This window comes from Crinia signifera, chromosome 19 (genome assembly GCF_055691185.1).
Source record: "Crinia signifera chromosome 19, ASM5569118v1, whole genome shotgun sequence".
Classification (NCBI taxonomy): Eukaryota; Metazoa; Chordata; class Amphibia; order Anura; family Myobatrachidae; genus Crinia; species Crinia signifera.
Genome location: NC_139226.1, coordinates 38,214,612 through 38,358,790, shown reverse-complemented (window position 1 = coordinate 38,358,790; position 144,179 = coordinate 38,214,612). Strand labels below are relative to the sequence as shown.

At 46.8% G+C, this 144,179-nt stretch overlaps 2 protein-coding genes across 5 annotated transcripts; one reads left to right on the top strand and one right to left on the bottom strand.

The window, feature by feature from the left end:
- Positions 1 to 74,789: 74,789 nt before the first annotated feature.
- On the bottom strand, positions 74,790 to 120,431 carry TBC1D17 (TBC1 domain family member 17). 3 transcript variants are annotated; one of them, XM_083162375.1, is made up of 17 exons: positions 120,324 to 120,431; positions 115,416 to 115,514; positions 112,986 to 113,060; positions 108,893 to 109,010; positions 107,012 to 107,216; positions 95,789 to 95,900; positions 94,809 to 94,970; positions 94,478 to 94,609; positions 94,177 to 94,280; positions 93,275 to 93,369; positions 91,323 to 91,439; positions 90,292 to 90,392; positions 85,307 to 85,406; positions 83,965 to 84,062; positions 82,441 to 82,557; positions 78,265 to 78,351; positions 74,790 to 76,845 (listed from the first exon to the last, which is right to left on the bottom strand). In XM_083162375.1, the coding sequence occupies exons 1-17, from the start codon at positions 120,342 to 120,344 to the stop codon at positions 76,633 to 76,635; spliced, it is 1,956 nt and encodes a 651-aa protein (XP_083018501.1). In that variant the 5' UTR covers positions 120,345 to 120,431; the 3' UTR covers positions 74,790 to 76,632. The 3 variants fall into 3 exon arrangements, with proteins under 3 accessions (XP_083018501.1, XP_083018502.1, XP_083018503.1); XM_083162376.1 differs by having other exon boundaries at positions 94,809 to 94,958; XM_083162377.1 differs by lacking the exon at positions 120,324 to 120,431 and adding an exon at positions 120,256 to 120,279.
- Positions 120,432 to 129,974: 9,543 nt separating this feature from the next.
- AKT1S1 (AKT1 substrate 1) lies at positions 129,975 to 141,824 on the top strand. 2 transcript variants are annotated; one of them, XM_083162373.1, is made up of 5 exons: positions 129,975 to 130,238; positions 135,312 to 135,807; positions 139,795 to 139,875; positions 140,144 to 140,292; positions 141,405 to 141,824. In XM_083162373.1, exons 2-5 carry the CDS (start codon positions 135,333 to 135,335, stop codon positions 141,537 to 141,539), a joined length of 840 nt encoding a protein of 279 aa, XP_083018499.1. In that variant the 5' UTR covers positions 129,975 to 130,238; positions 135,312 to 135,332; the 3' UTR covers positions 141,540 to 141,824. The 2 variants fall into 2 exon arrangements, with proteins under 2 accessions (XP_083018499.1, XP_083018498.1); XM_083162372.1 differs by lacking the exon at positions 129,975 to 130,238 and adding an exon at positions 130,245 to 130,395.
- The last annotated feature ends 2,355 nt before the right edge of the window (positions 141,825 to 144,179 follow it).

Genomic DNA, 144,179 nt, shown 5'->3' with positions numbered 1-144,179 from the left:
TTCCCACACACGCACTTCTCCACGATTCCGTGGGTCAAATTACGTGAATCGTGCCATTTTAGCCCTGCGTGCCCACCACAGTGCAATGCCTTCAACACGGCCCCACCCCCACCCCTTTTCACTCCCGGCAGCCCCGCCTCCCTGAGCTGGCTGCCCTCTCACGGAAAGGACAGCCAGAAAGTAGGTAAATATGACCTATGGTAGCTACACCCTTGCCCAGCAGATGCAGACGGCTGTTCCCCATGTTACCCCTGAATTGTCTTATTGAATTCAGTGCAAAGACCGCACAGGCTCATTATATGTCTGAACCCACCAATTAAAGTGTAATATGATGAAGTGGGCTGTGACCTGAGAAATGCGTCATGCCTGATAGAGTGGAACGTTCTTGGAATAATAAATTCAATTTTATTCACCCATTATACCTGTGCCCACCCACGTACAATGTTGCCCATCTCTGCACCATGTGCCCAGCTCCAGCACCTGAGCAGTGCTTAGCTGTGCCTGGTGCCCGGGAGCCTTTGGTTGCCTCACTTTGCCTGTGTACACATTAGCATAATAGATTATGACAGGGCCGTCCAAATGATGCGGCCTGTCGGAGCTTGTTTGAGGCCACCAGCTTTCCCTGAGACAGACTGAGGGATGGGGGAATCTTGTGAACAGTATTTGGGCCAGATTCTCTAAGCTTCAAAAGTGATCAAATAGAGAGTGATAAACAGCCAGCCAATCAGCTCCTGCCTGACATTTTTCAAACACAGTCTGTGACTTGGCAGGCAGGAGCTGATTGGCTGGCTGTTTATCACTCTCTATTTTATCACTTTTGAAGCTTTGAGAATCTGGCCGAGTGTCCCATGAACACGTAGTCGGTACTTATGTATTATCTGGGCTCCCATGCTAAATGCACCCCATTTTTTCATACCCCTACTATCCAACTACGCATGGAGTTGATTTTATATAGTGTGGCGAGCGCAGCGAGCCACCGTGCCCGAAGCGTGGCGAGCGCAGCGAGCCCCGAGAGGGGACACGGTCTCATAAGAAAAACGGGAGCCCAGATATTACATAAGTACCGATTAGTGATAGTCCAAGCCTATGCAATTCTGTGTCCCCTGATATATGTCTCAATGTATATCTAGTACTGAAAGAATGAATAGGTCACATTTATCACATATAATATACTAGTAAGCCCACTTGAATCAAATGCTTCGAAAGCTAGTCTGCTACCTTGTGATTGCCTCTGTGTTTGTGCATGTGTGAGAGAGAAAGAGATGTAGTTTCACTCGCTGCCAGCAGATGGCAGTGTTTCAGAGACACACGGACACTAGACATATATATAGATGATGTGATTCATATTATTTATGACTGTTTGTGCCTGATTCAGACCTGTTCACTGGGCCCAGAGAGTAGATAAATGCCGTTTCCCCAAATGCACTCTCCCCTGCACCTGTGCACAGCTGCGAATGCATACGCAGCCATGCACATGGAGAAAATAACCACTGAATGATTTCCCCACTGCTCGCAGTGCAGAGTAAGCCAGGACTCACTCGGCACTGCGAAGGCCGGTGGGGGGGAGAAGGATGATGTCAGCGTCCCTCCCTCCAAACAGCCACCGAATGCTTGCGTTCTGGGGCACTAGTCTCCCAGAAAACGCTACGCCTCTGCCCCTAGACACCTGCAGGGTGCAGGGCCGTCTTTTCGTATGGGCTTAATGGGCACTTGCCCAGGGGCCCCAGGTGTATATACTGATAGCTGAGGATCCCCTTTTTCCAGGGATACCAGAATTTTGAAAATCAGCCCTGGGGAACTGGAGATATCCAACTTCAAAGCAGCAGTCCACATCCAACCTGTTAATTGCATATCCCAGTCAGCTTTCTGACTAAGGGGCGCATTTATCAAGATCGCATTTTACAATGCGATCTGGGCGGAATATTACCGCCCAGGATCGCATTGTAAAATGCGATCATATCGGGGCAATGTATAATTTTTAAGGGCGTAGGGACTCCGATAGGAGCCTGTCCCTGCGAAGCCCTAACCCGGAAGCTGGGTAGTCAGCGCATGCGCGGTTATGCGCTGACCCCCTCTAATCTGCTCGGGCAGTGCGAAGTGTAGCCATAGGCTACAATGGGCTATCACCATATCAGAATGGCGATAGCCCAGGGCTGCGATGCCGGGCTGCCCGATGTTAATACATCGGGCAGCTTCGCATCCCCCATAGAAACCTATGGGGGATGCGGCCGGCGGCGCTGCAGGGAGGATCGCAGGAGGGATCGGAGATCCCTGCTGCGGTCCCCCTTTGATACATTTAGGAGACAGTTAATATCTGCGGCAAAACCCCGAAAACGTGCATTTTCGGGGATTTAGCTGCAAATATAGTTTGATAAATGGGCCCTTTAGAGTTTTACTGAGAGTAAAAGCTGGGACTCTCCCCTTTCTGACGACACTAGCGGCTTGTCTCATTCATGCCCAGAACCAGAGATATCAGCCTTCCAGCAGCCGGTCCCTGCTCCAGCTCCAAACCTCGGTGTACAGTTTTATATATTTGTCAATGGATTGCTCTGGCTCCTGATCTCTGATCCCCAAGTCCCCAGCACCTCCTGAAAGTTGGGACGCTAGGTTTTTATACTATTGAAGGCTAAGAAATCTATTTCCAGATGATGGCGATATCTGCAGTCAAACAAGCTGCCCTTCCACCGGAAAAATGACGAATACTAAGCCCACTCCATTATCCAACCCTCCCCTGCATATAAAACACCCCCTACCAACCTGGAAGTCATTTACAAGCGACCCTTCATTCAGCTCAGTGCCCCCTTCCACACGTTAGTGTTCTCCCTCCCACCACCTGTGCAGTAAAGGAGTAATTAGCAGAAGTTACTTCTCCAGGTCCTACATGTTGAGTGGAAGATAGAGCACCCCCTGCCACCCGTGGGACAGCAAAGCTGCTGCTGATAGCACCCCCCCACGAGGGGAAAATGGGTAAGGGCCCCAGTGCATTGCTTTGCCCAGGGGCCCACACTGCTGTTAAGATGGCCCTGGCAGGATTTCAATCATCCTGTGAGCAGCGAAAGGTAGCCTTTGCTCACTGCCTTCGGTCTTACCGGTCGCATATGCGCTCTGCGTATAGTGTGCATGTGCGTCTTTCGATACTCACTCCGAGATGGTCGGAATCAAGTCCTTATTTGTTAACCGATTCTTTTCTAGAAGGTGCTAAATAAATGAGAAGCAGATTCTTATTGGTGCCCATAGCAACATCCCACCTGAAATACAGATGTAGCCCCTGCCATCCTTGGCCGGGGCTCGCCAGACCCTCCCCGCTGGCGAGCACCGGCGGACCGGGGCTACACTGAACTGGGACGTGCGTGCGTCTCACGCACACACGCGTCCCAGTCTCTCGGCGGGGACGCTGCGTGTCCCTGCCCATCACCGCTTCAGGGAGATGGGCAGGGTTAAGGGGGTGCTCGGGGCGGCGAGGGGTACCTGCGGCGACGGCGGGAGAGGCGGCGGGGACTGGAGGCAGGCTCCGTTACCAGGGGGCACACGTGCGCCTCGTGTGCGTGCGCCCCCTGGCGGGAATGGCGGGATGGCGGGGCTGGTGTTAGAAACCCAAGCCCCTGCAAAGATGGGCCAAGCTCCATCTGTAGAATTCCTATCTTAGTAAATAAATCCCTGTGTGGCTGCTTTTTGGCTATGCTTTTTCAAATGATTAAAAACATGAATAGTTCAGGAGAGAAAGTGCCGTTGGTCGTTGAAGAGAGTTTTCCTGCAGCGTGGATGTGCTGCACTGTTTGCTGGTTCCCAGCACTGATAACGTTAATGTGTCTGGCTGATGCCTGGAGAGCCTCATACTGCAATGCATACTGACATTACTCTATAATAGTACTGCATTGCTTGCTCCACACCACTGCAGTCTTCTGCCTCACACTAACGTACGGTGCTAATAAACCTCCTCACGTACCTATAATCATTTATAACATCATAGCCAACCAGTTCCTTTAACCTTTCTCTGATCTTTACGCTCTGTTATCTTTGTTCCAGGATAACATTTGTATATGCTGCTGTACGAAACCTGTGCGGCCAGTGACTGCGACAAAGGGGCGCACATTTATTTATGTTCATTTTGATTGTAAATAAAAATGAAGAACAATAAAGTTTTTGGGGTACTCTTTACCTAGAACGGCGCCCGCGATTAGCATCGCGGGCGTCGGGGGTAAAAAATCGCGGGTACATAAAAAACGGGTGCGAAGCGATGCCCGCGATTTTCCCATAGGGATCAATGTTAAAAGTCAGATTGGATGCGATTTTAGTGTTAAATGCCTCAATGCCCGCGATTTTTACATAGGAAACAATGTTAAATGGGCCACAGAGCCCTAATAGTCCCCCTGAAGTCTTAAATGGCCCCCACAATTTTTAACGCCACCCCATGATCAACGTGAACCCGAAGCGTGGCGAGCGCAGCGAGCCCGCGAGGGGCGGCGGTACGGGTCCTCCGACCTTTTCATACCCCCACTATCCACGTCGGCGTGGAGTTGAGAATAGAATAGTGTGGCGAGCGCAGCGAGCCACCGAGCCCGAAGCGTGGCGAGCGTAGCGAGCCCCGCGAGGGGACGCGGATACCTTCACAGTTATACGCGTCCCCCCGCGGGCTTCACAGGTGTCCGTGGCGACGCGGACACCTGTGAAGCCCGCGAGGGGACGCGTTTACCTGTGAAGGTATCCGCGTCCCCTCGTGGGGCTCGCTGCGCTCGCCACGCTTCGGGCTCGGTGGCTCGCTGCGCTCGCCACACTATTCTATTCTCAACTCCACGCCGACATGGATAGTGGGGGTATGAAAAGGTCGGAGGACGTGTACCGCCGCCCCTCGCGGGCTCGCTGCGCTCGCCACGCTTCGGGTTGACGTTGATCGTGGGGTGCCGTTAAAAATTGTGGGGGCCATTTCAGACTTCAGGGGGACTATTAGGGCTCTGTGGCCCATTTAACATTGTTTCCTATGGAAAAATCGCGGGCATTGAGGCATTGAACACTAAAATTGCGTCCAATCTCAATTTTAACATTGGTCCCTATGGGAAATCGCGGCCATCGCGGGCATCGCACCCGTTTTTTAGTGCATGCGATGGTCGCGATGGGCGCCGTTCTAGGTAAAGAGTACCGTTTTTGGGGTTTGAATGTGAGTTGGGAGCCAAGTAACTGTGCACCTGGGTATACATTTACTAAAGTGTGGGATTTCAAATGTGGAACTGTTACCAATAGCAACCATTCAGATTCTACTTATAAGTTATCTAGCACATTCTAGGAGATAATAGCCAGAATCTAACTATAAGCGACGCCTCCCGACCGATGTTGGAATCAGGACTGTTAAAAGCCCGACAGCAGGGGACTATTCTCACTTGTGATGACCCCCATAGAGGGAGAATAGAATATATGGCAAGGGATCCGATATGTAATGCCGGCGGTCGGAATCCCGGTGGTCGGAATCCCGACACTGGAATCCCGACCGCCGAAATCCCGACATGGGAGGGACGTGGAGCGCCCCCCCTTGCGGGCTCGCTGCGCTCGCCACGCAGTGGGCCCGGTGCCTCGCTACGCTCGGCACGCTATTTTATTCTCCCTCTATGGGTGTCGTGGACACCCACGGAGGGAGAAAGTTTTGGGATTTCGGCGGTCAGGATTCCAGTGTCGGGATTCCGACCGCCGGGATCCCGACCGCCGGCAAATTGACTGCATCCCATGGCAAGCACAGCAAGCCTGCAAGGAGATTTGTAGCGCTCACCCTCCCTGTCGGGGTCCCCGGCAGTCATTATTCCGAAATCGGTCAGAATCCCACCTGTTGGCAGCTTATACCACACACGCCAATGCAAGGGGTGCACATACATTTACTATTGTGTCATTATGCTCCACTTCCTTGCAGGAAACCATCTATGATTGGTCCATGTATTATTATGGGTGGTACTATTGGTCAACACAAGCAAAAGGTTGAGTATTTCCCAAAAAAATTAAAAAAGGACTTTACCATCCCAATGGACCAATAAGCTCCTGACTGCCATGTTGCAGGCTGTGTTTGACAGGAGCTGATTGTCTGCTACTTTACCTCTCTCTCTGCTTTATCTTTCTCCTGACTAATGGATTTGTGTTGTGGTATTGATCCCTACATCGCCTAGGAGCTCATTTCTACCCATTCTAACCCATGTCTGTGGGCTAATACTGCTGCAGACTAACGACCATGTAATTTTACAGCATAGCTCGCCCCTCTGCACACCCTTCACTCTCACCCTGACACACACACAAACACACACACAGCAGCAATTCCCTTACTTCTAGTATCTAAGGCTGGCTGCCTCCCATTATTCTGCTATGGCTTTCCATTCCATTAGTCCCTAATGACAAATCTGTACGTACAGATACTGTAATGCATTGCACATCTGTCTAGAAAATTACTGCAAGCTTTCTTGAATCCTGTCATCTTTAACCCCTTATAGAGTAACCTCTGCGGTTGCTTGTTTCTCAAACAATAAATGCTATTTCTGTTCAAGTATTGATTCAAATATCTATCTATATATCTATCTATCAGAGAGAGAGAGAGGGCGGGATGTACTAAACGGAAAATGCGGTAAAACGGGGGTTTTACCGCATTTTCCTATTTACCATCACCGTCTCCGCCTGGGTGGCCATACCCTATAGAAGCCTATGGGCTTCTATCGCCGCCGCCGTCCGCCATCCGCGCCCACCCCCTCCCGTCCTCCTTTGATCTCCTCCTCCCCCAGCAGGTGTCACAGCCGGGAGGACATCCGGCTGCAGGGGGGAGGAGGAGACGCAGGGGGACACTGGCAGCCGCCGGGATGTGACGGAGACCCCCGCAGACCACATTACAGGTATCGCGGGGGTCTCCGTCACCGCAACCCGATGCTAGCCTCATATGTTAGTACATATGCGGTAGCATCGCGGCGGCTGTCAGGCGAAGGGCGGCGATGTATATTAATACATCCCGCCCAGAGAGAGAGAGAGAGATACTGTTCCAGTTTGTTTTTCTGTTTATTGTATTTTCGCTGCTCCTCTGCCGAGATACTCTGTAGGATGGGAATTCTATTTCACATGGGATGTTGCTATGGGCAATCAGACACTGGCCCTTATTCAGATCTGATTGCAGTACAAATTTGGTTGGAAAATGGGCAAAACCATGTGCACTGCAGGTGGGGCAGATGTAACATGTGGAGAGAGAGTTACATTTTGGTGGGGTGTGTTGAAACTGAAATCAAAATTGCGGTGTAAAAATAATGCAGCCGGTATTATTTACCCTGCACAGAAACAAAATAACTCACACAAATCTAACTCTCTCTGCACATGTTACATCTGCCCCACCTGCAGTGCACATGGTTTTGCCCATTTGTACTGCGATCAGATCTGAATAAAGACCACTGTCTATTATCTAGAACAGGAATGAGGAACCTTTGGCGCTCCAGCTGTTGTTGAACTACACATCCCAGCATGCCCTGCAACAGTTTTAGTATGGACAAATAGCAGCAGGGCATGCTGGGATGTGCAGTTCACCAACAGCTGGAGGGCCGAAGGTTCCCCATTCCTGTTCTATATTATCCCAAGGGAATTGACTACGATATGAGTTCTATTTCACATGGAATGTTGCCATCGGCAACCAATCAGAATCTACTTATCTTTTGTTAGTACCTTCTTGGTCCACAATGATGGCTAACCTCGACATGCCAGATGTTGTTGAACTACACATCCCAGCATGCCCAGCATCAGTTTTAGCATGGCCAAATAGCAAAACTGATGCAAGGCATGCTGGGATGTGTAGTTCAACAACAGCTGGAGTGTCAAGGTTAGCCATTACTCTTCTAGGAGATAATAGAGCCTTCTTGGTTACCCATAGCAACATCCCATGTGAAATAGAACTACCATCTTAGTAAGTGTCTCCCTCTGTGTCTGCTCCTTGCCCAGTGCTTTTCCCTTAGACATGCTGACTCTGATTATTACAATGTATACTGCTTTTTGTGCTATTTTATCTCACACAGGAACGGCTGACGCCTTGGCGTTAATTCATGTGGCCATTTATATTCCAGAGGCTTCTTCTGTTCTCTGCCTGCCCCTTGCATGCTTCTCCCCGGAGCATTTGTAATAATTCGGTATATCTGCTCCCCCCTCTATGCAGCCATAGCGTGCCCCCCATCAGCGTGCAGCAAGCGGAAGGTACGCTACCTATTTTACTTTAAGGCTCGCTGCTTGTGTTAAATGATAAATGATCGGGCTGGATCTATAGAGATGAGTTGCAAATTGAATTGTGCAGAACACGGTGGGGAGGTTAGGAACAGCAGAGGGGGCGCAGGGGTGAACATGCTCTCCTAGAGGTGGTGCGAAGCAGAGAGCTTAGCTGTGCAGATGACAGTCTGTGCTGCACTGGCCATGTTAATGGAATGCTAAATCTATATCTCTTCTTAGTGAACCTCAGCAGCGGCAGATAATTCCGAGGCTCCTTCCAGTCCTACATGCATGTTATCAATTCACCCCTCCCCCCTCTTTACCAATACATATCCGACAAATGAAAAAACTAGTGCAGCATAATGATATAAGGGATCTCTGGAGGCTCCAGAGCAATTTCAAGAGCTGCCAGCATCACGTTTGAGAGCAATGTATTGCAACACTCTATGAATATACCCACCTGACTATTTCATGTCACGTTCTAGAGCATTTATCACTGAGCGTAAACAAAACAGGAAATAATAATGGCTTAAGCCCACTGACGAGAGCATATTCTAAGCCGAAGGAAGCACCAATCTGTGGGCTGGACGCTCTAACAACCCACTGGCATTCGCATCCATAATAATCGCATATGCACTAACATATGCAATTAGTAATGCAAACGACGGCTCTTGCAATAAGAACTGCCGTTTGCGATGCGCCGTCCTTGGATTTCCAGGTCTAAGACCCAGGAGTCCCTATGCGCAGAGTGACCACATCGGCCACGGAGCATGCTGGGAGGGATCATACCCTGCAACAATTCCAACTTAAAAATCGGTACATGCCAGCGAGTATGGCCATAGATGGAGGGTGTGGCCATTTGTAAAGGGGGCATGATCCGTGAGCCCTGGCCTCTCTGTCCTCCCACCCCCCGGTCCCCGATCAACTGGATCCCCTGATTCGGCGTCCAGGCCAGGCAGGTCACGTTGAGCTGCGCGGGGTCAGGGCTCCAATCCGCCCGTCCAGCCCGGAGAGGGCAAGCAGGTCCTGGCTGCAAGAGGGGAGAGGGAGCTTGGAGGGGGGAGCGTCTCGCACACGCCGGCCCCCCACATCAGAGTTTTCCGGCGGTGTCATGGCGGCGCCCGGGAGCGGGTGACAGTGTGGAGGTGAAATCCGGGGTCAGCGCGGCAGCCTCTCATGGGGAGTGGGACGCAGGGGGAGGTGGGCCTGCCCACGTCCCACCGCTGTGCACCCTGGGAGATGTAGTCCTAGCCAGCCGCTCCCCCACAAATCGGTACAATCGGTACAATTTATTTTAGCCGGTACAGACTGTTAAAAAACGGTACTGTACAAGCTAAAACGGTACAGTTGTAGGCTATGGGAGGGATCCATGATGGAAAGACTTCTATAGGGTATCACCAGCTTTTTCTGGTGAGTTTTTACCACATTTTTACATAAGTGCATCCCACCCTGTGTCAGCAAAGCCAGTGGCAGAACTTGTGGGTGGTGAACCCAGGTGCAAAAATATATTTTGGGCCCCGCCTCCTCCTCCCAAGCCCAATTTCAAAATATGCAACATGGCAGTGGATGACAGGGAGAGACAGAGGGTGACAGGGAACAACAGTGGATGACAGGAAGAGGGTGACAGGGACAGCAGTGGGGCTCTTAGTCCTCAGAGGGCCCTAGTGCACTGCACCTGCTGCGCCAATGCTGAGCAAAGCATTGGCACCAATCACAAGTTTGTTGCTAGTTCCAGCAACTGTCATCAACATCAACAATAACTGATATTAAGGCGCCTATTGAATAATAATGATTGACCTTTAACCCTTACCTTAACTCTATATTACCTAGAAATTACTCACACGGACACCTCTTATCACTTAAAATAATGACACAGACAACAACTGCATAAGTTAAAAGGTCATGTATATTTTTGCAAGAGAAGAAGGGGAAAAGCGCACTAGTGAGTATTTTATAAGTAACACTTTACTGAAAAATATATATGCTCACATACATCGAGTAAAGAAATGATCAGCTTGCCATCAACACAGTAATTCGGCACAACAGCGTGGTGAATGGATGGACACTGCGAGGAGGACACCGCTGGATACGGCACCCACGCCGAGTAGATCACAACCTCCAACACCGACCACACGCAGGATACGCAGGATGCGCTGGAGAGCCTCCAAATGGACAGCCACGCTCGTCAGGATTCTGGAACGCCCAACTATTTTTTTCACCGGACGGACTTCTTCAGGGGGTGTGTCTCTCACAATACACCACTGATCTTTATACACATTAACACGCCCTTCACAGATGCCGGCAATTGACATAAGTAGTTCACAGAGATACAAATAAAAATACAAATACATATACAAATCACATAAGTCACACATCATCTGAATATAGACATGGCCACATAGCTCAAAAAAAATCTGCATATTCATAATACCATAATCCATAAAAAGTATTATTTTAAAATCAATTTTTCTCATTTACTATAAGATAATATTTTATAAAAAAAATGGAGAAAAGGAAAAAAACGGTGGAGGGGATATACTAATATTCAATATATATATACAAACATATGTATATACACATAACAAGATGTAATTATACGTATATATCATTGCTAACAGACTACTACCGACATATTTGTATAATTACATCTTGTTATGTGTATATACATATGTTTGTACAGTACATATATATTGATTATTAGTATATCCCCTAGGTCCCAGGTCCAATTGGATTTTGATTATGTAGGACTGGTTTTTTTCTGGACTTCCACTGCCTGTTTGGAAGACCACGACCTGCCATATTGGTGAAATACACAATCTATGTGCGTGGTTAACTTGACAATATCCCTTGTATAATATACAGTATGATTATAAAGTGTTATATTGGGCCTTATTCTGGAGTGGAAGAATGATAAAGATGCTCCAGTCTCTGTTGATGTTATCAAAACCAGGTTTCATCTGACTAAGACAAACATTGTTGTTACTGGAACTAATAAGGTTTGGCGGAAATCAGGTTTGTGTAGAGCACAGGTCTTCAACCTGTGGCCCTCCAGATGTTGTGGAACTACATGTCCCAGCATGCCCTGATCTTTTTTTGCATGCTCTTATAGGAAAAAATGTGGCAATGCATGTAGTTTCACAACATCTGGAGGGCCACAGGTTGAAGACCCATGGTGTAGAGCAGGGGTGTCAAACTCAAATTCATCGGGGGGCCGCATCAGCAGTTTGGTCACCCTCAAAGGGCCGGGTGTATCTGTAGGTCCCCCTGTATAATTATAATGCCATGACACCACAGGCTGCTCCCCCTGTATAATAATAATGCCATGACACCACAGACTGCTCCCCCTGTATAATATAATAAAAGTAATGCCATGACACATAAATGATTATACAGGAGGAGCAGCCTGTGGTGTCATGGCATTATTATTATAATACACGGGGACACCTCAGGAAACAGCAGATATATATATATTTTTTATTGTGAGTGTGATCCTCATCCTCACTTACTGTTTCTCCGTCTGTCCTGCAGCTGCTGCGGCTTCCAGCTTTTCTTCACTGCTTGCTGCGGCCACACTGTCCCCGACTCCCTTTCCAGCTTCCCTGCCTGCTCTTACTTCTCTACAGACGCATGGGCGGGCGGCGTCATCGTCATGACGTCCCCACCCAGTGTCTGTCACTGCCGGGCATCAGAGGGAACAGGCGGCCGGGCCCTCCTCCACGTAGCCGTGGAGGCCGGTGGCCATGTTTCTGTAGCCGCATACATATGTGCCTACAGGAACATGGCCGCCGACAGTGGAGGAACAGGTAAGGCGGCCGCGGACGTGGACGCAGCACTCCTGTTTTAGACACACTGCCCCTGCGTGCTATCTCCTCGCGTGGGCCACATGACGAGGTCTGGCGGGCCGGATTTGGCCCGCGGGCCTTGAGTTTGACACCCGTGGTGTAGAGCATGCAGCTGCAGGTGTCATGGGGATTCCCAGAACAGTCTCATTTTAAACTCAATTGGGAGATGCTTAAACCCTTCAGTGGCAATCCCGAGAATTTTCCAGGCTGTGCCTCAGTGTCCAGTCTGGCAAGACCGGAAAATTCTCGGGATTGCCACTGTTTAAAACCGGGCAGCGCTGCTGAGTTCAATCACTAAACTCAGGCAGCTTCGGCGCTGCCCGGCTCCCTCCCCTCCGCCAACTGCCGGGGACGGGGTGCGGGTGCACAGGTCTGGGAGGTGTATAAGTTGCGTTGTGCAGATGCCTCAGTGGTCTGGTGATGGGAGTAGCAGTGATGCTTCATTGGTTTTATCTACAGTATGATTGACAGTAAGGGGCCAATTATGGGAGGTAACGGGCAACTGAAATACAGGCATATCACAACCATAGGTGTGCGCACATTGAGTGTTAGGGGTGCACAGGCACCCCATAATGCTGTGCATACCCTTATGAACACCTCCCTGCCATTAGCAATACCAGCAATATGTTTTAATAAAGACTTTTGGGGTGACATTCTATGGGGTGCGGGGTTTTTTTTTGCGATTTTTTTCGCAAAAACGGCCGAAATCGCATGTTTTTCCATTTTCGCATATTTAATGAGCTGCGAAAATGTGAAAAAAAAGGTTAAACAGTGAAAATAAAAAAAAAAACAGCGCAAATCTGATGGGCGAATCAGCCGACTTTCTCGGCTCCTGGTTGGCCGCTAGGCGGCCAATGGAATCATTCTGAGGAGAGGCGCGGAAGATGAAACATCTCTGCGCCTCTCCAGTCCGTGAGCGGGTACCAGCCGGGAGCAGCGTGTCTGCCGGAGAAGATGCTGAGGTCGTCGCCGGGGACCAGGTGAGTAGGATTTCCTTCCTTAGGTACCCCTTTTGGACTACTTCGGATCCTGGACCCCAGAGACATCAGCCCTGGAGCCCAGGACCCCGGACCAGCCCCGGAACCAGGACCAAGGCCCCGGAACCTGACTCTTCTGTCCTGGAGCCCCGGACCCAGGATCCAGGGACCGACCTACGGGCTCAAGGTAGGTAAGTATCAGTATGTGTGTGTTATGTATGTATTAAACTTTTATTTTTCAGGGTGTCTGTGTTTTATTTAACTATTTTTTGTACTGTAGAACTACAAGTGCCAGCGGGCCCTTTAATGCCCCGCATGCTGGGACTTGTGGTTCTCCAAGTCCCAGCATGCGGGGTAGGCTTGCTGGGACTCATAGTTCTACAGTAGAAAACAATAGTTTTTATTCTTTTTTTTACACTTTGCATCAGCCCGATGCCCACCGCCCAGGGGCATCGGGGACAGCCCCGGACTTTCAGCATGGGCTGGTAAGTCCTGGAGGGGGGGGGACCCCTTCATTGGGGGGGTCCCCACTTCCCCAGGACCCCTGCCTATGCTGACCAGCCACGGGGATAATGCTTTGGCCGCGGGACCTTATATAATAAGTGTCCCCCGGCTGTGGCATTACCCTGCTGGCTGGTTGGGTCTGGTGCTGGTTCTTAAAATACGGGGGACCCCTAGTCATTTTGTCCCCCGTATTTCGGGAACCAGCGCCGGACCTTGAGCCTGGTGCTGGTTTCATTAATTCAAGGGGACCCCTATTTGTCGGGGACCGTGATTTTATGTCACCAGCACCAGCTCAATGAGCCCGGGGCTGGTTATGCTGTGTGCGATTTCCTGCAAACGTGCGATTTTCAGACCTCAAAATCGCACATTTTCAGGACTAAAGAAATCGCACCAAATCGCACCTAATCGCAATATTTGGCCCGTTTTTCGCATCTCATTAAATATGCGAAAAACGGACCAATCTTGCGATTTTCAAAAGTGCGATTAGGTGCGATAAAAAAATATGCGGATTTTACCGCATATCATAGAATGTCACCCTTGCTTTTTAAAACTGTATTCCATTAAAAGAAGCATCCATCAATCAATTATATGCGTTTTGCCTTGTTAATTGTACTAGACCATTGTTATATCACTACATACTGTACCTGAGTCATCCATGTATTTGCTTTTTACTTTATTTGCATGTACTGTTACACAGAGTAATTACAAAATAAAAAATTAAATCGGCAGGAGATTTTGGTGTGGCTGAGAGACGTTTTATATTGTAGCAAGTGTCAATAGATAATGGTAGACACGGCTGATTGACGGTGTTAGACATGCCCAATAGGTGGCGCTAGGCACACCCCTGATGGTGCACCCCCTAATAAAATGTGCTGCTCAAGCCTATGATCACAACCTTGTTGGGGGCATATCACAGCTTGAAACTGTGATGCCATACACAGTTACAATGTCTCCGACGTCTGACAGCAGCCAAGCTTCACAGCCATAGAGTTACTCAGACGGTCGATGTTTGACCAATGCGCAAGACATGGTTGTGTCTTTGTGTGCAAGCGGAGGATCAGAGACACTGGGTCAGTTGTATCAAGCTTCAAACAGTGATAAAGTGGAGAGTGATAAACAACCAGCCAATCAGCTCTTACCTGCCATTTTTCAAACCCAGCCTGTAACATGGCAGTTACGAGCTGATTGGCTGGTTGTCTATCACTCTGCATTTTATCACTTTTTAAGCTTGATGCATCTAGCCCACTGTCAGTGGGCATCTCAATACAAAACCCAGTGGCTAGGACATTCGTATATTTTTGCACAATTGCTGCGTACAAATTTTCAGCTGCAGTAGCATTAGCGTCATGGGCGGATTCAGGGGGGGGCATCCGGGCACGTGCCCCCCTGTCATTTCAGTCTTATGTCGCTAGCCCCCCAGAAACCGGAGATGCAAACGTTTTCCCCACAGGATAACATGGGACCCGCTAATTCCGACCCACATCCAGTTCCGACAGCTGCCAGTTCTCCCGCTGGCATCACAGAAGTTTGAAGTTGATTTTGTTCGAATCCAAATCGCTGGGCCTTCAATTTGATACCAAGCTGGTCCATATGGGTAAATTTGTTCCGGAGACATTACGGGTAAACCGATTGTTTTATTTCTGAAATGTAATTTCATGGCTGTTCATGTTCTTTGAGGGCAGATTACTCTGGAACCAAACGGACCAGTTTCACGGGACAAAAATCATTCAAAGGCCCCTCAAAAGTTCCCCCTGCAAATAGAGCACGCTCACCCACAATACCTATAAGAGCCCTCCAAATTATTTTGATGGCAGCTGACAAACCGTGGGACTTGCATGATAATTGAGAAGGGTGACCTCTCTAAAATGGAATGCTAATCCCCTACTTTTTGTTACAGGTATATATATAGTCGGGCAGTAGCAGCTCTATTAGGGAAGAACAGGAGTTTTTTTTCCTTTGATATCCCCCCAAATCCTGAATAAAATGTGTTTTCCCACAATACCTCAGAAGCCCACTGATTGACAGTGGACGCCGGCAAGTCTTATTAAGGGTATTTGCCTAAAGAAACAGGCAAGGGGACTTCCCTGTAATACATCAAATAACCCATTCTTGCCATAGGTAAATAAAGTAGGATAGAAAACACACATCCAGGACCAACATGGATATTCCAACCTATACTTTATCTCTCTCCCATACTATCTCTCTCCCACTCTCTCTTTTCTTCTCCTTTTTCTCTCTCTCTGGCCTCCTTTTTCTCTTTTTTCTTTTCCGTCTTGAGGGTAGGAGGAAGAGCAGCCCTTACTTTATGATTTCAGAATTATTCAAGTTTTATATACCTGTACCTGCACCAAGATTCTTTCAAAATGGTTTTCATATAAATTATTTGATTATCCTCTGCTGCGGAACAAAACAATGGCATATTTTAAGAGCCATAGACATTAATTTATAACTGTCTCACTTGAACTAAATGTGGTCAACTGTAGATATCGCTTCATATAGGGTTAAAGTATACTTTGTGCTTAATTATTGCTCTAATAAACACATCTAAATAATATATTTTCTTTGCCTCATTAAATTCAAACAACAGGCTAGAGTTTTGTCTCTCATCAGACCCAGTACTGTGTCTTCACAATAAACTCTGTGGTAGCCACTGTTTGATACATTTGTTATTCATACCTTGTGGAAGACTGATTTGTTGTTACATTCCTCGTGACTGAACCAGACACCTATGAGAAAAAACTTTCTCTAGCTAATAACTTAATATTAGCTTAGAGATTGGAGGCAGAACCACTTACAACCCTATATTTGCGGCATCCCAACGTAACAAGTTTTTTTTATTTATATTTAACTTCTGTGTGTTTAATATATATGTCTGTCTAGTACCTATTTTAGAGATAATAAAAGTTTTGCATAATGTGTAGAAGTTGTACACGGTGTGATACACTACACTCAGTGGCCACACCCCTTTTCCAGAGTGCACCTTCGGCTCTCGCATAACTACATCCTTCACTTTTGTCGTCAAGGTGGGCCTGTGTACTTTAAACGCCAGGGCCTATTTTTAACCCCATTCCCGCCCTCTATCTGCTCTCCTCTCTCTCTCTCTCACCACTCTCTTAGCATGTGCACCAGCACCACTAATCCCCCCTTCCCCTCCCAAACCCTCTCCTATCATGATGCCCCCCCTCTGTCATTTTCTCCTGGATCCGCCCCTGATTAGCATACATCTCTGAATCAGGCCCAGAGGGTGTAGCACTGAAGCTGGGTGAGGATCTGGAAAGAAGGTGCTTAAACTGGCATCCCATACGTTGGGAAGCCAAAATGACACCTGGAGAAGCTATTTTTCAGGTATCTGGTCCAGGGCTGTGTTAACAGGATAGCAGGCATGAACAAAGCAATGTACTGGAGCCCCTTCACACCCATTGCGGGAACCAATTAAAGAGAATAATAACATGCCACTTCTGTGGTCCCGCACCATCTCTCCACATGCTTCCATACAGTGAACGTGTCAGCACTCTGATTGGTGGGCAGCTCCAGCCAACCACTAATCAGCATGCTGACAGCCATCCATACTAGTCCTTTCACACCAAAAGCCAAGGTCTAGCTTGGATCACTGAACATGAATTGCAAGCTGTGTCACAGCTGCATGTAACCCGTTCACTTCACAGACTGGACCGAGGTTATTGTGGGGTCTTCCCCTCTGCCGGTGCCTGTAGATGACATCGGGGACCCTTTTACACAAGCCACAATCTAGGTAAACCCGACAATAACCTGGGTAATGTGGTGGTGTCAAAAATGTCATTGGCATCACAAGGAGGATGTGGGAGGTACTGGCCACTTCCGGTATCAACCACCAATGAGCTGACACCAAAATGCTGGCTTATGCTCAGTGACAGGTGCAGAGTGCTGCACTTAACAGTATGTGCAGCCACAGGCTCCTGTCACAGTGTAGGAGCCAGCACTGCAAATACATTAGTCTCCAGTGGGGCAGCGCTCATCTCCTAGACACCAGAATGACGATAACTGAGGTTTGGGATGTCTCCTTCCATGATTCCCCCCCCCCCTTTTTTTTTTTATACGGCGTGCGTATAGAATGCTCATGGCGGCACCAGGAGACACAGGGGTAAGTTATTTCTGGCTGCAAGTTACGATCACTCTGATTGTGCGACCACCACCTGTCCTTGCTTGGAGACCCCTAGAATTGTGGGTCCCTTCACAGCTGCCCGGTGTGCCTACACTTTAAAATGACCCTGGTTGGATCTACAAAATTGAAATCTATATTCTCTTACTTACAGAAAATTGGACTAGCGCTTAATTACTGAAAAGGATGTGCAGCGATAGGTTATTACAGCTGTTATACCTTAGTGGCCTCCAAATGGAAATAAGGAGTGGATTTTATGGCTGGGTTACTTTCAGCTAAACAAGATTTTCATATCAAACTGACGTGAGACCTAATTAGGTGCATATGGGCATCTATGGAGTATATCGTGTATTTACTAGTTTGCAAGTTCTACAAGGGAAAGTATAATTACTGCAGAGCAAATATTTGTATGTAGAAATCCCTGGGAACTTGCATGCAGCTGTTGCCTTCTGTTGCCTTTGTTATAATCCTATTTTTATGACCCTTTGTCAGCAGTCTTTGTTGCAATCAGGCAGTGCATTGGGAATAATTATTATTATTATTATTAATATTATTCTTATTGGGGGGAATGGGGTCAGGAGAGTTCTTCTAAATTTAATATTAAACTGTCAAATAATGACGGACCTGTGACGGACTGTACAAGAAGTGATATCAACATCCTGATGCATACCTCCCAACTGTCCAGCTTTTCCACTTTTCCCGGGAACGTCCTTTATTTAGGACGTTCTGTGTCCCGCCCAGTGCCGGCAGTGTCCCGCGATTGGGGGGCAGTTGGGAGTCCCCCTATCATCCGTGAATAGATGCACACAGCGTCTATTCCTGCAGCCAGAGGGTCTGGGGGCATGGCTAGCAGCTCATGAAGCCGCTGGCCAGGCACCCACAGCGGCAAAATGGGGGCGTGGCCTCACTGGAGCATCGCAAGTCTAGGCCACGCCCCTTGTCGGCATGCTCAGTGTCCCTCTTTACCTCTCTTCAATGTTGGGAGGTACGTGATGGCATTCTCCAGTTACAATGCAACATGGCAAATTTATATGATATGATGTGAGGAGCTGGGTACGAATTCCCAGCAGTCGCGATCCGAACAGCTGGAAGACCGACACCGGACACCGGGCCTAATTCAGACCTGTACGCCGGGCAAATTTGTTCTCAAAATGGACAAAACCATGCTGCTGCACTGCAGGTGGGGCAGATGTAACATGTGCAGAGAGTCAGGTTATTTTGTTTCTGTGCAGGGTATATACTGGCTGCTTTATTTTTACACTACAATTAAGATTTCAGTTTGAACACACCCCATCCAAATCTTACTCTCTCTGCACATTACATCTGCCCCACCTGCAGTGCAGCACAGTTTTGCCCATTTTGAGAACAAATTTGCCCTCAGGACAGGTATTAATTAGGCCCTCAAAACGGGCAGAATCGCAAATGGATTTCAGAAGGTATTTAAACTCTACCCCTATCCCTAATAGTACAATATAGATAACAAGTGCTCCCAATGTGCTTACCAAACTCTTTTATGACTTTCCTTATGCAGGTCTTATATAACCTGAGGATATTAAAAAAGTGCTAATGTCTATGTAAAATGAAGCTTTCAAGTGGCACAAAAACCAGAACAAAAAGAGTGGAAGAAAGGGAAATGAAGAATCAAATAAGAAAAAAAAAAAAAAAAACATTAATTATAATTAAGGAAAAATGTAATAAATAAAAAAGGATAAAAATAAAAACAGAGCATAAAAAGATTCAAAACTAAATTAAAAAGTGTAAAAATAAAAAAAATGACAAATTTATATATACGCAGTTAACAATTAGGAAATTATCAGAAATATCCAGTGTATCCGTTGAGGACAAGTTTACAGCTCTCTTATTAGAAAGATTGTTCTGGCATGTACAGGGCAACAGTACTCCCCTAATCCAGTGTTTCCCAAACTTTTTAGAATTACGGGACACCCTAGAGCACCCTAGAGACTTGCTGGTTTGTTCAGTCCGCCTTCAGTAGCTGTTCGTAGGTCTGTGCGGGTGGTACAGGTGGCTGAGTTTAGAGTAGATGTGGCTATCAAGGCTCAAACTGATCAAGGTTACAAAGCTGTACTCCATTCTTATTGGATGGATTTATTTATCAGTTATACCCCACCCCTAATCCTAACTCACCATTCCTGCAGCCTAACCCTAACCAATTCCACCCCCCACCCCCCCATCCCACCTTAACCCTATCCTCCCCCACTCCTGCAATCTGCCCAACCCCACTACTTACAGGTTGGTATTCTGTCTATCAGGATTCTGCTGTTGGTCTTCAGGGATTTTGACCGCATACCAATGGTAGTTAAAAGCTTCTCTGCTCCATCCATATCCTGGTCTCATCAGTCTGACCTTATTCACTGCAAGAATCATGTTATAGAGAGACATTTATCAAATCTTGAAAAAAGATAAACTTCGAAGTTCTAAATGTAGTTTTTCTAGCACATGCTCCTGATGAAGACGTGTTGATACGTCGAAACGCGTAGAGCTCTTACCCACACCTTGCTCCAGCTTTGTATCATGGTATATCAGCGTTCCCGGACCTGCCTTTACTGTTCACTTGATTCTAACATCCCAGCTTCTGTCTACTAACGGTTCAAGGCAGCCTTCTACAATACAATCCGCCAGCTGTTGTTCAGCCAAATTGGATCCAAAAAATCGGACACTCAACCCGGACCATATGAAATACATCCCTCTAGCAGGAGACTTTCAGCTGATTATCACCTTTGGTAACTGCCACAATCACGTGGAACATCACCGTTGGTAACTATAACAACCACGTGGGCATCCACGAACTATTCCACACTGGAGCATGATTGCACACAATGAATGATTTTTAAAAATACCTATTTTTTATCTTTTTCTCATCATTTTTTTAAATATACCCCCATCTTATTTCCCCTTTTTTCTTAGAGAATTCTCTAAATGTTGTTGTATGTATTGTTTTGCATGTAATAAATGTTTTTTATAGCCTAATATAGGTAATGATTTCTTAAGAAAACCCAAGCGCTGTATTCCTTTGATTTTTCTAGCACATGCCCATTGCCCGCAAAGCTACGTCCCCTTTTTACCGGCACTCATGGACATTCAAGAGGTTGGGTGTCACCACTATTAGTGATTCCTTGTCAAATACCTTTTTGCTTACACATAGGCCCTTATTCTAGTTGACTCGGACGGATGCATATTTTCGGACAGGAACCGAGTGCCGAGTGTTCTTAGCCCCGCCTACCGTACGGATCACTCATATCGTCCGAACGCGGTAAGACGCAGAGCGAACGGACCGTGAGTGGATGTTTCGTGTGAACACCTCCTCCATGTGTGGGAACCTCCCCCATCCTCCGATGGTCGCCGACCATCGAATGATGGACCTAGCGGTCAGACAGCACCGAGTGCTCCAGATCACTCGGACATGTTTCCGTATGAAAGCAGGGATATGGGCGGGCAGCTGACATCCGGCCCCCCACACATGCTTCACGGCTGCATTACCATACGTGCGCCCCCAGCGTTTCCATGGGAATGCCCATGAAACGCGGGGCGTACGCATATGCTAATGAGCCCAAACAGCCCGTCACACCCCTCTCCACTCCCTGCTCGGACGGTTCTGACCGATCATTTTCTGCACAGAATTCACTCCGTGTTCGGACGTGCAACCCGTTCGCACATGTGCAGATACTCCTCTGCACATGCGCAAGTACCAAACATCGGCCGTCCGACCGCACACGGAGCCGTCCGACTCAATCAGAATAAGGGCCATAGTACATAACACCCTTGAAATAAATAAGCCATTGAATGGGATATGCAGTATAATGTTAATTATCCCATTTTTGTTAGTTGATGTGGTTGTAAGCATTGCCATTTCGTAGTACTAGGACCACTTGTTGAAATGTAACACGTGTGCTTTGAGTTTATTTCACCCCTATGTTTTTCTCATAGTCCAAAATCCCGTGTTCCATTTTTCAACCGTAAACACCAATTGGGCAGGGACTGATGTTAAGGATTATGCAGTAAATGTAAAGCGTAGCATAATACATAGGCGTTGTACATATAAAGGCTGGAAAATGATGGATAAACCATTAGGGACTATTTAGACAAGTATTTTATGTAAAACTTACGATAGGTTTTTATCTTATGTGTGAAACGCAGAATTTATACACCAGTGAGTAATGTCCCTTAGGGAATGGTTTAAAATGTAGCACAGATTATCTGTTTTCTATATAATATGTTCTAAAGTGATGTTTTCCTGAAATCTCACAATGGAAAATAAATCATACGCCCAAGCAGCGGTGTAGCTAGGTGCCATGGTGCCCGGAGCAAGGGCATATTTCGTGCCCCCCCCCCACTCCTCCCGGTAATGAATTGGGGGCGTGGTTAACATGTGGTGACATGTTACATTTGAAATATATAAGACGCTGTAACGGAATCTGCTGCACTATATAAGACGCTATAACGGAATCTGCTGCGCTATATAAGATGCTGTAACGGAATCTGCTGCACTATATAAGACACTAACAGAATCTTCTGCGCTATATAAGACACTAACAGAATCTGCTGCGCTATATAAGACACTGTAACGGAATCTGCTGCGCTATATATGACGCTGTAACGGAATCTGCTGCGCCATATAAGACACTGAAACGGAATCTGCTGCGCTATATAAGACGCTGTAACGGAATCTGCTGCGCTATATAAGACGCTGTAACGGAATCTGCTGCGCTATATAAGACACTGTAACGGGATCTGCTGCGCTATATAAGACACTGTAACAGAATCTGCTGCACTATATAAGACGCTATAACGGAATCTGCTGCGCTATATAAGATGCTGTAAAGGAATCTGCTGCACTATATAAGACACTAACAGAATCTACTGCGCTATATAAGACACTGTAACGGAATCTGCTGCGCTATATAAGACACTGTAACGGAATCTGCTGCGCTATATAAGACACTGTAACGGAATCTGCTGCGCTATATAAGACACTGTAACGGAATCTGCTGCATTATATAAGACACTGTAACGGAATCTGCTGCGCTATATATGACGCTGTAACGGAATCTGCTGCGCTATATAAGACGCTGTAACGGAATCTGCTGCGCTATATAAGACACTGTAACGGAATCTGCTGCGCTATATATGACGCTGTAACGGAATCTGCTGCGCTATATAAGACGCTGTAACGGAATCTGCTGCGCTATATAAGACGCTGTAACAGAATCTGCTGCGCTATATAAGACACTGTAACGGGATCTGCTGCGCTATATAAGACACTGTAACAGAATCTGCTGCACAATATAAGACACTGTAACGCAATCTACTGCGCTATATAAGACACTGTAATGTCTAGGCAGCCTAGTGATGATAACACCACCACATTATCCTGTGTCTCTTACTCCTGTATTTGGGGGAATGCTTACTTTAATTAAGGGACAGAGATTTGTAGCTTCCTCCCCTCACTCCCCCTCCTCCCTCCCATCCGTGTGCACTCATCAGCGGCAATAACGGGGGTCCGCTGATGTGTGTGCACAAGTCAAAGGTTAAAGTTAATACTTTACAGTTACAGAGGGAGACGCTGGCTGTCCGAGCTGGCAGGTGAGAAGTGCCAGACGCGAGCTGCTTCCCCGGGACTGTGAGCCTCTGATCCTCTGTCTGCAGCCCCGGAGAACACAAGCAGCCTGCACCAGCGTCATGCCTGTGTCTGTGTGCTGTGCTCGGACCTGCAGCCCTGTCTGATCTCAAGCAGCGTCCAGCAACAGACATCAGGCTGTAGGTACGCTGAGTAGGACCAGCAGCTAGGCGCCGGGCAGAGCAGCTGCCGGCACACACTGACCGCCATTAGTGTAGTAAGTTATACTTGCAGGGGATCATTTGCGGAGGGGGGGCAGGCCGGCGGCGCCATTCCACCAATCTGCGCCCGGAGCATGAGCTCCGGTGGCTCCGCCCTCCCTACGCCTCTGCGCCCAAGATTCCATTTCCCAACTGCCGTCACCTCTCTGACGATATTTCTGACAGGGGAAATATCGGAAGTTTAGTATACAATCCCTGGCCAGGACCCTCCATCCCGGCCTGAACTCGCCTGCCACAGACCAGCCTCCTTATGGAGTTGAGACTGTATTGTTGGAAATGGCCGATTGTCGAATCTGTGGCCGTTATTCGACAAAACAGACGCGTTTTCACTGATCCACAGACTTGCCTTCACTCGACAGCCGGAACATTGAATTCTGGCTGTCGAGTTACAGTCGCAAGAACCGAAAGCGGCCTGGGATGCCAACTGTCGGAATTCCGGATTGAATAACCTCCTTATTCTCTTGTTTTTAGACTCCTAGCTGTGCTCAGAATGCCAATGGATCGGGGGGGGGGGGGGGGGCACCCTAGTGCCTAACATTTACTCTAGTCGTGGCCCCAACGATTAGCATAGAAATCATTTCTATGAATTTGTTGAAAGATGAGAATCATTTGGTCCATCTAGTCTGCCCCTTTTTATTAGCCATAAGGTATTCTCAAACTTTTTTGATCCTTAGTTCTTTGTAAGGATATTCATATGTCTATCCCATGCATGTTTGAATTGCTGTACTGTTTTAGCCTCTACCACCTCTGATGGGAGGCTATTCCACTTGTCCACTACCCTTTCTGTGAAGTAAGTTTTTGTAAAATTTCCCCTGAACCTCCCTCCCTCCAGTCTCAGTGCATGTCCTCATGTTCTAGCACTTCTTTTCCTTTGCAGTATGTATATCTCTTAGAGCTTGTTAAAACCGTTGGTAGTCTCTATCACGTCCCCAGCTCCAAACTATACATATTGAGATGTTTGGTACTTGTTTCCTAGCACGGCCACAACGATCATGATCGTGGGCATCGTGAGGAAAAATCGGGGGCATGCCCGCGATTTCCCCATAGGGAACAATGTTAAATGCCTCAATTTACCCGCGATGCCCCCGATTTCCCATAGGAATCAATGTTAAATGGCTCAATTTACCCAAATCATCATAGGGAACAATGGTAAATGGGACTGAAAACCCAAAAAACACAGCTGAACAGTGAAATGTCCCCCCAAAAGTAGTTTACCCACCCCACGATCAACGCAAACCCGAAGCGTGGCGAGCGCAGCGAGCCCGTGAGGGGCGGCGGTACGCGTCCTCCGACCTTTTCATACCCCCACTATCCACGTCAGCGTGGAGTTGAGAATAGAATAGTGTGGCGAGCGCAGCGAGCCACCGAGCCCGAAGCGTGGCGAGGGGTCGCGGATACATGTGAAGCCCGCAAAGGGACGCGTTTACCTGTGAAGGTATCCGCGTCCCCTCGCGGGGCTCGCTGCGCTCGCCACGCTTCTGGCTCGGTGGCTCGCTGCGCTCGCCACACTATTCTATTCTCAACTACACGCCGACGTGGATAGTGGGGGTATACAAAGGTCGGAGGACGCGTACCGCCGCCCCTCGCGGGCTCGCTGCGCTCGCCACGCTTCGGGTTTGCGTTGATCGTGGGGTGGCATCAACTACTTTTGTGGGGACATTTCACTGTTCAGGGGTGTTTTTTGGCTTTTCTGGCCCATTTACCATTGTTCCCTATGATGATTTAGGTAAATTGAGCCATTTAACATTGATTCCTATGGGAAATCGGGGGCATCGCGGTTAAATTGAGGCATTTAACATTGTTCCCTATGGGGAAATCAAGGGCATCGCGTCTGGACCATTTAAGCCTTTTTTAGCCGCATACGACGCGATATTGACTTTTTTCAATGCATTTCAATGGGAAAATCGGGGGCATCGCGTCGGTCGCGTCGCAGACCACTAAAAATTACACCCGATGCCCGCGATTGTGATTGTGTGATTTTTAGTGTAGGCTGTGAGGGTACGAGTTCCTCAATCACTCAGACACCGAGCAGATGAAACCAAAATATGGTTTATTTTTATCACAGCACACGAAAGTAGATGAAGACAGGAAAAAGAGGCAAATGTAGCATATAAACGTTATCGGGTAGCAGGCCCAAACAGACAGTCCTTGTATAGTCACAGTCCCAGATCAGTTCCACAGGGCAAACTATCACTTATCCACACAGCTGTAATAGCAGAAAAGTCCACACGATACCTAGACAGAGCATAACCTCTTAGTCCAGGACAGTCCATCAAAATCTCCCTTCTCTTCCTGCAAAACCCCAACTTACATCCCAAAGGCACCCCTCTCCCCCTCCCTCAGGAATTCTTAACCCTTCCTATGCTGGGTGCAGTTGCATGAATGTAACAGGGTCTCCTATTACCTGTCCAGGGGCTGATTAACTCACTCCCTTCATCTGGCTTTGAAGCTTGTGTATGTGAGGGATTTCACACCTTCATGTAAACAGATCTCTTCTCTGGAGACTGACCCTGGTGTTATCCATCCTTTAGCTTCTTGTTATTTGGGGGGGAAGTGTATGTCTCTGCCACTACCTGTTGTCTCTGTTACTAAACAGCCTATAAAGAGGTCCTTTGATCCCTGAACCAAAAACTATACACAAACTGAACAGATTCTAATCTAAGCATTTGGTCGCTTCTAGCCGGACCATTTGTCTCCACATACACAGTTACAATATTTAAGTAATACGCATTTGGGAAGACTGCCATAATTAACTTCATAGTCACAAATCCCTTATTCATGATACCATCACAGTTTACTAAGAACATTACCTGGAGGCAGTGACGTAACCACGGGCAAATGGTCTCAATGGTATAATGCTTACATGAATAAAGTCCTGGGAAATACAGACATACATAGGACTACAGGGTACAGACTGACTAAAGTGTACATTTTTCACTACAAATAATAAAATATCATAATTACAGTCTTACGGTCAGCCTGCTAACCTCACACTCCTCCCCCTACATCTTTAGTCACTGTGCCCAGTTGCTCAGGAACCAATAGCAACCTGGAATAGCGGGATGCAGAGCCGAGAATCTGGGGTTTGGATGTACCACCGGAGTCCCACAGGGTGACATCATACCAAACCCATCTTGTAAAAGGCGGCTGGTTTGCCGAACCAGCAAGGGCATGATTACAGTCTAAGTCATACATTGGAACTAACAAGGGATGTAGCGATTCCTCTTCTTCGGATTCTGGGTACCCCCCCTCTGCAACATTGTAACCTACTAATACTTTTGCCTCGGGCACAATGGGGCGGGGACCACTTTCCACCTCCCCCTCTTGCCCAAGGAACAGGGGCCAAACAGCAGGCCAATATAGGGGCTCTGGCCCTGGCACTTCCACCACCCCGTCATGTCCTTCCTCCCCCAAACCCAAACTAGGGGCATGGCACATTTCAGTCCAGCATTTGGTCTCAATGTCCAGGGCTGAGGAGGGACCCTCCATCACAAACAATTCCGCTGGTGGCTGCAGGACAGGCTGTGTCAGCTCTGTCCCCTTAAAAGCCAGATGCTCACCTGCAGCTACTTCTGCGCACACCTCCTTCTCCGCGATAGCCTCCTTCCCCAGCTGAGTATGCTGGGCAGCCCGAAACACGACGTCATCTGTGACTGGTGGGCTGGTGGCCTGGATGTTGTCGGATACTCCTCTAACCACGGCGATCTCTTCTTGGACGCAGTCCTCATAGATCCCCTGGCAGCAGGATAATAGCTCTGCATCTCCCACCTCAGCAAAAGGGAAGCAGTAGTGCAGCTCCTCCCTAGGATGGGGGAGAAGCAATTGCAAACGGTGCCTTTCATCACGCCCCCTGCGACACTGATCTTGCCATGCTGGGGTATCCAGGAGCCCCCGATCAATCGCCTCTTCCTCTGCCACCACGAAGCACTCCTCCAGACACTGCAATTGTTCCCACACACTCAACTGGGCACCGAAATGGAGGATCCAGGCTCGATAATCAGCAAATGCATTTGTAGGATCTCCCTGATCGTGCAGGATCTGCTGAAGGAGTTCCCCGCGAGTGCAGGATCGGATGGGTATACCTCGCAGCTGACCTTCTGCTATCAGCTCCTCCATACTCATTTCTTCAAGGGCAGTTAGGGGCCCCCCTGACAACGACCCTTCTCTTGCGGTAACAATTAATTCTGTGGCAGACCCCTCGGTTGTCTGCCCAGATTGCAGTAGCCCCCTTCTAGACCTTTCCTCTGGTTCTATCTGGGGCATCAATTTATTCTGGACTTGTCCTTCAGCCTCAGAATATTGTCCTCTTTGTAGCATCTGGGTAACTGTAGCAATCACTTCCTCTGTAAATTCTACAAACTCTGGCTCTCCTAGCAGATTCCAAGAAGTGGCCTCACCTTTACAGTGCAGGAATGCATCCCCCAGGTAACACACTTTGTCCTGTATGCTGGATACTCTCCACCCGCTGACCATCTGCTGAGCGTCTTCCCAGTACTTCCAGATATACTGCATTTTCCTGACAATAAATAACAGATCCGGCTTCCCAGCCTGCCGATACACTGAAGAACCTCCATCCCTGAGCTCCTCTGCTACAGGGGTCTTGAGGCATCGATTTTCTTTCCTTGGAAACATTTTCCCTTTCACAGGACTGACACCTGCTCACTTGCTGAACATCACCTTATTGCATTTTCCGTTTCCTTACATATGGTCTGATCCTCTGTTCTCTGTGCTTTCTGTGCTCGATGGTTGGTGTCTGAATGATCCCACTGTCGCTGCCGCCAAATGTGAGGGTACGAGTTCCTCAATCACTCAGACACCGAGCAGATGAAACCAAAATATGGTTTATTTTTATCACAGCACACGAAAGTAGATGAAGACAGGAAAAAGAGGCAAATGTAGCATATAAACGTTATCGGGTAGCAGGCCCAAACAGACAGTCCTTGTATAGTCACAGTCCCAGATCAGTTCCACAGGGCAAACTATCACTTATCCACACAGCTGTAATAGCAGAAAAGTCCACACGATACCTAGACAGAGCATAACCTCTTAGTCCAGGACAGTCCATCAAAATCTCCCTTCTCTTCCTGCAAAACCCCAACTTACATCCCAAAGGCACCCCTCTCCCCCTCCCTCAGGAATTCTTAACCCTTCCTATGCTGGGTGCAGTTGCATGAATGTAACAGGGTCTCCTATTACCTGTCCAGGGGCTGATTAACTCACTCCCTTCATCTGGCTTTGAAGCTTGTGTATGTGAGGGATTTCACACCTTCATGTAAACAGATCTCTTCTCTGGAGACTGACCCTGGTGTTATCCATCCTTTAGCTTCTTGTTATTTGGGGGGGAAGTGTATGTCTCTGCCACTACCTGTTGTCTCTGTTACTAAACAGCCTATAAAGAGGTCCTTTGATCCCTGAACCAAAAACTATACACAAACTGAACAGATTCTAATCTAAGCATTTGGTCGCTTCTAGCCGGACCATTTGTCTCCACATACACAGTTACAATATTTAAGTAATACGCATTTGGGAAGACTGCCATAATTAACTTCATAGTCACAAATCCCTTATTCATGATACCATCACAGTTTACTAAGAACATTACCTGGAGGCAGTGACGTAACCACGGGCAAATGGTCTCAATGGTATAATGCTTACATGAATAAAGTCCTGGGAAATACAGACATACATAGGACTACAGGGTACAGACTGACTAAAGTGTACATTTTTCACTACAAATAATAAAATATCATAATTACAGTCTTACGGTCAGCCTGCTTAGGCCATGCACTGTTTTTGTTGCCCTTCTTTTTTCTGTCTCTGATGTGTTTACTGTATATCCTTCTGGAGTTGTAGCCTCTAAAAATAGACACACTTACCATGGTTATACTTAGTGGTCTGTAAGTACTGTACTTGTTTGTTCCTTGGTTCCATTTTTGTTCAGTGGTACTACATTTGTTCTTTTTCAGCCCTCTGGAATAGCAGCTTTAGCTAGTGACTGGTTGAATGGTGCTGCCATCACATCTTTAAGCTCTTTTAGTTTCCTTGGATGTATCCCATCTGGCCACATTGATTTTTCCACTTTCACTTTTGAGAGTTCTGTTAGAACTTTTACGACTTTCTCATCTGTATGTTTCATCTGCCTAATTTTTATGAATGTCCTTGCAACACTCATTCAGAGTTCCTCCAGTTCACCAATGAATCACACATGAATACATTTCTCCCCATTTTCTGCAAAGTTGGCCTACCTAAAATCCCAAACCTTGTTGCTGTGTGACTTGAGTTGGAGTCTGTCTATATACTAACCCATACTACTTGATGGTCGCTGGATCCTAGTTTTTCACTCACGTATATATCAGTGAGCATTAAAGCTAATGTTTCATCTTTGGGGGTGGGTTTCCCTTTACCAATTGCTTGAGGTATTCTGCCTGTGCACTAGGTGATATACATGCAAGATGTATTTGCCCTATACATGCAGTTTGGCCACTTCTTATGTATTTGCGGCAATCATTCGCATAAAAAGCAGCCAAATTGATACCCCTACACCACTCTCGTATCTATAAATGGCAAGAGTGCTATTGCTCCCAAATGCTAGCAATGGGGACCCAGCTCTGCCTTTTTCAGCTTCAGCAAAGCTTTCCAGGCACTGCCACTTCCCCGCTGGGCGGAGGAGACTGGAAGTTGCACATGCGCATGATTCTGAAGCCAATCACTGGCAGTGTTATGTGGCCAGCAGCAGAGCAAAGGATGCTGTAAAGGTGGGAGACTGCTCTGGATCTCGCAGTAGAAGGAAGTAATGCTGACCACCAGCCGCATTTTTGTTTGGATCACAGTGATACTTGCGGAGAGTTTGTAGGATTTACGATTGGGAGCAGAAACTTGTGTACAGTACACAGTGGCATTGTGTAGGAGAGAACTCAAATTCCTCTTTATCGTTAAACATGCTGTAAATGGAACCTTTTGTTATTTACCGTTATGTACAAACAAATTTAATGCTTAACAAGCTGCTCTGGAGCTACACTTAAAATGAACATTGATTATAAATTACTGTTTAATTAAAACAGTAAACTCCATATAAATGTGAGTCTCAGTAAAGGCAGCAAGAGACGTGAGATGTTAGAACATTATTATAATTAACCCATTAGTACTGTTAGAAATCATTTTGATTTCACACAAATAATCACAGATGATCGAAAAGGGTGCACAGAACGGGAACCTCACAGTCGAGTGACCCGGGGGCAGTCTCTTCCTAAAGGGTCCTAGATGATAGGAGCAATAAGATGGGGATGTCCCACCTCTGTCTCCAGTCAAATCATGCTGCACTGCAGATGAGGCAGATGTAACATGTACAGGAAGAGATAGAGGTGGGTTGGGCAAAATCTAAATTAGTGTTAAAAGCATTTGTGGGCTACGTACAGAAGCAGACAGTATTTCCCCTGCACAGAAAACATGCATGCAGCTCTGCATAGTCCATTGCAGCGCATTAACTATGGGTGCTTGACCGGTGCAGCAGGGCTCTGTAAGCAGCATTGACACTGACCAGTGGTCCTTGGTGGACTGGCACCCGGCAGCCAGGATCGCTGCTGCAACGCTGCTGGAATGTCCTTTATATGCCTCTGTAGCCTTTATCGCTGCACTTACCAGTGATGCCAGCTCAGCCGCCACTGCGTGACATAATGATGTCATACTTGTGAAGTCATGACATGGGGAGGGCGCAAGTGGATGTGTACGCTAACAGATGCCCTTGCATGTGCAAACACCGACCATTGGATGAATTTGTCGTGCACCAAATGGGTCTGAACCAACATTAGCCATTATTTGGGTATTACTGTAGCTGCAGTTTTTGGCCATTTACAAAGGGCCTGATTCAGACCCGATTGCATGGCTGGGCGTTTAACATCACGGCAATTATCAGGCGACTGCTCATGCACAAAGTACGCTGTGCGCATGTTCGGGCCATCCATTTGCGAAGGCAGTCAGTGATGGCCAACCATCGCTGGCTGCTGACAGGGTTATTGACACCCTGCGTCCATTTGGGGGCGGTAACCCTGAATTTTTTAAAAGTTCCCCGGCCGTTGGGAAGGAGGGGAGCTGACATCATCAGCGGTATCCTCCTCCCCACGGCCATCGCAGCGCCGAGTGAGCCCTGGCATGCAATGGAAAGTGATTATGAATAGTTTTCCCTTCATGTGCATATGGGCGGTGGGGGGGGGGGGGGAGTGCATTTGGCAGGGCGTCATTTACCAGATCGCTGGGCCCCAAAAACTGGTCTGAATCATGCCCTCAGTGCTAACGGCCGGCTGAAATCCTGACGTTAGTAAATGGCTTACCATCAGGCAGCGGTTTTATCTCCCTTTCCACATTTCGTTTTCTAATTTCCAGGAAGATGGTGCCTGCTCATGAATTTCCACCCCCCATAGCTCCACGGTGTCCCTCTGGGTCGCAGAGCAATAGATTACATGGGAGTGACATTTACTGCAATGCATTGCCAGCAACATCCGTGCTGTGTTATTGGCATGCAGCGTAAGGGAATATAGACACCGCACCAAGCAGAAGGTTCATCGGAAGCCCGAAGAACCAGAAAATGCACAGAAAAGAGAAATAGCCTAAAAGATAGATAAAGATGGATCAGCAAAACCCTATGCTACGAGTACGGAAAAGCCAAGCACTTTCCTTCCCCAACATCCCATAACTAATTAATGGTCCTGTATTGATCCCACCTAATGCCTGGAGGGGGTTGCATAGAGAAAATGTACTTACACTGCACTGCCATCATGCTTACACTATCCAACACACTGTGGTCCTCCTAGTTCAGACATGTACATACACCTGGTGCTTACGTCCATCTGCAGTGATATTAGATGTGCGCATCCGTAGAAGGCACATTGCGCATATGCAAATTCAAGCCTGTGATGTCATTCATAGTACCCCAGGCTCTGCAGAATGATTGGCTTGCTGCTGGTGTTTGGGGCGATGGGCAACGTTGCAGGAAAAGATGCAACGGGCCGGCCCTGTTTTAAGGGCATGCTTAGGCCAGTGGCTGCCTCCTTGGGCAGTTTTAACCCACAAAGTCACCACTCCACCCCCAGTCTCTATCTACTCCTACCTCCATCCCTGTCTTCACAGCTCCCTCTCTGCATATCCTGCAAGTATGAAAGAGATCAGTGTCCCTGCAAAAATTGCTTTCACTTCCTGCTTTGTTTTAACACACACATAAAGGAGTAATCTGGTCTGTCAACTGGCCTCTAGTGGTCACTGGCAGGTCTTCACCTTATAGAGGTGAGGTGTAGTTAACCTTTTATATACATATATATATATATATATATATATATATATATATATACATGTCGATTGCTGGATGAATTGTGGTAACAGGCTTTACTGAACGTTTACACAAAAACAAAGTGCATTTACTTTTAGAATGTGTCTTTCCAGATTCATTGGCCGACCAGGATCAAACACGGTGCAGGTTTCTTAAGAGAGACGGAGTCTCGTGTGCTTCTGCCTGTGATTTTATAGAAAGCATACCGCATTTTTGATAAATAGATGCAGAGCCAGATTAAGGTCTAAATGGGCCTGGAGCTGAAAATGATCAAGGGCCTATTATGCGCAATAATAGTGGTTGTGGCTAGCACCTAATAATGTGGGGGGCGTGACCAGTGTTCTGGTTGGGTGGTCAGCTCATGAGTGTGTCTCTATTTGTGTAAATACTTTCAACTAATCTCTTATATATTTGGCTACATCTGTCACTCAAAGTGTGTCTGAAGCTGTAACGCTGGGTGGAGCCTCTGACTCACATGACTGACTCACACGACAGAGAACCAGCCCAGTGAGCCCACAGACAGTGCCAGACACCCTCTGCCTCTCCATGTTACACAGCAAAGACACAGCTACTCACCAGACACACCAGGTGAGCGCCCCACACCTCCATACCTCCCAACATGACCCTCTCCAGGAGGGACAGAATGCTCTGTTTGTGGACTTCCATCTTAATTTATGATTGTCATCACCTGTTTTAAACAGGGTAATTGATAAGAAAGGTGATTAAGCACAGGTGATGGTAATCCATAAATTAAGAAGAAAGTCCAGAAACAGAACAATGTGTCCCTCCCCCCATTCACGGCAACCTCACGATTAAATGGCACATGCAAAACACTGACACGGCTATGGTCAACAATGAAAAAGGTTGACATGAGTTTTTGAAGATTTATTTTTCACTTTTTCAATGTTTTCATATTCATTCTCATGTGTCGACATGGACACCAATGAAGTGCCACACTTATGTCAACATTTACATGTGTTGACCTTTCTGTGTTGATTTTTTCTTGTGGCAATTCGCGGCACCCCCCTGCGACCCCCCTCCCGCGATTCACAGCACACACCCCCCCCCCAATTCGCGGCGACTCCCGCGATTTGTGGCCCCACCCCGTGACACACCCCCTCCTGCGATTCGTGGCACCCCGCGACCCCCCCCCTCCCACGATTTGTGCCAACCCCCCAGGCCCCCCCTTCCTCGCGGTACCCCCCACCCCCCGCGACCCCCCCTACCGCGATTCCCCCCCCCTGTCATTGTGGTAACCCCCCCGCCCCTGCGACCCACCCTCCCACGATTCACTGCAATCCCCCGCGTCCCCCCTCCCACGATTCGCGGCACCCACACACCCCCCCCCGCGACCCCCCCCCTCCCGCAATTCACGGCATCCACCCACGACCCCTCCTCCCGTGATTCGCGGACACACCTCACCTCCTCCCTCCCCCCCCCCACCCCCGCTCGCGATTCACGGCAACCCCAGGATTAAATGGCACATGCAAAACACTGACACGGCAATGGTCGACAATGAAAAAGGTTGACATGAGTTTTTGAAGATTTATTTTTCTTTTTTGAATGTTTTCATATTCATTCTCATGTGTCGACATGGACACCAATGAAGTGCCACACTTATTTCAACATTTACATGTGTTGACCTTTCTGTGTTGATTTTTTCTTGTAGCAATTTTTTTCCAGTGACAACTATGTGCACGTCAACCTACACATCATCAACCAATTCTTTGTATAATATATAACACCTGTTCTGTTTTACTGTAGGTGTTTTAAGTCAGATCTTTTACTGCTACTATTACTGTTTATGTAAATGCATTCTGAATGACAGCAACATCCTACCATCCTTCTACAAGAATATATAACCAACTAGGTGATTTATCGCGCCCCGTGCCCCCCCCCTCCCGCAATTCACGGACCCCTCGCGCACCCCCCCCCCCACGATTCACGCCCCCTCCCACGATTCACCTCACCCCCCGCACACACCCCCCTCCCGCAATTCGCAACCCCCCCGCCCGCAATTCACGCCCCCTCCCACGCTTTGCGGACCCCCGCCCTCTCCCGCGATCTGCGGACACCTGCGCCCCCTCCCTCCCTTGATTCACGGCACCCCCCACGCCCCTCCCACAATTCATGGCACCCCTAAGCCCCTCTTTAGTCCCCCGTATACTCACACACCCCTATCACTACCCAGCTTCCTGCTCTCCTGAACCGTAACTTCCACCACTGGGGAGTCGCTGACGCTGTTTTGCCCACATGCCCCTATCATGCCTCATAGCCCAGCATCCTGCTCTCATGTACCCTAACTCCCACCCAGTAGGAGGAGACACTGACTCAGGGCCACCATCCTGTACTCCTGTACTGCCACACTGGACCCTCACCCACTGGCAGAAGCTGCACAGTATCTCCCACCGTCCTCTTTAGTCCCCCTTATGCCCACACACCCCTATCACTACCCAGCCTCCTGTTTTCCTGTGTCGTGACCTCCGCCAGTGGGGAGCCGCTGACTCAAAAACACCCTACTATATTATTGCACACACACTTAAACAACATGCACACACAGCCCCCCCCCCCCACACCCACAAATGTCACTGTACCATCCACACTATCAATGTACATCTTACTCTGTAACCGCTTTTTAATTAAACAAATCAATACACACCCCCTTACAAATCATATGCTCTCTATTTAACACATTTCACCTATAACTCAAGTTGCAATACAGGCATCTGTCATACAATTCTAACCATCTTTCTCATATACAAATGTTCACAAATTAAGGGGGCACAGCCCCTTACGACGGTGTGAAGAGCGCCCGTAGGGCGCGATGAATCACCTAGTTATATATACCTGGAAAAGGCAGGGGCTGGCATAAGAAAAATTCAGGGAGATATATTGGTGGGTGCACTCCAAAAGGTGCACTCGCAGGATGCCGATGTCCTAAGATACTTGTGGGGTGAGGCGGCACTCTAGTCATAAAAAGAATAGTGAAAGCCGAAACTTGGTAGACAACATTTCAGCACCTTTTATGTGGTCACCTAAATTTACCACACCATATACCCCTTATACAAATCATGCAACACAATAGTAACCCCCTTATACTGTACTTGCCTCTTACACATTATGCCACATGGAATGAGCCAAAATACACACTATACCAGGTATGTCCAAACAGTGGCGCTCCAGCTGTTGTGAAACTACACATCCCAGCATGCCTTGACATAGTTTTAGCATTCCCTAATAGCAAAACTGTGGCAATGCATGATGGGACTTATAGTTTCACAACAGCTGGAGGGCCATAGTTTGGACATGCCTGCACTATACCAAACAGATTTAGCAATAATGCACAATATGCTTCATAAACAGGGGCATTGCGTGCCAAAGGCGCGCATTAAAAATTTACACCATAATGCCTATTACATGTTAAGCCACACACCATAATCTCCATTACGTATTATGCCAAACACCATAATGCCCATCAAAAATTATGCTACATAAGTGTTGCTTACCTACATCTTCATTGTCAGGGGTTCCATGCTCAGTGCCAGGGGTTCCATGCTCGTTGCAATGTGGGATTACATGCTTTTTGCCATGTGGGATAACATGCTCGCGGTAACTGGGGGACAGTCACCGCCGGGCAAAAATAACAGCCGGGTAGAGAGCAGGGGGCTGCCCGGCTGTATTTAGAGCACTGCATGTCCCGGCTATTTTAAGTAATACCCCTTTAACACCAGAAAATGCAGGGACTTACCTGGGAATATGGTCCCAGGATCATGCAGGGACATTCCCAGACTGCCCCCTTTTACACCAACCTAGTCCCTGCATTTTCTGGTGTGAGGGGGAGAGAAAACCACCCCCACCCCCCTTTAAACAACCAGCTATATCTTCGGAACGAACTGACCCATTTACATGTGGGCTTCTAATGATTTTGGTCCTGTGAAACCGGGCCGTTTGGTTCCAGAGAAATCTGCCCTCAAACAACATGAACAGCCATAAAATTACATTTCAGAAATGAAAAAAAATTGGTTTACCCACAATATCTCTAGAACCAATGAACCCATATGGACCAGGTATCATATTGAAGGCCCAGCTATTTGGGTTCGACTGAGATCAACCTCGAGCTTCTGTGATGCCGGAGGGGGAACTGGCAGCCGTTGGATCCGGGTGGAGGTCAGAATTAGCGGGTCCCATGTTATCCTATGGGGAAAACGTTCCAGGTATGCCTGGCGGTATCTCCGGTTCCCGGAGGGCTAGCGACGCGGGGCTGTGCTCATTGGAAAGCCATGGCCCTCAGCTAGAAAAAGGGCCTATTTGGAGAGTGGGCCTGAAGCTATAGCTCCATCAGGTCCATGGTTAATCTGGCCCTAAATAGATGCCCATGAAATGGGCGTGGTTTCCTGACAAGGGGTGTGGCCTCACACAAAATGTCATTTTCACAAGTCATGCCTCGCTAATTTTTGGCACACTTTGGGCATGCCCCTGCACCTCTTTCCAAAATATAGACAGCAAACACATGCACACCACATCTATTCTCTGCTCACTGCTAAGCAGGGCAGCGGGTTCCAGGGTGCAAACCCCTAAGGGTGGTGAAATCGGGCCTGTTGGAAAGTGCGTAGACATGATAGCCAGAAGCTGGACTGGCAACCTTTCCACTGATCCACTGACTTCAAACCTTCATAGTAAGAGATCCTGTCACAAAGCCACAAAGCTCTGTCCCTTTAACTGCAGCTCTGTCACACAAGTGGTGAGTAATGTGCCTGTCAGGCTGTGGAACATTATAGTAACATACCTTTATTTCGGGAATACTATTTTGAGAACATTGATTCAGTCTGTGTTTTGGGTTGCTAATTACCTTTGAGGTTATTGTCATGTGTTAGAGAAAAACAAGGGGGTACACTGCGCTATAAAATGGGGGAGTAATAAACAATGTGTGCCAATGGAATATAAAAGTGATATATTTATTTAAAAAACATGTATAAAAACATGGGGTATGACATAAAGATATAAATGTATAAATCTGCCAGGTAAAATTAATAGAGGGGTATTAGAAATTGTCCAGTAGATACGGTACCGTATTTATGTAGCCACTGATAGGTAGGTCCGTTCCTATGGTGTCTCCTTGTGAGTAGCTGGGTCATGTGGTGACCAAGTGTCCAGAGTCACCCGCGGTAGGAATAGATGTGGAGTGTTAATCTCCTCTTAAAATAGATGTCCTCCGTTCGGGTTTAATCCTGGATGGGTTCTTTGTAAGTTCCCAATAGATATCCGTGATGTTATAGGATAATAAACAAGGAGACTGGTCCGGATCAAAGCAATAGTAAATGGCAAAGGTCCAAAAACTGGTTAAGAGCACCCTCTTAGTTCACCAACGCGTTTCGCCAAGAATTGGCTTTATCAAGGTGTACATGGTGTTGTCACTGAGGGGTTTATATACCCACTGGCTTATCTCAATTTCCATTGGCACATGTGCATGTAATCAATTCACTAAGCATTCAAAACATATTAGTATATATATGAGGGGCATGAGCAGGAGAGGCTAACAGTAAATATGACACATAAATATAAAAACGAGTGTTGTAAAAGCATAAAGAGCGTAAAAAACTATCTAGTACCAACCGGATGTTGATACTGGCGTCCTATGGAACGCATGGAGTTTCCGGAAGATGTCGTGTTTCCTGTATATGGAACGCACGGCACTTCCGGATAATTTAACATGATGCGTCATCACTGGTATTGTGTATGGCGCGGCGGCTATTGGGCACGTCAGAGGGCGGAGCATCTCCTAGCTGTGGAGCGCAAGGTGTTCCTTGTTGCGCTCCACAGTAGCTGCAAGGATCTGTTACAGTATTCTGACCAACGATTAACCCAGGAAGTAGTGAAGACGCCATCTTTGATAAGGGAAGACGGCGTCTGTGATTATGTAAAAAGGGGTTACAATCTTCCAGCTGGACAGCGTTGCTGTCAATTCATATAAATAAATAAAGCAGTGCATAACAATAAACGCCTAAGCAGAGGGATTTTACACAGATATATAATAAATGCGGAGAGTATACTGGTGAGAGATAAATAAACCGAAAAGGGTACATATAATATAGAGAAAAGGGATTATATATACATATAAGTGTACATATCACAGTTTAGAAGGAATGATAACCAATTTATGTACATTTTTCAGACTTATGCTATTAGACAATAAAACGTTGTGCAAGTGACTAGTGATAATTTTTGATTTTTAGCCTGTCTTATGGGAAAGGATATTCTGAAAAATGAGTTATCTTACAAAGGAAAGGGGGGGGGGGGGGAAACCTTCCCATTTATACAAAAGAGAGAAAAAGAAATATATATATAAGAATAAATATTTAGATATATTCCACTGTAGTATCCCAAAGTTCTATACAGTGGCATAAGCTTTCTCAAATATTGTGTGTTGAATCATACTGAGAATATCATCATGTAGGGAACATTTTTAGCATACTGTATTTATTACATTCTAGTATACACTTGTGTATATTGACCTCTAGTTCAGGGTAAGAGAACTAAACCCGTTGGGGTAGGGGGGGGGGGGAGGGGACAGGTGGGGGAGGGGGGTGGTAGGGGAAGGGTGAAAAAAACTGGAAAGAGAATGTTATATAGGGATGTTGATCAAGAGAAAACTTTAGTTTATGATGGTGTTGAGTTCTACTGCCTCATTGAGGCCATCTGGATATACAGTGCGGAGTCTGTACATCCAGTAGACCTCTTGTCTACAGAGTCTGCTGAAGCGATCTCCGCCTCTAGGTGTTCTAGTAATGTGTTCTAGACCTATGAGGGTGAGGCCTTCTGGATTCCCAGCATGTGTCTCGAGAAAGTGTCTCGGTATACTGTGGTTAGTCAGATGTTTGGAGATGTTGCGTCGATGTTCTAGGAAGCGGATTTTAATTCGCCTGGTGGTTCTCCCTACGTACCTGAGATGACAGGGGCAGGTCAGCAAATAGATGAGATAGTCTGTATTGCAATTCATGAACCCAGTGGGTTGTATCGTATTGCCCTCCCCGTCCAGAAGGGTGTCTGGTGACCGGACTTTTATATGTTTACAGGTTATACACCTGTTTCCTCCACAACGGAAAAGACCATTAGGTTTGGGGCCCAGCCATGTAGGGTTGAGAGTGGTTGGGTTGGTTTTAGTTTCTTTTAGCATACTGGGAGCTAGTTGGTTCTTTAAAGTTTTGTTCTTTCTGAAAATAAATACTGGATCGGGGGGGAGAACATCTTTCTACAGGTAATCAGATTTTAATATGTTATAATTTTTTGAAATGATCTTTTTAATCTGGGTTGATTGTTGGTTAAATTGTGAGATATACATGGCTTGGGTATCCCAACCTGTTTTCTGAGCTTGTACTTTTGAATAGGGGGTTAAGAGTTTGTCTCGATCTATAGCTGTAACTTCTTCATATGCTTTTGTTAGTAGGGAGTTTGGATAGCTTCTTTGTCTAAAAGAGGCCATCATCTCTTTTGCCTGGGTTTCAAAAGTATTAAATTCAGTACAGTTACGAAAAAGGCGTAATAATTGTCCCTTTGGGATCCCTTTTTTCCACGGGAGATAGTGAGCACTATTAAAGTGAAGATACGCATTGGAGCCTACTTCCTTTGTGTAGTTTGAGGTGATGATTCTGTTTCCTATTGCTTCCAGGGTCAGATCCAGGAAAGAGGTGCGGCTCTCGTGATAGGTGTGAGTGAAGTGAAGGTTAAAGGAATTCAAATTAAGGTGATCAACAAAATTTTGTGCTGACGTGTGATCCCCTTCCCAAATGATAAATAAGTCATCAATGTAACGGCCATAGAGGACCAGGTGCGCACCAAAGCCACCTCCCCAAATCATTTGATCTTCTACTTCGCCCATATATAGGTTGGCGTAGCTTGGCGCGAACCTGGTCCCCATGGCCGTACCCATCACCTGAAGATAATAAGTGCCATCAAATAAAAAATAGTTGTGTCTTAAAATATATGAAATAGAATCTGTGATAAATTGTTGGTGTCTCTCCCCCAGATCATCGTCTTTTGTTAACCGTTTTGAAATGACCTGAATGCCTGTTTGGTGTGGAATATTTGAGTATAGGCTTGTGACATCTAGTGTCAAAAAAGCATAGGTGGTTTTCCACTCTATGTCTTTTATTAACTGTAGAAAGTGAATAGTATCTTTGACGTATGATCTAAGGGTAGAGACACGAGGCTGTAAATAAGTATCAACATAAAATGATAAATTAGAAGAAAGTGATTGAATTCCCGAAATAATAGGTCTCCCAGGGGGTGCAGTGAGGGTTTTGTGTATTTTGGGTAAATGATAATAAATCGGTTTAAGGGGGTGTTCACAGTAGAGGAACCTCAACTCTTCCCTGGAAATGACCCCATCTTGTTCCGCATTGCTCAATAGGTCGAGCAGTTTGAGACCAAAAGTTTTAGTGGGGTCACCCTCCAATGTCACGTAGAAGTTTTTATCCTTCAACTGTCTGTGGGCTTCAAGAATATAGTCTGATCTGTCCTGTATTACGAGACCCCCACCTTTGTCTGCTTCTCGTATAATAATAGATGTATCTTTTGTGAGTTCTTTTAGGGCCCGTTTTTCATTGGAGCTGAGGTTGGATCTAGTTTTTCCCTTTCCTAAGTTTGTATTGGTTGTCTTGCATAGATTTTCAAAATCTTTTAAAGTGTTCTTGTAGAAGGATTCTACACTCGATCCCTTTGATTTAATAGGAAAAAAGTCAGACTTTTTCTTAAATTTATCCTTCGAAATATCAAATAATTTTGTGGGTTGTGGTAAAGCGGAGTCAAATTCTTCCAATAGTTCGGAGAGGGCATTGAGGGCTGGTAAGTCACCTTGGTCTAATATAATAGCTGCTGCCTGTTCCCTGTTTTTATTTAAAAGCTGTTTGGCAAAATACCGTTTGCGGCAGAGGCTTCTAATAAAGCGATTCAGTTCTACGAACAGGTTGAACATATTAGGGGGGGTCGTGGGAGAGTATTTCAAACCTTTCTCGAGGAGTTTCTGTTCTACCACTGATAGGGTTTTGGAGGAGAGGTTGTAAATCGTTTGTTTAAACTTTTTGTGGCTTTGAGTTCTTAGTTTCTTCTGTTTCTCCTTCTTTCCCCCTCTTCTTCCTCGGGATCTGGGCTTCGAACTCTTTTTGGTGTTCCCAGGTGAAGAGGGTTTAATCTGGAGTTCTCTAATTGGGGGGGTCTTCTTTCTAAAAAAACCTCCTCATGTATTCTGTCTTGATCTCTATAACCTGCATCTGTTGTTCTTATTTTGGGGCGGGCCCCCATTGGTTGGGAGTTGGGAATAGTATTGAGATCTTTCTCTCGATGGGTGGGTCTGTATTCCCTTTGTTGTTTCGGTGGGGTAGAGGAGCGGTTACCATAGAACCCACGGGGACCAGAGTGGACCCTCTGTCTCCCCGGGGGCTCCCAGCGACCCTCTCTAGACCAATCTCTTCTATATCTAGGGGTGTTTTGGGACTGTTTTCTCTCTTTTCTAGGGTAATTCTCTTGAGTGTTAGGTCTCAGTTTGTTTCTATCCCTATATGATCTGACTGTATCATTCCTGTAGTCATCAAGGTCTCTTTTGAATTTCTTACTCTTTGTCTCCATAAGAGACTCTTCAAATTTAGAGACCCTTTTGTTGGTCAGTTCGTCTCTCTCTTTATATTCTTGAGTGTGTTTATGTATATCCAATTTTAGTTTTAGTTGTTCAATCTCTTTCTCAATTTTTTGTGTCTGTGAGGTTCTATACCCAATTACAATTCTCATCAGCTCTAGTGAGCATTTGTCTAGGGTTTTATCCCAAGATGTTTGTGTTTCTGAGTCTTGGGGAAAAATTGACGGTTTGAACAGTCTCAACCCCCTAGGTACCATATCTTTGTCAAGGTACCTCTGGAGGTTGACACTGTCCATCCAATGTCTTAATTCTGATTTGAGTAGGTTTTCTAATTGGGCGAAATCCTCTCTTAATTCCGGATATAAGGGTTCAGTTTGTGTATTGGGTAGATCCCATTTAGAAAAAAGATTTTGTCTCCTGCTCATGCGATCCTCAAAGTTGGCGAAGCAGCTCATATCTGCAGCCCCACAAAAAACAAAATGGAGAGCTGGGGGGAGAGGGGGTGAAGTTACCGCCTCGTGTAGGGGGCGCAAGAGATACGGGGTGCTTCGCCAAGCTGCAGTGTGGGTAGGGGGTAGTCAACCTCCTATAGAATACAGAGAAAAACAAGGGGGTACACTGCGCTATAAAATGGGGGAGTAATAAACAATGTGTGCCAATGGAATATAAAAGTGATATATTTATTTAAAAAACATGTATAAAAACATGGGGTATGACATAAAGATATAAATGTATAAATCCGCCAGGTAAAATTAATAGAGGGGTATTAGAAATTGTCCAGTAGATACGGTACCGTATTTATGTAGCCACTGATAGGTAGGTCCGTTCCTATGGTGTCTCCTTGTGAGTAGCTGGGTCATGTGGTGACCAAGTGTCCAGAGTCACCCGCGGTAGGAATAGATGTGGAGTGTTAATCTCCTCTTAAAATAGATGTCCTCCGTTCGGGTTTAATCCTGGATGGGTTCTTTGTAAGTTCCCAATAGATATCCGTGATGTTATAGGATAATAAACAAGGAGACTGGTCCGGATCAAAGCAATAGTAAATGGCAAAGGTCCAAAAACTGGTTAAGAGCACCCTCTTAGTTCACCAACGCGTTTCGCCAAGAATTGGCTTTATCAAGGTGTACATGGTGTTGTCACTGAGGGGTTTATATACCCACTGGCTTATCTCAATTTCCATTGGCACATGTGCATGTAATCAATTCACTAAGCATTCAAAACATATTAGTATATATATGAGGGGCATGAGCAGGAGAGGCTAACAGTAAATATGACACATAAATATAAAAACGAGTGTTGTAAAAGCATAAAGAGCGTAAAAAACTATCTAGTACCAACCGGATGTTGATACTGGCGTCCTATGGAACGCATGGAGTTTCCGGAAGATGTCGTGTTTCCTGTATATGGAACGCACGGCACTTCCGGATAATTTAACATGATGCGTCATCACTGGTATTGTGTATGGCGCGGCGGCTATTGGGCACGTCAGAGGGCGGAGCATCTCCTAGCTGTGGAGCGCAAGGTGTTCCTTGTTGCGCTCCACAGTAGCTGCAAGGATCTGTTACAGTATTCTGACCAACGATTAACCCAGGAAGTAGTGAAGACGCCATCTTTGATAAGGGAAGACGGCGTCTGTGATTATGTAAAAAGGGGTTACAATCTTCCAGCTGGACAGCGTTGCTGTCAATTCATATAAATAAATAAAGCAGTGCATAACAATAAACGCCTAAGCAGAGGGATTTTACACAGATATATAATAAATGCGGAGAGTATACTGGTGAGAGATAAATAAACTGAAAAGGGTACATATAATATAGAGAAAAGGGATTATATATACATATAAGTGTACATATCACAGTTTAGAAGGAATGATAACCAATTTATGTACATTTTTCAGACTTATGCTATTAGACAATAAAACGTTGTGCAAGTGACTAGTGATAATTTTTGATTTTTAGCCTGTCTTATGGGAAAGGATATTCTGAAAAATGAGTTATCTTACAAAGGAAAGGGGGGGGGGGGGGCGAAACCTTCCCATTTATACAAAAGAGAGAAAAAGAAATATATATATAAGAATAAATATTTAGATATATTCCACTGTAGTATCCCAAAGTTCTATACAGTGGCATAAGCTTTCTCAAATATTGTGTGTTGAATCATACTGAGAATATCATCATGTAGGGAACATTTTTAGCATACTGTATTTATTACATTCTAGTATACACTTGTGTATATTGACCTCTAGTTCAGGGTAAGAGAACTAAACCCGTTGGGGTAGGGGGGGGGGGGGGAGGGGACAGGTGGGGGAGGGGGGTGGTAGGGGAAGGGTGAAAAAAACTGGAAAGAGAATGTTATATAGGGATATTGATCAAGAGAAAACTTTAGTTTATGATGGTGTTGAGTTCTACTGCCTCATTGAGGCCATCTGGATATACAGTGCGGAGTCTGTACATCCAGTAGACCTCTTGTCTACAGAGTCTGCTGAAGCGATCTCCGCCTCTAGGTGTTCTAGTAATGTGTTCTAGACCTATGAGGGTGAGGCCTTCTGGATTCCCAGCATGTGTCTCGAGAAAGTGTCTCGGTATACTGTGGTTAGTCAGATGTTTGCAGCAGCTATTATATTAGACCAAGGTGACTTACCAGCCCTCAATGCCCTCTCCGAACTATTGGAAGAATTCGACTCCGCTTTACCACAACCCACAAAATTATTTGATATTTCGAAGGATAAATTTAAGAAAAAGTCTGACTTTTTTCCTATTAAATCAAAGGGATCGAGTGTAGAATCCTTCTACAAGACCACTTTAAAAGATTTTGAAAATCTATGCAAGACAACCAATACAAACTTAGGAAAGGGAAAAACTAGATCCAACCTCAGCTCCAATGAAAAACGGGCCCTAAAAGAACTCACAAAAGATACATTTATTATTATACGAGAAGCAGACAAAGGTGGGGGTCTCGTAATACAGGACAGATCAGACTATATTCTTGAAGCCCACAGACAGTTGAAGGATAAAAACTTCTACGTGACATTGGAGGGTGACCCCACTAAAACTTTTGGTCTCAAACTGCTCGACCTATTGAGCAATGCGGAACAAGATGGGGTCATTTCCAGGGAAGAGTTGAGGTTCCTCTACTGTGAACACCCCCTTAAACCGATTTATTATCATTTACTCAAAATACACAAAACCCTCACTGCACCCCCTGGGAGACCTATTATTTCGGGAATTCAATCACTTTCTTCTAATTTATCATTTTATGTTGATACTTATTTACAGCCTCGTGTCTCTACCCTCAGATCATACGTCAAAGATACTATTCACTTTCTACAGTTAATAAAAGACATAGAGTGGAAAACCACCTATGCTTTTTTGACACTAGATGTCACAAACCTATACTCAAATACAGTGGCGTAACTATAGAGGGTGCAGGGGATGCAGCTGCTATGGGGCCCGGTGGCTTGGGGGGCCCCAAATGCAAACCCCTGCACCCTCTGTATTTTTATTTACAGCTGCCATCGGCGATACCCAGCCCGCTCAATTAGGTCCGCAGTGCAGGGAGGTGCAGGACTGAAGAGGCGCACTCATGCACTGATTATGCTGCTGCTGTTTTATGATCTACAGCTGCTGCTGCCTGCGCATGTCACACTATGATTACAGGTAGCGGTGTGCCGGTGGCATGAAGAGCGGGTCCCAGCGCCAGAGTAAACAGGAGCCACCACCTGTTCCGGCTCCCGCACCTTCACGCCGCGGTCACCCGGCTCCCATAACTATGTCCCGCGGCCTCCTGCACATTCATACCGTGGCTGCCTGCCCATACCAACCCTCGGCTCCCCACCTTGGTGCTGTGACTGCTCACCCCCTGCACTACATGCAAGCCGGCCGTGCAGCACTTCCCTCCTGATATCTGCAGGCACAGACTGCAGGTAAGTCGGCACTTGCCTGCACTGTGCACTCATTCTTATCTTTCTTCATGGATTAGTGAAAACAGGCAGCAGCCATCCCCATGTCTGTTCACTCCTGCTGCTCGACCCCCCTCTCCCAGATCGTTGCATAGCCCCCATAGTGTGCTCCCCTGTGGCCAGCTCCCCCTCCAGTAGTGCCCTGCCATAGCCCCATACCCTCTCCCCATAGTGTACACCCTGTAGCCAGCTTCTCCCCATCCTTAGTGTTCTCCCCTATAGCCAGCCACAAACCCCACCCCTTAGTGTACACCCCTACAGCCGGCCACAAACCCCTATCCGTGTAGTGTGCTCACCTGTGGCCAGCAAACCCCCCCATAGTGTTCACACATTTAGCCAGCCCCATACCCCCCTCTCAATAGAGTGCTCCCCTGTAGCTGGCCTCATACCCCCCCCCCGCCCCATAGTGTGCTCCCCTGTAGCTAGCTGCCAGACACCCTCTGTAGTCAACACAAACTTCTCTCCCCAACCACCGCCTAACCCTAAAGGTGCCCATTCACTGCCTGCGTCGTCTCACAGCATTGTACGGACACCCGACAGAGTGCGAGCCACCGGGACCTTCCCGGTGGCAGGGACACATGTGATCCGTTGTGATGGATCGCATGCGTCCCTGCTTCCCGCCCACTTTGCCGCTGCCGGTCCGACCACCTGGTCGGGTCCGATGCGCACGGGACCGCACATCAGACACGACGGCATGTCAGGTAGAGGCGATTTGGTCCAATTTTACGGATAGATTGGTCGCAATTGGCCGACATCGGACCAAATCGCCTCGATGTATGGGGGCCTTTAGTCCACCGCAGGTGCCTAAACCTAATCCCTCACACTCCCGGCCTATCGCTAAACTGCCCAAATACTTCAGATCAGTATGCATACAGTGATGCCATTCCCTCCCATTCATCTATGCCTCCACCTCAACTTGTGTTCTAGTTAACTAGCGTCTCTCTTCGCATTTTCTCTCTCCCTGACTTTCTAGCTCTGTCTCATTCCCTCGTCTTCAAGGAAAACGCTCTCCCTCTCTAACTCGCTCCTATCTCTCTCCTCCTGACACTCTCTTACTAAAGGCTGGGGGGGGGGCCCTTTCAAGATTTTGCTATGGGGCCCACAAAGGTGTAGTTACGCCACTGCTCAAATATTCCACACCAAACAGGCATTCAGGTCATTTCAAAACGGTTAACAAAAGACGATGATCTGGGGGAGAGACACCAACAATTTATCACAGATTCTATTTCATATATTTTAAGACACAACTATTTTTTATTTGATGGCACTTATTATCTTCAGGTGATGGGTACGGCCATGGGGACCAGGTTCGCGCCAAGCTACGCCAACCTATATATGGGCGAAGTAGAAGATCAAATGATTTGGGGAGGTGGCTTTGGTGCGCACCTGGTCCTCTATGGCCGTTACATTGATGACTTATTTATCATTTGGGAAGGGGATCACACGTCAGCACAAAATTTTGTTGATCACCTTAATTTGAATTCCTTTAACCTTCACTTCACTCACACCTATCACGAGAGCCGCACCTCTTTCCTGGATCTGACCCTGGAAGCAATAGGAAACAGAATCATCACCTCAAACTACACAAAGGAAGTAGGCTCCAATGCGTATCTTCACTTTAATAGTGCTCACTATCTCCCGTGGAAAAAAGGGATCCCAAAGGGACAATTATTACGCCTTTTTCGTAACTGTACTGAATTTAATACTTTTGAAACCCAGGCAAAAGAGATGATGGCCTCTTTTAGACAAAGAGGCTATCCAAACTCCCTACTAACAAAAGCATATGAAGAAGTTACAGCTATAGATCGAGACAAACTCTTAACCCCCTATTCAAAAGTACAAGCTCAGAAAACAGGTTGGGATACCCAAGCCATGTATATCTCACAATTTAACCAACAATCAACCCAGATTAAAAAGATCATTTCAAAAAATTATAACATATTAAAATCTGATTACCTGTAGAAAGATGTTCTCCCCCCCGATCCAGTATTTATTTTCAGAAAGAACAAAACTTTAAAGAACCAACTAGCTCCCAGTATGCTAAAAGAAACTAAAACCAACCCAACCACTCTCAACCCTACATGGCTGGGCCCCAAACCTAATGGTCTTTTCCGTTGTGGAGGAAACAGGTGTATAACCTGTAAACATATAAAAGTCCGGTCACCAGACACTCTTCTGGACGGGGAGGGCAATACGATACAACCCACTGGGTTCATGAATTGCAATACAGACTATCTCATCTATTTGCTGACCTGCCCCTGTCATCTCAGGTACGTAGGGAGAACCACCAGGCGAATTGAAATCCGCTTCCTAGAACATCGACGCAACATCTCCAAACATCTGACTAACCACAGTATACCGAGACACTTTCTCGAGACACATGCTGGGAATCCAGAAGGCCTCACCCTCATAGGTCTAGAACACATTACTAGAACACCTAGAGGCGGAGATCGCTTCAGCAGACTCTGTAGACAAGAGGTCTACTGGATGTACAGACTCCGCACTGTATATCCAGATGGCCTCAATGAGGCAGTAGAACTCAACACCATCATAAACTAAAGTTTTCTCTTGATCAACATCCCTATATAACATTCTCTTTCCAGTTTTTTTCACCCTTCCCCTACCACCCCCCTCCCCCACCTGTCCCCTCCCCCCCCCCCTACCCCAACGGGTTTAGTTCTCTTACCCTGAACTAGAGGTCAATATACACAAGTGTATACTAGAATGTAATAAATACAGTATGCTAAAAATGTTCCCTACATGATGATATTCTCAGTATGATTCAACACACAATATTTGAGAAAGCTTATGCCACTGTATAGAACTTTGGGATACTACAGTGGAATATATCTAAATATTTATTCTTATATATATATATTTCTTTTTCTCTCTTTTGTATAAATGGGAAGGTTCCCCCCCCCCCCCCCCCCTTTCCTTTGTAAAATAACTCATTTTTCAGAATATCCTTTCCCATAAGACAGGCTAAAAATCAAAAATTATCACTAGTCACTTGCACAACGTTTTATTGTCTAATAGCATAAGTCTGAAAAATGTACATAAATTGGTTATCATTCCTTCTAAACTGTGATATGTACACTTATATGTATATATAATCCCTTTTCTCTATATTATATGTACCCTTTTCAGTTTATTTATCTCTCACCAGTATACTCTCCGCATTTATTATATATCTGTGTAAAATCCCTCTGCTTAGGCGTTTATTGTTATGCACTGCTTTATTTATTTATATGAATTGACAGCAACGCTGTCCAGCTGGAAGATTGTAACCCCTTTTTACATAATCACAGACGCCGTCTTCCCTTATCAAAGATGGCGTCTTCACTACTTCCTGGGTTAATCGTTGGTCAGAATACTGTAACAGATCCTTGCAGCTACTGTGGAGCGCAACAAGGAACACCTTGCGCTCCACAGCTAGGAGATGCTCCGCCCTCTGACGTGCCCAATAGCCGCCGCACCATACACAATACCAGTGATGACGCATCATGTTAAATTATCCGGAAGTGCCGTGCGTTCCATATACAGGAAACACGACATCTTCCGGAAACTCCATGCGTTCCATAGGACGCCAGTATCAACATCCGGTTGGTACTAGATAGTTTTTTACGCTCTTTATGCTTTTACAACACTCGTTTTTATATTTATGTGTCATATTTACTGTTAGCCTCTCCTGCTCATGCCCCTCATATATATACTAATATGTTTTGAATGCTTAGTGAATTGATTACATGCACATGTGCCAATGGAAATTGAGATAAGCCAGTGGGTATATAAACCCCTCAGTGACAACACCATGTACACCTTGATAAAGCCAATTCTTGGCGAAACGCGTTGGTGAACTAAGAGGGTGCTCTTAACCAGTTTTTGGACCTTTGCCATTTACTATTGCTTTGATCCGGACCAGTCTCCTTGTTTATTATCCTATAACATCACGGATATCTATTGGGAACTTACAAAGAACCCATCCAGGATTAAACCCGAACGGAGGACATCTATTTTAAGAGGAGATTAACACTCCACATCTATTCCTACCGCGGGTGACTCTGGACACTTGGTCACCACATGACCCAGCTACTCACAAGGAGACACCATAGGAACGGACCTACCTATCAGTGGCTACATAAATACGGTACCGTATCTACTGGACAATTTCTAATACCCCTCTATTAATTTTACCTGGCGGATTTATACATTTATATCTTTATGTCATACCCCATGTTTTTATACATGTTTTTTAAATAAATATATCACTTTTATATTCCATTGGCACACATTGTTTATTACTCCCCCATTTTATAGCGCAGTGTACCCCCTTGTTTTTCTCTGTATTCTATAGGAGGTTGACTACCCCCTACCCACACTGCAGCTTGGCGAAGCACCCCGTATCTCTTGCGCCCCCTACACGAGGCGGTAACTCCACCCCCTCTCCCCCCAGCTCTCCATATTGTCATGTGTTATATTGCAGGGTTGCCGACTTTAACCCCTTCCCGCCGCAGCCTGTTTTTGCCTTCCTGACAGAGCCCTTTTTTTTCAAATCTGACATGTATCACTTAAGTGGGGATAACTTTTTTTTGCTTTTACTTATCCCAGTGATTTTGAGATTGTTTTCTCGTAACACATTGTACTTCAAGTTAGTGGTAAATTTGGGTCGATACAGTCTGTTTTTTTTTGTGAAAAATACCAAAATGTCGTAAAAAAATTGAAAATTTAGCAATTTTCAAAATGTTACATTTTCTGCTTGTGAGACAAATAATCATACCACTCAAAATAGTTAATAACTAACATAGACCATATGTATACTTTATGTTTCCATCATTATTTCAACCTCCTTTTAATTTTTTTGGACACTAGGAGGCTTAAAATATGAATAGCAAATTCTCAAATTTTCAAGAAAATTTCAAACACTGATTTTTTTAGGGACCAGTTCAGATCTGATGTGACTTTGAGGGACTTGTATGTGAGACACCCCCATAAATGATGCCATTTCAAAAACTGCACCCCTCACAGTATTCAAAACAGCATTTTGGAAGTTTGTTAACCCTTTAGGTGTTTCACAGGAATTAAAACAAAGTGTAGGTGAAATTTCAAAATTTCATTTTTTTTGCAGATTTTCAATTTTAATACATTTTTCTAAGGAACACAGTAGATTTTACTAGAGAAATGTGACTAAAAATTGATTCCCCCAATTCTTTTGTTTTCATAAATATCCTATATGTGGCCCTAGTGTGCACGTTGACCAAACCACAGGCTTCATAATAGAAGGAGCACCTACTTGATTTTGGAGCCTCCTTTTTATGAGATTATTTTTTAGGCACCATGTAGGTTTCTAGGCACCATAAGATGCTAAAAGTTAGGAACCCCCCCACAAGTGACCCCATTTTGCAAACTACACCCCTCAGGGAATTCATCTAGGGGTATAGTGTACATTTCAAACCCCCAGGGGTTTCACCAATTGTGGTACAACTGGGCTGTGAAAATGAAAAATTACATTTTTTACACAAAAATGCAGTTCTGGCTCAAAATTTTTCATTTTCACAAGGAATGAAGGAGACAAAGCACCCCAAAATCTGTGCCCCAATTTCTCCCGAGTACGGCAATGCCTCACATGTGACCAAAAAATACCATTTGGGTGCATGGCAGGACTCAGAAGGGAAGGAGTGATATTTGGATTTTGCAGCACAGATTCTGGTGGAATGTTGGTGGGTGCTATGTCGCATTAGCAAGACCCCCGAAGCACCAATACAGTGGAACCCCCCCACAAGTGACCCCATTTTGCAAACTACACCCCTCAGGGAATTCAACTAGGGGTATAGTGTACATTTCAAACCCCCAGGGGTTTCACCAATTGTGGTACAACTGGGCAGTGAAAATGAAAAATTAAATTTTTTACACAAAAATGCAGTTCTGGCTCAAAATTTTTCATTTTCTCCCGAGTACGGCAATGCCTCATGTGTGACCAAAAAATGGCAGGACTCAGAAGGGAAGGAGTGATATTTGGATTTTGCAGCACAGATTCTGGTGGAATGTTGGTGGGTGCTATGTCGCATTAGCAAGACCCCCAAAGCACCAATACAGTGGAACCCCCCACAAGTGACCCCATTTTGCAAACTACACCCCTCAGGGAATTCATCTAGGGGTATAGTGTACATTTCAAACCCCCAGGGGTTTCACCAATTTTGATACAACTGGGCTGTGCAAATGAAAAATTACATTTTTTTACACAAAAAATAAGGTATGAAGGAGAAAAAGCACCCCAAAATCTGTGCCCCAATTTCTCCCGAGTATGGCAATGCCTCATATGTGACCAAAAAATACCAGTTGGGTGCATGGCAGGACTCAGAAGGGAAGGAGTGATTTTTGGATTTTGCAGCTCAGATCCTGGTGGAATGAATGGTGGGTGCTATGTGGCATTAGCAAGACCCCCGAAGCACGGTGAAATGATGAACCTAATAATCCATAGATGTGTGGTATATTTTAAAACACTCCTTTATACATAGGCCGGGTTTGTCGGGGCAAGTTTCACAGTGGAAAATAGTATCCTTTCTTATTCCCTTTTTATAGCAAACTTTGCACCTTTTTTGTGTCCTGCCCTTTTTTGCAGTGGAGGGGATTTCGTTAGAAAAATGCTGCCCTGGTACAATACGGGGGCCAGTACTAGAAGTACTGGGGCCCTCTGCCTGCTGGTTCCCAAATATTAGGCCCTTTATGACTTCCTCTTGAAAGTGCATAAATGTCCCCCTCTGGCTGGTAGAACGGAATAGCACGTAAGCTTTATACAGTGCCATCTGGATGATATACACGGCCAGCTTCTTGTACCAGATTTTTGTTTTCCGCAGGGCACTGTACGGCTTCAGTACCTGATCTGAAAGATCCACTCCGCCCATGTACTTATTGTAATCTAGGATACAATTAGGTTTTGAGGTGTGGGTACTGGTACCTTGTACAGGGACGGAGGTGGTACTGTCTCCATGAATTGTTGTCAGTATAAGGACATCCCTCTTGTCCTTATATTTGACCAACAACATATTTTCGGTGGATTGTGCCCTGCTTTCACCCCTTCTCAGTACTTGGGCAATGTGCGTTTTTGGGAGGCCTCTTTGGTTCTTGCGCACAGTACCGCAAGCTGCTGTACCTCTTGAACCAAGGGCCTTAAACAGGGGGATGCTAGTGTAAAAGTTATCCACATAGAGGTGATAACCTTTATCCAGGAAGGGGTGCACTAAATCCCAGACAATTTTTCCACTAACACCTACGAGGGAGGGGGGGCATTCTGGCGGTTCAATTCTTGAATCCTTCCCTTCATATACCCTAAACCTGTGGGTGTACCCTGAGGTGCTTTCACACAGTTTATACATTTTTATGCCATACCTTGCCCTCTTACTGGGAAGGTACTGGCGGAATTTAACCCTTCCTTTAAAATGTATAAGGGACTCGTCGATACAAATAAATTTTTCAGGGATGTACATCTCTGCAAATTTGGCACTGAAATGATCAATGACCGGCCTGACTTTGAATAGCCGGTCAAAGGTGGGATCATCTCTGGGTGGGCACTGTGCATTATCGGTGTAATGTAAAAATTTAAGGATTGTCTCAAAACGAGTCCGAGCCATGGCCATACGGTAAAGTGGGGTGCTGTACAGAACATCTGTACTCCAATATTGCCTAATTTCTGGCTTTTTTACTATGCCCATATGTAACACCAGACCCCAAAACGTCATCATCTCTACTGCATCTACAGGGGTCCACCTAGCAAATGATGACGTGGGGTTTTGAGCAATAAACTGCTGGGCATATAAATTACTTTGGTCCACCATTAAATTTATAAAATCATCAGAGAAAAATAATTTGAAAAAGTCAATTTCTCTGATACCTGTTGAATCAAATTGGATTCCTGGGATGGCCAAAAACTCAGGAACCTGGGGCTCAAAATTGTCTGGTGGAGGGGTCCATACGGGATCAATCATTTGGGGGGGGGTCTCAGCTGCTCTACGGGGGCGTCTTTGAGGGGGTCCCTCATCACTAGAGGAGGAAGATGAGGTTAAGACGAATCCTTCAAATTCCCCGCTTGCATCACTGGCTGTGTCAGAGTCAGAGGCAAGTATGGCATATGCCTCCTCCGCTGAATACATTCTTCTGGATGACTGGGATGACATTTGGGATGACATTTGGGATGCCATTTTTATTTTTGTGTTTCTGTAAGTGTAATGTTTCAACATGTGTATAGTGTAGGGGGGGTACAAACTTTATTTCAACACGGGGGGTATGTAGTGTGTAGTGTGTATGTAGTACAGGAATTTGATCCCAATAAAAAAAAAAAAAATTAGATCAACCCTGTGGCAAAAATGCTGATCTGTGATGTACGTCACTCAGCAACTTCAAGGCAGCTTTTGGTACAACGTACCAGGTCCTGCGCCAAAAATTGAGCACAGATGTTGGTCAGTAACGTCCGTCACTGAACAGCGCTCAAAGGCAACAGGAATTTGATCCCAAAAAAAAAAAAAAAATAGATCAACCCTGTGCCGAAAATGCTGATCAGTGATGTACGTCACTGATCAGCGCTCAACGGCCACAGGACACCCACAAAAGCAACGTGGGTGTAAAAACAATTTAAAAAAAATAAACCACAGCACTCTCCAAAAAAAAAACAATTTAAAAAAACTGCAGAAAAAAAATTATATCAACCCTGTGCCAAAAATGCTGTTCAGTGATGTACGTCACTGATCAGCGCTCAGCGGCCACAGGACACCCACAAAAGCAACGTGGGTGTAAAAACAATTTAAAAAAAATAAACCACAGCACTCTCCAAAAAAAAACAATTTAAAAAAACTGCAGAAAAAAAATTATATCAACCCTGTGCCAAAAATGCTGTTCAGTGATGTACGTCACTGATCAGCGCTCAGCGGCCACAGGACACCCACAAAAGCAACGTGGGTGTAAAAACAAAACCCCACTGCACTCTCCAAAAAAAAAAACTGCAGATCAGTGATGCAGTGATGCAACACTGATTAGCAGTGAGGGGCAGCAGGCACACAACTGTGGGTGCAACCTGACAGGGTATATATAAAAAAAAAAAACCCTGCACCCCCAAAAAGTTGCTGATCAGTTAATTTATACTGATCAGCACAAAATGAGGGGCAGCAGGGGGGGCAGCAGTCAGTTGCACAGGCAGCACAACCTTTGGTGCAACTGACAGGTATATATATTAAAAAAAAAACCCTGCACCCCCAAAAAGTTGCTGATCAGCACAGATATACTGATCAGCACAAAAGGGGGGGCAGCAGACACAAAATATAGCACTCTCTATCACTCTCTGTCACTCACACAGGAAGTCACAAGATCCAGGAAGCATCCAGCTGCTGGCAGCACGCTACCAGCGGTGATCAGGTAAGTATCAGGCAAGGATCAGGTCAGTATATCACGACAGATTGGCACGGTGACCGCTCTGCGCGCAATTCCAGACCGGAATGGCGTCTGCAGCGCAGTCACCGTTAGTTTAAATCACGCGCCATGGCTGTGATTGGTCCGTCGGTCCGACGGACCAATCACAGCCTTGGGGGCAGGTGGGGTGAGGTGTGGTCATCACCGGTGACCCCCTCACGCCCCCTCACACCCGGCGGTGATTGATCCCTGTGTTACCGAGCGTCTGATTCGCCGGTAACACAGGAAAACGCTGCGATTGGCTGTTCACATTGAACAGCCAATCGCAGCGATCGCCGACGGGGGGGAGGCATCGCCGCCCCCCCTGGGCATGCTGGGACATGTCTGCTGTCAGGGACAGCAGACATCGTCCCTCTGTCACCGCGTCCCTAGACGTGGTGACAGTTTAAAGTCATGACGTATATATACGTCATGTGTCGGGAAGTACATCCCGGCCATGACGTATATATACGTCAAATGTCGGGAAGGGGTTAATATTCTCCTCTCCGGGAGAAGCCCAGAGAGGAGAGTTTCAGCAGCTGGTCGGGGCGGGGCTTGAGCGTGACGTCACTAAGCCCGCGCCCCCATGATGTTAAACGGGGGAATTTGCGTATCTCTGTGGAGGGGACGGGGCTAAAATGACCCGATTTGCCATTTTAGCTCCGCCCCCTACTCTGAGACCCGCGGATTGCGGCATTTAAATGCTGCGATCGGTGGCGCAGCGGGGGTCCCCCCTGAATCCGGGGGGCCGGAAGGGGGACCCGATTTTCGGGAGACTACCAGCCATTCCGGGAGGGTAGACAACCCTGTTATATTGTACATGTGATTTCTGTTGTTGCATATGAGTGTTGTATTAATAACATAGAGCAGTGGTTCCCAAACTGTGTGCCTAGGCTCCCTGGGGTGCCTCGGGACACTTTCAGGGGTGCACACGGGTTGGTGGTCCAGGACCAATTCAAATTATTTATGAGCAATTATTTATGGACAAAACCAGAGCTGGTGGCTGCCAATCATAAAATGTGTCCAATCAGAAGCAAATCCTGCCCTTTACCACATAACTGCCACTAAGAAGCCCATACAAGCACAATCTACTTAATTTATATATATATATCCTTTTGGGCCTAGGGGTGCCGTGGAAATATTCTGATACTCTAGGGGGCCGTGATTCAAAAATTGGGAACCACTGACCTAGAGGAAATGCTACAGGTTATTGTATATTCACACTGGTGCGTGATATCACAATTTAAGACGACGCTATTGCCAACAGCATGGCATACCCTTCCAGGGAATGGGTGTGGTTCCACCTAATTTAGGCCGACATGCATTGGGTCAACCACCGAAGGTCAACATGGCTTAGGTCGACATGGTTGGAAGGTCGACAAAAGCATTAGGTCGACAATAGCAAGGTCAACAGTCAAAAGATCGACATGATTTTTTTTAAAACATTTTTGTCCTGAATGTCGACAAAGTGAACATGGACACCGTCAAAGTGTACCCATACCTGTCTACTTTTTATCACTCCTCTCCAGGGGAAGCCCGGAGAGGAGTGAAAGGGAGCGGGACGAGGCTACGTGTCGGGGGCGGGACAAAGCTGATGTCACCAGCCCCTGCCCCCATGATAGTCAGCCGCATTAATTTGCAGGTCCGTGGCTTGGGGGAGGGGCTAAAATGACACAATTCACATCATTTTAGCCTCGCCCCCTCCCTGCAGACCTGCCATATTTGGGATTTTATACAGCGAGGAGGGGGGGGCTTCGGCGGTGATGCGGGAGACTTGCCCTCCTTCCCAGGGGGGCCGGGAGGGGGACACGATTTGCAGGAACCTCCCGGCCATTCCGGGAGGGTAGGCAAGTATGAGTTTACCACGCCCCCTCGCATGGCTCGCAGCGCTTGCCATGCTTCAGGCACACTATTCTATTCTCCCTCCAAGCCCTAGTATATGGGAGGGCATCAAAAAATTCATGTCGACCTTACCATTATCGACCTACAGCTACAGTAATGCTAAAATACCTTGATAATGAGCGAGATGAGAGGAGAATGACCAGACTGGATTAAACAGTCTGGCCAATAGCAGCTGGGTTCTACTTCTGTCAGCTAAGAGCAGGAAACTGTGTGTATAGTGTACAAAATGGTATTCCAGTTCATTAATGTACCAATGCAGTGTTGCAGAATAGATGTGTGGAAATTGGTGTGTGTGTGTGTGTGTGTGTGGGGGTGGCCGTTCGTGCGGGTGGTGGGCGGCGTTTATATGACCTGCAAGAATGGGTCAACAAGAATAACACCAATGCTTCATGTCACAAAGCACATATCATCTCAAGCTGGTTCCATGAACATGACAATAAGTTCTGTATTCCCCAATGGCATCTAGTCACCGTATCCCATACGGCTCCGTTGGGACATTGCAGAACAGGGGTTATAGAGCATACATGTGTAGTGACAAATCTGCTGCAACTATGTGATGCTATCACGTCACCATGGACCAGAGTCTCTGTGGAATACTTTCAGCATCTTGTTCAGTCCATCAGAAAGAATTCAGACTGATCTGGGGAGATGTGTACATGTGGGAAAAGGCGACTACCGTGTATTAGAGGTGTCCATGAGTATGGGTTATGTTTATTGTTAAGCAGCACCAGATAATGTAGTTTATGTTGTTTATTGCGTAACTATAACGTTGAAATTGACAGAATAACAACATTAAGATTAAGCTACGTGTGGGAGGGGTACGGTGCCCATACACTTATGCGATTGAATGCGATGCGACCTCGCAATGCGATGTCCCATTGCATCCAATCGCAACTTATGGTACCTAAAGTGCCTTCTTCCAGCACCCAGTGCCGCATGCCATCTGCGATCTTACATCAGGTGCTGGAAGAGGGCAGGTGGCGGGCAGCAGAGTAGAGTAGCGCAGTGAAGGAGCGCTGTCGGGAGGAGGAGGTCAGTGGCAGAATTTGAAAAAACTGCCACTCTCAGCCAATCAAAGGCTTCACATTCAGGCGGCAGCTGATTGGCTGAGAAAGCTCTCTCTCAGCCAATCATAGGGCCGCCCAGTGTTTTAAACAGTTTTTTCAAATTCTGCTGCTGCCGCTGACCCTTGCCGCTCACCAGATATCCTTCACAGCATTACGCTACTCCAATGGATGCCACCAGTGTTCCCTCCGGCCCCCTCTCCCTGAATCTGACGCCGCAGAAAGTGCTTCCTCCACCTACTGCCCGCCGATTGCATTTGAGCGATCGCTTGTGGTTAAGAGCACATGCGATCACTTCTGAAATTCGATAGATATCATGTGCAGCACATGCTCAGGGCAGCCGAGAGGGGGGGGAGCAGGTACAAATTACCCGGGCCCAGGCTTGCTGGAGGGGCCCCGCAGGGGCCCTGGTCCGACCCCTCCCTTCCCCCTCCATCCCTCCCAGGTAGCAAAAGCAGCACACACTTCTATAGCATTTGCTGTGCTGACAGCAGGCTCAGCATGAGTATCTCACTGACAGTCTGAGAGGTCATGCTGCTGAGATTCCAGTTTTTAGAGTTTTCTTTCACCCTCCTCTAAACATTTTGGGGGCATGGCCTAAGTGGGGGAGGTGCCAACACCTCCCCCACTTAGGCCACGCCCACAAATTTTACCGGGGCCCAGCATTCCTCTCGGCTGCCCTGCACATACTATATATTGACGTGACCAGTGGCGTAACAATAGGCCCGCGGTCGCGGGAGGCGCTGTGTAAGTGCAGGAGCCGGGGGTCTGCGGGGCTATTGTAATGCCGCTGTGCTGCGGCCGGGACCCTCAGATTTACCTGTCTGCGCAGCGGTCCCGGCTCCCCTCTTGCCCTTGCTTCTGTAGTGCTGAAATGAAAATGGACCATCATAAAATATCCGCCCCATAGAGCAGACAGTACTCAAAAACTGGGGGCGGACATTTTGTGATGGTCCGTTTTCATACCAGCAGAAGCCAGGACAGGAGGGGAGCCGGGACCATAGACAAAATCTGCGGGTCCCGGCCAGAGCACAGCGGAGCAGCGGAGGCTAAGGCACGGAGGCCTGGGCTGCGGTGGGGATTTATGCCACTGGATGTGACATTGCGTTGCATGTTACACAAAATGTGTACACGATCATTCGAATTATCGAACAGATATTGTCAAAATCAAATGATTCTATGCAATAGTTCACAAGTGTATGGGCTACATTACAGTTGGGCTGCAAAGAAAGGTTAGGGTTAGGCTGTGGAGGGGAGGTAAGGGTTAGGGTTAGGCTGTGGGAGGGAGGTAAGGGTTAGGGTTAGGCTGTGGGAGGGAGGTAAGGGTTAGGGTTAGGCTGTGCCAGGTGAGGTAAGGGTTAGGCTCTGGTGGGGAGGTAAGGGTTAGGGTTAGGCTCTGGTGGGGAGGTTAGGGTTAAGCTCTGGCGGGGAGGTAAGGGTTAGGCTGTGGGAGGGAGGTAAGGGTTAGGCTGTGCCAGGTGAGGTAAGGGTTAGGCTGTGGAGGTAAGGGTTAGGGGTAGGCTCTGGTGGGGAGGTAAGTGTTAGGGTTAAGCTGTGGAGGCGGAGGTTAGGGTTAGGCTGTGTAGGGGAGGTAAGGGTTAGGGTTAGGCTGTGTAGGGGAGGTAAGAGTTAGGGTTAGGCTGTGTAGAGGAGGTAAGGGTTAGGGTTAAGCTGTGGAGGGGGAGGTAAGGGTTAGGGTTAGGCTGTGGAGGGGAGGCAAAGGTTAGGGTTAAGCTGTGGAGGGGGAGGTAAGGGTTAGGGTTAGGCTGCGTAGTGGAGGTAAGGGTTAGGGTTAAGCTGTGGAGGGGGAGGTAAGGGTTTGGGTTAGGCTGTGGAGGGGAGGTAAAGGTTAGGGTTAAGCTGTGGAGGGGGAGGTAAGGGTTAGGGTTAAGCTGTAGAGGGGAGGTGAGGTGAGGGTTAGGCTGTGGAGGGGGAGGTAAAGGTTAGGGTTAGGCTGTGGAGGGGAGATAAAGGTTAGGGTTAAGCTATGTAGGGGAGGTAAGAGTTAGGGTTAGGCTGTGTAGAGGAGGTAAGGGTTAGGGTTAGGCTGTGTAGAGGAGGTAAGAGTTAGGGTTAGGCTGTGTAGAGGAGGTAAGGGTTAGGGTTAAGCTGTGGAGGGGGAGGTAAGGGTTAGGGTTAGGCTGTGGAGGGGAGGTAAAGGTTAGGGTTAAGCTGTGGAGGGGGAGGTAAGGGTTAGGGTTAGGCTGTGTAGAGGAGGTAAGGGTTAGGGTTAAGCTGTGGAGGGGGAGGTAAGGGTTAGGGTTAGGCTGTGGAGGGGAGGGGAGGTAAAGGTTAGGGTTAAGCTGTGGAGGGGGAGGTAAGGGTTAGGGTTAAGCTGTGGAGGGGAGGTGAGGTGAGGGTTAGGCTGTGGAGGGGAGGTAAGGGTTAGAGTTAGGCTGTGGAGAGGAGGTAAGGGTTAGGGTAAGGCTGTGGAGGGGAGGTAAAGGTTAGGGTTAAGCTGTGGAGGGGGAGGTAAGGGTTAGGGTTAGGCTGTGTAGAGGAGGTAAGGGTTAGGGTTAAGCTGTGGAGGGGGAGGTAAGGGTTAGGGTTAGGCTGTGGAAGGAAGGTGAGGTGAATGTTAGGCTGTGAAGTGGAGGTAAGGGTTAGGCTGTGGAGGGGGAGGTAAGGGTTAGAGTTAGGCTGTGAAGGGGGAGGTAAGAGTTAGGGTTAAGCTGTGTAGGGGAGGTAAGAGTTAGGGTTACGCTGTGGAGGGGGAGGTAAGAGTTAGGATTAGGCTGTGGAGGGGGAGGTAAGGGTAAGAGTTAGGCTGTGGAGGGGGAGGTAAGAGTTAGGGTTAGGCTGTGGAGGGGGAGGTAAGGGTTAGAGTTAGGCTGTGGAGGGGGAGGTAAGAGTTAGGGTTAGGTTGTGGAGTGGAGGTAAGGGTTAGGGGCTAGGCACTAGAGAGAAAGTCACTTTTAGCAAGACAGTCTTGTGTCACATGGGGGGCTTGGGGCGGGGGGACACCATCACCGTTGCTCTGCATAGCATGGCATCTATACACTGTGAAGTGACACAAAATGCACCCCTGGTGACAGTAATGTCACCAGGGGTGTTGTGTCCTACCACCCCCTTTTCAGCAAGCCCAACAAAGCCCCACCCATTTCCGAGGCCCATCCCCTTTTTTATGTGCGCATGTGAAATGTCCCGAATCCACTGTCACCAATGTTGGGAGATATGGGGTAACGGAACTGATTAGGGAGAGGGGAATCCTCCTCCAAAAGGGAGGATGAAAGCCTAACCTTGAAATGACAGTGACATTACCACCGGGACCCATGTATTCTAGATACTGTCAATGACAGGCAGCATCGCTTTCTCTGAATTATTAGGAATGACCGACATTTAGGGTCCTGTCAATGTTTTTCTGAATCAGGCCCCAAGTTGCTATGCAGAGGTGAGAGTAGGAGCTAATTTAGCTGCGACTCCTTGAAGGCTTATGCCAACATGATGCCCACCATGGCAAGTCTGTGGGCCAGTGTTGTTGCCATGCCTAGGAAAGAGAACTTCTTCCATCATAGAAACAGCTGCGATTATTGACTTGTTCTGAGCTCCATCAATCTTCTATTACAAACACAGATAAAGTGCTCTGACATAGAACAAGTAGAGGAACAATTGGGAAGAGAGGCTGCAGCCTCGCAGCACAGTCATCAGTCAGCAGGGGAAGGCTGGTCCCGTCATTGTAGGATCTGGGTGGCAGAGAGAACATTCCTTCCATGTGGCCGTGCGGAATGTTCTGATGTTATACTTGCACTGTGAGTAGTGTATATAGGGCCTGATTACAGTTTACTGAGTGTCTGAGACACCACTACCCCCCCTCCCGCGCCCCTGCCGAATACACGCCCTCCCCCCCTCGCCGCCGCAGCCGATCCCCCTCGCTACCATGCAAGGGAATGTATAATGAAAACACGGTACTTGTGTATTATCTGGGCGCCCAATTTTTTCATCGCATGGCAAAAAATTGCGTCGCATCGCATGCAATCATATCGCATGCAATCATATCGCATGCGATGCGACGCAATTGGACACGATTTTTAATTGTACAGGCACCCATATGCCTGATTCCTATGTTAAATGCCCCCCCAGACCCATTTTTTTATTGTACACCCACCCTGATGGGTAATTACTATGTTAAATGCCCCCCCATTGTTAACGGCACCCCACTATGAAAGCCAACCCGAAGCATGGCGAGCGCAGCGAGCCCGCGAGGGGCGGCTGTACGCATCTTCCAACCTTTTCATACCCCCACTATCCACGTCGGCATATGAAAAGGTCAGAGGACTCGTACCGCCGCCACTCGCGGGCGCGCTATGCTCGCCACGCTTCGGTTTCGCGTTGATACTGGGGTGGCGTTAACAATGGGGGAGGGCATTTCACATAGTAATCACCCATCAGGGTGGGTGTACAATTAAAAATCGGGTCTGGGGGTGCATTTAACATTGGAATCAGGCATCAGGGTGCCTGTGCAATGTAATATTGGGTATAATCTTGTTGCATCGCATTGCACGCCATAATAATGGCATGCGATGTGACGCAATATTAAAATTGAATACTCTGCCCGGGAAAGACTCAAATCAGGTCCCGTTGCATTGTATCGCATGCCTTAATTAGTGGCATGCGATATATCGGGCGCCCAGATAATACACAAGTACCGAAAACACATCCGCTCACATGCCTCTGACCATCACATATAGAAGTCAGTTGGAGCAGTGCCGGGACAAAGGCAGAGCGTGCGCCTGACATCCTGTGACGTCAGCCACCCTTCCCAGCACACATCGTCTCACCCACATACCCATGGGAACGGCCAGTGTTTTCAATGGGTTGCCCATAAAACGCTGGACGTTGCCATGGGTAGCCCCCCGTCCCACCACTGTCCGCCCCCAGCCTGCCCCCGATCCTTGGGAATGGCTCAGCAACTATGCAAGTTGTTTGCAATGGGGGACTGCACATAATAGACCATGCGCAGAGCCCCAAACATCAGAATTCACACTGTTCCAAATGAATTAAAATGAGGGCTATAGTGAGAATAATGAATGCAAATTGCCCATAGCAACCAATTAGAATCTACAGATGGAGCGGGCCTTATCTTTGGCTGGCGCTCGCCAGATGCCTTTCACTTGCGAGCGCCGGCGATAGAGACTGGGACGCGCGTGCGTCTCACGTGCACGGGCGTCCCAGAATCACGGCGGCTGGGCAGTGTCTCCCTGCCCGTCTCCGCTTCAGGGAGACGCTGCCCAGTTCAGGGGGGGGGGGGTGGGGTCGGGCAGCGAGGGGGACCAGTGGCGACGGCGGGGACCCCTCGCCATGCTCCGTTGCCATGGGGCGTGCGAGCGTGTCGCGCGCGCCCCTTGCGGTAGCCAGCCGCTGGCGGTGGATGGCGGTAGAAACACCATCCACTGCAAAGATTTAGCCGTCTCCATCTGTACTTCTTATTTAATTAGCACCTTCTAGAAGATAATAGATAGAACCTGATTGGTTGCCCATAGCAACATCCCATCTGAGATAAAAAACACTTTCAGAGGCGTGGATGGGTGAATGAGTGTAGATCAGGGATGGGGAACCTTCGGCCCTCCAGCTGTTGAACTACACATCTCAGGATGCCCTGCTACAGTTTTGCTATTTGGCCATGCTAAAACTGTAGCAGGGCATGCTGGGATGTGTAGTCCAACAACAGCTAGAGGGCCGAAGGTTTCCCATCCCTGGTATAGATCATAGTAACGGTGTCTAGGTCAGGGATGGGGAACCTTCAGTCCTTCAGCTGTTAAACTACACATCCCAGAATGCTTTGCTACAGTTTTAGCATGGCCAAATAGCTAAACTGTAGCAGGCTAGCTCAACACCAAAAGGTCACCACTGAAAAAAGGTCAACACAATCAACACGTTGACATATAACAAAAAAAAGTTTTCACTTTTTATTTGGTGTCCATGTTGACACGTGAGCATGTGAGACCCCGATTAGTGCACAGCTTTGCTTGCCATGCTCACCATTCCCAACGGGAATACTCCTTGTTAGTGGTAACGTGTTGACCATTCCTTGTAACGACCATGAACATCTCGACCTTTTTTCCTATAACGACCTTCTGTCTATTTTGATCCAGTGCATGTTGAACATATGCTGCCGATCCAGACACCGTTGACCTATCATCCGGCTCCCCGCAGATAGACTCAGCCTATCAGCAACATCAGTCACAGTTCCATCCTTAACCCTTTCAGTGCCAACATCTCTGCAAGAGATGTTCAAAATAGCTTTTAAAAACCCCAGCGTCGCTCACATTTGTTATATAAATTCAAATATTTTTTTTTTTATGTAAGGTAACCATTACAGGTCATTATGATGAATACAAGTGTTTACTTGGCAAATTCACTTGGCACTCAGAGGGTTCATGTATTCTATGACTGATTAGAGCAACAGAAGATGCGCTGGGTGTTTTCATTGTTTGTCGCAAGTGTCCATTAGTGCAGCGCTGCGGTATACTAGTGTAGGGACTCGGAGCTAGAACATGGTCTAGAAAACGTTGAAAAGAACTATCTGAGTTGATTCAAAGCTGTGAGGACATTTATCCTTTGAAAGGGTTCAAAATAATTTCCAGGATAACTGATATTTTTCAGGCAGTCTGATTCGATCTTGATAACTGCGGCTGCATGAGGTTCAGGATAGAAATGCCATTTGTTGTATATGTTCCATCGGATCGGCTGCAGGGTGTGACTAATTTACACGGGACTGTTCAGGTGAGTTCCCTCGGTATGGAAATATATTGATGCGCCCGCAGTTTGGATCACTAAGTTAAAAGAACCCAAGTTATCAAATGGGCCGTATCAGAGCTAATCTTAGAGTCATGAGAGGAGGATCACCCCAGTGCACAGCCATGTGAAGAGGGGAAAATCCACTTGCGGCACTCCGAAAAAATGCTGGAATGATGCCCATGAGTGCTGGCTGGCTGTCAATCATCCTGCACATGGCCTGCAATCACAGGCCATCGCTGGCTGTGGCCGTACAGCCTGATCGTGCATGTGTACTGTGGACCATGTGCATGCATGGTCCTCCAATACTCACCAAGGTTGCAAATTCGCAGTCTGCGATCAGGGCTGATTGGGCCCAATATCAGTGCAGGCTATGTACCCGATTCAGACCTGATTGCATGACTGCAAATCTGCATGCTGGCCAATTATTGATGAATGGCACATGCCTATGGGATGCAATGCATATGCACAAAGCTGGCCAGCGATGAGATCCTGCTACGATTTCTATTAGCAAGCCATTGGCAAGATGACAGGAAGTAGTTGTCTGGAGGATGGGGGGGGGGGGGGGGGGTAACTGGACATTTCATGAAGTGCCAAGCCATCATCTGTTGGTGGTCTTCCGATGTCCATCCCTTTCACATATAAGTGCTGCCTACCCAATGGGATAACAAACACTTTTGTTTGAGTTCCTACTGCCATGGGAAGGCATTCACTGACAATTGAATTCCCCCTTTTATCCCATGTATGCCATACTTGCCTACTTTTGAAAACTAGTTTCAGGGAGATTATAGTTTGTAGTAGAATGTTGCACAGTGCCCCATTGAGGGGGTGTGTCATGCTCCATCCAAAGGGCGTGTCTAGCTCCATATATGGAGAGATTGTGAAAAGAGATTGTGAACGTGGCACCTAGAAGCGTGGGTGTGCACTGCTACATCTGAGAGGAATCATTTACAATGACTTATATCCAAATTTAGATGAGCCCCAAAGCAGTTAGTAAGAGCTACTATACTTGGTAAAGTGCTGGGAAATGGTGCTGATGATTCAATGTAAATGTGTCTGTCTCTCATTCCTTTTTCCCAAAAAAATGTAAGTGTAATGTGGGCTAGGTGACATGAGGGAGATTGCTAGACTAATGAGGGAGAGAGGGAGATTGCTGTTATTTCAGGGAGTCTCCTGCAGAATGCAGGAGGGGAGGTAACTATGGTGTATGGTCCTCTGCTGTTGCCATATTTAGATGGCAATGGTGATAGCGATAGGAGGGCAGGGGGTGTTAAATGTACCTCCATTGTACTCAGTTTTTGGTTTCCCCATACTTCTGGGGTCTTGGAGGAGGAGGGTTTCTTAAATAGGGTGTTTTCATCCTACAGTATTTAGGTCTTTCCTCTTCATCATACCATATCTATTAATTCCCTACAACACATAATAATCGGGTCGGCATCTCTGCGTATATGGCTGATGATACCACTTACATTGATTGATGGTAGTGGCACAGTTCAGGCGATGCAAGGCAGCGATTGGCCGCTCTCTGACAATGACCATTGTCATGAGACCAAGCAGAATTTTTCTGCTGGAATAATTAGATTTTTGTTATACGCATCATTCACCAAGTATACTGTACATGAGGATATATCTGGTGCAGACACTTCATTCTAGTTACAAATGAAAATACTCTTTCCATGACCACTTGCATTTATTTGGAATGTGATGCCATCTAGTGGCAATAAGTAGATGGTGCAATTGCTACAAATCTGCAAGTTGTCTGATTGCTTGGTACAGGAAAAGGGTTAACAATGCAGCACTCGCTGTTGGCATTAGTATATATTTAACAGAGCCACACTCGTTTTCTCCGTCCCATTACGGATGTCTTAACTAGTGAGGTTTATCCGGACCACGTAGTGACACAAGCACCAGTCAGCACCCTCACCTACTGTTAGCGGTGAGGCAAGGGCTGCATATACTGTAGTGGCATTGCCCACATGGAATCACAGCCCCAACTCCGCCAACATGTCAATGCTTTCTACGTGGTGATCCATCTGCGAAGCTCGGCCCAGCATGCAAAGTTCTGTTGCATGGCCCATGGTTCTATACGGGTACGGCTCATAGCGTCAATACTGTGAAGGTCGACATACACTAGGTCGTCAGGGCTTAGGGCCACACAGGAAATAGGTTGACGTGGCTAACCTAGACACGGTCGGAAGGTCAACACAAGCATTAATAATGAGAAGGTCAATGGTCAACATGAGTTGATCATGTTTTTTTGTCCCGAATTTTGACGTAAGTTGACATGGACATCGTGTCAGTGTACTCGCTGCACTCGCCATGCTTCGGGCACGGTGCCTCGCTGCGCTCGAAACATTCTTATACAGTATTCTCCCATCACGCCCTAGTGGATGGTAGGGTATGAAATACCAGCTGTCGGCACATGTCGGCTCAAAAAAAGTGAAACAACCATGTCAACATTTTGACTTTTGACCTTCCCATTGTCGGCCTAATGCTTATGTCAACGTTCCGTCCCTGTTGACCTCAGTCATGTTGACCTATTTTAATGTGTCAACTTAAGCCATGTCGACCTAATGTATGTTGAACTCGTGACCGCATCCCGTTCTAGACTTGCGGAGAGGATTCAGGAGACTTGCTCACCTTAGAACCTGCCTTAGCAGAGTATGTAGAAATGTTCTGGTTTGGATAAGCAGAAGTGTACAAATTCAATATCCATAGGACAGCCTGCTATATGGCAGCTCCTAATTACACTTACCCGCAGAGGGTGCCATAAAAGAACACTCACAATGCCATCTAATCAACTCAGGGTAATAGTGATGTTTTAAATATATATTTATTATTTTTGTGATATAAGTGACTGCACAGGATGCAAATAGCATTAGATGTACAGGAACCTACCCTCCACCCTAAAGGTGCATACACACGGTGTGATTTGAGCTTCTGATTTTGACGATATAATTAAAATCGGAAGAAAAAATTAGCATAAATCGCACAGTGTGTATACAGCTTGTGATGCCGATGGGATCGGTGTCACAAGCCAATTCTGACCATATTGTATACAGTTTAGGGTTTTAGTATATTGGCCTTACTCAAAATCTCTCGTAAATATAGTCAATAATGGATGGTACTTTATCTCTCTCCAAGGTGCAGTACATCTCCCCCATGCCACTGTATTGGCACAAGCATAAGCACTGTAAGACCCAATCAGATGGAGAAATGTCCATGGTCCATTGGAACCTTCATCCACTGTCCCCATGCCTATTCAGACATAGGGACAGATGTACATAGTGTAATAAGCCTTTGAGAGTGATCATTTAGAAAGGGATAAAGACAAAGGACCTACCAACAATCTAACTGCCATGTTACAGGCTGCCAGACATCTAACTTCCGTGTTACAGGTTACCAAACATCTAACTGCCGTGTTACAGGCTACCAACTAACTAAATGCCGTGTTACAGGCTACCAAACATCTAACTGCCGTGTTACAGGCTACCAACCGACTAACTGCCGTGTTACAGGCTACCAACCATCTAACTGCCGTGTTACAGGCTACCAAACATCTAACTGCCGTGTTACAGGCTACCAAACATCTAACTGCCGTGTTACAGGCTACCAACCTCTAACTGCCGTGTAACAGGCTACCAACCATCTAACTGCCGTATTACAGTGTATCAACTATCTAACTGCCACATTACAGGCTTCCAACCATCTAACTGCCGTGTTACAGGCTACCAACCATCTAACTGCCGTATTACAGTGTATCAACTATCTAACTGCCACATTACAGGCTTCCAACCATCTAACTGCCGTGTTGCAGGCTACCAACCATCTAACTGCCCTGTTACAGGCTACCAACCATCTAACCATCTAACTGCCGTGTTACAGGCTACCAAACATCTAACTGCCGTGTTACAGGCTACCAAACATCTAACTGCCGTGTTACAGGCTACCAACCATCTAACTGCCGTATTACAGTGTATCAACTATCTAACTGCCACATTACAGGCTTCCAACCATCTAACTGCCGTGTTACAGGCTACCAACCATCTAACTGCCCTGTTACAGGCTACCAACCATCTAACTGCCGTGTTACAGGCTGTGTTTGAAAACTAATTTAGAAGCTGATTGATTGGTAGCAGGGCTTAAAGTGGTCCTGTAGAGATGGTGGAACTGTTCTATATTACATTTCTGGCACCCCCCCCCCCCCCTGCCAATTATGCTTTTCTGTGCAGGCCAAGGTGGAGGATTAACTATTTTTTTTGCCATTGGAACCCCATTGCCCCTCAGTTTAACCCCTGGTTGGTAGCTTATCTCTCCATCACTCTAAGCTAGGGCTTAGTACATCTGCCCCTTAAAGGTACATTGCAAAACATTGGCTTACATTTTCAGAAAACTTATTTTAAGTACCGTATATACTCGAGTATAAGTCGACCCGAATATAAGCCGAGGCACCTATTTTTACAACAAAAAACTGGGAAAACGTATTGACTCAAGTGGGACCCTCACTTGAGAATAAGCCGAGGGTGGCTTTTTCAGCATAAAAAATGTTCGGAAAAAGTAGGCTTATACTCGAGTATATATGGTACTTTTTTTTTTTATGTTATGCTCAGAACAAATCACTCGTCAGGTTAGCTGTAACTTTGTTTTACCACTGTTATAATGCTTTCTGTTAGTCGACAGTAAGAAATGGGGAACAAGATGACTCCTGCATTAAATTACAGCCAGGGACAGTTTTGAAGCGAATTCTGGCTTCTGTGAAGGGTATGCTTTCCAAAAATATTTCAATTTCTGTTTGTCAAGGGGTAGTTGGATCCAGGCATTGTTCTGCAGCTCTTTAGATTTTAATTATGAAGTTGCAGTGTCAGCCCTGTTAGTAAAGGATATATGAGATTCTGGGTGAAATGTAATACGGTAGGAGGAGAGATTCCGAAAGTGAGAAATTTGGTAAGAAATCTCCAGTTTTTTTTGTGTTTTTTTTTAAAGCGGCAATCATTTACACTGCAAACCCAGTTTGAGTTTGGAGTGTAAATGATTGCCGCTTTTAAAAAACCTGGAGATTTTTTTAACAAATCTATCACTTTGCGAATCTCTCATCCTATTACATTTCACCCTCTGTGTTTAAACCCCATTAATAACATCAGTTTAGCGAAAATAAAATGTAAAAGAAAGGATTCAATTTTTATGGAAGATATTAATACTGCTATACGTACATTAACTACTCCAGGAAGTCGCCAGCCGATGACATCACTATAGAACCTACTCAGAAAAGAAAGCAAATGCATCTGCGATTTTGTACACAGCGACCGTGCGAAAATATGCAAGTGTCACAAGCAGCAGGTGGTGTATAGACGTGCCCATAGCCGGCGTCTCTGGACCGCTGCTTGCTTACAAAGACACAAGTAGCTACACCTATTTTGCTTTCAGTTAACATCCTAATCTTCACAACAAGGTTTCTAATGACAGAACACAGGTGCTAATTAAAGGTGCATACACACAGATAGATCTGGCATACAATGTGGGCGTTCCCGATCGAGTACAAACTATTACAAACTATTATGCATGAACTATCAATCAATAACTATTTGACACCAAATCATTTGTGTAGGAGTTCTGATGATATTGGATTGTTTCCCAAATCTATCCATGTGTATATAACTCATTTTACTAGAATGTAAAAGGTGCAGTAATAGTGTGTACACACGGTCCGATTTCCTCTCCGATGTTGACGATATAGTCAACATCGGATCGGCATCAGAATCCCGATCCGATCCCGATGCGCGTTCATGTATCGGAAGCCAGAAAGTCTTGGCTGCCTTGTCTATATAGTGCAGATCTGCACTATATAGTCAAGATTGGATGCAAATCGGATGTGCCTTAAGATCCTATCCACGATCCGAGCTGATCAGATCGTGGATAGGATCTTAAGGCACATCTGACCGTGTGTACACACCATTAGAGTTTATTTCCATCCCTGTGTACAGCTAAACTAAACATCACTGCCCTTCAGCGTACAGAACAAATAAACATCTTGAAGATAAATAAGCAGATGGAATACCACATCTGGTGGCAGGGAACATGCTATAATTGGAATTTGTAACTTAAATTAAACCAGTAGATTCCTTATCTGGCAAAAAATACAAATAAAAAAAATTACTGCTCACATTCATTAAAAATGCCACTGAGAAGAGCACGTGTGGTGCCAGTCAGAACAGAGAAAGGAGGCTGCTGGGACTTTACTACAACACAATGGGTGTAAAATGATACAGATTTGTAATATTCCCATGGCATTGAATAAGTAAGACGTACACCCACTGCTCTAATTATAGCAAGCCAGTTTAACAGCTAAGGAGCGGGCCAAGTGACTATTAATGCTGAAGTGGCTTCTAATTTATTCTCCTGCGATGCTCAGTCAGCTGCAGGCATCATGGGACATGTAGTTCAGCACCAGCTAATAGGCAAAGGCAAAGACAAAAAAGGAACAAGTACATATAAAAGGGAAAATACAGAAAATGAAAAAAATAGCAGTAGCATCCAAATTGCAAAAAATACTAATGGTTTAGGTTTTAAAAGCATACTGTGCAACACTAGTCAAAGGGAGTCTGTCTTCTGCACTGATTGGAAAAATCAGTTCTGTGTCTGATCCAGGCTTAAGGATGCACATTCTGTGTCTGATCCAGGCTTAAGGATGCAGCCAATCACTACATCAGAATCCAGAACCTCATGGTAAATGTCTCAGGCTACAACATGGCCGCTGAAGACAGTTGCTCCGCTCTTGCTCTAGTGCACACGGGTCCCATACAAACATTGGAGGCAGCCATGTTTTGCGCTGAACCACGATTTAAAAGCATGCGTCTTCTATATGCACAAAGAAGTGGTGAATTGTTATTTCAAAATGTTGCTTTTTGGAGGTAGGTGGCTACATAACCCTCTTATCCAACTAATTTACCTCATAATTCTTTCCTCGAGTCCTCCTGCATCCCCATTGATGCCTTTTCCACATGTACACCTCTAGTGTCCACATGAGTATGGGTGCTGTGAAGACAAAAATGACTGCGACTAATTGTTTATGTGGCTTTCTTCATCAGTTTAATTAGCAACTGTTGGACTCGAGTATTTTTATTTGCAAAGCAATTATTGAAATACAAAACACGGTACTCTTTACCTAGCACGGCGCCCATCGCGGGCATCGCATGCACTAAAAAACGGGTGCGACGCGATGCCCGCGATTTCCCATAGGGAACAATGTTAAAAGTGTCAATGGACACGATTTTAGTGTTCAATGCCTCAATGCCCGCGATTTTTCCATAGGAAACAATGTTAAATGGGCCACAGAGCCCAAATAGTCCCCCTGAAGTCTGAAATGGCCCCCACAATTGTTAACGCCACCCCACGATCAACGTGAACCCGAAGCGTGGCGAGCGCAGCGACCCCGCGAGGGGCGGCGGTACGCGTCCTCCGACCTTTTCATACCCCCACTATCCACGTCGGCGTGGAGATGAGAATAGAATAGTGTGGCGAGCGCAGCGAGCCCGAAGCGTGGCGAGGACGCGGATACCTGTGAAGCCCGCGAAGGGACGCGTTTACCTGTGAAGGTATCCGCGTCCCCTTGCTGCGCTCGCCACACTATTCTATTCTCAACTCCACGCCGACGTGGATAGTGGGGGTATGAAAAGGTCGGAGGACGTGTACCGCTGCGCTCGCCACGCTTCGGGTTCACGTTGATCGTGGGGTGGCGTTAACAATTGTGGGGGCCATTTCAGACTTCAGGGGGACTATTTGGGCTCTGTAGCCCATTTAACATTGTTTCCTATGGAAAAATCGCAGGCATTGAACACTAAAATCGTGTCCATTGACACTTTTAACATTATTCCCTATGGGAAATCGCGGGCATCGCGTCGCACCCGTTTTTTGCGATGGCCGCGATTTTTTACCCCCGATGACCGCGATGGACATCGTGGGCGCCGTTCTAGGTAAAGAGTACCCAAAACACAACAAAAACCACACCCATAGATTTCACATCAGCAATTACAATATGTATAACCCTAGGGTGGGTGTTGAGAGACAGAAAGTGCCTTACTAATGAACTATCAAAAATAAATCCCAATTCCAGGCACTCCGGAAGTAATGTATTTCCTAGAGTTGTGCTGCCAGCCACCATTGTATAATACGATAGGTCATTTCTGATCATTTGCCTGCAAACCTCCACATGGTGTGCGGAAAAATAAGAAGGATTTGGTCTGGAGGCACATAATCATCCACTCTCTGAAATGCTTGCAATTCAACACCTCTCGGCAGTAGTTGTTAATTGCCCCATAATAGTGTCCTAGTTGATCTTCTGAACCATAGTAGTGCTATTTCCCTTAGTAGTGCCTTGGCTTATTTTCTGAACCATTGCAGTTCACTAGATCACATTATGTCACATTGTAGGGCTGTCACTACACATTATGCCACATAGTTTCTTTAAATTACATTAGAACACACAGGGAGGTATCCAATCACATGATTATTTATTACCCAGTACAAATTGGCTTTTTAGCCAGATCGAACCATCAGGCTATCCAATTACAGCTTGTTTTGACCATGTGCTAAAAGACAAGTCAACGGGTGAGAGCATGTGGGATCAGGGATGTTTACAGACTCATGTTATCATCTAAAAATTGGGGACTCCTGGGACTGCTCATCGGGTATTTTGCTTTATGTGAAGTAGAATCCCTGAGAAGTTCCAGCTAATGGATAGCAGCCCCAGCTACTAGGATATCGCCCACATTGTCCCCAATTTATATTATGCCACATTAATATGTCCCTCATTATTTACCAATGTAATGCCCTCCAGTTCATTTTATACCACATTACAATGAACAGATTCAGGGGTGCAACCAGATACATTGTAGACCCCAAAGCAAAAGTTTGTGAGGGCGTTTATGTATCACCCAATGGTGAAAAATGTATATAACTGTGACAGGGAAGGTGGCCCCTCTCAGCTCTGGGCCCCATAGCAGCTGCACCCCCTGCACCTATAGCAGCTACACCCCTGTATATAACACATGTAACTGTGGCAGGGAAGGTGGCCACTCTCAGCTCTGGGCCCCATAGCAGCTGCACTCCCTGCACCCATGCCCTTGCAGTAATATACAGACACCCAGCGGTGACACCACCGCTTCTCGTTCTTGTAGGGAGACCACCTCAAAACAACAAAAGAACTTGTTCACATTAAAACACAGAAAAAAATATGTTCATTAAAAATCACTTTAGTTTTAATGCATTTTTAGGAAGGAGGCCATTTATCCAAAGAGGTATACATCATGCCAAATAAACGGTTATATGTCAGTGGACAAGGGTAATTATAGCAGTGACTTTATTTCAGAACTCACAAGGTGAAGAAATTTGGCATATAAAGCAAGCGGGAAAGGCAGCAGGGAAAACATAATGAGGAGTCCTAACACCCCACTAGGCCCTTTTCCCTTATCCAAAATAATAAAATGCTGCAGCAAAGTTAGTGTCTTCTACAGGTGCTCACCTGCTGACCTATACCGATCTATGGAAATATACATATATTACATACAGAATACAAATACAAACAGTTATAATACACATAAAAAGATATATATGTATAAAAAGTGCAAAGCTCAATAAAGTAAACCCTCTTATGTCTCCATATCGAACATTCCCCCACCCATTATCTATTGGCCAAATCTCCTCCATTTTGTTTTGTTGGCCAATCTCCTCCATGTTGTTCAAATGTGTGATCTCTCTTCTTGGAACGAAAACGCACCAAACAAATCCTTCCCTACCTCAACCCTTCCCCCCCCCCAATCACCACATCTCCAACACCCCCAAACTTCCAGGAAGAGCTTGTAATGAATCCAAAAAGGACTGAACAATTCTATACCCATACAATATATGTGATCAATAAAACCACAGTCCAAATTCTGTGATTGGTGTCCTTAAGTCGAAACATTCATGCGAGGCAAGATTTAATAAACTGGTCACTGACGTCCCACTGCACGAACCCCTTTTTTTTTCCAATTAATGGGTACAAAGCGGTGTACAAAATTAAGATGTGTATGTCTTCCCCCTTTGTTGACAGAGGCAGTGCTTGCTGGGAAAGAACATACAGTTGTCCTCTAACCTATTCCGTAATTTGAATTAAGATTCATAAGAACACTATCATCACATTCTCAATGTGTCCACCTCCACTATAGACAAATTGGGGGGAAAGGTTTGATATAAATCAAGAATCGAATGTGAAAAGACATTATGTTAACAATGCCAAGTTAACAGAATAATTTATACATATAAATGTAGGCAATAGACCACAGGTTCTCAAAGTCGGTCCTCAGGACCCCACACAGTGCATGTTTTGAAGGTCACAGAATCAAGTGAAATAATTAGCTCCACCTGTGGATCTTTTAAAATGTGTCAGTCAGTAATGAGTGCACCTATCGGGTGACCTGGAAAACACAAACTGTGTGGGTTCCTGAGGACCGAGTTTGAGAATCACTGCAATAGACGATTGGGAAGCAGCTTTACAATATTAATGTTTCTTACACTTGTCAGTATGCTCCTATAATGTAGAATGACACCACAGGCAAGCCTAGTCCTCCATCTCTCATATGGACTGTGTCATCAGTCACACAGATTCCAAAGCCCCGGGTGGCACAGAAATAGGCCACCTCGGAATGAACCGATGGTAAGTTCCCGTTACCTCAGCTCCACGCATCGTCATAGAAACCAGACTGAACAACTCAATTATCTATTGGTAAAAGGAAACAGACTTTTCAAGTATTATACTGCGGTATGGAACCTGTTTGAACAACCCTGCACCAAATAAATGTCATAATGGGGGTGGGAGGTTGTCAATTTCACCGTATCATATACTGCGTCAGTTTTATTGCTGTAGCTTTTAGTTCTGGGTACAGGTTACTGGTTATTTGGTGAATGTGTTGGGAGCACAGGATCGGATGTCTGTGTGGAACCATCTAGAAATGAAGTCTTAGACGTGAAGTCTGTAAGTGCGCACACTGACTGGATGTATTAATGGGCACAGAAGCGACGGTAGGCTGGCGTTAGTCTGGTCAGGGAGATAGGCTCTGTGAGGTTGTAGTGTCCTCGGTGGGCAGGATCTCTATGCTGCTGTCAGGCTGACTGGCAGACACGCTGTCAGTGAGGTCCAACTCCTGGATCTGGCTTGGAGAGAGGGGCTGCGGAGGGCTGGCCATGTCTGGGCTGGGCGCTGGGCTCTTCGCTTCCGCCATGCCAAGGATCTCTTTAATATTAAGAGGCAATTCCTGTGAATTTACAAGGGACACAATGAACACACTTATAATACGCTCTTCCCACATTAATCAAAAGCTTCATTAAATATTCAGATATGGAAAAAAAAAATGAATCTCAAATTTCTCCATACCATCACAACAGAGGTGAAATACTGCACGGCGCTTGATCAGATACCAAGGTACGTAGCCTGGGATCTATGTTTAGGCTAAATCTCCCTACACTGCATTTTCCATTGCAATGTCCTTGCTAACTATGCATTAACTTCAAGGAGATTTCATTGCCTTGTTATGGTGGTTTGAAGTAGACTAACAAGGGCGTATAAAGGCAATTTAATACAAGAGCACAAGAGCCATATATACCCAATAAGTCTGGTACATATGGGGCACTCCAATTACCTTTATACCTGCATTATAAGTAGAGATGTGCAGCTTCGGATTTAACCGGGTCTCTTAAAAATTGGATCTTATTGGCTATCAGCTGTCACGTTTTGGCTTCAAAACATGTGACAGCCAGATAGCCAATAAGATCTGACTTTAAATCTCAGCAGTCACTGGGAGAGTCTACATCAAGTGGTTACCATCAGTGGTACCGATTGGATGGTCAGACTGTGCTCATCACAGAGTCCAGTCTATCATGTGTTCCTGATGGATCCCCAATGTCTAATTCAGCCACTGCTGCGACTACAGCTCAGGGTCATGGTACGGGTGTGCTCAAGCCCCAATGCCTACCCAATATGTGTACTGAAGGGCTTAGAACAGGGGTTCCCAACCTGGGGTACTCTGCAGACCCGGTAGGGGGCACTTGAAAATAATATTGGTAACGGTGGAAGTAGTAGTCTCTCCATTTTTTGCCTAACAGCAATCCACTGGGCGCTACCCGCGCTGCCCTCAGACATAAAAAAAAAAAAACTTTGACGGATATTTTTTAGGATCTCTCACAGCAACGTTGGCACTCAAAGGGTTAATATAAGGGGACACATACCGCTCACTTCCACTCCCCTCTATGGATATATAAAATGGAGAGGAGGGCGTACGAATAAATAAAAAGCCTAAATCAAGGGGTACGGGAAAGAAAAAAGGTTGGGAACCGCTGGCTTAGAACACGGAGACCGCTGAATAGCTGCATACATACTGCCCCAAGGTTATCAGTACTGTAAATGTCATCATTCTCCCAATTCTATTGTGTATGGAAAAAATACAAAAAAGTTGAGAATTTTATAAAAAAAAAAAAAAACACAGAGGGAATGACATTGAGGCATCTGTTCTTTAAATGCAAAATCTTTATGTTTTCCTGAATGGGCAAGTTACAATATAGCACAGGCTGCACCTGCAAATACTACACAGCCAGAAGAAATCCAACACAAGGCAGGCTGGTGAATGGTAGAGGTCATGAAGCACTGTGGTGCGAGCAGCAATAACCCTGGCACTCACCTGACAGTGTGCCAGCTGCTGATTCAGAGCTTCGGCCCGACACAGAATGTCCTCCACACTCATCTTCATGGTCAGCTCATTAATGTGCTGAATGGGAGAAGAGACAACACCGTAAGAATCTGTATGGGCAGTACGGACGGTGTAACGGTTAGCGTTACTGCCTCACAGCACTGAGGTCATGGGTTCCATTCCCACCATGTGTTATATATACAGGGCAGCACGGATGGTGTAATGGTTACATTACTGCCTCACAGCACTGAGGTCATGGGTTCCATTCCCACCATGTGTTATATATACAGGGCAGTACGGACGGTGTAATGGTTACATTACTGCCTCACAGCACTGAGGTCATGGGTTCCATTCCCACCATCTGTTATATATACAGGGCAGCACGGATGGTGTAATGGTTACATTACTGCCTCACAGCACTGAGGTCATGGGTTCCATTTCCACCATGTGTTATATATACAGGGCAGTACGGACGGTGTAATGGTTACATTACTGCCTCACAGCACTGAGGTCATGGGTTCCATTCCCACCATGTGTTATATATACAGGGCAGCACGGATGGTGTAATGGTTACATTACTGCCTCACAGCACTGAGGTCATGGGTTCCATTCCCACCATGTGTTATATATACGGGGCAGTACGGACGGTGTAATGGTTACATTACTGCCTCACAGCACTGAGGTCATGGGTTCCATTCCCACCATCTGTTATATATACAGGGCAGCACGGATGGTGTAATGGTTACATTACTGCCTCACAGCACTGAGGTCATGGGTTCCATTCCCATCATGGCCCTAACTGTGCAGAGTTTGTATATTCTCCCCGTATTTGCGTGGGTTTCCTCCGGGTACTCCGGTTTCCTCCCACAATCCAAAAATATACTGGTAGGTCAATTGGCTCCCAACAATTTAACCCTAGAATGTCTGTGTGTGCGTGTACATGTGGTAAGGAATATAGATTGTAAGCTCCATTGGGCAGGGACTGATGTGAATGTTCAAATTCTGTACAGCGCTGCGGAATATGTGTGCGCTATATAAGAAACTGTTAATAAATAAGTAAGGAGTGTGGGGGAATCGTACCGACGTACGTTCTAAACGCAATAAAGGTCAGAAGAACGATATATTTAAGAAGTTACATTATTTTGGTAAATTAATCAATGGCTCATTCTGATCGTAGTAAGAAGACTGCAATGGGCAGAGGAAAGGTGGCCGGACACTGGTAGGTATAGCTGGGCATACTCGTTCCAATTATCTGGCCGATTTATCTGACTAGTACAGTGTATGCGGATGTTGGATCCACAAAAGGTCGACAGGGATGGGTCAACACATAAAATAGGTCGACGGGATTGGAAGGTCGACACAAGCATTAGGGAAAGAATGGAAATGTTGATAGTGAAAAGGTCGACACAAGTTTTTCCCATTTTTCAAAAACAGGCGGTATTTCATACCCTACCATCCCCTAGGGCATCGCGGGAGAATAGAGTAGTGTGCCGAGTGCAGTGAACCATGCACGAGTGCAGCAAACACCGATATGGTGCCCATGTTGACTTACGCCGACATTTGGCAAAAAAAACTTGAAAACCTCGACCTTTTGATTGCTTGTTCCAACCTTCCAATTCTGTCGACCTTTAGTGGTCCACCTAATGTATGTTAACATTCATACTGGTCGACCCTATGACCCATACCCCCCTATCATCCAGCATGTCCGTCCAATGCGATATTTTAAAGTGGGCCGCATTGGGCGTTGTGGAACGGGGGGAAGTGTCTCCTCCCTAGTAGAAAGGCACAGACATTGTAGCCCATACACTGGAAAATCTGGTCAGGCTGCCAAATAAAATGCATCGTGTATGCCCAGCTTACGTTACTATCAGTCAGACCGGTCAACCATCGGACATTGCCGTACACGCTCAGATATCTGGCCTGTCTGTCTGTGGCAAGTATATCCACTGTCTGCTCAAAGCACAATTATGTAGAAGCTACAATAAGGATTTTGTGCCAGCACTAATAGATTGCCATGGATTTCTCCTTCATATAGGTTGAAACAGCTGTCAGGTGTACAGCTGTCGTTGTGTGCAATCATGTTTGTACAATAAATCAACTTTTCTTCACCATCCACCCGTGTGCCGGTTCCTATCCTTCTACAACCAAGGGGGGTAAGTGCTTTTCATATAGGATAGGGAAGCTCACTGTGGCTGTATAAGAGGGACTGAGGCCTGCCCGAGCAGGAGAAGGGATACTAGAGATAATGAGGAACATAGCTGGAACCATTAGATTGGCAGAGGGCCTACAGTAGATTTATTTCCAGCTCTTCTAGATCTATATCTTCAGCTTTGGGATGAAATTCCCTCTAACAATGTATATAGTTTTTGTCGACAGACTCCGTTATGGATCCCATAGTTTATAGAGTGTAAGGATGCCCATAGGACCAAATGCCCAATACGTCAGTGTTCTACAAACATATTCTAGGGCAGTGATTTTCAACCTCGGTCCTCAGGACCACCCAACAGTGCACGTTTTCCAGGTCTCCTCACAGAATCACAGGTGAAATCATTTGGCTCCACCTGTGATCTTTTAAAATGTGTCAGTGACTAATGAGTGCACATGTGCACCTGCCGGGTGACCTGGAAACCGTGCACTGTTGGGGGGTCCTGAGGACCGAGATTGAGAACCACTGATCTAGGGAAATAAGATTTATTACACACATCCAATGCGCAGGAAACAAAATGGCTGTTGTGTGAGAACAGGGTTGTATGGGAGGTATACTGTCATTGGGTGGACACATAACGTCGACATGCATTGTGTCGACCACTGAACGGCAAAATGGATTACGTTGACACATGGAAAAGGTCAACAGGGTTGGAAGGTCGACACAAGCATTAGGTCGACAATGGCAAGGTCAACAGTCAAAAAGGTTGACATGGGTTACTCACTTTCTTCTTGATCTGACATGTGCCGACAGGCGGTATTTCATGCCCTACCATCCCCTATGGCGTGGAGGGAGAATAGAAAAGTGTGCCCAGCATAGCGAGGCACCGTGCCCGAAGCATGGCGAGTGCAGTGAGCCATGGGAGGGGATGCGGTACACTGATACGGTGTCCCCCCCAAAAAAAGTGAAAACCCCATGTCGACCTTTTGACTGTCGACCTAATGTTTGTGCGTCCACCTTCCAATTATATCAACCTATTTCACGTGTCGACCTTCGACGGTTGACCCAATGCATGTCAAGTTAATATGGGGCGACCCAATGACCCTATTGCCCATATGATGGTCTCAGAAAACTTCCCAATCTTCTGAGATAATGATTCACACTAGGAACAAATTGCTAAACACCAGGATTCATCGTTCTACAGGGTGACAAGCTATACGGAACACAGATGGAGTAGACTTTATTGAAACATTAAGATAACCCAGTTCAATCAGCACCACTTACACTGCTGTTACACATGTGCCACTGAGGTGCATGAGATGCATTGTGGGGGGCCAGATTTGAAACGAAGGTGAACTCCACCTGCAGTACAACCTGTTTTATACGGCATGACAGCCCGGCCTACCATCTCTGCTCTGCCTTCTATCATCGGAACCGAGGGGTTGCGGATTGGGCCTGATTCAGATGTGGGTGGAGAGGCTTTGGCTTCTGCTTGCATGGAAGCCGCACTGATAGCACTAATTTGGTAAAACGTCAGGAGGCGTCACACCCTCTGCTTGCATTAGTGATCTGAGCGGCGTCCTATTACTTAACATCGGATCATCTACGACACCATCTGCCATGTGTCTGACCCATGGGGTGGCGTAAGTTGGGCACTGCTGTTTTTAACTACAAAGAGTCACTTTTTAACAGTGGCGGTGATGCACCTCTGCTTTGGGAAACGAAGGTCAATGCTACCCCCTCCACAAACAGCATCAGACTGTCAGTGATTGACCGCCGTTGCAGATCCGTACCCATGCGCAATACTGACGCATGCACAATGTACCAACCATTGGCAGCATGAGCAGCACCAGTGTGGGACCTGAATGAGGCCCATTGCCACACCTCCTTTTTTGTGACAAGTGTCATGAGTCAAACCTTGTTCAAATGTGTAGCAACAACGAGACCTTATAGAATAGATAAAGGATACAGGATGATCAATCAACGGATGTAAAAAAATTCATACGCCGAAACGAACTTACTTTAAGGATCTCATTGAAGCCGTAGTCCGAGGTCATTAACGCTTCCCGCTCCAAGTCTAGAATACCACATGCGACGAGCAGGTGGTAGTTGGGGCAAGGAAGCCCGGTATACAGCACCTTGATAGGAACAAATAGAGGGGAACGGTTCAATGCATGTTTATTATCACAGATATTTCAGGATGAAATCTGGCAATGCTAGATGATGTCTGGAGATTTCCACACCGAGCATCTGATATGTGGGCAGCTTGAGTCTGTTCAAAGCGCTACTCGCAGCACAGCACAATAATCTACAGACGTCAGGAGCACCAAAGACCAGGAGCTCGAATACTAATCAATAACCAATCCAAGTTCTTCATCTAGTTATCACCCGCTTCAAGTGGGTGACCTTACAGAACTGTGGTGATAGAGGCCATCCGCAGATATGAGACACTGGCGTGTAGAAGGAGACTATTGTAAAACATACTGACGCACCTTTCTGGTTATTCTTCTCCTTAGATATAGCTTCTGATTTCCAATCTGCGTGCATTGTAAGAGGTAGCATGGCTCCAATCACCTAGCACTGCAGCCAACGGTTATCCTTGACTACAGTGCTGCTCCTCACCACCGCAAGCCCTACTCAAGTTCGGATTTCTCCAATAATTCAAACCAGCTCTCAAATCGGATTTCTCCTTCAAAGCCCACTAATACCCATTTTTTTTCCCCAGACTGAACCTGGATGAACAGTGAACCGGCTCACCATTGGATTTTAATGGGAACCTGTTTACACTACACCCTTGCCTTTCCGGCTCTGCGCCTGGTCGCTACTTGTGTCAGTTTCCTGGGTAACTGGACCCGGATTATTTTTCGTGTAGCCTTTTCCACTGAGCCACGACCTGGGAAGACACAGAAATAACCCAGATGGAAAGTGGAAAAGGGGTTTAACCTTCTCTTCCTTCCATTACTCACTAACTTACCGCCTAACTCATGTCTGCATGAACTGTAATTGCAGAGCGGCAGCGAAGCGGCTGTGCAATTCCATGTCAAGGAAATGTAGCAGGAGGAGTTTGGTGGAGCTTGAAGCCTCCTTTTAGCATATTTGAGATCCAAGTGCTGCCTCTGAGCACCCATCCACGGACCACCAATGGTCCCAATTCACAATGTGTTTAGGAACAGGTCAGCCTACCTAAAACTTCCATAGTCTGGCTGTCGGAACCAGACACCCAGGTTCAATCATCTGCACCCATCATCACCCCTCTGCCATAGGAAATCTACAGCAGATGCATCTGTTGTGTACAAAGACTGTCAGTGAGCACAGTGGTGGCAGACCTTTTATGAGCTGTACAAACATGCAGCCTATCAGAGCACTGTGCCACAAGCTTCTAGTGAACCGATTGGCTGCCTTCCCATGCATAGAAGCTCAGCCCTGACATTGGCTTCTCCTAGTGTGAGATGACATCAGGTAAGTATAAAGGTTGAATCTTACAGCAGAAAGCTGACAGTACAGATCTGTAGGGAAAAGACTTCAGTCCAATCATTGCCACTCACCTCCCACAGTAGAAGGATATCATTAAAGGAAAACTCCCGTTTAAACCAGATGAGCAGCCACCGGAAGCAGCAGCTTAGATTCCCGGATTCTTTGGAGTCTAAGGAGAAGAAAAAAAAAAACAATACAACTGTTTAGAAAATGTTCACGGTGAAGAAGAATGTTTCCTATATCAAAGGAGCCATTCATTCAATATAGCAGAAGAGATTTCCATTCTTTACAATAAAAAGCAGCAGCATGTTCTATGTTGGGTAATTCTAGAATTCCACTGCATAATATCCAATATCACGTGTATTTTATATGGATAATACCTTCACTGCACTTTACAGCTATGATAGGACCTGGAATCACACAACACGCACCCAGTAACACATGACTAGTAACTTATTCTGTTATAGGGGCAATCAACATCCTGGGCACTTGCTTCTTAAGGCCGAGTGTCACAGTGACCAGTATGGGGGGGGGGGGGGGGAGGGGGGTTCGCACGCACTTGGTGGTTACATGAACAAGGACGGGGGAGTCCGAAATTAAAGTATGAGGATAACAGTTGCTTTCACGCATGTGCCCATGGCTTTCTAATCTTTGGGGGGACGGGGGGGACGGGGGGGGGGCGAAATATGCCCCCCCCCCAGCAAATGCCCGCAGCTACATGTGAACGGAGGATGTGTTTGCTGACACATCCATTCGGATGCGGCCGTATAGACAAAAAATCCTCACATCAGGCATGGCCAAATAATGGCCCTCCAGCTGTTGTGAAACTACACATCCCAGCATGATTTGCCATAGATTTAGCATTCCACTGTGGCAAGGCATGATGGAACTTGTAGTTTCACAACAGCTAGAGGGCCATAGTTCGGCCATGCCTGCCTTAAATGGTAATTGACCATCAAGTCTGATTGGACTTTTATCTAGGCCGGAGATGGACGAACAGGGGGCGGGCGCGGAGGTCACCATTCGCCACCATTTTTGTGGGCATGCCCAAGGAACGCTGGGCAAGCGCCAGCTTCCTGTCACCCCACCTCTGTGCAGACTCCTCAGCAACTGTGTTAGTTACTGCAGAGGCCCTGCACACGCTTATATTCGCCTATACGCACCATCAGTCCCCGGCGCGAATATACTGGGGACCGAACCAACCTGAATCAGCCCTATATACGACACCCAGATCTCCTTTCCCGTTCAGTATAAACCACATATACAGCATTGTCTGGGCCAGGGACCAGACACCTTTATAAAGTGACTATAAGCAGAGACCAGATCTGTCTCTACTAGAACAACCTGATTACATAGACCCTGGTCTAGAATTAAACCCATTTAAGGATAAAACAAACAACAAATGTACAATACCGAGGAAATCGCAGAGTACAGGGTCCAGGACACGCAGGAGGAGGTTGAGCTGTGCCAGCTGTTTCTTCATGCTCTCCTGACTCTCCTCAAAGTTATGGTGCTGTAATGCAGGAGGAACAAATCAATGCATTGATCACAGGCCGCTCGCTGTAACTACTGTGCACTTTGATTGGTTCCAGCAGCTGCCTGCAAAATATTAAACATGTCTTGATGCTTACCCAGCACACTACATGGGATTAAGCCACCCCTCCCCTTGTATAAATTAGTGTGAGTGCCACAGCGGGTTGGGATCATTTGGTCTATTGCATTATGGTAGAAAGTCATTAGGTCGAATCCATTAGGTCGACATGCTAAAAGGTCGACATGATTCTAGGTCGACATGGGAAAAGGTCGACATGATTCTAGGTCGAAAGGTCATTAGTTCGACAGGGTCATTAGTTCGACAAGGTCATTAGTTCGACATTGTCTATGTCGACATTCACAAGGTCGACATGGGGTTTTTCACTGTTTTTTTACCTGAATGTCAACACAGTCGACATGGACACAGTTTAAAGTGCACTGCATCCCCTCGCATCGCTCGCTGCGCTCGCTATGCGTCGGGCACGGTGCCTCGCTACGCTCGGCACACTATTTTATTCTCCCACCACGCCCTAGTGGATGGTAGGGCATGAAATACCGCCTGTCGGCACATGTTGGCTCAAAAAACAGTGAAAAACTCCATGTCGACCTTGTGAATGTCGACATAGACAATGTCGAACTAATGACCTTGTCGAACTAATGACCTGTCGAACTAATGACCTTTCGAACTAGAATCATGTCGACCTTTTCCCATGTCGACCTAGAGTCATGTCGACCTTTTAGCATGTCGACCTAATGGATTCGACCTAATGACTGTCGACCATAATGCAGTAGACCAAATGACCGCATCCCGACACAGCTCATGGAATAACCCAAAACAGAGACAATTTCTAATTTAACAGGTCGACCATTGGGGGGGGGGGGGCTCTGAAAGTACCATGGTACAATTAGCTTGGCACCGGTCTGGGCCAAGTTGTGGTCCCTGCCTTATCAGGCAGCCCTAACCAGCTTCCATGGGCTACAGCCAACAGAAGCCAAGCTTTTGCACATGCGCAGTACCATTGCCGCTACTGCGCATGCGGCGGCCCCGGCAACTCACGCACGCATTGTACAAGCTATCATTTCCTAGGACGCAGTTTCCCAAACTACACCGTAACAATCTAGGTTTTAAAGGACCTTAAATAGAATTCTTAGGAAACCAAAACATACCAAACAGGTGTTTCCAGCCATATCACTTATGAACAGCTCACCCAAGCTTACATAGACTTACTCATCACTCTGGGTGCAGGGCGGCACAAGGCGGAGCGTAAAGATGTGGGTGCAGGGCGGCACAAGGCAGAGCGTAGAGATCTGGGTGCAGGGCGGCACAAGGCAGAGCGTAGAGATCTGGGTGCAGGGCGGCACAAGGCAGAGCGTAAAGATCTGGGTGCAGGGCGGCACAAGGCAGAGCGTAAAGATGTGGGTGCAGGGCGGCACAAGGCAGAGCGTAGAGATCTGGGTGCAGGGCGGCACAAGGCAGCGCGTAGAGATCTGGGTGCAGGGCGGCACAAGGCAGCGCGTAGAGATCTGGGTGCAGGGCGGCACAAGGCAGAGCGTAAAGATCTGGGTGCAGGGCGGCACAAGGCAGAGCGCAAAGATCTGGGTGCAGGGCGGCACAAGGCAGCGCGTAGAGATCTGGGTGCAGGGCGGCACAAGGCAGAGCGTAAAGATGTGGGTGCAGGGCGGCACAAGGCAGAGCGTAGAGATCTGGGTGCAGGGCGGCACAAGGCAGGGCGTAAAGATGTGGGTGCAGGGCGGCACAAGGCAGAGCGTAGAGATCTGGGTGCAGGGCGGCACAAGGCAGCGCGTAGAGATCTGGGTGCAAGCACCAGGACTATGTTTCGGTGAAAGAGTAATTCAGTTTTTACTCCTTCAAATTGTCTTTAAAACATGTATAGCTACAGAAAGTTTGTCTTTGGGAGAATTTTATTAGCCTATTAAACGGTGTATATCCTCACCTTGGATCTGTAGAAAAGAAGGTCAGTTATCCCCCAATATACGATAAGGGGGTACTTATGTAGTAGCCGGGCTCCCAATTTACATACGTACGCTTGCGGAAGGAAATCGCATGTCCCGTTTTAGTGCCATGCGATCCATTCGATGCGATCTCAGTAGTTTATGTGCATACAGTACTGATAGACGTTTGTCAGTTACCGTATCTATGTTTTGTGAATAAGCTTAAGCTACGCAAATAGTGTAGTCAGTCAGAACTTGCGTAAGTGCTCCCGGTCACTCACTCTGAGGTGAATAGCTGTCAGTAATGGATGCTTCTCAGAGTTCTCTCAGTGTGACAGTGACCGGTGTGCACAGTGCAGGCATGGCAGGTGAGCAGATGTCCATGTTCACGCTGCCTACATCAGAGGAGGAGGCTGTGCTGTTTTTTCAGCAAAAGCAATTGCTGCCCGTTATGCAGACTTGCGTGAATGGCCATCCAATGAGGCTCTCTGTAAAGGAGGGGACGTGGCGCTGCCACATTAAGTGTTGCCGGAAGAAGGTCAGCGTTCGAGCGGACCACTGGTTCCCCGGGTGCCGGTTACCGTTCCTGACCCTGGTCCGGTTTCTCTACTCTTGGGCACAGGAGTTGACGAGTGTGCAGTACTGCGAGAGGGAGCTGCACATGTCTATAAAGACGACGGTGCAGTACAACGGCCTCATGAGGGAGGCTGCACCATGGATCTCTTGTCCCAGGCGCAGACACAAATTGGAGGCCCAGGCTTGGTGGTGGAGGTAGACTACAGCCTCTTTGTGAAGAGGAAATATAACGTTGGGAGGATGCTGCCCCAGCAATGGGTATTTGGCGGTATATGCAGGGAGACTGGGGCCTGCTTCCTGACCGCCGTTGAAAGGCGAGACGCCACGACCCTCATGGCTGCCATCAATGCAAATGTGGCTCCCGGGTCCGTAATATATTCGGACTGCTGGAGGGCGTAGAATACCCAGGAACTGCAGCAGGCAGGGTACGAACATTGCCGGGTGAATCACCGTTACAATTTTGTGGACCCTGAATCAGGGGTACATACCCAAAACATAGAGCGGCTGTGGGGGCCTGCAAATGGCGCAATAAAAGGCAGAGAGGCACCGCAAGACACCACTTACAATCCTATCTACAGGACTTCATGTGGAGGAAAAGTTTGGGAGCAGAAAAGGAATTTGAAGGAATTGTACACGCGCTGACCTTACTGCCGAAGCCTACTGCAGGGCCTCCCAGTGACTGCTTTGTATCATTTCTTTAATCTTTTATTATTGTTCCTAATGTTTTTATTATTCTTCATATATGTTATGAATTATCATTATTACAGTGACTAATCTTTGTCATTGTTCATACGTCATCACTAGTAAGAATCATGATCATTATTAAGTAAATTCACAGTTAACATGTGTCCACATTACTGTGTCAGATGTATTGTATGGCTGCTGTAAATGTGTTCCTAAAACCCCCCCACTATCCACGCCACCCCGAAGTGTGGCGAGCGCAACGCGTCCTCCCGACCTTTTTATACTCCCACTATCCACGTCGGCGTGGAGTTGATTTTATATAGTGTGGCGAGCGCAACGAGCCAACGAGCCCGAAGCGTGGCGAGGGGACGCGGAATACATGTAAAGATATCCGCGTCCGCTCGCCACACTATATAAAATCAACTCCACACTGACATGGATAGTGGGGGTATGAAAAGGTTGAGAGGACACGTTCTGCCGCCGCTCGCCAGGCTTCGGGGTGGCGTGGATAGTGGGGGAACGCTGCGCAACTAAGGCTTAGAGGTGGCATAGATAGTGTGGGGGGGGGGTGTACAAATTATAGTACAGTTAATACCATCGTACCCTAAAACATCGCATACAATCGCATGAGATTTTGCATGAGGTACAATGGCATGCGATGCAATAACTACGCGGGAAAAGAGCAGTGAATAAATTACTTAGTAAGATCATACGGAGAATGCCACACTAAGCAAAGTGCGTAGTGGGCGCCCGGCTACTACAGAAGTACCGATAAGGGATTTATTCAATTATCCAATTGAATTGAACCAATTATTATCTCTACTTGGAACATTTGACAATCACCTATTCAGGGTACTTAAACGATGGGCAATATTCAATTAGTGGCAATATGCAACTGAGATGCCCCATCCCTTAATACAACAGACTAAAATGTGTCAATGTGAAAACTCATGTCAACCTTTTGACTGTCAACCTTCCCATTGTTGACCTAATGCTTTTGTTGATCTTCGGACCCTGTCGACCTTAGCCATGTCGACCTTTTTCAGGTGTCGACCTACCTCATTGTGATTGGCCTTAACCAAATACCCCACCAAGGGATTAAAATGTAACATTAGTTCTACATTAACTTACAGATGGAGCGGGTCTCTTCTTTGCAGGGGATGGCGCTGGCGACGCCAGCCGCCATCCCCCGCCACCTGTATATGCGAAAGGGGACGCGCGCGCATCCCCTTCCGACGGCTTCCCCCGGGTCCCCGCCGGCTTGTCCTTGGTCACCCGGGGTCCCCACCGCCTCCCCCCCCCCCCCTAACCATGTCCGTCTCCCTGAAGTGGAGACGGACGGGGTTCCCGTCGCCCCGCCGCCCGGAAACTGAGACGCGCGATGGACGTCAGGCTGCTGGCAGATCGCCAGCGGTGACGTTCTGGCGATTCGCCAGCAAGAGGGAGCCCGGCTCCATCTGTAGGTCTGTTTTTACACCGTCCCCAGCTCATCTTGCTGCATCTATGGACACTCGGGGAAGGACGCTAGTGATGATACATATCACCACCAATATCAGCTGCTGTGTGTGTACATGTTCCAAGAATGAAAGCACAGCCAGAGTGAAACCTAGGCACGGGTCCCATAGAGCCACTGCTGGACTCACTGGACTTACCACCATCTCCATGAATCCAGTAAAACACCAGAAGGCATCCACCTCATTCTGCGTGACGTAGAGGATGGGGGATAGGAGGTCGCTCATTCCTTGTACATATCCTAATTAAGGCAAACGGACTCAAATCAATTATATATGGAACTGTGCAAGAATAGAAGCGGGACCTTCTTACCCAGCAATCTCAGCAACATAAGACCAAATAGAGCGCTCGCCAATCTAGTACAGCAGGTGAAGGCAAGCGATTGTACCTGGAATTGATTAGGGTTGTGTCATAAACCCACCCACCCCCCACAGGTGTCAAGGTGCCCACACACTGCAATGTTGTTGTTTTTTGACGTTCGGATGATTTTTATCGCAATTCGGATGCAAAACAACTCATCTCGATCGGATGCGCGCTCCTGCGGATCTTTCGCTAAATGTTCTGCATTGCGCTAAATCTTCTGCATCAATATGAAAGCACACGGGATCTTAAAATCTTTGGTGAAGATGTGCGCTTGCCTGAAACCTTTTGTCCAGGAGGAACAAAAGATTTCAAGGCTAATTTATGCGCACATTTTAATATCGCAGATCTTTCTAGTGTGTGGGCACCTTTATACAGCTTTCACATAGTGGCGGCCGAATAACCTGGCAATTACCTGGCATTTGAAGTGCCGGGTTATTCGCTCACATGCTGTCAGACCCCCCCTTCACACAGGAGAGCAAGCCTTCGAGTTTAAAATTTAGACCCGGAGATTTGCTCTATTACATGGGATTTTTGACATGTAAGAGGGTCAACCTGGATCTTAAACTCCGGGACCCGACCCTGGTCATTTGCAGGATCAGAGACCCAGAGTTTAAGATCTGGATTGACCCCTTCACACAGAAAAATGACCCATGTATTTCAGGAAATCCCCGAGTGGAACTGCTTCACCTGGGAATGTGTGAAAGGGGTATTAGTCCGGTCAGTGTTAACATGACTACTATGCGGTCATAAAAAGCAAATGAAAAGTTCAGATTTCAGGTCAAGGAGAAAAGCACAAAAATGTACGTACCTAAATCAAAGTTAAACATGCAGTAAGTCATCAAGGCGTCATTGAGAAGACCTAGTCCTGGGTTGTCATTTCCCTCATAGAACTTGTTGTTCCGGTCAGTACGACTGACGTCCCTTTCTGCAGTCAAAAGAAATTCATAAAGAAGGTTTTTTTTCTTTGGGGGGGGTGTTTATAAAAAATCATGTAAATCATAAAACATGTATATCGACCAGATTAATTAATTTGGTAGGTGGGGGGGGGGGGGGGTATAGAAAAATCATAAAAATCGTATATCGACCCAATTATTATATTACATTTAAAAACCATTTAAGTTCAATTTCTGACTTTTTTTAATATCCTAAAATAAAATTTATGGTGCCCATACACTGAGGCGATTTGGTCAGAATTTGGCCGATTGCGACCAATCGGCCCGTTAAAATCGGACCAAATCGCCTCTCCCTGACATGCAGTCGGGTCCGATGCGCGGTCCCGTGCACATTGGACCCGACCAGGTGGTCGGACCGGCTGGCCGTCTGAATACCCGTTCTGGGACCTCCCTCCAGGCAGCTAGGCGGGCGGGAAGCAGGTGACGCATGCAATCCTTTACAAGGGATCACATGCGTTCCTGCCACCGGGAAGGTCCCGGCGGCTTGCAGGGTATTGGGCGTCCGAACACTGCTGCGAGACATCACCATTTTATGATATAAATGTATAGATATGTGGGAAAATCCCTGCAGGTACACGGTGAGATTATCGCACATGCGATGCGTTTTCAAACCAAGCCTGTAACTTCACAGTTAGGAGCTGATTGGCCGGTGATAAAAACCAGACACTTTATCACTTCACCGAGCTTAATAAATCTACCCCTAATATTCTTAGTATTGTCCTAAAACAAGTGGAACCATCCATGCCCTTAGGAGGCACCGGGGTAAATGTATGAAGCTGGGAGAAGTGGTATCCATCTCCCATAAAGAACATCATGTGCAAGGTGATAATGCACCAGCCAATCAACTCCTGTCAATTTACATATTGGAGCTGATTGGCTGGAGCATTATCACCTTGCACATAACTTCCTTTATGGGGATAGATACCACTTCCCCAAGCTTCATACATTTACCCCACAGTCCTTCCAAGACAATTCTATAAGTCCAAGCCTGGTAGGTAGACCAACATTTGAAGAACAGACTGTGTGACGGTATTCTGTAGCTGTAACCGGGCCACTTCCGCTCACTGATATGGAGATGCGCGGAAAGTACGAGAAGGCAATTAATGATTGTCCTGGGGAATTGGGATAGTGTTTTTATAAATAGATTTCTTATACTCGCTTGGGGCCATTCATGTGTGGTTGCACCTGTGCCTATATATGCGCTGTTGCAGTACCCGTTCTGCACATGTGTGAATGGTCCTGTGGCATAGGGTGAAGGCTGTCCTCAGACCATCATTGATTGACAGTCTGATGCCATTTTGGGGGCTGCAATGGGCTCCGTTTGAAAAAATGGAGGTATGCTGCCACTGTTTAAAGGGAAGAAGCCAGGGATCCCCGTAGAATGGAGAATTCCTGCCATCTGCGACAGGCCGCTTACGCTACACCACAGGACGCCCAATGGTCGGAATGAGATCCGATGCTGCGTCCTAGAAGCAGGTAGCATCACTACTGTAGCAGGAGGCAACTGCTTGTAACAAGACACCTCCTGCTACATTACCGTACAGAGCCATCACTGCGACCGCACCTGAATGACCCCCGCTGTGGGAAGAACCTTCGGTATTCTCTGTGTAAGTTGAAATACACGAATAAAGACGTTCCCTTGCAGATTTAACCTTGGGAGTTTTGTGTGCCCCACTATAGATTCCCACTGGAACCAGCCGAACAGGAGCCTTCGATAAATGACAGCACTAGCGGTGCCCTCTTTTTATTGGTTAGTAACAGTAGCATTTCAGGATCATCCTGCAGTAAGTAAGCACGTTCTACTGACCTATCAAACTACGGTAACCCCTCAGCAGGGAATTCCTCTTCTCCTGATCGTCACTCACAGATTTCCACTGCAGCTTCATACGGAAATATTCATCCCTGGAATCAGAAAGACAAACGCTGGAACATGTGCTGAACGGTGCCCCGCAGAGTTGGCACTGGGCCATGCTACATGCCTGCCTGCTTCGTTCTGTTGCAGTTTACAACTTGGTGTGTGGGAGAGACTGTTAACCCTTCTTTCCCCGGAAGAGAGAGCGGTGTAGCAGTGGGGTTTACTGTAGTGTGTTACTAAGGAGATTATACACTAAATCAAAGTAGCTGTATAAAGGCAATACAATACAAGGGAACAGTTTGGGAGCAAGAGGGTTAATTGTAGTCCTAAAAATGGAGTGGAATTTTTCTATATCGCTGTGCAATGGTCTGCTTGTGAGCATCACCTATTAGAACAGAATGCTCATTACGTCCTGTGCTGCGAGCCAGCCAATGTCCTGTGGTTCTTTCCTCTCCCTGCGGTCAGTACAGCTAGCGTACGGAAGCCAGCTCAGCTACCTGGTGGTAAAACTACAATTGGACAACCTGCCCCCATGTATGTGGCGTGAACTGTAATCTAGTCATGTTGGGTTCCGCATGCCAGCTGGAGTCAGAGACTATCTACAGGAGCAGAAAGAACAGGACACTGGCTGGACAGGCAGGGGACGGGAGGTGGAGAGTGCTAAAGTTTCACGCTCAAAGCGAAGGATCAATTTATACACAAAAGCAAACGAAGTATAGGTCACCAACAGCCTTATACCAAGAGACAAAGTGATAATTGCAGGTCTGAGTTCGCATTGTCCGTGTAAACACTGCAATAGCTGCACAGGCCACAAGGGGTCTCACAGAAAGCATGCAATCTGCAGGCATGCTTACGTTTTCCTCCTAACTAGAGCTTTTCTCTCTTCTTCTGTGCTATCCCAAGGATAATAACCCAGGAGGTACTTCCAGGCGTCTTTTCGAAGCGCTGGACACAAGCCCTAAAAATCAAGTAAACAACATGTATTTTATTCAATAGATCCAAATGTGCTTTATCTGCAGTGACTTTCCAGCATCTCTCTGTTGCAAAACAGCTCCATCTTGTGTGAAGAGGAGGTACTGCATATGGATCAGAGCAGGGTCTGCAGTGAATGCTGCAGTGTGCAGACCTAAATCCCTGATCTTCAGCCACACTCACCCCAGAAAAGATCCTTTTCTTCACGCCATCCACATCTATCACTCGGCCTTCGGAATCAATGTAAGAATCCCATTCTAGCTCGCTGACAGGTGCTTGGCGCTGTATGAACGGGCGCTCGCCCAACTCCACTTGCTGCAATAGATTTTCTTTTTATTGTCAGAAACCCACAATAACATTCAAGACTTTCCATAATCACTGAGACTGAATTTCAGTGTAAGCAGGTAATTGCAAAGAGACCTTTAATTTACCCAACCACATTCAATATCTCCTGCAAACCCTACTGACAAGCTATAGAACAAGAGAGAAGCCGCCCAGGGCCGGGAATACTTACACATGTGATCACCTCAAAACCTGGCTCGTCCTCCAATCCAATCGCCATCTCCGATAGGGGTCTCTGGTGATGGCCATCTTGGGGTCGCAGTGCTCCACGGAAAAAGTTGGTGACTTTGGAGAAGCCCCCAAAGGTTGCTGAGTAGGGATCCTGGAAAAATCTCTGAGATATGAAAACACGGGTCATTGTTGTACTTGATACAAAGCGCTGTAATCTTTGCCTCTCGGGTCTAATTCGCAGCTACAGTTACCAGGCAGTGCTCAACTGCTTTCTTCATATATTCACTGTGCGAATTAGGAACCTTCTCTCCAAAAACACCTCATAGGTCTTTACTATAAGGGTCATAGATACAAACAGTGCTGTTGCTTCCATATTAATATTACATAAAGTTGGTAAGTGAATATGACCAGCAGAAAACCAGCATAGGTATTCCATGGTGTTCAGAGTTAAGACCCACACACACTGGGTGATTTTGAGCTGAAAGCCGCTTAGTTTTGTTGCTTGAGCAGCTTTAAGCTCAAAATCAGCCCAAGGTGTTTACAGGGCAGCAATAAGCGCGGATGTGAGCTCCCGCATCATCGCCATCAAAATTGGCACTATCATGATGCCCTACGGAGCTTGCAGATCACCCGAGGATTTCTCTACCTCCCCTCTGACAGCTGAGATGTTAGTACATTGGTGTTAGCGCTACATGCTTTGCCTCAATAACCGCTGACAGGGGATATCCATCAGATGCCTGCCCCAAGCCAAATCCATCTTATCCAGTCCCCCAACCCTAAAACAGGCATTTTCATCTTCTCTGAACTGCATTCTAACCCTAAACCCTTGTCCCCCTGTTATCTGATAGAACCTAAATGATTTATCTAGACAGGATATATTTTGTAGAATCAAAAAAAGTGGCGCTTAGAAGTAGGATATATTTTGTACCGTGCAGCGTTTCAGGAAGAGAATATAAGTAACATTGTCAGCATGATACTTACAGACACCAAGTCAGAGGATCCTTCGTCAAAGAGCTGAAGCTCATCGAATGAGTGGGACAGAGCATGGGAGTCATGTGGGTAGACCAAGAACAGGCGTGAGTCCTTAGGGGAGCTGGAGAAACAAACAGAAAAAAAAAAGTCAACTGTACAGTGGGTATTGGTTCTATTGCAACCAATTAGATAACGGGTTTCTTCTGTCCTCAGTAACGGTACTCTCATTCAGAATAAGTGCTCCAAGGTACTCTTTAATATCGGATGTTACAGAAACGACATAACGCAGATGACCAGTGATCATATCGGGCAATCGCTCGGACTGTGCTCATTATCTGAGTGGCAATACAATAACTCTTTGTAATCAGTTATCGACTCCCCCAAGCAACAGTACTAACGAGAGCCACATCCCGCAGGTTATTTTGTCCTTGAAGCACAAGCCAAACCAAGAATCGGCATTATTAGGAGTCAATGTCACTTACTGACAGTGCGCTGTCCCAAAACAGATGCCCTGCGAAGCACAAACGTCACAACATAACCTGAACCTCCGTGTACAACATCAAGTCTGCATGGTCAGCTGGTTTCCTATACTTATCAAGTGGATGTCTATTATTTTCTTCTGATCACTGGCTCCCACTGACACGCTACAGGGCTATATATTCACACGGTCACTCATGCATCAGACTTGGTGGTAGCGAATCGATGGGCTGACTACAAGACACAGGAAATGAGCAACAGCTTCCTGGCGAGATCACATAAGAATGGGCCTTCATAAACAAGGGCCCGATTCAGACCATATCACAGGTAGTGTTCATTCTAGCACCCGCCATCTTTGAAAACCCATGCAGTTCCTGTTCCCTGCGTGGGGTGTCGCTGTCTGCTGTGGTGTTTCTAGCACAGGTCTGGTTTGCATATCAGTGCTGATATACAGACCACACTGTGCTAGAAGCACTACAGCAGATAGTGACACCCCAGGCAGGTAAGAGGAACTGCATGGGTTTTCAAAGATGGCGGGTGTTAGAATGAACACTTATACCCCTTTCACACTCGCAGAGCCGGGTCATACCCGGGAATGTGTTCCCGGATGCTTCACGGGAATGTACCCTTTCACACTGCACTCAGACCTGGGATTGACCTGGGACAGCCCCATTCACACTGATCCCGGGAAATCCCTGCAAATACATATGCATGTTATTAGAAATGGACTCCAGGGCTCTGAAAGATGACATCAGCATTTGTGAGCCCAAGAAAGCTCCAATCGGCAGCTTTTTTAAAGTCCTGTGTACTCAATCCCGGGTACGGGACCATTCACACAGACCGCATCCCGGGTCGATTCCGGAATCTATCCAGGTCAGGACCTGGGTAGAAATCCCGGGATGTTCATCCCAGGATATTCTTTCAAGACCCTTTCACACTGAGCCAAATCCCGCGTTCATGTGCAAAAACCCAGGATATTTTTGCAAGTGTGAAAGGGGTATAAACAGGGCCTATGAATTTGCATTGTTTACCTGATCACTGTGCTCCAAAATATTCACAGCCCAGCGATCAGGTCTAAAACATGCCCAAAGTACAATTCTCATCACAAAGCGTTTGGTAGAAAAAACTTTTCTACACCGATAGAGCCATCAGAACGATCCAGTTGTCATCTGTCCTACCGCCAGCAAGTTTCCTCTATAAGAGACACACTAAGAAACAAAACTTGTTGGAAGAGCCCTTACTGACCTAATGAACATTAGGACAAAGGGATTCCATAGATGCGGTGGTTGTTGTATGTGCAAAACGGTCAAAATGAAAAATTCACCCGCTTTACCGTCAAGGGAAAAAGAATTCCGTATATTTGCAACTGCCAATCTTCTCAAAGTACCGGAGCCTTCTATTGCAAAGTCTTCCGTTGTACCATAACACTGCGTCTCAAATGATGGAGTGAATTCTCATTCACGTCGCAATGAGCACGGATCCCGCAGATGTCAGGATCCAGTGCTGTAGATAGATATCAGCTTCTGCTCATGCACCGGATCAGGGATTCTATCAAGGATGGAGATCATGACTGTATACGGCTTGATCAGTCCATTGATGGAGTGCACTATAGATCAAATGGACGTTTCTGGGCAGAACCCACTTGGAACTCATGGTCTCATGGTAAATGAGAGGCTTCAATATGCTAATTACTACTACGACTACTACACAAAGGCGGATGGTCACATTACCTTACTGTAATAAGCAGCTCTCCACCACCAGCTGGAAAAGTGGCTGTGCTGCGTGCACCCTCATATACTGTATGTATCTGGCTTTCACTAGCCTGGACCCCAGAATCTCCTGTCCTCACCCTTATGAAGCCGTAGGACAGCTGTACTGTGTCTCATGAATTACTTATGTTTGCTTATGCCAGGGCGACTGTAGAACTACACATCCCAGCATGAACTGCTGTAGTTTTACCGTGCCTAAGGTGCTGGTCATGGTATTGTATAATCAGCACTGTTAATGTCCCACCGTCAGCTCTGCCTTCACAGCCCAACCCGTCCTTCTACTGAGCTCTTCCCCCATCCATGGACCAGACTAGCCTTCTTTACCTCTCAGGTCCTGGAGGGTACAGGGAATATTTTGGTAGAACTGCTGATCTCAGCAATGACTTTATACAAAATGAAGACTACAAACATTCATAAATACAAAACATTACACTCTTATTAAGAATGGAAGTCATCATGTACCGTATAATGATTTGTTATTCCTTACTAGCGTCATCCCCTACAGACAATACTGCAGTAGCACATAGGGATTATTTACGTTGACATCTGTAATGATATCATATACAAGCGTACATTTAACCAAAGGCCATCAGCCCCTTATTCAAACTGTGTCGATATTTCCCGACATGGGAAATATCGCCACTCACCTATTCAATGCTGCCATTAACGACAGCGTTAGAGAGTGTCAGATCCAACTTTTTTTAAAGTTGGACCTGTTTTGTCGGAAACTTTCACAGATTTTGCTTATCCACGGACTTTCCGACACTATGAACATTGAATTACGACTGTCCAGTTACTGTTAGACCGATAATAGGCCCTGGATTCCGACTGACAAGATTGAATTTACTATCTGATCACTATAATCCTTATCCTGAAGAATTAGGACCTAATGCGTATGCACTTGCGAATGTGTACGTAGCAAACGTTCCTATATATGCTAGTGCCATAGTCGGCATGAAATGTATTTAAATCACCAACTGGAAGCTTCACAGGTCAAAGCGACTATGCAACAATAAGCAGCAGAGGCCAAAGCTCCCTAAACGATCAACCACTCCCTATTAACCCCTTCCTGACATTTGACGTACATTTACGTCATGGTCGGGAAGTACTTCCCGACACATGGCGTAAATGTACGTCATGGCTTTAAACTGTCACCGCGTCTATAGACGCGGTGACAGTTTAAACATGTCTGCTGTCCCTGACAGCAGACATGTCCCTGCATGCCCAGGGGGGGCTGCGATGCCGCCCCCCCGTCGGCGATCGCTGTGATTGGCTGTTCAGTGTGAACAGCCATTCACAGCGTTTTCTGTGTCACTGGCGAATAACGTTCGCCGGTGACACAGGGATCGGAGGTGATTGGTGCTGTAAAGTACAGCACCAATCACCGCGGGGTGTAAGGGTGACACTGGTGTCACCCCACCTCACCCTGCCCGCCCCCAAAGGCCGTGATTGGTTCGTCGGACCGACGAACCAATCACAGCCATGGAGGGGGGTTTAAACTAACGGTGACTGCACTGCAGACGCCATTCCGGTCTGGAATTGCGTGCAGTGCGGTCACCGTGCCTAGCTGCCGCGATATACTGACCAGAACCTTGCAAAATACTTACCTGATCACTGCTTGGGATCTTGCTACTTGTTGTGACTTCCAGTGTTGTGCTGTGCTGTGTTGTGCTGCTGCAGTGTCATCGAGTTTTAGATAGAGAGATAGAGAGAGAGAGAGATAGAGAGAGATAGAGAGGGCTAGTGACAGAGTGCTATATTTTGTGCTGCTGCAGTGTGATAGAGAGATAGATAGATAGAGAGATAGATAGAGAGATAGAGAGAGAGATAGAGAGAGATAGAGAGAGATAGAGAGAGATAGAGAGAGATAGAGAGAGATAGAGAGAGATAGAGAGAGATAGAGAGATAGTGACAGATTGTGCTATATATTTTTTATATAACTGACTGCTGCCCCCCCTTTTGTGCTGATCAGTATAAATTAACTGATCAGCAACTTTTTGGGGGCGCAGGTTTTTTTTTTAGATAGATATACCTGTCAGTGCTGCTGCTGCAGTGTCATAGAGTGATAGATAGTGAGAGATAGTGAGAGATAGAGAGATAGAGAGAGATAGTGACAGAGAGTGATAGAGACTGCTATATTTTGTGTCTGCTGCCCCCCTTTTGTGCACCCCCAGCAACTTTTTGGGGGTGCAGGGGTTATTTTTCATATATATAACTGTCAGTGCTGCTGCTGCAGTGTCATAGAGTGATAGATAGTGAGAGATAGAGAGATAGAGAGAGATAGTGACAGAGAGTGATAGAGAGTGCTATATTTTGTGTCTGCTGCCCCCGCCTTTTGTGCTGATCACTATATCTGAGGTGATCAGCAACTTTTTGGGGGTGCAGAGGTTTTTTTTTTTTATATATACCTGTCAGTTGCTGCCAGTTGCACTGTCAGTTGCACCAAAGGTTGTGCACCTGCTGCCCCTCACTGGTAATCAGTGTCGCATCACTGATCACCTTTTTTTTTTTTGAGGGTGCTGTGGGGTCTTTTTTTAATTTTTTTTTTACACACACTGTGATTTTGTGGGTGTCCTGTGGCCACTGTGCGCTGATCAGTGACGTACATCACTGATCAGCTTTTTCGGCACAGGGTTGATCTTTTTTTTTTTTTTTTTTGATCAAATTCCTGTTGCCTTTGAGCGCTGTTCAGTGACGGACGTTACTGACCAACATCTGTGCTCAATTTTTGGCGCAGGACCTTTTTTTTTTTTTTTTTAACCCCTTCAATTTTTTTTTTTTTTTTAACCCCTTCAATTTTTTTTTTTTTTATTGGGATCAAATTCCTGTATAAAGTATTTTTTTTTTCTGCACTACATACACACTACACACTACATACCCCCCGGGTTGAAATAAAGTTTGTACCCCCCCCTACACTATACACGTGTTGAAACATTTCACTACCAGTAACACAAAAATAAAAATGGCATCCCAAATGTCATCCCAAATGTCATCCCAGTCATCCAGAAGAATGTATTCAGCGGAGGAGGCATATGCCATGCTTGCCTCTGACTCTGACACAGCCAGTGAGGCAAGCGGGGAATTTGAAGGATTCGTCTTAAGCTCCTCTTCCTCCTCTGGTGATGAGGGACCCCCTCAAAGACGCCCCCGTAGAGCAGCTGAGACCCCCCCCCAATAATTGATCTCGTATGGACCCCACCACCAGACAATTTTGAGCCCCAGGTTCCTGAGTTTTTGGCCATGCCAGGAATCCAATTTGATTCCACAGGTCTCAGAGAAATTGACTTTTTCAAATTATTTTTCTCTGATGATTTTATAAATTTAATGGTGGACCAAACTAATTTATATGCCCAGCAGTTTATTGCTCAAAACCCCACGTCATCATTTGCTAGGTGGACCCCTGTAGATGCAGTAGAGATGATGACGTTTTGGAGTCTGGTGTTTCATATGGGCATAGTAAAAAAGCCAGAAATTAGGCAATATTGGAGTACAGATGTTCTGTACAGCACCCCATTTTACCGTATGGCCATGACCCAGGCTCGATTTGAGACGATCCTTAAATTTTTGCATTACAACGATAATGCACAGTGCCCACCCAGAGATGATCCCACCTTTGACCGGCTATTCAAAGTCAGGCCGGTCATTGATCATTTCAGTGCCAAATTTGAAGAGATGTACATCCCAGATAAATTCATTTGCATAGACGAGTCCCTTATACATTTTAAAGGAAGGGTTAAATTCCGCCAGTACCTTCCCAGTAAGAGGGCAAGGTATGGCATAAAAATGTATAAGCTGTGTGAAAGCACCTCAGGGTACACTCACAGGTTTAGGGTATATGAAGGGAAGGATTCAAGAATTGAACCGCCAGAATGCCCCCCCTCCCTCATAGGTGTTAGTGGAAAAATTGTCTGGGATTTAGTGCACCCCTTCCTGGATAAAGGTTATCACCTCTATGTGGATAACTTTTACACTAGCATCCCCCTGTTTAAGGCCCTTGGTTCAAGAGGTACAGCAGCTTGCGGTACTGTGCGCAAGAACCAAAGAGGCCTCCCAAAAACGCACATTGCCCAAGTAATGAGAAGGGGTGAAAGCAGGGGAATATGCACCGAAAATATGTTGTTGGTCAAATATAAGGACAAGAGGGATGTCCTTATACTGACAACAATTCACGGAGACAGTACCACCTCCGTCCCTGTACGAGGTACCAGTACCCACACCTCAAAACCTAATTGTATCCTGGATTACAATAGGTACATGGGCGGAGTGGATCTTTCAGATCAGGTACTGAAGCCGTACAGTGCCCTGCGGAAAACAAAAATCTGGTACAAGAAGCTGGCCGTGTATATCATCCAGATGGCACTGTATAACGCTTACGTGCTATTCCGTTCTACCGGCCAGAGGGGGACATTTATGCACTTTCAAGAGGAAGTCATAAAGGGCCTAATATTTGGGAACCAGCAGGCAGAGGGCCCCAGTACTTCTAGTACTGGCCCCCGTATTGTACCAGGGCAGCATTTTCCTGATGAAATCCCCTCCACTGGAAAAAAGGGCAGGACACAAAAAAGGTGCAAAGTTTGCTATAAAAAGGGAATAAGAAAGCAAACTATTTTCCAGTGTGACACTTGCCCCGACAAACCCGGCCTATGTATAAAGGAGTGTTTTAAAATATACCACACATCTATGGATTATTAGGTTCATAATTTCACCGTGCTTCGGGGGTCTTGCTAATGCCACATAGCACCCACCATTCATTCCACCAGAATCTGAGCCGCAAAATCCAAAAATCACTCCTTCCCTTCTGAGTCCTGCCATGCACCCAACTGGTATTTTTTGGTCACATGTGAAGCATTGCCGTACTCGGGAGAAATTGGGGCACAGATTTTGGGGTGCTTTTTCTCCTTCATACCTTCTGAAAATGAAAAATTTTGAGCCAGAACTGCATTTTTGTGTAAAAAATGTAATTTTTCATTTGCACAGCCCAGTTGTATCAAAATTGGTGAAACCCCTGGGGGTTTGAAATGTACACTATACCCCTAGATGAATTCACTGAGGGGTGTAGTTTGCAAAATGGGGTCACTTGTGGGGGGGTTCCACTGTATTGGTGCTTTGGGGGTCTTGCTAATGCGACATAGCACCCACCAACATTCCACCAGAATTTGTGCTGCAAAATCCAAATATCACTCCTTCCCTTCTGAGTCCTGCCACTTTTTGGTCACACATGAGGCATTGCCGTACTCGGGAGAAATTGGGGCACAGATTTTGGGGTGCTTTTTCTCCTTCATACCTTCTGAAAATGAAAAATTTTGAGCCAGAACTGCATTTTTGTGTAAAAAATGTAATTTTTCATTTGCACAGCCCAGTTGTATCAAAATTGGTGAAACCCCTGGGGGTTTGAAATGTACACTATACCCCTAGATGAATTCCCTGAGGGGTGTAGTTTGCAAAATGGGGTCACTTGTGGGGGGGTTCCACTGTATTGGTGCTTGGGGGGTCTTGCTAATGCGACATAGCACCCACCAACATTCCACCAGAATCTGAGCTGCAAAATCCAAAAATCACTCCTTCCCTTCTGAGTCCTGCCATGCACCCAAATGGTATTTTTTGGTCACATGTGAGGCATTGCCGTACTCGGGAGAAATTGGGGCACAGATTTTGGGGTGCTTTTTCTCCTTCATACCTTCTGAAAATGAAAAATTTTGAGCCAGAACTGCATTTTTGTGTAAAAAATTTAATTTTTCATTTTCACTGCCCAGTTGTACCACAATTGGTGAAACCCCTGGGGGTTTGAAATGTACACTATACCCCTAGATGAATTCCCTGAGGGGTGTAGTTTGCAAAATGGGGTCACTTGTGGGGGGGTTCCTAACTTTTAGCATCTTATGGTGCCTAGAAACCTACATGGTGCCTAAAAAATAATCTCATAAAAAGGAGGCTCCAAAATCAAGTAGGTGCTCCTTCTATTATGAAGCCTGTGGTTTGGTCAACGTGCACACTAGGGCCACATATAGGATATTTATGAAAACAAAAGAATTGGGGGAATCAATTTTTAGTCACATTTCTCTAGTAAAATCTACTGTGTTCCTTAGAAAAATGTATTAAAATTGCAAATCTGCAAAAAAAATGAAATTTTGAAATTTCACCTACACTTTGTTTTAATTCCTGTGAAACACCTAAAGGGTTAACAAACTTCCAAAATGCTGTTTTGAATACTGTGAGGGGTGCAGTTTTTGAAATGGCATCATTTATGGGGGTGTCTCACATACAAGTCCCTCAAAGTCACATCAGAACTGAACTGGTCCCTAAAAAAATCAGTGTTTGAAATTTTCTTGAAAAATTGAGAATTTGCTATTCATATTGTAAGTCTCCTAGTGTCCAAAAAAATTAAAAGGAAGTTGAAATAATGATGGAAACATAAAGTAGACATATGGTCTATGTTAGTTATTAACTATTTTGAGTGGTATGATTATTTGTCTCACAAGCAGAAAATTTAACATTTTGCAAATTGCTAAATTTTCCATTTTTTTACGACATTTTGGTATTTTTCACAAAAAAACACAGACTGTATCGACCCAAATTTACCACTAATTTGAAGTACAATGTGTCACGAAAAAACAATCTCAAAATCACTGGGATAAGTAAAAGCAAAAAAAAGTTATCCCCACTTAAGTGATACATGTCAGATTTGAAAAAAAGGGCTCTGTCAGGAAGGCAAAAACTGGCTCTGTCAGGAAGGGGTTAAGGGCTATTTCACACGCTCCGGCTCCTGCTGGACGGCCAAACCCCGCACGGCCAGGAAGCCGCATTAAGCAGCATTCCTACAAGTACATCGGTACTTGCGCAGTGCAGCGCCACAAAGGCATAGCTGTCTTATATCCACTCAACTGCGTAAATTCTGATTCCAGCCCTTAGTCAGAAGGAAGCCTTTCCAACAAATAAGATATTTTTCATTACTGAATGAGGAATTCCAGGTTGACCTTACCCCATTAGCAACTTAGCAATACCCAGGCTGCCCTAATAGCCTTGTTTCAGCATTTGTCAGCAGGCTGCAGGATCCGGCACTAGCTGTATTACAAGACAGTAAGTGAAACTATAGCACTTCGTTATGACAAGAGGAACCTCATGAATAATGGATATGAAAACAAAAAGGGCCACTCAATGCTTTCGGAGCAGGAACATCTATTAACTATTTAGCAGTCAGCTCTGTTTTAGTATGAATTGTTTTGAATCGAGTTCTCAAACAATTAGGAGGGGATTCAATTGTTTTCATTGCGGCTGCAATTCAATTGCTGCTGTGATCGGAAAATAGACTGCAGTATGGAACAGAAATCAGCAAATAGACTGTAGTACGGGTGCTAGAACCAGGACTTTGTGGGTTAAGCCTCTTAACACAGATAAACCCTGTGCTTTTAACTGCAACAAGTGTGATAACCTACGGGCACACAAAAACAACTGAATCGCTCCACTAGGCGCCCGTTAGGTAAATCTTCAATTAATAAAAAATCACAATTGAACTGAAACAATTAAAGCCATGTAGAAAAAAAAAAGTTTTGGCCTAATTGTGAGACTGAAATTGTAGAATAAATCCAAACAGATCACTTATGTAAAAAGAATGGGGGGGCTTGGACTACACACCCTAATTCTAAACATGGGAGGTCCTACCCTGCTGAGACTTGTAGTTCCACACAGAAAAAAAAAGAAAAAAAAAAGAAAATGCAGGGGTACACTCGAAAGGCCCCCATACACTAATGAGATTTGTTCCGATTGATCGGGACAAGAAATCAGGTGAAATCCTCCCAAATCGTATGTGTCTGACATCCGATGTGCGGTCCCTTGTGCATCTGCATCGGATCAATCAGAGGTCGGACCTGCTTGCACGTCCATCCTGACTCTGACCTCCTTCTGGCAGCAAGGATCGCTGTTGCATGTGATACATCGGATCGGGGATTGGATGGCCAAACACTGAAGTCGCAGTAGTGTATGGCCACCTTAGTAAACACTGCCGATCAGGATAATTGTAATAAATATTTTTAATTAACTCTGCAATATAACCAAATGTATTTTGAGATACTTAAGGTGCCCCATACACTACTGCGATGTATCGCAGCAGTGTATGGGCCATCCGACCCCCTTGAGCAGCACGTTATCTTCCCGGGTGGCAGGATCGCATACGATGGTCCTTTCACATGGGACGTATCTCATGCGACCCCGTTTCCCACCGCTGGGAAGGAGGCCGAGTCGGAGGTCGGACAGGCTGCGGGCCCGACCTCTAGTTCAGGTCCGATGTGCACGTGACCCAAGGTAGAAATAGAACACATCTGATTTTAGGCCGATTTCTTGGACAAGTGTATGGGCACCTTTAGTATACAGATGGAGCCGGCCTAGTTTAATGCCGGTGCCCGCCGGATCCTCTCCTCTGGCGAGCGACGGCGATAGGGACTGGGACGTGTGTCGCACACGCATCAAAGTATCACGGCGGCTGGGCAGCGTCTCCCTGCATGTCTCTGCTTCATGGAGACTGTCAGGGTTCGGGGGGGGGGGGAATCGGGGCAGCAAGGGGGACCGGCGGCGGCGGGGACCTGGGGCAAGCTCCGTTGCATAAGGGCACGCGAGCGTCTCGTGCGTGCGCGCCCCTGGCGGGAGCCGGCGATTCTTTCGACAGCCCCTTCAAAGACTAGGCCGGCTCCATCTGTAAGTTTGCACAAAAATATTGGCCCACCAAAAGCGACCAGCTGCTGAGTACCTGACAGTAAAGAATAAACACCCCCCCCCCACCCCCCAAACCAGCACAAGCCAACCTCCCCATGGTATCAGACCAGTGAGAACTTTAAGAAGTGTTACATTAATACCCAGCAGCAGCTATTGCCGGGATCTGTCTGTAGATTGGACATTTGGCCAATAAACGCTCTAGTAGGTTGCACAGAACAAACAGAATTGCGTCCAGTGTTCATATCAACAATATAATATGTAAAATGATTGCAGTACTCACAGTGCCAGGATGACGTATTTACGGAGCGCTTTCAGCAGAGCTTTTGTTCCGCCCTGATGGAAATGCAAAGCTTGGAAAGACACCCCTTCCTTATTAATAAATATGAGATAGGACCAGCTCAGGCCGGGTTTGCTTTTGCGGATCGACTTGAGTTCTGACAGGCGCAGAGCAAAAGCCCACTTTTCACGGTTACTGGGTTTAGCAGCTGTAGAAGGAAAAGTGTCATTTATTAGAGAGCAGACGCTCCACGAGATCTTATCTTGGGGAACCATATACTACGCCTTGTGTATAGGAATGAAGCCAGGTACAGGCAAGGCGTTCTCTTTATCGCCACAACTATTTATCTGGATTTCAAAATGTCGATAGGAGTTTTTTTAAACATTTGTCCCGAATATAGCAATTTTTCAAACAGCCTACATCAAGACAGTTAGGGGCCGATTTACTGGACACTTATCACTCTTCTTCACCCTTGCGTTGATCTCTTTTTAAGGATTAATACATCTGCCCCTCTATGTGCTCTCTCCCCATCCTCTGGCACAACTCTGTAGTGTTGTGACAGAAGGCGTGAGGCTGAACATCACCCGCTACCACTGCCTGCCAGGCACCAATCTCGCAACTGATAGACATTGTTCCGTTACAGTTCCAGGCCACAAGACTGCCTAACAGGTTAATCCGTTACAGGGACCATTATATTCTGAAACCTCTGTTTAAATTTACTTGGCTTATTCGTAAAAAGATTACAAATTAAAATAGCAGACCAAAAAGCCTTTTCGTGTTGCTGTGTGCACCGATTTGTACAGGTAGATGTCCACCCCAGAGCATCGGCTTAAAGAACAGAATGACCGATAGGAGGAAATATTTTCTGCAGTAGAATTATGTGTATGGAAAGTGGGAGAGGGAACATTTTTTAGGGCTGTGTCTTGTTTAGGGAGGAAAGCCACAGGAACACCATGAAGAAACATTACTTCTGCACAAGCTAGGAGCCAGTGAAAATCAGTTATCCTACAGTATAGTTTGACAGGTCACATCTTGTGCCTTAAGGCCCCCCTACACTAGTGAGATTTGGGCCTTTTTCATACAATTTTGTTGCAAAAAAAATAAAAGTGTCAAATGATATGTCTGTTACTTCCAATTCCGATACATGGTCCCGTGTGCACTGGATCAGATCCAGAGATTGCCACTACTGCAATAAGGAAACATTATATCCTGCAGTGGTGAATGGGATTACATGTAATACATTGGGCAGTATTCAATGCTCTTTTGCGAGCTGTGACGGCGAGCAGTGCGGATTGCTCGCTGTCACAGCTTGCGGGTCAGTATTCTACTGACCCCCCCTGCACACGCCATTTCCCCCTCGCTGGATTTTTACAGCGAGGTGGAAACGGCGTGTGCGGTCGCCAAAACAGCGAAGGTCCTGGCTAAACGCAGCAGGCTCCCCGCATTAGCTGTGAGCCTCACCGTTTGGGGGAATCCTCGCCTTCCTCTGACGTTGAGGATTCCCCCGGAATGCTGAATAGGGTGAGCAGCTGGCGGGGGGGTTAAGTGGCTTGTTTTCGGCGATCCTCACTATTTAACCCCCTAGCCGGCCGCATTGAATATGGCCCTTTGTTTGCAAAGTGACCAGCGGGGAGTTGTCGGGGTATTGCATGCGCGGCTGCGTGCGATACTCCGGCTATGTGTATGGAGGCCTTTACAGTTGCACTTTGGCAGAAAGATGCATATCTAGGTTCATTTGGCCCAAAGTAAATAAAAGCTTACAAATACCTCAAATGTAATAATGACAGTCCCTCCCTCTCATGACCACAGAAAAGGCAGGAGAACAGGAGCATAGCATTACTGAAACATCTTCTGTGAGGACAAGAAAATGTCTGTAGTACCTACCTGACTCCTCTTGGGGGCGCACTTTGGTTCCTACAGTACTGATGACAGCCCAGTCTGGCTCGTAGCCTGGGTCAAACAAGTCATCTTCCGCTTGACATGCCACACTACCAGGAGATTCCTGTTGACCAGGTGACAAAGAGGAATTTACTAACTGTAACAGATGTGGAAAGTATAATTCCCAATACACGACATAAAAGCTTTTTTCATAGTTGAACTGAATCTTTCATGAAATGTAAATGTTTCTGGAATTGCCTGATGTTCCATCCTACATTTAGTGATGTACATTGAGGTTTGGGGATTTCCTTGAATAACAAGTAGTTGCTGATTGTTCACACACAAGGAGTAACATTGTGGAGGTAGAGGGCCATTCCTGACTGATTTATAGAAACGCTGGTCCTCAATCCAGAACAAAACGGATTGGAATTTGAAGTAGTAGGCTGTATTGTTAATAGAAACATAGAATTTGATGGCAGATAAGAACCATTCCGCCCATCGAGTCTGCCCATTGTTTAACCATATTTTTACCTCAAACCCTTTTTGATCAGTATTTCTTTGAAAAGGATATCAATATGCCTATCCCAAGCATGTTGAAATGTTCTACTGTCTTAGCCTCTACCACCTCTGATGGGAGGCTATTTCCCTTGTCCACTACCCTTTCTGTGAAGTAATTTTCCCTCAGATTTCCCCTGACCCTCCCCTCAGTGTCAGTGCATGTCCTTGTGTTCTAATACTTCTCTTCCTGTGAAGACTGTTCCCCCCTGGACCTTGGTAATTCCCCTGATATATATGAAAGTCTCTATCGTGTCCTCCCTTTCCCTTCACTGCTCCAAACTATACATATTGAGATTTTTTTTAAGTCTTTCTGGGTACGATTTGTGATGTAGGCCATGCACCATTTTAGTTGCCCTTCTTTGTACAGTCTATAATGTATTTATATCCTTCTGGAGATATGGCCTCCAGAACTGGACACCGTATTCTAGATGAGGTCCAAGGACCTATATGGTTCACTCAATGCCTCTGATCCACGGATGTGTTTGGCCAAATAAACTAATGGGACTCCTATAAATCTGAGTGCCTCAACAGACTACAGATTACACTCATTTTTGATTCCACCAAGGAATATACATCTTACTTTCTTTTACAGGGTTAACACGCGTCTACTGGCTATTTGAGGTTTGATTTAGGTTTTGTGCAATAAAAAGAAGAAAAAAAACGTTATCTCCCTATGGGCCAAATGCACTAAGCTTCAAAAGTAATAAAATGGAGAGTGATAAACAGCCAGCCAATCAGCTCCTACCTGCCATGTCACAGACTGTGTTTGAAAAATATCAGACAGGAGCTGATTGGCTGGCTGTTGATAACTCCCCATTTTATCACTTTTGAAGCTTAGTGTACCTGGCCCTGTATGCTTTGATAAATCAAAACCCAAAGTCAGGAAAATGAGCTGATTGGTTGGTTCTTCACTCTCTCCACTTTATCACTTTACAAGGCTTAGTATATCTGCCTCTATATATATATTTTTTTAAAACAACCAGAAAATTCGGTACTTATGTAGTATCTGGGCGCCCGATTTAGAAATCGGGTCGGATCGGGCACATCGCATCGCATGCGATGCGATGACCCGATTTTTCCATAGGAATCAATGTTAAAATGGACTGAGTCCATTTTAACATGGAATTCAATGGGAAAAAGGGGTCCTTTTCATACCCCTACTATCCAAGTGGGCATGGAGTTGGATATAAACCTGTGGCGAGCGTAGCGAGCCACCGAGCCCGAAGCGTGGCGAGCCCCGCGAGGGGACACAGAATACCGTTCGCTCGCCACGCTTCAGGTTTGGTGGCTCGCTACGCTCGCCACAGGTTTATATCCAACTCCATGCCCACTTGGATAGTAGGGGTATGAAAAGGACCCCTTTTCCCCATTGAATTCCATGTTAAAATGGACTCAGTCCATTTTAACATTGATTCCTATGGAAAAATCGGGTCATTGCATCGCATCGCATCCGATGGTCGCATGCGATGCGATATCGCATCGCATCTGATTGTATGCCTTAACTTAAGGCATACAATCAAAAAATCGGGCACCCAGATACTACATAAGTACCGAAAATTCTTGCCAAACAAAATGTCAATATTTAGATGTATCCATGTAAATCTAGCTTTGTTTCCTGTTAAAAACCCTTCTCATAGCACCAGGATTTTTTATTGTAACTTTTAACATTAAATCGTGTCTTTTTTGGCAAAATATGGAACAGAAGGCACATGTAGCTTCTGCTAATTACAATTATATGCGGCTCGGTTATATTCGGTGTGTGACTGCCGCTGTATCTGCATACACAATGCTACCTTACACTGTTTTCCAGGGAAACCCTAAGGGCAACATTTTACTAAGATGGGCACTCTATTTCACATGGGATGTTGCTATGGGAAACCAATCAGAATCTACTGATTTATTAAGCACCTTCTAAAAGATAATAGATCGTATCCCATCTGAAATAAAACTCCCTTCTTTCCCGCTAAAATTCTATTTCTTAAGCAGATAGGGCGGCAGTCACACACTCAATAGACATGCCGCAAAACATTTTAATCAGCAGAAGCTGCTTGTGCTTTCCATTTGCTATTTTGCAAATAAGATACTATTTATGTAAAATGTCACAAAAGAGACACCCGGCTCTAGACACACGGCTCACACGTCATGTATATCGCAATTTGTATCGCATGGAGGATAGATGCATGTGGACTCATCTCTATGATTATTTAAACAGTAATGTCCTGAGCCTTTCTGACCCAGGTTAATATTCTTATACAAACATGGAAATCACATTCTGGGCATTCCCTGCATGTTAGAATGGCCCTTATTGGTGCAGCTCTTGTAAACCAGTGTTTTGCAGCAACATGGTGCAGTTTTCGGTACTTATGTATTATCTGGGCTCCCATGTTAAATGCACCCCATTTTTTCATACCCCTACTATCCAACTACGCATGGAGTTGATTTTATATAGTGTGGCGAGCGCAGCGAGCCACCGTGCCCGAAGCGTGGCGAGCGCAGCGAGCCCCGCGAGGGGATGCGGTCTCATAAGAAAAACGGGAGTCCAGATATTACATAAGTACCCAGTTTTCTTCTGCTTCAGTACATTTTCCATTCCAATAATTAATTCAAACCCTGCTTATTGCATAAAAGCCACACATGTTTTTTAGGAAGTAGCACAGTGGTTTCTTTTTTGCTGCGGTTGTAAAATACCCCACTGTGGGGAAATACAACAAATGAATGAAGTGAGAAATACCTTTAGATTTCCATTCAATATTGAGTTCTGGTTTACTACAGAGAGGAAGCTCTTGGACAATCCGGGTGGTGTTAGGCTCTATCTAAGCATAACGGGCTCTTGCAAATTCATAAATCTACCCAGAAGCCTTTGCTTGCAACCTGAGCTAATAGCCATTGTCATCTGGAATTGTTCCTTATATGTTTTCTCCCCAACTCTGACAAGTCAATCAACCCCTTTCTCTTTCCTGATGCACTGCGGAAATGCTCCATAGTAATTTTTTCCCCATCCCATTTAACAGTCCTGGATAACCCCCAGAGCTGTGTGTGGCGAGAAGGAAAGCTTCTGATTGGACAGCCTACTCTCATCCCTGTTTATATTATAGTGGTGACCAGTCTTTTTCCCCATCCCATTTAACAGTCCTGGATAACCCCCAGAGCTGTGTGTGGCGAGAAGGAAAGCTTCTGATTGGACAGCCTACTCTCATCCCTGTTTATATTATAGTGGTGACCAGTCTTTTTCCCCATCCCATTTAACAGTCCTGGATAACCCCCAGAGCTGTGTGTGGCGAGAAGGAAAGCTTCTGATTGGACAGCCTACTCTCATCCCTGTTTATATTATAGTGGTGACCAGTCTTTTTCTCAGCTTTACACGGCCTGCAGCATTAAATTATTCCCGAGAATACAACATTAAGGCTTTATGCCCTTTGGAACCATACAGGATTGTGTGGCTGAATTGAAACCATAAGAAAATTATTTATCCAAAATAACTAGTATTCATCTCATTTGTCTAGAGGACTCCTGCATGTCTATGGATAGACATTGCCCTTACTTTCTTAGAGTAATGAATCTGTGTGATATCGCCATCATCTCCTATGGGGGTCCATTGCAGAATTACATCGGAAGCCTGAAAAAAAAAAAACAATGGTTAAATCTACAACAGCTAGTAACCTTTAGCACACACATTGTATGGTATAATATTTAGTAGAATGCTATATAGTTGCTTTCCTGGGATAACTGAAGCAAGTCCAGCAAGTCAGAGAATTACCCGGGGATTTTAGTATATATTATCTGTACATCAAATTACTGGCTAGAGAAAACTATTCTTTGTAAAAAAAACTTTTGTAAATTGTCTGATGGGGTGTACACACGGGCTGACCTGGTGGCCCTCAATATCGATGGCCGCCGGGACCCGACATTGGCCAGGAAGGAGGGACGGTGAGCGGGAGGGGGGATGCTGCATTGAGCAGCATGGCGCTGCTTTCAATCTAGCAGTTCGAAGCAGAAATAAAATTGCCAGCAGAGTCTATTTCTGCTTCCGATCCCGATGCCGCCGCGCATCGGGATGGAATCTGCATCGAAGGTGGCTAACGCTGTGCGATTCAGGGTCACTGGATTCGATTTCGACTATCTAGTCCAAATCTAATCGAAAGTGACCCTGAAACGCACAGTGTGTACGGGGTATTAGGCATGGTTTGCCTTTGGCACAGAAATTAGAAATTAAACTTCTGTCTGTTAATAAATACAAATACAGGACTAGTTACTGGGACACATAATTCGCACTCCATCTATCAGACCTCCGTCCCCCAACTCCACTTTCTGTTACGCTGCACAAGTTCTGTTCATCGTTCATCAGCGTTATCAGGGATTAGAGTTAAGACATTTTACATTTCATTGAAGACTTATTCTAAGATTTGCTTCCACCTGCGTGTGCCCTCCCTCTATATAACAGAAGCCTAACACTGCTCCTCACTACTAGAGGGCACCCATTTGGGGATAGAGACACACAAACATTGCACTGAATGACAGAGCCCCAGATCCATCAGTGCTGCTAGCCTCACCCTACATGGTGCTGTGGTGCCAGCCTCCTCTCGCCCTCTTCCTCAGTGCGGGTGAGCGCTTACCTCCATATCCTTGTGAGCGCAGTCTGCTGCCGCAGGGTGCCGTCCCATCTTCAGCCTTAGCAGGCTTTGTGTCTGAGTCTTCACTGATGCATTCATGGAAGGTGGCAGAGCCGACTGGGACAGAACATGCGGCTGCAGTCTGCTTGGAAAGGTGAAGCTGCCCAACGGGGATCTGGAGGTAAGAGCGCACCCACACTCACTTGCACCTCTGTCATGTTTGGGGGGGCCTGCATGCCCCGCCACTGCTCCGATGTGTGTGTGTGTGTAGGGACCCCTCCCCCGAATAATACAGCCCTGGTGTCCATCATTTTGATGGGCTTTTAACTAGTTGTACATATACTGCTTTATCTTCCTATGCCATTCACTGATACCACGGGTTTATGTTTCTTTACCATTTGCTTTTGCTGAACCTGGAGTAGGATAGCGACCAGTAATAAGCAATGAATAGATCACATAAAAGAAAGCTACTAAACGTCGTCCGATTGCGATTAATGGCCCTATACGTCTAACCTGATTTTCTGGCCCATTGGAAATTTTGAGGGTAATTCAGAGCTGCTCGCTAGGCTGCATTTATTCGGAGCCTATTGCGCAGGTCAATGCCGCCCCGGCAAACGCACGCCCACCTGAATCCCCTCGCTACGCTGCGAGCAGATGTGTACGCTTACAAAGGCCGGCACAGAGGATGGCTACTTCCCATCAAAATAAATTTTCCTCTGCTCACAGCCGAATGGTAGCCCAGGACTTACCTTTCCGCTGTCTTCTGCAAACCGGGGGTGTCATGTGATGACAGCCATCCGCCCCAAGCAGGCAGGGAAACCCCAGTGTTCCCTGGGGCCCACCCAGTGTTTCTATGGACACGCCCCTGAAACACAAGGTGCCCATCCCGGAATTCCCCTACTTGTCAAACCGGCAGAGAGCACCATGGCAGACCCCCCAACATCGACAGAGTGGCCAAATTGGCTGCTTTACAAGACGGTCTGAATCGGCCCCTATGATTGGTCATCAGTCAGGTAATGGGGAAATTAACCATGCCAAAAAATGCCAGATTCCCTGATTGCGATGAATTTCCCAGATCCCTTGACCCAGCCGCTGAGGGATTGGGGCACTGCCCCCAATATATTGGGTAGGTATGCAGGGCCAGAATGGCTGATCATCAGTGCAGTTGGATCAGCGAACCACTGGCCGGAGATATATTTGGGCCATAAACTTATGTCAGCCTTCTGACCATGTCGACAATACGGTGCCACCCGAATACCCAACCAACCCCATTTTTAAGCTGACCTTGACAGGGACAAAAGCATCTTATTGTTTACCCATCTTAGCTTGTGTGCTTGTGACAAGAGCATTGCCATTTTTACCTTTTCAATCAGATGGATGACTCCGGCTATCATAGAGTCCTGATCATTCTGTCTTTTTGCACTGGTATGTAGAAAGACACCAAGTTTTTCAAATACCACCTAAAAGGTACACAAAAGAAGAGAGATAGAAATGACGACGTAATCAGCAGGTCGCCAAAACATGTCAGCAGTATAGATATTAATGGCCATCCCACTCATTCAGTACTCCAGTCCCGGACAGTGAGGGGAACCACAATTTTCTCTGCACTACAGGCGCGCACTGGACCACCCATAGAATCGCAGGTGTAGATTTAAAAAAAATACCAACAGCCTTGAGTGGTATACATAGTAAGGGTGCTTGCTGGAGGACTACACCGGATATTTTTAGATTAATCATTGACAGAGCCATCTCGCTCTTCACTCATATAATTATAATAAAGGACTTATTCCCACGTTACATCCTGTATTTAGACACAACCACACTGGAGAGCATAGTGTTCATTCTAGCACCCGCTATCTCTGAAAACCCATGCAGTTCCTGTTCCCTGCCTGGGGTGTCACTGTCTGCTGTGGTGTTTCTAGCACAGGTCTGGTTTGCATATCAGTGCTGATATACAAACCACATTGTGCTGGAAGCACTCCAGCAGACAGCGACACCCCAGGCAGGGAAGAGGAACTGCATGGGTTTTCAAAGATGGCGGGTGCTAGAATGAACACTAGAGCAGTATCGCTGACACCACCACTCCATAATAGGAAACTCAGTATTTACCAGCACTTCATCGAAACTATGCTCTAAAATGTCACTGTTCCCCTTTCACTTTTAGCATGTGAAAAGTGCAATTTTACTTCAGAAGGTCATAGGGCCTTATTTTGGTTCACTCCTGGCAAATTCCTTCTTAGATGGACAAAGCCATGTGCAATGCAGGTGGGGCAGATGTAAAATGTGCAGAGAGAACTAGATTTGGGTGAGTTATTTTGTTTCTGCGCAGGGAAAATACTGACTGCTTTATTTTTACACTGCAATATAGATCTCACTTTGAAGTAAAACCCCACCCAAATCTAATTCTCTCTGCACATGTTACATCTGCCCCACCCGCAGTGCACATGGTTTTGTCCATTTGAGAAGGAATTTGCCAGGAGGAGGGAACCAGAATAAGGCCCATAGTCCCCTGATCAGAAAATGAATAGTAAGTATGCATTGGAAATTTTGCCCACTAGTGTACTTGTCCCCTCCCCCTAACCCAAAAATTACAACTGAGGCCATCCTGTGATAAAATCCTGCTACATTTTTTATTTAATCGTTGGCCTTTACGCAAGTTGATTGACAGGAAGCTGGTGTTTAGGGGGGTGGCAATCAGACACTTTCTGGGAGTGTCAGGGAAAACACAGGGCAGCTCCAGGCCCAAACAGCCTGTTTCCATTAGCAGGGCTGCATATACCTGCATATAACTGATTGCACAGCACCAAAATTATCAGCCCAGGGCTCAAGTCTAAATCAGGCCGATAGTTTCACATATAGACATATGTCAAGCAGACCAACTGCATCACATTCATCCTACTGGTCTATGCTGTCCCTCAGAAATGTAAAAGTGACAACACTCTGCTTCCTTCCATACTAAATCTCATATAGAATTTGAGCATAAACAATGATTTTTTTTTCCCCTGTAGTTCAGGCCTCTCAACACAGATTAATGGAGACAGGGCATTTTCCAAGTATAGCAATTAGTGGAAACCAGAATAATTAAAATTTAACAGAAAGTAATTGCCGTGGTTTTAAATATCTAATGGAAAGTAGAGCACTGACTATGCGATGCATTCAGAATGTTGGAACTTGAATTTAGGGTTAGAATTAGGTGTCTATGCACCTAAAGGGGCATACAGACATGACAAAACTGGCTTTTGGGCTGAGCAACATGCTTCAGCCAGTCGGGATCCCGACTGTCAAAACGCCAACAGTCGAGTGCCCGACAGCCACCGGCTATTTTCCCTTGTGGGGGTCCCTGACCCCCATAGAGGGAGAATAGAATAGGTGGCTCGCCTAGCGAGCCACCGTGCCCGCAGCATGGTGAGCCCGCAAGGGGCTTTTTTGTGCTCGCCATGCTGTCTGACTCCGGACAGTCGGGATCCCAATGTCGGAATAATGCCTGTCGGAGTCCCGTACTAAACCCGGGTACAGGCCCGGCGACAGGGGGGGTCAAGGGGGACAGCCGCCCCAGGCCCTGCCGATCTGAGGGGCCCAAAGCATGTCCCCTGCCGCTCAGTACCTCAGCTCACATTCCCCTCCCTCCCGAGTCCATTCTCAGCCGCCCAGCAGAACACCATGCAGGGTAGATTAAGGAAGGAGCTGCACGGGGTTGCTTGGGGGCGGGGCTTCACAGGACTCGGCGGGGCTACACGGGGCTCGGGAGGCGGAGCACTGGAGCAGAGGGAATGGATGCTGTGTTCTTTGGAGGAGAGGCAGGGGAAGGACATCCATGGCTGCATCAATGTGCAGGTGAGCAGCGCTGGTCGCTATATGCTGAAGCTGACTTTTAGGCTGGCTCTCTGGTGTGTGCGAGGGACAGGAGAAAGAGGGTGCAGGACACAGCAAGCAGGGGGAGGAGGAGGCAATGACATACTGTGTACTAGGGTAAAAGGTGGCTGCTGTGCCTGTGCACACTGATTGCCCTCCTCGTAAATATATATATATATTTTTTTTTTTTTTTTTGGGGGGGGGGGGGGGGGGCACCATTTTACTTGTTTGCCCCAAGCACCACAAATCCAGGTTTCGGCCCTGGGCTAAGGGGAGAGGGGGTGGATTAAGCCACAGGGTATGAGCTTTAGGCACTAGCGAGGAGGGTCAGGATTAGGCTGCGGGGGGTTGGGAAGCGCGTCAGTGTTATAGAGCGCATGCTGCAGGATTAGGAAGCAAGTCAGTGTGATAGAATGCAGACCACAGGGTGAGGGATTGCGTCAGTGTGATAGAACGCAGGGTGAGGTATTGCATCAATGTGATAAAATGCAGGGTGAGGTATTGCATCAGTGTGATAGAACGCAGGGCGCAGGGTGAGGTATAGCATCAGTATGATAGAGCGCAGGGTGAGGGATTGCATCAGTGTGATAGAGCGCAGGGTGAGGTATTGCATCAGTGTGATAGAGCGCAGGGTGAGGTATTGCATCAGTGTGATAGAATGCAGGGTGAGGTATTGCATCAGTGTGATAGAACGCAGGGTGAGGTATAGCATCAGTGTGATAGAGCGCAGGGTGAGGGATTGCATCAGTGTGATAGAACGCAGGGTGAGGTATTGCATCAGTGTGATAGAACGCAGGGTGAGGTATTGCATCAGTGTGATAGAATGCAGGGCGAGGTATTGCATCAGTGTGATAGAACGCAGGGTGAGGGATTGCATCAGTGTGATAGAACGCAGGGTGAGGTATTGCATCAGTGTGATAAAATGCAGGGTGAGGTATTGCATCAGTGTGATAGAACGCAGGGCGCAGGGTGAGGTATAGCATCAGTATGATAGAGCGCAGGGTGAGGGATTGCATCAGTGTGATAGAGCGCAGGGTGAGGTATTGCATCAGTGTGATAGAGCGCAGGGTGAGGTATTGCATCAGTGTGATAGAATGCAGGGTGAGGTATTGCATCAGTGTGATAGAACGCAGGGTGAGGTATAGCATCAGTGTGATAGAGCGCAGGGTGAGGGATTGCATCAGTGTGATAGAACGCAGGGTGAGGTATTGCATCAGTGTGATAGAACGCAGGGTGAGGTATTGCATCAGTGTGATAGAATGCAGGGCGAGGTATTGCATCAGTGTGATAGAACGCAGGGTGAGGGATTGCATCAGTGTGATAGAACGCAGGGTGAGGGATTGAGTCAGTGTGATAGAGAGCAAGGTGACTGAGCACGGCAGTTTGATTGAGTGCAGGCTGCAGAAATAGGGCTGCTCCTAGAAATTCCTCCCAGGCTAGTTTTCCATCATGATCTAACCATCCCTCCCTGCTTCACAGCAATCCAGGAATGGGCACAGGGCGCTTCCAGTATGTGTTCCAGCAAAGGGGGGTGGGGGCCCGCAGAGATATCAGTGTATGGGGCCCCAAGAATTCTGTTGCCAGCCCTGCCTGGGTAAAGCCATTGCAAGGACTGGCTTTCCCTACAGGCAACAGCGATGCACGGGAAAGCGCATCGCCATCACCAACCCTACAACATAAACAATGACCTAATTTCCCCGTAAACACAACAGCAGAAGGCACCGTAGCGGACATATCCACTAAAGGCCAAATACACTACTATGAGTATCGCACGCAATTCCCCAGCAACTACTCGCTGGGTAGCTGCATAGAATACATTATTTTCCCCATCATGGCTGGGGGTTCCGACAAATCCTTGTCTCCAGGTCTGATCCAATGCACATCCGATCAGTCGGAGGTAAATCACACACGACATGGCAATTTTCACACGATTTATTGGCCTGATGGGTCAAAATCATGTGAAAAAGGGTGAGAACATATAAGTGTATTGGGACCTTACATGGGCTTTCCAACTCCCATCTGTAGGGTGTATTATGGGGGAAGATAAGGATTTCTGCTTAAGGCAACTATACTATGCATAATTCATTTTGGGAACTCCCAATGTATTTCATGGAAGGAAGGAAGAAGCAGCCCAGCAGGGGGACCCCCCAGGATGGATATAGCAGAGTATGTAGGCATCTGCCATTAACACACAACCAGTACACAGTCACACACTGCACATGGCATCAGCAATCACAAGACCACCGGGTCAGCTGATTCCTAACAGCAGCGTCACCTCACCGCAGCTGTAAGCACTGCCCCCCTGCCCTGGACAAGGTGGTACCATTTTACACCGAGCCCCGTACGCACCAGAAACCCTGCCCACACACCCGGGTCGCGCTGCTACAGGTGTACGGACCCCGGAGCTACGAGCTCACCTTGTATGCATCTGACTCCATGACCAATCGCTCCAAAACTTCCGCATTTCCCACGTCACTTCCGCTCCAGTGACAGGCGTGCTTGGAGCGTTGCCATGGCAGCAGGACCGCCCTACCCACGCTTTTCTATGGTTAGAGGGGTTGTGCGATGCAGTATGGTGGTTTTGTGTTCCAACTTCTCAGGGAGCAGAAAGTGGTACTTGTTTCCTATCTGGGCGCCCGTCACGGGCATCGCGGGTACATTTATGTATGGCCGCGACGCGACCGACGCGATGCCCGCGATTTCCCATTGAAACCAATGTTAAACTTGGAAATCGTGTCGGTCGCGTCGCGGCCGGCCATAAATGTACCCGCGATGCCCGCGACGCGATGCTCACGATTTCCCATAGGAATCAATGTTAAAAGCCGCGATGGACCCGATTTTACTGTTAAATGCCTCAATCCACCCGATTTGGCCATAGGAATCAATGTTAAATGGGCCACAGAGCCCATTAACCCTTAAATGTCCCCCCAAATTTTTGACGCCACCCCACGATCGACGCCAACCCGAAGCGTGGCGAGCGCAGCGAGCCCGCGAGGGGCGGCGGTACGCGTCCTCCGACCTTTTCATGCCCTACTATCCACTAGGGCGTGGTGTTAGAATATAATAGTGTGGCGAGCCCGAAGCGTGGCGAGCGCAGCGAGCCCCGCGAGGGGACGCGGATACCTGCACAATTATGCGCGTCCCCTCGCGGCCTTCACAGTGAAGGTATCCGCGTCCCCTCGCGGGGCTCGGTGGCTCGCTGCGCTCGCCACACTATTATATTCTCACACCACGCCCTAGTGGATAGTAGGGCATGAAAAGGTCGGAGGACGCGTACCGCCGCCCCTCGCGGGCTCGCTGCGCTCGCCACGCTTCGGGTTGGCGTGGATCGTGGGGTGGCGTCAAAAATTGGTGGGGACATTTAAGGGTTAATTGGGCCTAATTCAGGGTTAATATGGCCAAATCGGGTCAATTGAGCCATTTAACAGTGAAATCGCGGTCAATCAGCCTTTTTAACATTGTTCCCTATGGGAAAATCGCGGTGATCGCGGTCATCGCGGGCATCGCGACCATCCAATTTTACCCGCGATGCCCGCGATGACCGCGATCACCGCGATTTTTACCCCCGATGACCGCGATTTTGATCGTGGGCGCCCAGATAGGAAACAAGTACCCAGAAAGTTTCTCGGTGTACAGTGAGAAGGGCTAAGGGGGTCAATATAATAATCTTCTAAAAATTAAAAAGGAGATGTTGTTGCCCATAGCAACCACCCTTTCTGTCTATCATTTGTTAGGATGCATTAAACACATGGTAGACAGAAACTGATTGGTTGCTATGGGCAACATCACCTCTTTTCACTTTCAGAAGCTTTAGGAAATTGACCCCTAAGAAAGCAGCTGTAGGAATAGTGATATATGCATACCTCCCAACTTTTGAAGTTGGGAGGTCGGGACGTTCGCGCGGCGAAGCCGTGCGCGCTCCCGAAAAGGGGGTGTGGCCTCGAGAAAAAGGGGTGTGGCCTCACGGGGTGACGCGAACTCCGGCCACGCCCCCGTTTTCGCCGCTCGTCGGCGCTGAATAGATGCTGTGCGCATGCGCACAGCGTCTATTCTCGGCAAGCTGGGGGGGCTCCCAACTGTCCCCCCCACCGCGGGACAATGGCGGCCCCGGGCGGGACGCGGGAACGTCCCCGAATATCGGGACGTTCCCGCGGAAATCATGACAGTTGGGAGGTATGTATATATTACCCAACACACACACAGTATTTCTCAAAGGGAGAGGGGGGCTATTCTGCAGCATGAGGGGCTGAGAACATAGCCAGCAGCACAAAGATGCGCTAGCCATGCCCACAAAAATGGGGGCATGGCCTCGCAGGAATAGTCCACGCCCCCATGCTGCTAGGTAACACCCCAAAAATGTTGGTTTGTGCCTGATCCTCTTCACGCCGGTCCTATGATGGGAGGTATGGGCTTAGTACATCTCGCCCTGAGTCTTATATGCTGTGTCTCTATGTTAAAAAAAAAATCCATGATTTGTAGATGTGGATGGACGCTGTGTAGATTGACCATGTTATGATTGACCAGGCTTAAGGTATGTACACACAGTGCAATATGGTTGTTGAGCAATTTTAGCTTAATATCTCTCAGCAATATATTGCTCAGTGTATCATTTTCATCAGCGACCAGCGATTTTGGCTGAACATTGCAAGCTATTCGGTTTCATTCTGTCTCTACCTCATTTTGACTAGAAATCGCTGGTTCACAGTGCATTGTGCACCAGCGACCAGCAATCTTTAGCCGTATTCACAGGAGCATGCTCCTGCGACCAGCGACCATTAAGGGCTGGCTGAGGGAGGGATCAGAGAATTGCTGTAATGTATACGAATCCTTTACTTCTGTCTCCAAGACTTCTCCCATGCTGCCCTTATGCTGTGGAAAGTTCTGCTTCCGGGAGCAGCGCTCTGTAGTAGGGTCTGAGCAATAGAGTGCTCAGACCCTACTGGGCATGCGTGAATCTCCAGTAAAATGGCCGCCACACCACTTTCCCAAAGATTTCGGCGGTGCTTCTGCTGCTGCCCTTGGATTCCTGGAGGATAAGTATTAGAAAAATGGGTGCAGCGTGCGTACACCACGCACGCTGTGTTAGGGTCCCTGAGAGATGACACAGGGTCTGACAACTACCTTCAACGTCCAGTCAGAGGTTCCATGATTGACAGCTGGCTGGAGACCAGAAATGAAGAGATAACGCACACAGAGTATCTCAGCAGACCTTCTGATCTGAAGTTTATTCTCGAGGTGCTCATAGTTATACCCAAAATGTGGAATGCAATCCACGTCAGTGCTCATTAAATATTTATTTTGAAGTTTTAAGCTAAAGCAATAAATTGATACTTTTTAATGAGATATCAAAACCAAAGTTTGTTTATAATAGAAATAATTGGATCAATGTTAATAAGCAAGCAGTAACTTTGCCTCCTCCATCTGATTCTCAAAACATTCCAAAATGCTATCTTCAAGTCACAGGTGCAATATCTTTGTTAGCTCATCTTCTGACCTTGGTAACAACTCTTACAATCACCTCAAACTTTTCCATCTTATGCTGAAATTAAAATCTGTTCTGCTGAAAGCATTTTAAGTAAAATACATTTAAATGGACAGTGATAGAACTGATATGTATATAAGGGTGTGGTATGGGACTCCGACAGTCGGGATCCCAACAGTCATTATCCTGACGTTGGGATCCCGACTGCCCGGAGTCAGACAGCATGGCGAGTGCAAAAAAGCCCCTTGCGGGCTCGCTGCGCTCGCCACGCTGCAGGCACGGTGGCTCGCTACGCGAGCCACCTATTCTATTCTCCCTCTATGGGGGTCGTGGACCCCCACGAGGGAAAATAGCGGGTGGCCGTCGGTCACCCGGCTGCCGGCGTTTTGACAGTCGGGATGCCGACGTCGGGTAAATGACTGTCGGGATCCCGACTGTCGGGAACCCATCCGGCACCCGTATATAAAAGGTGAGAATCATATCTATACTCTATCAGCTGCACCCATTTTTCTAATACTTATCCTCCGGGAATCCAAGGGTGGCAGCAGAAGCACCGCCGAAATCTCTGGGAAAGTGGTGTGGCGGCCATTTTACTGGAGATTCACGCATGCCCACACGAGCCACCCTGTGACTCAGGGGTCTGTGTGAACAGTGCACACGGCACCCATTATATACTGGCGTAACAATAGCCCTGCAGACCCCACAGTGGCGGGAAGGCCCTGAGCAAGCATGGGCGTCTGGGGTCTGCGAGTACTATCGCTCCACTGCTGCCTGCCTTATACACCCCCCCCCCCCCCCCCGTTGCCGCTTGCCGCCGCGCCTGTAACCGGGACACGCAGATCTTCCGACACTCTTTTCATAAGCAGCAGGAGGAGCACCGGGACCAAAGACAACTAGATCTGTGGGTCCTGGGTACAGAACAGCGGCGGCAGGGTGGGGGGTTAACTTTTCTTGGGGGAGGGGGGTGCGATTTTTGTATTTATGCCACTGCCATTATAGATACGCCACTGCCGAGCACCCAACTCACCTAAAATACTCCCTTCGCCCTAATCTCAGTGACACTACAGACTATACTATGCACTATGCATTCTAACGGTAGCATTTACACAACAGTATACAAGACTATGGGTGTGGAGGGTAGGGGGGTGAGGGGGTGAGGGAGGAAGAATCACATGCCCGAAGCTTTATTGACCAGACAGACACATATAAGGGGAGGGCAATAAATAGAAATACATCAACAAAACAACAGACATTGTGAAGTGAGGGGGGAGGGGCCACGGTCCAAAAGTCTTATAAAACAGTCCAAACAAGGGGAAAGGACCAGAAGAAAAGGGGTTTAGTCCTCTTCTTCCTCAGGGCTATCCTGAATGGAATAGTCTCTGAGCAGGCTGTGAACCAGCCTGCGGCAGTCCTGAACGGACATTCTCTCCCTCCGCAATATGAGACGATTTCTGGCAAACCACAAAGCGTCCTTAACACAGTTTATAAGGCGCCAGGCTTCCTGGGTCGCCCCATATGTGTGGGTGCCTGGGAATAGTCCATACAGTACCGAAAGGTATGAAAGACAGTTCCTGGGCACGGAGTCCTTGAATTCAGTCTCTAGGGCATCCAACAACAACTGTGCGTAGGTGCAGTCCCAAAAGATGTGCATGGAGGTTTCTTCATGCACAAAGCACCAGGGACAATGTCTATACCTACACAAGTTTCGGGAGTGCATAAATGACCGGTGAGGTAAGCCCCCCTGAATGGCCATCCATGACATGTCCTTGTGTCAATTTGTAAGCCTTTTGGAGGCCACATACTCCCAGACAAACTTGGCAGTTGCTGAAGGGCGCCCAGAAATCGTTCCATGACGTCTTGTGGACAGTTTTAGGTTTCCACAAGTCGGGTTTCAATCCCTCCAGTTGGTGCTCCCTCACAAACTTGGACACGTCCAGGTAGAACCATTTAAGGGTCCTCCACATGGGTAGGAGGAAGAAGCGGGACATGGAGTTCCCCGCAGAGCCGGCACAATTGTCAATCAAAGTTCCGCGGATACAGTTGCATCATCATGCAAAGAAGGCTCTCAGCATAGTCGGAATGTCTGGAATGTCTTTGCCACCTTTGAGGGGATCTTTGTACATAACAATCCGCTTCACTCTATCCATTTTGGAGCCCCAGATGAAGTGGAAAATCTCAGTGACTGCATACCTCCCAACATGACCCTCTCTAGGAGGGACACAATGCTCTGCTTCTGGACTTTCCTCTTAATTAAGGATTACCATCACCTGTGGTGAAACACCTTTCTTATTAATTAACCTGTTCAAAAAACAGGTGATGGCAATCATACATTAAGAGGAAAGTCCAGGAGCAGAGCATTGTGTCCCTCCTGGCATGGGTCATGTTGGCAGGGCCGTTTCTAGAGGCGGACAAGCCGTGCAGCAGCCCGGGGCGCCGCACGGCTTGTCCGCCTCTAATAAACAGCCGGGGCGCCCGGCAGCAGCTCCCCCCAGCGCTGCCTCCCTTCCTCCCCCTCTCCGCCTCTCAGCTCTCACCGTCCACCGCCGGCGCCGCTGATTGATTTCCCAGGGGAGGGGAGGGAGCGCATCGTGGTCTCTCCTTCCCCTCTCTCACGGTGTCACTGGGCTGTCAGCCAATCAGGAGACAGCCCGCGATGTATGAATGGCTGACAGCTCAGTGAAGGGGAAGGAGAGACATGCGATGCGCTCCCCTCCCCAAGGAAGATGAAGAAGAGGCAGCAGCAGAGGCGATGGCAGCAGGGGGAGGCACAGTGAGTTACTGTATGCTGCTTCCGGCACTGTGGGGCATATTGGCACTGTGGGGCATATTTGGCACTGTGGGGGAATATATCTGTGGCACTGTGGGGGCATATATCTGTGGCACTGTGGGGGGCATATTTGGCACTGTGGGGGCATATTTGGCCCTGTGGGGGCATATATCTGTGGCAAAGTGGGGGCATATATCTGTGGCACTGTGGGGGCATATTTGGCACTGTGGGGGCATATATCTGTGGCACTGTGGGGCATATTTGGCACTGTTGGGGCATAGCTGTCACTGGGGGCATATATATGTGGCACTGTGGGGGCATATGTGTGGCACTGTGTGGGAATAGCTGTCACTGTGGGGGCATATATGTGTGGCGCTGTGGGGGGCATATCCAGCACTGTGGGGGCATATATCTGTAGCACTGTGGGGGCATATATCTGTGGCACTGTGGGGGCATATATCTGTGGCACTGTTGGGGCATATCTGTCTCTGTGGGGGCATATATGTGTGGCGCTGTGGGGGCATATGTGTGGCCTTTGAGGGAATAGCTGTCATTGTGGGGGCATATATGTGTGGCGCTGTGGGGGGCATATCCAGCACTGTGGGGGCATATGTGTGGCACTGTGGGGGCATATTTGGCACTGTGGGGGCATATCTGTGGGGACATATTTGGCACTGTGGGGGCATATGTGTGTCACTGTGGGGGCATATATGTGTGGCACTGTGGGGGCATATCTGGCACTGTGGGGGCATATTAGTAAATGGCATCAGTTGTGCGGCAGCGGCTCGTGGGGCATAATGTGTAATGGGCATTACGGTGTGGGGAGTATTGCGTAATTGCCATCCCAGTGTGGGGTGTAATGGGCATCACGGTGTGCAACAAAAATGTGTCATTTTTATCACGGTGTGCAGCGTAATATGTAATTGGCATCACAGTGTGCGGCATAATGTGTAATTGTCATCACAGTGTGCGACGTAATGTGTAATTGGCATCATGGATAAATGGTGTATAAGGATTTAAGTAGCCTGTCATTGTTTGGCCTTGATCTGTGAGGCGTACTAGGTCACTGTGTGGGCCTTTATGTTTTTTATGTCACTGTGTGGCCTTCGGCCCGCCAACTAAAGTGTAGGAGGACAATGACAACTCCTGCGGTAACCAATGTCTGGTCATGCAGGTCGCAAAAGTGTGATGTAAGGTAATTGTTTTCCGGCTAGGCCACGCCCTTATATTAAGCCACACCCCCTTTAAATCAAGCCACACCCCTATTTAGGCGCGCGTCTCCGGCGCGCTCAATTTCTTCTATGCCATGTTATGTATTTGGGGGGGGGGGGGGGGGCATTTTTTTTTTTTCGCCCTGGGAGCTAAATTGTCTAGAAACGGCCCTGCATGTTGGGATGTATGTTAGTGCAATTGTATTAATTATTTCCTTCACGCCCAACTCACCTCATTTACATTAATTACTCCCTATACCACCAATTCACCTCAATTCCTCCACTGCCAACTCACTACTATTAAATTAATTATTTCTTGGTTGAAACTTCTGTCAACCATCCCTCTTGCTTTTTATTTCCTCTTCATCCAGATCATTTTAATTATGCTCACCTCCCAACTGCCCTTAATGACTCCACACCCAAATCACCTCAATTACTTCCTCCGTAATGTTATTGCACCTCCCCATTTACCTCTGCTAGGTGGGTTGTGGTACTAACTATACTATGAGAAACTACTATTATATACTTTATACCTATCCCACAGATGGATGTGGGAGAAAACTTTGCATAGTGTTAAACTCTGCATTAAGTCCTCTATTTGTATTTATTTATTAACAGTTTCTTATATAGCGCAGTAAATTCTGTTGCGCTTTACTAAAGGAGATAGTGATACAACAAACAGGGTATTTACAGACAGTCAAAAGGTGGGAGGGCCCTGCTCGCAAGCTTACAATCTATAGATTAAAACATCATGTCCAACACCAGTAACAGGGGTTCAAAAATAAATCAATAATACTTGAAACGGCGGGCAATTACTTAGGTATCACATGCGAGGCTACATGCAATACCTCGGCATAAAATGCATATAAATGGTGGGATTTTGGATGTGTCTAAGTGTACAATCAATAGGTTGACAAGTAATGGTCGACAGGGTCCAAGGGTAGGCAATCAAAGGGTCAACAGGATCAAAAGGTTGACAGTTAAAAGAGACAAAAGGTTGACATGGTCAAAATGTCGACACTAACAATGTTGACGTAGTCAATAGGTCAACATTGAAAAGGTTGACATGCATTTTTCATTTATTTTTTGGGGTTGACAAAGGTCAGGATACATTTTTCATGTAATTTTGTGTCTATGTCGACATAAGACGGCATGTACACAGTATAAGTGTACCGCGTTCCCTTGCCATGCTTTGGGCACTATTATAATCAAACTCTATGCCCACTTGGATGATAAAATATGAACAAGTCTTTTTTTGTATTAAAAAATCATGACAAAAACGCATGTCGACTTTTTCATGTCAACCTTTTGACTGTCGACTCTTTGACTGATGACCAATAGCTGTTGGCATTTTGATTGCCTACATTGTACTATAGATTGTATCAAGGATCGCACTTACAATGCGATCAGGGCAGAATATTACCTTCCAGGATCGCATTGTAAAATGCGATCCCAACGGCAGGATGTATGATGCGGGAGGCACAGGGACAGGGCTCCAAAAACAGCCCGCCCTGCGATGGCCGGAGCTGGAAGGTCTGCGCATGCACGGTTAGCACTGACCCCCTGCCAACCCCACTGCTGCCCGGGCAGTGCAGTGTGTAGTCCATAGGCTACAATGAGCTATCGCCATCTCAGAATGACGATACCCCAGGGATGCCAAGCCGGGCATAGAAACCTATGGGGGATGCAGCCGGCGGCGGTGAAGGCAGGATCGCAGCAGGGATCGGAGATCCTGCTGCAGTCCCCCTTTGATAAATTGGGGGTCTACTTAATATTTGCGGCTAATTGGACTTAGCCGCAAATATTAGTTAATAAATGCCACTGAGCCCGAAGCGTGGCGAGCGAATGCGGAATACATGTAAAGTCATCCGCGTCCCCTCGCGGGGCACGCTGCAATCTCCACGCTTCGGGCTCAGTGGCTCGCCACACTATATAAAATCAACTCCACACCAACGTGGATAGTAGGGGTATGAAAAGGTCAGAGGAAGCGTTCCGTCGCTGCTCGCCATGCTTCGGGGTGGCGTGGATAGTGGGAGGGGTTCCTAAAACCTCATTGTATGTCATTATTGTATACCTAATGGCATTGTACACCCTTTACAATATAAATAAAAGAGCACTGAATACATTACATAGGAAAATCGTATCGCATCGCACGGCCGTTACAATGGCCCATGCAATGCGATGTGATGCGATTTCCCTACGGTGCCGTACGTAAGAAACTTGGGCGCCATTATAGTACACAAGTACTTTGTTTTTAACTTGTGTTTGATGTGTATCTGTATCATATCATCAGAACTGCCTTTTCTGTTATTTTTACAGTATAAAGGCATTAACTGCATTAATAAATCCTAAATGATGAAACCACCACGCACATTCTCTGTACTGTCCATTGTTCGATGTTTGGGCTGACCTTTCCTCACTCCAACCCTCAGGAACACCTGGCATAAAATGCAGCACAACTCAAGCCAACACCAGGTGGCTGTCGGTGGCAGGCAGAGCTGGGCAGCACGTGTCCTAGGGGGACTGTCTCTGCTTCTCTGTGAAATAAACAAACTTGTCATATGAGGGGTGGGGAAACAGTGGCACGGCGGCCGCCATCTTTTATAAGGGCAAACTGAACTAAATCTCTTCACGCCACTCTCCAGGAACACCCTCACGCTGTTCCTGTCTGTTATTACCGTCTCTGCCGTTACATGCAGATACTCCGTTTAGAGTAGACCGAATAAATGTGAGGTCGCCCCGTCGCATGCCTGAGGCGGTGGCCGCCATTTTTGTCGCTGGTAAACCGGAGTGTTGTGAATGAGCGATTGGACAGGCGTTTGGAGTTGGATAAGCCCCTCACTCTCTTCCTGCCCCCGGTCCATAATCGTTAGTAAGTATATGTCAAGGTAATGGGCGGGACAATGGTAGAAGGAGACGTGGCTACAGGGGCTATAAAGAGGGTGGGCAGGCTTAATGGTTGGTTCTGACGCTGGTAGCTGTGCGACCCCGGGGGCTTGCATTTGTTTTTGCTGCTGGGAAGATCGCAGGTAAAGATCTCTGGGCTCCTAATTGTTTTGTGCCCTGACACCCCTCTCTTTCCCAGTCCCCACTGCTTGCTCTTCATTGATAAAGTTATGTTGCATGGGGTCCCCATCTGCACCTCCAGGGGGTTCTCTGGTGTTTATAAGTAATTTCCACTTTTCAGTGTGCTGCAGTGCATTGCATGGCTACAGTGTGCTAGTTGTAGGCAATCTGTAGACCTACAACTCCCACTGCCAGCTATGGGTTGGCAGGCTATGCATTGAGCTGTAATGGCACAGGAATTGCAGTGCCACTACCACTCATCATGCCAGTCCTAGGCTGGGGTGCTCTGCAGCTGCCTGGTTTTCTGGCACCACAAGTTGTTGGTTATATGCTGCAGATCCTTAGGTAAGGTCTTTATTTTGCAGTGGGCATTGGTGAAATGTTTTACTGAGATAGTCGGCTGCTGTGTATGCTAGCATGTACTTCCAGTGAAGCTTTGCACTCTATGGGGTCAAGTCAGACATCGCTGTGAACTTGCATGGTAGCTTATTTTTGATACACTGCGCATGGGTATGGCCTGTACTATGCATGTGCGAGGCTGTGCTACAGTGAAATCCTGCTACATTTTTTTTCTGTTCACAAGGAGATTAACAGGATGTAGGCGTCTGGGTGAGTAAACTGTCGATTTTATACCCTTTACACCGGCGCAAAACCCGGGGTTTTTCCCTAGTGGACCCAGGTCTTCGGTGGTGTAAAAGAGGTTAACCTGTGTCCCATTACACAGGGTAGTGGGCAGTGTAAATGGGTACACCGGGTCATCCCGTTTACAGCAATGGGGAGGTCCAACCTCCGGACAGCATCGTCCTGCGGCCAACATGGAGGTTGGGGGGCGCACACAGCATCCGCTGCTGTACTCTACAGACAGCAGCGGAGACAGTGAATGGATGACTGTGTGCAGCATCCATTTACCTCGTGGATGGGGGTTGGGGGAAGCCCAGCAGCTTAACTTGGTGCTGGGTTTGTTGCCAGCATGGTGATCCTGGCGCTTGGAGAGGATGATATCTCCAAGTGCTGCCCCTGTTTACACTGCGGGTAGGCACAGCAGTGTAAATGGTGCAAATCCTGGATCTGACCTGGCTTGGATCTGTGTTCCAAATTCCGGGTTGGTTGGATCCGGGATATGGTTTTTAAAGGGGTTTTGGGGGAAGTGCTAAGAAATGAATGTGTGCCTAGGAAATGCGCTGGGGGTGTCTTGGAAAATGCAGGTGTGCCTGAGCAGTTTATGGGAGGCTGTGTTGCATCAGCTCCAGACCGAATATGCCTTTTTTCCATTGCACCATCAAATAACGGTGCTTTCACATTGCAAAATGCAGGGTCGCACCGGGACTTTAAACTGTCCAGTCCCAAAGTGATGCTGCCGTTTTTTTTTTTTTTTTTGTTTTTTTTAGCGGCCTAGCAATATTGCCGGTTTGCTGATGTCATGTGGGGTTGGGGCGGAGCATAATAGGGGTGAGGGAGGAGGCAGCACTGCCTCCTCCATCAGTGTGAACAATAACCGGGTCGCTCGACCTGGTTAACCCGTTTACACTGTAGATTTACCCCATATACAGGTTGCTGTACAAACTCCTCTAAAAAAAAAAACAACGAGGTTGTTGCCCATAGCAACCCCTCAGATCCTTTCTCTCGTTTTCTAGGATGCAATGTAGAAATGGTAGACTGAATCTGGTTGCTTTGGCAACATCTCTTCATTTTAAGAAGCTTTTTTATTGGGAGCCATGGACTATAAACTATTTTTGGATTGTGTGGGGAAACCTACACAAACATGGGGGGACTTTGGTTTAACTGTACTAAAAGGGGAGAGAGAGACTCTGCCATTTAGCGGTTGGGAAGAGGCCGGGCATCTCCATCATAGGCTGTTCCATGGTGACTTCTAGGACACCACTTGGATTAGGGATGGACATTGAAATGTGATGGTTTGATTTCACTTTTCTTTTTATTTGATCGTGTTGAAGCCCATTCATCATATGATGGACTTTCGATGTCCATCCCTAGCTTGGATCACTATTGTTGCAGGTGGTATCGCTTGGAATACACTACTCCAGCTGCATTACCCTTAACGCTATCACTGCTGCTTCCTTGGAAGCAGCAGTGATGGAAAATCGAAGCACACGTGAATAACCCACTAATCTGAAAGCCTTCAATATTTACTCTGCATGCTAGATTAAATCTGTACGCACCACTTGCAGTGCAGCACGGTTTATGCAGGAGCACAGTTACTCACTGATTTAGGCCTTAAGGAACAGCTTGTGACCGATCACTTGTGTTATTTTACAACACCATGCTGGCCGTATACCAGACTACTTTCCTTCAACCAACCGTCTTACTAAAATGTTGTTGTTATGCTGGGTACGCACTGAACGATCTACAGTAGATAGTTGCCTCAATTTACCGAGCAGTATATATTGTAATAATCAGGAGTAGACAAACAATATGTCTAGACCTATTGCATTGGCCCTACAACACAGCCGATGGCCTGCGTATTGGCTCATCATACTGTGTCTGGCTGACCCACTGATTACATACCCTCCAACTGTACCGTTTTAACGGGTACAGTACCATTTTTTTAACGGTCTGTACCGGCTAAAATAAACTGTACCGATTGTACCGTTTTTTTAAACATCAGCTCAGGCTGATGGAGGGACTCTGGGAGATGTAGTTTATAACACTGCCGACTGCTCCCCAGGGAGCGTGGGGGAGCCGCCGGCCAAAACTACATCTCCCAGGGTGGTACGACGAAGGTACATACATAGCAGCCTCGCCTCCCCCTGCTCAGGTGGAGACTGCTGTGCTGTTGGGGGAGACGAGACAAGTCACAGTGAACTGTAGTGTGTGACCAAGCCGCCGCTGGGTTGAAAGAGTGGGCGGCGTGATGTCACCAGCGGGCGGCCAAATGTCCAACAGCATGGGGAACGCGGCGGCAGGCAGCGGGGACTTACAGCGGGCAATGTTCCTGCAAGATCCTGCGCAGCTGGCGGGACTGTGACTGACACTTAAAGAAATTGGTATGATATGTAATGGAACAGCTGAGGCCACGCCCCCTTTACCTATGACCATGCCCCTCTGTCTATGGCCACACACCCCTGTACCGATTTTCCTGTTGGAAATGTTGGAGGGTATGTGATTACATGATGGGTTGTCTGGTATTTAGGTGGCCTGTATTATGTAAGTCTCGGCTCGCGTGGGGTCAGATGGCATCAGCGTGTAACCGGGTGAGTGGCATGTCTTGCAGTCATTGTGGGAGTAGCAGTGTTCTCAGCAGACCAGATGTATGGAGAAGTAACTTATGGCAACCAGTCAGCTGCTCTGTTTGACTTTATATTATGCAAATTATAGAGGTTACGTCAGTGCTGATTGGTTGCCATGGGCCACTCCTCCTCTGGCTCACCTCTCCCCCCTTATCACTGCTTCATATATCTGCCTCACTGTGAGAACTTGGGCTGTGCACAAAAGGGTTGCTGCTCCCCAGATGGCTAGCCCTCATGTTCTGTAGGCCCATACTTGTCCTGTTGATCACCAGGCTTCCGTGCCCCATCACCTCATCTAAATCTGAGTTCTTGGTGGGTGTGAGCCAGAGCAGCTGTGGCTTGCTGGTTTGGAGAACCCGTCCCTTCAGAGGGTATTGCTACTGATGCTGGCACATTGCCACAAGATGCTGGCACTGCCCATCTTACCCCTTACTTGGCTACCATTGGGATTTCTTCATAGCCAAGTACCTCTTGTTCCTGCAGGGCAAGCCAGAGAACCAGGGTAGGGTCCCCTCCATTAAATGGCTGTTATTATTGGGGCAGGTACAGGCAATTCGCCCTTCTGTATGCCAGGCTCTGCACCATCCTATAGATTGTAAGCTTGAGAGCAGGGCCCTTTTGACTGTCTGTAAATACCCAGTTTGCTGTATCACTGTTTCCTACTGTAAAGCGCAACGGAATATGCTGCGCTATATAAGAAACTTAATAAATAAATATCATCGTACTGTGTTATGCGCAGCTCTATGGTCAGGGCCTCGACTCTCAGCTGCAGCACTGGGATCTGAATGTAAGCATTGTCGTCCCCGCCCTTCCCAAATGTGTCCCAGGCCCGCTGTGTACAAATTCTCCTGCCAAAGGCTCTGTGGTGGTGGGATCTAGTCTCGCGCTGATACTGTCTGTAGGGAACACTGTTGCACTAAAATGACTCAGACACCCCACTCTCTCCTGGTCACACACTAATGCCATCTGACTGATACAACAGGAGCATAAATGCACGTAATCTAGCCCACCTATGTGCCAGGCTTCTTGTTGGCCAACCTGTAGTGTGATCAGCGGGTTGGCCACACAGCATGATAGCTATAATCTGCCTTCAGCTGTGCTGTAGGCCTGATACAATACAGTATGTGACTTGTCATATTGTTCGTGTATACCAGCTGATCATTAAAAGACCCATAGTTCGATTGGATCAGACAATATCTCCTTAATGTGTTGAATTAAATAAGTTGTTCAATTGGAGGAAACTTGTATTGTACATACAGGGTTGGGAGGCTACCAAAAATCCTACCCGCCCACCCCTGGAAAGGTGCACAAGTTCCTTGCACCCAGACGCAAATGTCACATTCATTTATACACAGTTGAACGATAATTGTTGGAGAACACTATATATCGGGCAAAAAGGATACTTTGAGTATCTAACTATGCCATCATAAGTGGAGAAGATGTATAGCAATCTAACTGTAGACATATATTGCATCCCCAGGTATACATGATCATCCACATCAATGTAAGGTATAGCCCTTATTTGACATCAATTTACAGTTCAATTCAATGTTACCTATAACATAATATGGAGTCTTTGTAATTGACAGTCCCCGTATTACTGTTTGGTTTTTCTAACATGACTGTTCCCACAGGGTGCAGAAGATCTTTCAACCATGACCGGCATGGCTGACAACCACAAGGAGGCCTGGCAAGAACTGATCGGCGCTGCAGAGAAATATCGTAGACAGACTGGGAATGACGTTGTGCTAATCACGGCTTACAAGTCTAAGTTACAATCCCCCTATGCGTACACTGTACACGGGAGCGGTCTGCTCCTGGAGGCCACCCAGCGATACCTTGATGACATTTCTGTAGTGCACAAAACAACTGTTTTTACCAGTCCACTGCCCATCAAGGTGAACAAAGAGTCCCCTGGTGGCAAGCAGAACTCTTACTCAAAGAGCTACCCTTCTATCTATGGAAAAGAAGGCTTTTCATCCCTTGAGGACAATGACCGGTCCATGGCAGTGCCTCAGAGCCACAGGCCTGATCAGCTGCAATCTTTAGATGGACCAGGAGAAGAGGAAGATGACTACAAGCAATGTGACCTACAGAAGTCTGCTGAGACTGTCCCTAGCGACTCTACAGGTGAGGCCTCAAAATCCCAATGGTTTGCAGCCATACTTAAGCAAAGGAAGATGCTGCGCAATCACCAGATGCTATAGAACCCGCAATTAACCCTTTTACTTGGCTTGGGGCCTAATTCAGACCTGATCGCAGGGCATGTTTTGTTAGCAAATGGCCAAAACCATGCAGTACTGCAGGTGGGGTAAATGTAACATGTGCAGAGACAGTTGGATTTGGGTGAGATGTGTTCAAACTGAAACCTAAATTGCAGTGTAAAAAAAATGCAGCCAGTATTTACTCTGCACAGAAACTAGAGAACGTGCCCAAATCTAACTCTGCGCAGGTTACATCTGCCCCATCTGCAGTGCAGCATGGTTTTGTCCATTTGCTAACAAAATGTGCCTTGTGTTCAGGTGGAAGTAGACCCTTTGTGTATGTAACACAATTTGTAACTTCGGTATGCGCTTTGGGTACAAGACTGGTCATAAAAGCTGATGCTAAATCGTACGCAGACAGGCTGCATACAGTGTCCATGCTAAAACTATATATTTAGTACGGGCTGCTATGTATTTAAATGTACCAAACGGATGGGGTCTTACACAAGGAATTTCTAATGTTAGCAAATTTAAATGACAATAGTTGCAGGTAAAGAAATTTAATTTTAACCCCTTCAGTGGTGTGTTTTGCTGGGGCAGGACAAATTTACCAGTCCTGCCCCATCAAAACCCACCACAGAGCGTAGGGCCACCCCCCTCATCTCTGGCGGTCGTATGCTGGCGCTGCCCCAGCCGCCACTCGCATCAGTGACCAAGTGGCATCCTCGGGAGAACTCCCGAGCCGCACCTACTGTCCCCAAGCCTGCTCACTGCAACTAATGGCGGCAGGGGAGCAACATGAGGGGGGAGCTACTACTCTGGAGGGTTGCCTGGAGAGCTGGTGCACACCTTCATATTGGTGTGCAGCTGAGACTGGAAAGTTTCTAAAGTGGTTTAGTGTTCATTCTAGCACTTGCTATCTTTGAAAACCCATGCAGTTCCTCTTCCCTGCCTGGGGTGTCACTGTCTGCTGTGGTGTTTCTAGCACATGTCTGGTTTGCATATCCGTGCTGATATACAGACAACACTGTGCTAGAATAACTACAGCACACAGTGACACCCCAGGCAGGGAAGAGGAACTGCATGGGTTTTCAAAGATGGGGGATGCTAAAATGAACACTACTGTTAATGCTTTCTGGCCTGGATGTATTGTCATCCTATAGAAACTGCCCCGGAGTAGCTTTTCTACCCAATGACTAAAGCCTCTTCTGCTTGAAGTTGTCGTGTTTTTTATTTTTTTTTACTGGCTGTTTGAAAAAAAAAACGAGTTAGAAGCTAATGTTGGAAAGTCACCTCACTTCCTGCTACACGTGATGAGTATCCCATATTCCAACAACCTGCCCCCCCCCCCACCCCTGGTAGAGGCCAGGTCTGTGTTTTTTTGTTCTTTTTTTTTATAGAGAAAGCAATCTTTCTATACTTGCTTTGATCACTTTAGGGCAGGGGTAGGTAACCTTTGGCCCTCCAGCTGTTGAACTACACATCCCAGCATTCCCTGCTACAGCTTGGCTATTTGGCCATGCTAAAACTAGTGTTCCTGCTAGGCTGTTTTAGCGGGGCGCTGCGCCCTGCCCGATTTTTCTTTTCAGGGCAAAATGCGCCCTGCTAGCAGTGCCCCGCTAAAACAGCGTGGTGCCTGCCCCGGCCGTTTGCACGGGGAAGCGCAGCGCCGCCTTAGACGGCGCTTCCCCGGCAGCACGGTAACTTCGGCGGTGCTGGCCCCACCTCCTTTAGTGACGGAGCCGGCCGGGCCCGCCCCTTTTCGCGACGTCGCGGCCCAGGCACGCCCCTTTTCGAGACGTCGTGGCCTGGGACCGCCCACAATTGTGAAGTCGGCTGGCCCGGTCTGCCCTCCTTGCGCTGCGGCGCCCTGCCCGCCCTCATTTCTAGAGGGAACACTATAAAACTGTTGCAGGGCATGCTGAGATGTGTAATTCCCTATTTCTATTTAACACATCTGGTACTTGCAAGAACTGAATTGACTGCTGTGGTAGACACATCTACTGTATTTTAATTTTCAAAAATATAGCCCTCTGTATTTAAAAACCGTAATGATATCCGCCCATACCAGCCAACCTGGAACACTGATATGTCACTTGGGGTCTAGTCGCTCAAGGGATAGGCGTTGTGGCTAGAGAAAATACAATTCAGTTTGGCTTAAAAGGTATCTTTTAAATACAAGGTTTAGGCTGTGAGTTTAATGCCAATATGTAAATGACCATGCTCCAGTCACTGACAGTTAACATTTTAATGAATTGGCTATTGACATTCATTACAGTATAACCAAAACAATAACCTAATGGTCAGTATAGTGTGGCATGGATCTAGTCCTCATCGCCGATCTGAGCCCTTCAGGAAGCTGGTGACTTAGGGCCGGAACTGTTTCTTCAGGATGGCACTCGGAGTTTGACCTAGGGCCACTTCCACAGCCAGCATCCTTGGACATCTAGTCCATGGTCTTGGTGCCCTCACACTGCTTCCATGATGTGGCCCACAGGTGCAGTTCATCCGGTTTCAGAATGCAGCTGTTTAGGACCTCTTTGCAGGCCCCTATCTATGCACTGATTCATGGTATAAGATGCACCATTGTCGTGAGACTGGTCTCTCCAACTGACTACATATGTTCTGTAAATGCCCAATATTAGATCTCTTTAATTTAAGTCTAAACTCAATAGCTACTCCGGTTATTGTACATTAGTCAATCACAAGTGCAGCCTAATTTGTGTTAGTCTAGGCTCCATAACTGGCATTCGAGCATGTATCAAGCCTCCAACTTCATCGTATAGGCAGCCGATGTAGTAAGACCACCTTTTGTCCTAAAAAGGTGGTGGCCACCTCTGACACACAGTACTATAGAATTTAGCTTCATGCATTCAGTATGGGATGCAAACACTCCTTAAAAAAAAAAAAAAAAAAAAAAAACAATTCTGCCTAATGCCACCAGCAGTGCCATATATACACATAATGCCACCAGCAGTGCCAGTTACACAATCATCCCCCAACCAGCCAGTGGTGCAAGTCTAAAAAAAAAAAAAAAAATTAGTGGTACTGTGTGCGCATGCCAAAAAATGGGTATTGCCAATGAATATGGGGGCATGACCCCAATAGAGCCAGATAAACATATGCCCCCGCCAGTGCCAGAATTTCCCACCAGCAGTGCAACTCACCGCTGCTGCTACCATCTGCTGCTGTTGTCTGGGAGAGGAGAGTGCAGCATGCACCTCTCCTACCCTCACCCCCAGTCCTGTGTCCTTCGGCAGTCGGTCCGCAAGCCAATCAGGAGCCAGCCTGCAAGCTCTGATTGGCTGACGGACTAGCCACATTTTAAATGGTCACAGGGACACCGTGTGGAGCGGAGAGATGCGCTCTCCTCCCCTCCGAAGGGAAGTGGCTGAGGAGACGCAGTAGGATAGGCTGCAGAGGTCCTGGAACACCGTTCCTGATGTTTTAAAGAAGACCTTCAGAAAAGGCGTTCTGGACCAAAAATAGCCCTGCGCCTTGAAGAGTAAGTAAAGAGGCATCCTAACAGTCCAGGTTTTAAGTATATCAATGCTTGGGTACAGGTGACTTAATTAGTATTAGTCTATCTGGTTTAACGTCTATGCTCAACCATGTACAGTCTTAAAACCTGGATGTTTTGGTTGCCTTGAGGACCACGTTGGGAACTTCTGCCTTAACAAATCAATGGCTCAGTCTGCAACTGCCATAAAATGGCTGCTTTTTTCCGTAGGTTTGATTGACTGGATACATTTTTCACCCACTGAGCACTTTGTACTGTACAGAATGGCTAAATTAAAACTAGGTTTCCTTGGCAATTCAGGAATGTGCGAGTTTGGACATCCTCCACTAGATGGTGCTGCTGGCTCACTTTGTAGTCTTTCATGTTACTCTGTACTATCTGTTATCTCTGCAGGACTGTTTGTGATGGATGAAGACTCAAATAGCCAAGACTGTGAACCTTTCTTTGAATCTGACGTGGAAGAGAGCACTGATGGTAAGACCCCTGTGTTGGGTAAAGATGGCTCAAAACTACCCTGTATTCATATTATTTCACTGAATGTTTATTTGTATGCAATAGGCCAATGAGAAGCCTTAAAACTGTTTTGCCCCTTTATAAAGGATTGCCGCTCTATAAAAAGTCAGATCATCTAATATCCTGAAACTCTCACCCTATTGTGTATCCCCTCCAACACTGTGTGTATGAACTATACAAAATTGCAGCACATTACGATACTCTATTCAACCAGAATGTACTCTTGCAGATGGGAGCCTGACGGAAGAAGCCCCTGGACACCCTCTACCCCAGAACAACTATCAGCAGTATGCAAAGTCTCTCCCGGTCACTGTGCCTGTCTGGGGCTTCAAGGAGAAGAGACAGATTAACAAGGCCTCTGACGAGGAACCTGGCAAGGTGAGGAGGGTTGCCACTATTGCAGTGATGCTCTAAAAGTGCGTACACACGGGCTATAATCGCTATATGCCCTGTGATAAATCTCATGCACTATATCACATGTAACCGGGGAGCTGGGGTGGGTGCTGAGCGGCAGTCGCTGGTGAGAAGCAGTGGGACTGGTAGTGGCGGTTATTAGAATTGTAAGTGTCAGATGACTGTCCAGCCTCTGGCTGAAAGAGCACTCTCCGCAAACTCACTTCTGGTCATTTGACTTCTAATATCAGTCGTGCCTGTCCCGCTGATCACCAGTACCGCATTCCCCACTGCTTCTTGCCAGCCACTATTGCTCAGCACCTGCAGCTCCACATTACTCGTTGCAGAGGTAGGACCCACTGAAAGGTGTGTGCCAGCAGTGCGGTACTGCTGGCACACCTCAGATTTGGACCTGATTAAAAGCACCTGCAATGTGCCGCTGATGGATCTGACAGATTGAACCTGCTGCAGGTTCAATCTGTAGAGTCCCACCTGATGCGCACAGAACTGCGGGTCGAATGAGGTGTCAAACACATCTGATTTCTCGGCCCGATCCATCGGAATTGAGCAAAATCCAATAAGTGTATCGGGGCCTTATGAGGGAAGTCCAGAAATAGACCCTTCTGTCCCTCCTGGAGAGTGTTATGTTGGGAGGTAGGTCTATGCTAATCCACAAAGTACTTACTACCATTACCCAGCTTTGATACAGAGCACTGTCCATAAAGTGCACCTACAGCAATAGATAGAACATTTTAAGTACCCTAATCATTTACACATGCTAAGTGCAAGGACTTCCTAGTGACACTTCATTTGCCCGCCCCATAGACTGCTGGGAAACGAAGATCAATTGTGTGACGTAGAGAAAATACACACCACCTGATGCCTTCTATATTTTATTTATTGGTAGGGGCAGTCCCTTTGAAGAGTCTTCAGTGTCCATATTATAAAGCCAGCATTCTTTTTTGGTGTTTGATGTTCCTTATTAATGTTTAGTTTTTGTGTAAAGTTTAGGGTACTTCCCGTCGGTGCGCTTGGCTTGTTCTGCCATAGGATAAGCAAGTTTGTATGTCAACACTAAACTAAGCTTCTCTCTCCAGTTCCCATCGCCAGACCTAGATCGTATTGCTGCTAGCATGAGGGCGCTGGCTCACGACACCACGCAGCCGTTCGGTGACCTCCCGCGGCCTCGGCTGAACACTGGCGACTTCCACACAAAATACAGGAAGTATTAAGCGCTGAGCGGCTCAATCTGCCAACTGGTCTGAACACTAAAGACTCTTTCCTCTTCTATGAATCAGCAGATGATGCTCCATAGGTATGACCCCTGCCCACCCATTAGAAGGCTGACTGGTTTCCTTTCTATTGTGGTCAACTGAATTTTTTTAAATTTTGCCTTTAAATTTCCTTTTCCACCTCCCCCCCCCAAGTTGTCGGATTTGACAAAGGTGGGTTCCATAGCAAGATGATAACAAATTTTACCCCTTTTTTAACATTGCCTCAATAAAAAGGGGAATTCACCCTTGTGTCTGTCTCGATTTTTATAAATTGTCCTATGTGGGACCGGTTCCTAAACTCTTTTCAAGGCAGGTTGTATAGATACTCATGGCTATTAGAAAATGGACCAAAAATTTGCGGCAAAAAAAATAAATTTGAATATCCCTTTTACATGGGACTTCTACCCAGGGTGGTCGGTGGTACCGGCGCTTGGATCTCCAAGCGCCATCCCCGTTTACACTACGGGTCGGCACCGCAGTGTAAACTGAGCAAATCCTGGATCCGACCTGGCTTGGAATCTTGTTCCAAATACAGGGTCGGATTTGGGTGAAAAAGAACTATGAATAAGAATGAGCAGAACCACAATTTAACTCTATTCTAAAAGGTCTGACAAGCTTACAAAAGTGCATTTTGCTGTAATCTGAAGTGTGGATTTCTGTATTAAACCGTGCACCTTACAGCTTCCCTGGCCTGTGTCGTCCACTTCCATCATCTCCCAGGTACTGGACCTGCTCCAGTATCCTTCTCTCAACAGTGTTTGAAATTGAAAGCAAATACTAAATGGTGCTCTAAATCTGAACGTCAATGGCTGGTATTCTGTTGCACAGATGTATTGTTCCACCCACCTCTAATATAGATAATAAGGATTCATTTTGAGAAAGTGGCGGCACAAACTCTTGGGTCTTATGCACAAGCGCTAAGTTTATTTAATGCTAAGCAATTGGAGATCAGGGATCCAAGGCTTGGCCAGGCCATCCTATCAGGCACAAGCAAGTGTTTGGTAGTACATTTGTCTAATAAAACAAATGTCACCCAGTGAGTCGGACCTCTTATCCTAAGAACTAAATGGCTGATTCAGCCATATCTGAATCTGGTTCACCAGCAGTTGGACATCTAGTGCAGGCCTGGCCAACCTGTGGCTCTCCAGATGTCGTCAAACTACAAATCCCATCATGCCTTGCCACAGTTTTGCTATAAGGGAGTGTTACAACTGTGGCAAGGCATGCTGGGATTTGTAGTTTCACAACATCTGGAGAGCCACAGGTTGGCCTGTCCTGATCTAGTGCATTTGTATCTCCAAAGTACTACACAGGCCTCAGACAGGGCCGTCTTGTACACCTACAGTCCTTCTGCCCTTCAGCTGATGTATTTGTCAGTTATAGCTGTAACACATTCTGCTACTGCTGTTGAGGGTGTAGTCCGGGCACGGGATTCTGCGTCGGCTGCTCTGTACAGGTTGGCTGATCGCCTCACAAGTTGTTTTCTACAAGAGAAGATCACTTATTTTTGGTCGCGTGAACAGATCTATGTTAGGATCCAGTCATCTTGCTGGCTGCTGTCCATTACTCAATGGTTCCGTAAAAGGCTCTCGGCAAGTCCAAGCTGGCTGCCAACAGGAAGTATGAATTTTGTGCCGGATTCTGACCCATGTGCAACTGTCTGAAAATTGCCACGATTTTCGGACCATTGCAGTGTGTGTGTGTGTGTGTGTGTGTGTGTGTGTGTGTGTGTGTGTGTGTGTGTGTGTGTGTGTACACGTCCTATTGCTCGAACACTTAACAATCTGTTTTAGTTCCAACAGGGAGCACTGGTTTCTGGGAGCAGCCCAGAAAACGCAGTTGTGTCTGGGCTGCTCCTGCGAGAGAGCTGTGGTGGCTTCAGCAATAGACCGTCACTATGATAGGAAACCATGGCTGGCTTGGCTGCGCAGTCAGGGAAGCGGTCTGTCATGTGCAAGCGCTTTGCTGTGTATCGATGGGCACATCACTGGGCGGGACTGGCATGCGGGGTCGCAATGTCCTGTGCTAGGGGAGTCTTCTGCAGGATAAAGCCTGAGGTTAGAGTTTTTTGTAAAATTTCACAAAACTGCAAGCAGTCTGAATCGGGCCCTTGGCCCACAAGCTGGTTGTGACTATTCATATAGAATCCTTAAAACGAAAAGTCCTGTACCTATGACACTACCATGCCTTCAGTTATGTAATACTGTGGTCGTGTATTTCTAGCAATGTATATGTATCACTTTTTATGCCCGTTGTAAAGAATAGGCTAAAGGGCTGCTGCTGTAGGTCTGGATTTGGTTGAACAGGAGATCTCCAGGTTGGTGGGTGATCGGTGTGTACTGATGCGTCTGGTGTTGATAGGTGTACTGGGTAATACAACATTATTCAGGCTTTCATGTGCAGTTTATCTAATGCCAGTTAAAACCATTTTTAATGTCGTCTTTTACATTTGGGGACTCCCAAACTACATAAGCTCTGACTCCTATGGAAACCTAGGGGGAAATGTAATAGGAGGAGAAATTCAGAAAGTGAGAGAATTGGTAAGAAAATCCAATGCTTTAAAAGCGGCAATCATTTACACTGCAAAACCAGTGTGGG

Bases quoted from the DNA above. Each gene is read 5' to 3' on its own strand.
- TBC1D17 (XM_083162375.1), bottom strand. From the start codon at position 120,344: ATGGAGTCAGATGCATACAAG. The intron at 113,061-115,415 runs GTAAAAATGGCA...TTTTTTTTTCAG, and splicing joins TCATCCATCTGATTGAAAAG to GCTTCCGATGTAATTCTGCA. The intron at 109,011-112,985 runs GTAAGGGCAATG...CCTGGTCAACAG, and splicing joins AGATTCATTACTCTAAGAAA to GAATCTCCTGGTAGTGTGGC.
- AKT1S1 (XM_083162373.1), top strand. From the start codon at position 135,333: ATGACCGGCATGGCTGACAACCACAAGGAGGCCTGGCAAGAACTGATC. The intron at 139,876-140,143 runs GTAAGACCCCTG...GTACTCTTGCAG, and splicing joins CGTGGAAGAGAGCACTGATG to ATGGGAGCCTGACGGAAGAA. The intron at 140,293-141,404 runs GTGAGGAGGGTT...TTCTCTCTCCAG, and splicing joins CTGACGAGGAACCTGGCAAG to TTCCCATCGCCAGACCTAGA.